Raw genomic sequence first — 121,896 nt, forward strand, 5'->3', positions numbered from 1 at the left:
CCATGTGATTTCAGTGATATTCTCCTTTTCAAGTTGTAAGTACCCAATTAATGCATGTTATAATACTATGGCTAGAATTAAATTCTAGGACTAATACTATGGCTAGGATGCATAAGAAAGTGGACATTCCAACCTTGAATGATCTTTGTTGAATAATTATGCATGAAGTAAAATACTGAAAATTGCTTTAGGCAGAGCTGTGTTATTTGAAATATTATAGCTATGATAGTTGAAATATTAATTGTTGAGAGTCTACTCCTCTTCTGAGAGCTGGAATCGACCTTATACTTGTTGAGAATTTTTACAATTGAAGAAATAAATTTTAATAAATATATTTGTATAGAACAATTAAATTGTGCAAAACTGCTTTAGCAATAGATAAGTTCTCTGACTTGGAGCCTGCCGATGATGTTCTAACCCAGCCAAAAAAGTTGAATTTTTGGAGGAGTTGAGATATCCCATCCAATTTTTTGCAAACAAACGATTTTGTGTTGAATTAAAATGCTTTTAGAACTATCTTTTCATTTTTATTCTAATATTTTTCAATGTTGCACTGACTGCATATTTTTCAGTAACTTTTTCATTAAAATAAATATTTGACTGAAATATAAATTTAAAAATGGAGAATCTGATTTGCGCATTTGAAGTAAAATGATTAAACTAGATTCAGTGAGAATGTTTCCTACGTTTCTAGAAAATGTAAATTGTATTTTATAAAACTTTAAATTTGTAAATTTTTATATGTATATTTATTTTTGTTGATTTAAAATATCGATAAAGGAATTATTGTTAAGTAAAGTATAATGACGTCACAGGAAAACTATGAACAGTATCATTCGAAAAATCGTCAGTCGAACAATTTACCTCTTAAAAGCTTAAAGAATTTGGAGCGGCTTTAAAAGCTCTGTTACCTATTATGTCACACATACACTCATATAAAAAAAATTCTTATTAGAAGATTGTTTAGTAAACATTTATGAACTAGTGACTATGCATTAGAAATGAAGTATAATAAGTATTTGTAGGTCTATTCAATCACCGACCGGAATGTGTAGTGGCCAGGGAGCTGACCTTACATCAGAATGGTTCGGGATTGCAATCCCAGACAAGGCATGGATGTTCTTTCATTCTTTGTACTATCTGTTGTTGGCCCACCTAAAATGGTGCCCCTCAAAGAGTGGCCAACTAATCTCCCTACTAATACCTAAATGACAATCGGGTGGACAGTGGAAAAAAAAGGTCTATTCAATCGAAATTTCCTCTTAGCTAAACAAATTTGATTTTGAAATTTATGAATCAAAAAATGACTTATTAATAATTTATTATAATAATTCAATCAAATTAATTATGAGCTCAGAAACATTCAAATATAAGATATAATGTAAATAACTGTCATAATATATATTTGAATAATATTTTTGTTCACATAAATATTTGTCTAAATAATTTTCATAAGATCCTTTTTTAACCTTTAGAGCAAACAATTTATAACTAACTGGAATCAAGCAAATTTTTTTTCATTCTGACTCCTGCAAAATTTTCTTCAACTCAAATGTCACAACCCTTGCCATGATTTTAAGAATATTTTCTTATTCTGCAATATCATCTCCCATCAAAAAGTGAAAGCTTTTACTTGTGACTTTCAACAGATTATGAAACATGGTTAAATCTTTCAGAAATGTGACTTCTATCTGTGCAAATTTGCAGTGTTTCTGAAAGCTGTAATGACAGTTTCAAAATGTAATTTTCAGCACCTACTTCTTATAGTGCTATAACTAGCATCCTGAAGGGGGAAAAAAACTATAACAATTTACAATTTAGGAAGAAAAAAATATTTTATGTAATTCTATTAAAATTCTCAAAGCTATTTTTTTTTCTTAGTTTATCATATTCTTATAAAATTCTTTTATAGTTTTCCCGTCCCGCAGTAGAACACCGAAGTCAGGTATTACTAGCTGCGGTCAGTAAGTGGGTGGGTGACCACTTTGATCGGCCTGCATAGGGAGCAAGGGTTCGGAGTAACGGTTCTCGTTAAACTGTTCTACCGTGAAGTGCTCGACTTCGAGTGCAGGTTGTCGGGCTACCAAAACAGGGGAGCCATCCCCTCTGCAGAGGATCAAAATTGCAGTGGCATGTCTTCGGATCATTCTCAAGGATTTTTCCCAGACTGTCACCAATAACCCATTGTGGAGCTCTAGTGCGTCGTAAATAAAATACTTACTTTATAGTTTTCCTAAAATAATAAAAACTAACATATAGTACTAGGAGTAATTTATTAAATCATCTAATTCATAAACAGGTTCAGAAACATCTAGCCATGTTTTAGCAGGCACTTTAGACAATGATTCCTCTTTAAAATAATGAATAGACATGTCATTAAATACATCTTTAAATACATAATTATTAGACATCTTCAATTCTGTGACAAATTCATTAGCTAGGTTAATATAACCACCTCTTTTTTCCAATTGAGCATTAGGTAAGCGCTTATAATTGGAAAAACTGTTCCCAATAATTATGATGTTAATCATTTGTTTTACATTCCAATTAGACCATAATAAATTGTTGTATAAGGGCAAATCACAATGTGGCATGAAAAAAATAGTTCTTTGACTAACAGATCTTTTAGCTTTCTCATTCACGCTCAAAACGTCAAGCCCTAGTTTTATCAAGCAATCTTTTTCATCAGAGCTAAATATTGGATCGTACAGGCTTACATTTTTTATTTCAAGATAACTTTTTAGAGCTAGCAAGAAAGCGAGTTGATACCGAGCTATCATGCAAGATGAGAAGGCTCCAAGTCCATAGCAAACGATATCAGTAGGTTCTTTTTCAGCTTCAGATAATGATATAGTACTGATACCTTCAGAGAGATCACTTCCTTTTGTTTTTAATGTCTGCTTCGTAAGAATACTGCTCAATGATTTTTTAAGATCATTAAAAAAATCAGATTTCTCTAGATCACATTGAAGACTTGTGATTCTTTCTTGATCTAATTTGATAAAATGCCTAGACGATTCCAAGTTAAAGGACATACCTAAAAAGAAAAAAGTTACGAAATCAGAGTACAAAATATTATGTACTAGTTTATTATTTCGTATTATCTTATATCTATGATTAATTACTTGAATTTATTGATTTGCATACAAAATATGAGTTAATTAAATGGTCTGATTAATCATCTTAATGCTAATTCAAATTTGTTAACTTGAAAGCGTTTATTTGAAGATTCTTTGATTCATAATTAAAATCAGTTATACCATTTAACTATAAAAATTAATCATCCAGTTAATTATTCCAGTTTATTTTTTCAATTGATTTATTTTATTTTAATCATTTGCCCAACTCTATTGATAATAAAAATTTATATCATTATTTTTTGCTTTTTTAATATTTTTATAATTAAAAATGTTCGAGACAAAATAGTGTTTGTTCTAGGGTATATTTATACATAAATTAATGGACATATTCATGAATTGATTTGGTAAATGCTGTTTTTACTAAAGCATGTTGAAAAAACTCTACCCAATATTATATTTACTAAAGCGTTCTTAATTAGCGTTCAATATTACATTTACTAAAGCGTTATGTTACTTTAAGCAATCAATTATGTATCTGCTATTTAGCAAAGCACATTAGCATATTTGTACATAACAATAGTTTAAATTCTATATATAAATTATTAAAAGAAGAAAAAAAAAACATTTTTAAGTGTGCTTTTATTTCATGCAATTTATTTAGAGAACATTTTAGTAATGCCATTAAAAAATTTTAAGAAAATATTTTAACTAAATGTAGCATGTTAGTATATGTTGCATATATCGAGAAACACCTTATTTTCTTTATATTTGAATGAAAACTTTAGAAAAAATTGTAAGAGCCTTCTGTGATACAGTTGGTTAAATGTGAAGCTTGCTTTTACAAGATTAATAATAATTTCATTGCTTTTCACAAAGCAGAAGTTGTAATTCAACTTTTTATGCTTTGTAATGAAAAATTACTAACACTTCGCCTTAATGAAAAGTTACTTATACTTTGCCTTGTAACGAAGAATTACTTACACTTTGAATCAATTCTTTTTCCATGAGAGGCTACTACTGAGGTCCTTCCTTTCCTCCCTTTTTTATAAGACACAAATTTAAATCCATCGCTATCAGATAGGTTCATTGAGCAAACCCTTTTTGCCTAAAGATATAAGATATAGGTAGTTATATCAAATTATTCTTGGGAGAAACAGATAATAAATTAAGTTTTTGGTACTTATTCCATAGCTGGGTACCAGATGAAAATTCCGGTGTTGAAATGGTCATCAAGTTTTAAAGTATTGAGAAGTATTATTTTAATCTAATAAAAAGTATAGAGGATCAAATAAATAACCAACTGATGCATTAAAGAGGAAGCTTGGCTATTTTTTGCAAGCTTTATCTGGTACCCAACTAAGAGATGCACCAAAGTCTTAATAATATTTCTAATACTTTTAATATTTAAATTACTATGATTTCCCTTAGAATGCTCGACCAAGGTCATTCTTGTTCTAGCATTTTTTTTTCTTCATATGGAACTTTTAATAAATATGTGCAGCTTAATTATAGAATCATGACATAAAATAAAAACATGAAATCAAACTTATTAATAACAATAAATAAACTAAAATGAAAGAAAATTTTTTGATTCTACAAATTAATAAAACTTTCTAGTTTTAAGTTATTCACTGCTAGAGAATTTTTTTGAAATGCAACTTTTATAAAACCAGTTCACAACTTTTTAACTACATCAGTCATAATTTTTGAAAAACAAGTAAAAAATAACCACATTGTTAAAATTCATTATTGTTTTTCATAATTGAACGAATAGCTAAGCATAATTTTTTCAGTTTTAAAAAATATGTTAAATTCAAGTCAATTGCATATTTATGTCTCAAAACATATTCAGAGAAATTCTAATTAATACACAAAAGTTTGAGAAACATGCCACAAACATACAAAATATAATTGTGTAGATATATTTCCATGTTGTTACCTGTAGTACCAAATGCAATGCCACAGCGTAGTTCTTGAAATACATTTTTAAAAAACTATGATGACTTGCTTAAAAGTGACTACAAATTTTACCCCAAAAAATTGCTATTTCTGTCATAGTACCTCCCATGTATTCTAATTAGTCCTCCTCTATTACAAAAATGCACATATGAATAAAGTATCAGGGGTCTGTCCAGGTGAAATTTACTACCGCTTAGCAGTACCTTCACAAATTCAACTTTAGGAAGCACAAACTACGTTTTTTTTAAATTTTATTTCTGTATCCTGTAAGAAACGAGAAATCCATTCCATATTTTTTTGTTGATTTTCTAATATAATTTTAAATTTTCACAAATTATATCTAAAATTTCACAAAATAGGTACCTCTCAGAAAAACCTAGACAGACCCCTGACTATGCATTACATATGGAAAAAGTATGCTTTGGGTAAGATTTCCTTATCATGATCAGCAACTTCTGGACAAAAGCCTGAAATGACTAAGATATCTTTACCGTAGTTGACTATCTCGAAAGGTAGATCAGGAGTGATTGTGAGCCCAAGTCAAAATTCCAGAAAATTTCTTGAGTTAAAAAAAAAAAAAAGGTTTAAATTGAAAAAAATTTAAAAAAGTTTTTTTTTCCTTTTTCTCAATATTTCTTAATTTACTTAAATTTTTTTAAAAATTTTACACATACCTATGATGACCTGGAGAAGTAATTAAAATTTACAAATATGTCTTTCTTTCTTGAGTTTAAAGACACGGTTCCCTGCAGATCACCGAAGTCAAGCATCGTTGGCTGCGGTCAGTGTGCGGGTTGGTGACCACTTGGATCAGTCTACATAGAGACCGAGGGTGTGCGGTATTGGTCCTCGTTAAACTGTTCTACCGTAAAGTGCTCGACTTCGCGTGCAGGTCGTCGGGCTACCGAAACGGGGGTGTCATCCCCTCTGCGGAGGATCAAATTTGTGATGGCATGTCTTCGGATCATCCTCAGGGATGTTTCTCAGACCGTCGCCAATAGCCCATTGTGCAGCTCTAGTGCGACGTAAATGAACAAATCAAAATCAATATGATTATAACAACCATTTACTGATAAAAAATTAATATTAATTATGAATATAAGCTTATGAAGTATATCCCTGGCTCTCCCTTACAAACAAATAAAATAAACTGTGTTTTAAAGTTCCACCTTTGATAATTTGATTTCTGGAAACTTCTGTGATGAATGATTTTTTAAACGCCTGAACCTTCGATCTCCGGATCACTGTTAGCGAAAAGTCCCGATTTTTTCCGGAGCACAATCAGCCCTGTAACTCAAACCCACCTTCAGGCAAACCTCCATAAGTTTTTTTTTTGAAATTACAAATTTAAAATCTGTTTGGAGCCTTAGCAATTGTTGTTGGTACGGCAGATAACGACACTGAAATATAATGCAATTTAATTTAAACTATATTTAAAGAAGAATGTACTTAATTATATGTCAACTATTTATTGTTCAAGGGTGTTCAGTAATATTTTTATTACAGTTTTCTGTAATATTTTAGCTATTTTTTTGTTTAGTGGTTTTCTGAAAATAATTAATGAAATTTTTAGTGTTCATTTAAACTATTTAAAATCAAAGAAGAAGCTGACAGATATTCAATATTAAAATAAAATGCTCAAAATATATTATCCACAAGTAAACATTCCTAACAAAACAACAATGAACCTCAAAATTACTCATAACCCCAAAATAAATTCATAACTATGAAATAATCTGTAAAATAAATTGTCAGAAATTTATAAGTCTCCATTTCCAAAGTAGGTTTAAGTCACAATTTCCATTTTGAATAAAGTCTTAATTTCTATTTTGCAAGTGAATCTGTGTTTGATCTTACCAGTGGAATAAATTAAGATTTAAAAAAAAATATTTAGCAGAAAATTTAATACAGAAACTAACGTGTAATAAGTAAACAAATTCTCCGAACATGTTTTAGTTTGATAACAGAACTGAGAAATTCCGTTCAACGGGGTTTTTCAATTTTTCAATTTCGTGTTAGAATACTGATGTATGAAATTCCGTAGTTTATTCCGTACTGAAAGATCATCATTTCGTACCTTTCAAATAGTTTTCCTTCACTTTAACTTTTATATATGATATATATTGCCACCAATATTATTTAATAGTTTTCCTCAATCATACATTTGATTAACGGTAACCGTTAATCAAAAATTAGTAAATAAATGAAAACGTCTACAAATTTAAGAAACTAAACTTCGAACAGACGAATTCTGAGATTAAAATGATGTGCTTTTACTTTTAGTACCTATTTAAAAAAAGTTATTTATTCCAGTAGTTTTACTGACATTTGTCAAGATTAAAACGAAATCAAATTTGAAAAGATGGTAACAAGAAATGATTTTTCATTTTCAAGCTAATTTCCTCTTTTATGATTTAAACTTCTCAGTTTTTTTATTCATTTGGTATTTTAAAATAATGAATTTGATATGTTTCATTTCGTATAGTTAAACGTGAAACCTGTTTTATCAAATTAAAGCATATTTTTATGGTTGACGTATAAAATATTGCTTCAATAGTCAACTTGTGTCATATATTGGTCCTTTTTTTCTAAATGACATTTTAAAGCAATTAAGCAAAAATTTTTATGTTTTAAAAATATGGAGCTTACTTCCCTAATATATATGAAAATAAACCTAGAACCATTTGCATAACGACTGACAAAAGTTGTAAAATTTACTTTAACAAGTTTTTTCGAAGTTCTTTCACGAAGGAAAATAAAAACGCCAAAGTTTAAATGCCTAAGATTTTAAACTTGCAATTTTTTTTTAAAAAAACATGTAGATGTTTGCCCGGGGGGGGGGGGCTACGAGTTATACATTTCGAGTTGGTCCCTTTCTGTGATGTTTTTTTTAGTTTCTCGCATGCTGCTGTCCGGAAGTTTTATTCTGAAGAATAAAACTTCCGGAAAACATAGGCGAAACAAGTTTACTAGGCGATTATTCTGAATATCAGGATACGGAAATCTCCCAAAGTTATTCAACTTGTTTTTGAAAATCGCCAATTTGGGGACATCTTTCCACCTAGATGAAAATTATCAAAATCATTGATTTATTCTCAGTTTTTGCAAATTTTTATGAGCCCAGATAATGTAACATTGGAGTAAGTTTCAAAATATTAAAAAATTTGACCACAAATGCTTTTTATTTATCAAAGTTGTGGCTTTTCTCCATAATGACTTTTTACTCCATTTTCAGATTAAACATTGAGAGAGCGTTGGCTAAAGATAGGCTGAACTTGAATTTCAGTTGTGAGTTACTGTTGCAAATTCACATTAGTTACGTAAATAGCATATTATTTTCAAAAAGGCATAATTTCATGTGACTACAGGGCCTTTGGGAAACAGCTTTAATGAAAAAAAAAAATAATTACTCTTGTGACCAGAAACGAGGTTTCAGCAAAATTTAGTCTCGTTTTTTAATCCAAAAAAATTTAATATTTTCAAAATGTCACTTGTCATTTCATAAAATTTAAATTGTAATTATGGAATTTTGTTAATTTTTGTCCTGAATAATTATTAAAAGTGTGTTCCAATTTAAAAAGATGTTTTATGAACTGGGAATTCAAATAAACTTTTAAATTGTCATTCTGTATCTTTTTTCTTATGAAATTACTTTACCTTTATGTACGATATGTAAAATTAGATATGACAACTGTTAATGGTATATTATTTATTTATTGATCATTATAATTTTTTTTTTCAGAATGAGCAGAACATCCCTATAGATATACATCTGAATAAACTTCTTGGTAAGTTATAATTTGTTCATAGTTTTATTTTGAAATAATTTTTTATTTTTGTCATAACTTTAATTTTAATATTTACTTTTTGACTTTCTCCTATCTGTTTAATTTGTCATCAAACACGTGTCTTAAACTTGTATTTCATTTGCAGATTGGCTTATCAGCAGAAGAATATGTCCTCGGGATTGGCAGAAAAATACCCTTGTTGTACGGCAGAGTATTAATAATGCTATTCAAGATATGCCTGCAGTTGAAGAAATTGCAAACCTTCTAGCTGGGACATGTATGAAATCGCAACTTATTAATAATTGATAATAATTTTTAATTTTCTCTCAGTTAATACTTATTTTGTTAACTTTATACTCCAGATATTTTTTCTCAGTTTTAAAATTAGAATATAGTAATTAAGTGCGCAGATAAAAAGTGGAAAGAAAGTGCACCTTATCCCCTTTAAGTATCACACCATATTGGATTTTAGTATGTAGTTTTTTTTATAAATTTCTAATTTAGTGATAGATTGAAAGTATTTATGCCCTAATCACAAAATAGTACATATAACAGATAAAGCAAATGTTAAAAAATTTTTTTGCTTGAAGTTAGATGGCACAGATTTGAACCTTAGGTCAAACATTCATGATTGATATAAGGTTTAATTTAACATCTAGTCAAATGATCACAACTTAATCTGTGCAGATAATTTCCAGTTTATGCTGCCAATATTAAATTATATTTCACTTTATAAGATATTTTAAATGAAATTCAGGTTTTATAATTTGTCAAACACTCACGATTAAATAACATACTGGTTTTCAACCACAGGGCCGCCTAAGAAACATTTTATTTATTTATTACATTTTATCTTATTTCCATTTTAGTTTCTGTCGCCGTGTATTTCTCTCAGGTTTGTATGACTTTCTGTGAAAGAGAGGTTATCCTGACCTTAAAGGCATCTTTTAAAGCCACACCAACACTTTGCATGCAATTATATTTTGAAGTCATGTTTAAGTACAGTTAAAGTAAAATAATTAAACAAAAACAATCTAAAATGAAAACAATCAATCCTCCTTGGCAGACCACGAAAAAATTATCAAAGGTTGACCTATCTTCGGGGATAAAAAGGTTGGGCAGCATTGATATAACATGAGGAAAAAACTCTTTTTTTTTTTTTTTGAAACAAAAGAAACAGGCTATATAACACAAACTGAGTTTAGAGTTAACAGTTGATAAAGATTTGTTATAATTCTCAGTTAAATTTTTTTATTTATAATTCAAGAAGTTTCTTTGACATTGACTTAAATTCAACATCATTTCAGAACAGACTAGAATATCGATTTTATAATTACAGTTTAAATATAGTATTTAGTTCTGTTTTTTATAACCTCCCATACAAATGCCCTACATATCTTTTTTTTTTTCTCTACCTGTAGTGCTCTATTTTTTACACAAATTCTTGCATGTAATTTAAAAATTTTTTTATTCAATTAAAATGAGTCACCCTTATATTAAAGTTCGTGAATGATAATTATTTCAAAAGAAGTATTACGATTTATCTTCATAGCCATTCTTTAGTTGTTTACATTATATTTTAATTTTTTGCTCTTTTTAAACCTGAAATTTTTACTTCTTGTAGACTTAAATTATTTTCATCTTAGTCTTAATAGAATTACGTAATTAGTTGGATTAAAAAAAAATTGAATTTTATCATTCAAGAAAATGAGCATCCATGCCTAGCATGGTTAACATGGTTTTAAATTTGAGCTTAGATCAGACTAATGCATTATTCAGTTCCTACTATTAGTTCACCCTCTCCCTATATCTTGTTCAAATTTTCAATCGTTAATAAAATACTTTTTATTCATCCACTCAACTTCAAATACATTTTAGACTTTATTCAATTCCTACTATTAGTTCACACTCTCCCTATATCTTGTTCAAATTTTCAATCGTTAATAAAATACTTTTTATTCATCCACTCAACTTCAAATACATTTTAGACTTTATTCAATTCCTACTATTAGTTCACACTCTCCCTATATCTTGTTCAAATTTTCAATCGTTAATAAAATACTTTTTATTCATCCACTCAACTTCAAATACATTTTAGACTTTATTCAATTCCTACTATTAGTTCACACTCTCCCTATATCTTGTTCAAATTTTCAATCGTTAATAAAATACTTTTTATTCATCCACTCAAGTTCAAATACATTTTAGACTTTATTCAATTCCTACTATTAGTTCACACTCTCCCTATATCTTGTTCAAATTTTCAATCGTTAATAAAATACTTTTTATTCATCCACTCAACTTCAAATACATTTTAGACTTTATTCAATTCCTACTATTAGTTCACACTCTCCCTATATCTTGTTCAAATTTTCAATCGTTAATAAAATACTTTTTATTCATCCACTCAAGTTCAAATACATTTTAGACTTTATTCAATTCCTACTATTAGTTCACACTCTCCCTATATCTTGTTCAAATTTTCAATCGTTAATAAAATACTTTTTATTCATCCACTCAAGTTCAAATACATTTTAGACTTTATTCAATTCCTACTATTAGTTCACACTCTCCCTATATCTTGTTCAAATTTTCAATCGTTAATAAAATACTTTTTATTCATCCACTCAACTTCAAATACATTTTAGACTTTATTCAATTCCTACTATTAGTTCACACTCTCCCTATATCTTGTTCAAATTTTCAATCGTTAATAAAATACTTTTTATTCATCCACTCAACTTCAAATACATTTTAGACTTTATTCAATTCCTACTATTAGTTCACACTCTCCCTATATCTTGTTCAAATTTTCAATCGTTAATAAAATACTTTTTATTCATCCACTCAACTTCAAATACATTTTAGACTTTATTCAATTCCTACTATTAGTTCACACTCTCCCTATATCTTGTTCAAATTTTCAATCGTTAATAAAATACTTTTTATTCATCCACTCAACTTCAAATACATTTTAGACTTTATTCAATTCCTACTATTAGTTCACACTCTCCCTATATCTTGTTCAAATTTTCAATCGTTAATAAAATACTTTTTATTCATCCACTCAACTTCAAATACATTTTAGACTTTATTCAATTCCTACTATTAGTTCACACTCTCCCTATATCTTGTTCAAATTTTCAATCGTTAATAAAATACTTTTTATTCATCCACTCAACTTCAAATACATTTTAGACTTTATTCAATTCCTACTATTAGTTCACACTCTCCCTATATCTTGTTCAAATTTTCAATCGTTAATAAAATACTTTTTATTCATCCACTCAACTTCAAATACATTTTAGACTTTATTCAATTCCTACTATTAGTTCACACTCTCCCTATATCTTGTTCAAATTTTCAATCGTTAATAAAATACTTTTTATTCATCCACTCAACTTCAAATACATTTTAGACTTTATTCAATTCCTACTATTAGTTCACACTCTCCCTATATCTTGTTCAAATTTTCAATCGTTAATAAAATACTTTTTATTCATCCACTCAACTTCAAATACATTTTAGACTTTATTCAATTCCTACTATTAGTTCACACTCTCCCTATATCTTGTTCAAATTTTCAATCGTTAATAAAATACTTTTTATTCATCCACTCAACTTCAAATACATTTTAGACTTTATTCAATTCCTACTATTAGTTCACACTCTCCCTATATCTTGTTCAAATTTTCAATCGTTAATAAAATACTTTTTATTCATCCACTCAAGTTCAAATACATTTTAGACTTTATTCAATTCCTACTATTAGTTCACACTCTCCCTATATCTTGTTCAAATTTTCAATCGTTAATAAAATACTTTTTATTCATCCACTCAACTTCAAATACATTTTAGACTTTATTCAATTCCTACTATTAGTTCACACTCTCCCTATATCTTGTTCAAATTTTCAATCGTTAATAAAATACTTTTTATTCATCCACTCAAGTTCAAATACATTTTAGACTTTATTCAATTCCTACTATTAGTTCACACTCTCCCTATATCTTGTTCAAATTTTCAATCGTTAATAAAATACTTTTTATTCATCCACTCAAGTTCAAATACATTTTAGACTTTATTCAATTCCTACTATTAGTTCACACTCTCCCTATATCTTGTTCAAATTTTCAATCGTTAATAAAATACTTTTTATTCATCCACTCAACTTCAAATACATTTTAGACTTTATTCAATTCCTACTATTAGTTCACACTCTCCCTATATCTTGTTCAAATTTTCAATCGTTAATAAAATACTTTTTATTCATCCACTCAACTTCAAATACATTTTAGACTTTATTCAATTCCTACTATTAGTTCACACTCTCCCTATATCTTGTTCAAATTTTCAATCGTTAATAAAATACTTTTTATTCATCCACTCAACTTCAAATACATTTTAGACTTTATTCAATTCCTACTATTAGTTCACACTCTCCCTATATCTTGTTCAAATTTTCAATCGTTAATAAAATACTTTTTATTCATCCACTCAACTTCAAATACATTTTAGACTTTATTCAATTCCTACTATTAGTTCACACTCTCCCTATATCTTGTTCAAATTTTCAATCGTTAATAAAATACTTTTTATTCATCCACTCAACTTCAAATACATTTTAGACTTTATTCAATTCCTACTATTAGTTCACACTCTCCCTATATCTTGTTCAAATTTTCAATCGTTAATAAAATACTTTTTATTCATCCACTCAACTTCAAATACATTTTAGACTTTATTCAATTCCTACTATTAGTTCACACTCTCCCTATATCTTGTTCAAATTTTCAATCGTTAATAAAATACTTTTTATTCATCCACTCAACTTCAAATACATTTTAGACTTTATTCAATTCCTACTATTAGTTCACACTCTCCCTATATCTTGTTCAAATTTTCAATCGTTAATAAAATACTTTTTATTCATCCACTCAACTTCAAATACATTTTAGACTTTATTCAATTCCTACTATTAGTTCACACTCTCCCTATATCTTGTTCAAATTTTCAATCGTTAATAAAATACTTTTTATTCATCCACTCAACTTCAAATACATTTTAGACTTTATTCAATTCCTACTATTAGTTCACACTCTCCCTATATCTTGTTCAAATTTTCAATCGTTAATAAAATACTTTTTATTCATCCACTCAACTTCAAATACATTTTAGACTTTATTCAATTCCTACTATTAGTTCACACTCTCCCTATATCTTGTTCAAATTTTCAATCGTTAATAAAATACTTTTTATTCATCCACTCAACTTCAAATACATTTTAGACTTTATTCAATTCCTACTATTAGTTCACACTCTCCCTATATCTTGTTCAAATTTTCAATCGTTAATAAAATACTTTTTATTCATCCACTCAACTTCAAATACATTTTAGACTTTATTCAATTCCTACTATTAGTTCACACTCTCCCTATATCTTGTTCAAATTTTCAATCGTTAATAAAATACTTTTTATTCATCCACTCAACTTCAAATACATTTTAGACTTTATTCAATTCCTACTATTAGTTCACACTCTCCCTATATCTTGTTCAAATTTTCAATCGTTAATAAAATACTTTTTATTCATCCACTCAAGTTCAAATACATTTTAGACTTTATTCAATTCCTACTATTAGTTCACACTCTCCCTATATCTTGTTCAAATTTTCAATCGTTAATAAAATACTTTTTATTCATCCACTCAACTTCAAATACATTTTAGACTTTATTCAATTCCTACTATTAGTTCACACTCTCCCTATATCTTGTTCAAATTTTCAATCGTTAATAAAATACTTTTTATTCATCCACTCAAGTTCAAATACATTTTAGACTTTATTCAATTCCTACTATTAGTTCACACTCTCCCTATATCTTGTTCAAATTTTCAATCGTTAATAAAATACTTTTTATTCATCCACTCAACTTCAAATACATTTTAGACTTTATTCAATTCCTACTATTAGTTCACACTCTCCCTATATCTTGTTCAAATTTTCAATCGTTAATAAAATACTTTTTATTCATCCACTCAAGTTCAAATACATTTTAGACTTTATTCAATTCCTACTATTAGTTCACACTCTCCCTATATCTTGTTCAAATTTTCAATCGTTAATAAAATACTTTTTATTCATCCACTCAACTTCAAATACATTTTAGACTTTATTCAATTCCTACTATTAGTTCACACTCTCCCTATATCTTGTTCAAATTTTCAATCGTTAATAAAATACTTTTTATTCATCCACTCAACTTCAAATACATTTTAGACTTTATTCAATTCCTACTATTAGTTCACACTCTCCCTATATCTTGTTCAAATTTTCAATCGTTAATAAAATACTTTTTATTCATCCACTCAACTTCAAATACATTTTAGACTTTATTCAATTCCTACTATTAGTTCACACTCTCCCTATATCTTGTTCAAATTTTCAATCGTTAATAAAATACTTTTTATTCATCCACTCAAGTTCAAATACATTTTAGACTTTATTCAATTCCTACTATTAGTTCACACTCTCCCTATATCTTGTTCAAATTTTCAATCGTTAATAAAATACTTTTTATTCATCCACTCAAGTTCAAATACATTTTAGACTTTATTCAATTCCTACTATTAGTTCACACTCTCCCTATATCTTGTTCAAATTTTCAATCGTTAATAAAATACTTTTTATTCATCCACTCAACTTCAAATACATTTTAGACTTTATTCAATTCCTACTATTAGTTCACACTCTCCCTATATCTTGTTCAAATTTTCAATCGTTAATAAAATACTTTTTATTCATCCACTCAAGTTCAAATACATTTTAGACTTTATTCAATTCCTACTATTAGTTCACACTCTCCCTATATCTTGTTCAAATTTTCAATCGTTTAATAAAATACTTTTTATTCATCCATTCAAGTTCAAATAGATTTTAGACTTTATTCAATTCCTACTATTAGTTCACACTCTCCCTATATCTTGTTCAAATTTTCAATCGTTAATAAAATACTTTTTATTCATCCACTCAAGTTCAAATACATTTTAGACTTTATTCAATTCCTACTATTAGTTCACACTCTCCCTATATCTTGTTCAAATTTTCAATCGTTTAATAAAATACTTTTTATTCATCCATTCAAGTTCAAATAGATTTTAGACTTTATTCAATTCCTACTATTAGTTCACACTCTCCCTATATATCTTGTTCAAATTTTCAATCGTTAATAAAATACTTTTTATTCATCCACTCAAGTTCAAATACATTTTAGACTTTATTCAATTCCTACTATTAGTTCACACTCTCCCTATATCTTGTTCAAATTTTCAATCGTTAATAAAATACTTTTTATTCATCCACTCAAGTTCAAATACATTTTAGACTTTATTCAATTCCTACTATTAGTTCACACTCTCCCTATATCTTGTTCAAATTTTCAATCGTTTAATAAAATACTTTTTATTCATCCATTCAAGTTCAAATAGATTTTAGACTTTATTCAATTCCTACTATTAGTTCACACTCTCCCTATATCTTGTTCAAATTTTCAATCGTTAATAAAATACTTTTTATTCATCCACTCAAGTTCAAATACATTTTAGACTTTATTCAATTCCTACTATTAGTTCACACTCTCCCTATATCTTGTTCAAATTTTCAATCGTTTAATAAAATACTTTTTATTCATCCATTCAAGTTCAAATAGATTTTAGACTTTATTCAATTCCTACTATTAGTTCACACTCTCCCTATATATCTTGTTCAAATTTTCAATCGTTAATAAAATACTTTTTATTCATCCACTCAAGTTCAAATACATTTTAGACTTTATTCAATTCCTACTATTAGTTCACACTCTCCCTATATCTTGTTCAAATTTTCAATCGTTAATAAAATACTTTTTATTCATCCACTCAAGTTCAAATACATTTTAGACTTTATTCAATTCCTACTATTAGTTCACACTCTCCCTATATCTTGTTCAAATTTTCAATCGTTTAATAAAATACTTTTTATTCATCCACTCAAGTTCAAATACATTTTAGACTTTATTCAATTCCTACTATTAGTTCACACTCTCCCTATATCTTGTTCAAATTTTCAATCGTTAATAAAATACTTTTTATTCATCCACTCAAGTTCAAATACATTTTAGACTTTATTCAATTCCTACTATTAGTTCACACTCTCCCTATATCTTGTTCAAATTTTCAATCGTTAATAAAATACTTTTTATTCATCCACTCAAGTTCAAATACATTTTAGACTTTATTCAATTCCTACTATTAGTTCACACTCTCCCTATATCTTGTTCAAATTTTCAATCGTTAATAAAATACTTTTTATTCATCCACTCAAGTTCAAATACATTTTAGACTTTATTCAATTCCTACTATTAGTTCACACTCTCCCTATATCTTGTTCAAATTTTCAATCGTTTAATAAAATACTTTTTATTCATCCATTCAAGTTCAAATAGATTTTAGACTTTATTCAATTCCTACTATTAGTTCACACTCTCCCTATATCTTGTTCAAATTTTCAATCGTTAATAAAATACTTTTTATTCATCCACTCAGGGCGCTTTTTCATTACACGACACGATAACGACAAAACGGATCCGATTATCGGCGAACGACATAGGGTCAAGTAAAATACATGGTCAGCAACGGAGCGCTTCACCGATACGATAACGATTATGTCGTATCCGACAAGGCGATTTCGTTTGTCGGAATCAAATGTTGGTTAGGCAAGCAAATTTCTCCTCAAATTGTGGTGATTTTATTAGTTGTTGTGTATCTTTCCTGTTTTATCTCCTCTTTTGATATCATTATTTTATTCTTTTAATCAATTTTAATATTTTATTAGATCATGTCAAATGTAAAATTCGAAAATAAAAGTTTTATATAATTTATTCTCATGTCTGGTTATAAATTTTTAATTTCATGAAGCTGCATTTTTTACATTATAATGAGGTTGAAAGACGTAAACAATCATAAAAGTTTCACTGAAAATTTTTATAAATTCATTATATGCTTTAATGAAGGGATGGTATTTTTTATAATAGTAATGGTTTGATAAGAAGGCAAATAAAGACCCTTATGTATTTCAAACAGAACTCGATCTAACTACTGGTTTCTGCTTGATTGAATAATATAAAGTCTGTTCCCTGATTCAACTGAAACATTTTTTTAAAACATGATAGAACGGCTTCATAAGATAAATTTGATAAAACTCATTTAAAAAATCATCTAAAAAGATTATTCTAAATGAAACTAATATTTTAATTCGATTTGAAAAAAAACGTTAATACTTTAAAATATTTAAAGAATTTAAGTAATGTTAAGTGATTACAGACATAATTTTAAGAATAGATTGGCGGCACTTAAAAACCGCCAAATCTGTAGCTGTGGTTGCGTTAATCTGTAAGTACCATTTCGTGCACCCAAAAACGTTTCTGCACTGCTAGCTTTTTTCTTCTAAAATAAAGTAAGAAGTTTGAGACGACGATTATCATCCGGCATATTTAAAGTTCGCAGAAAAAAACCCAGCAGAACACAAGCAACTGCTCACTTGTTGGGTCTTTGTGCCAACTAAATTAAATGAACGCCAATTTACGATACTACCAATAATTTTATCAAAAAAATAACATATTTTATTTCTTAAACATTTTAGAACACAACAACATTTATTATATATCTAACTCCGTTGCCAAAACGAATTCAAAACTAAAACTTATAATTTTTCAAAACACGTTCAAATAAATTATTTAAATTTTATGTCTCTACACACTCAAGCTCAAAACATTGAATGAACAAGAATTTCTACTTCTCGCACTAACGATATCGGACAAGTGAAAAAACAATTGCTTAAACGATCCGGCAACGACATTGTCGTTCACACATTTGTCGTCCGATTTTGTCGGTATCGTGTCGTGCAATGAAAAAGCGCCCTCAAGTTCAAATACATTTTAGACTTTATTCAATTCCTACTATTAGTTCACACTCTCCCTATATCTTGTTCAAATTTTCAATCGTTAATAAAATACTTTTTATTCATCCACTCAAGTTCAAATACATTTTAGACTTTATTCAATTCCTACTATTAGTTCACACTCTCCCTATATCTTGTTCAAATTTTCAATCGTTAATAAAATACTTTTTATTCATCCACTCAAGTTCAAATACATTTTAGACTTTATTCAATTCCTACTATTAGTTCACACTCTCCCTATATCTTGTTCAAATTTTCAATCGTTAATAAAATACTTTTTATTCATCCACTCAAGTTCAAATACATTTTAGACTTTATTCAATTCCTACTATTAGTTCACACTCTCCCTATATCTTGTTCAAATTTTCAATCGTTTAATAAAATACTTTTTATTCATCCATTCAAGTTCAAATAGATTTTAGACTTTATTCAATTCCTACTATTAGTTCACACTCTCCCTATATCTTGTTCAAATTTTCAATCGTTAATAAAATACTTTTTATTCATCCACTCAAGTTCAAATACATTTTAAACTTTATTCAATTCCTACTATTAGTTCACACTCTCCCTATATCTTGTTCAAATTTTCAATCGTTAATAAAATACTTTTTATTCATCCACTCAAGTTCAAATACATATTTTTAATCTTGTAGTGGATGACATTTGATGTTAATAAAGTTTTTTCAAATATTAATTCTTTAATTAATTTTAGTATTATATGAGAGTGAAAAATTTTAATTATTTAATAAAAAGTAACTAAAATAAAAAATTTCTGTGTTGACATAAGTAGGAATTGACTTTTTTTTAAACACATACAAATGATTTATTTTTTCTCTTTTTTCAAAAAATACTTTTATTATTAAAATGAGCCTCAAATAATGTAAACTTTGGTTAGTATGAATGAGAAATATTATCCTCTAACAGTTTACAATAATGAAAGATTACTGTATTTCATCTAAGTTTAGAACTGATCAGCAGTCAGAAAAACTAAATTATTTTTGTAGTTTACTACAACTAAAACGACTTAGTTACTAATTTAGTTAACTAGAACTATTTTTTTCAAATGTAGTTACTACTAACTATTTTGGAATTATAGTTTAATTACTTCACTACTTTAATGAGACGAACTTTTCTGAGAACTTAATTTACACCTATATGCTTAAAATTGTTTTGAATAAGAAATTGCCCTACATTAAATATAAGGGAATAATTGATAAACATTTATTCATGTTTTCATGAGCCAGTTTGTTAACCTTCAATTTTTTATACCTATTTTGACAGCGAATTTTTAATTTAAGAAATGTGAAATTATCAAATACTTGCAATTTTTTAATTGTTTAATTCTCTCTTGTTTCCTCTAAAAAATAAGTACATCAAAAATATGTTCCCTTCCTTTGAAACAACGTCAATGTTTCCTGAGTGTGCATTCGCATGTGAGAGTGTGACTGAAGTGATTATTTATTTTTCATAATGGCTAGCTTAAATATTAGTTGTACATGATTCTAACTATGTCTAATTAGTTAACATGATTCTAACTAATTTCCGTTAACCCTCATCTGCAGCCACAAAGTCATTTTACATTGCATCCATTGACAACCCCGTGCCCACAAAATTTGAAAAATTAGTTGCATTAGAACCGTATTTCTTTTCTAAACTGATGCTACAAACACTACCTGGAATCGCTACAAACTATTTTTTTGTATCACACTACTCACTACACTACCATGGGACATAGCGTTTTGAAAAAGTGCTTAAAGGTGCTTATTTTATTGGGTGTTTTTAAAAAGTGTTTAATTTTCCCTTTTCGTCAATCATTTTACATGTTTGTTGAAATACTTGCACATGTGGGTCTACTGAGCTGGGTTCAGTGAGATTCTTGCGCTCTCGTGTGCAACTCTGCTGCATTTTGCATAGTATTCTCAAATTCAGGCTTCATTTTCCTTCCTTTGCAATTGAACCAAAAAATCTTTCGATCTTTTTATGGTGGCTAATGTAATCAAGAAAAGAGTTCTTTGTCAGAAACTAGTTATTTTATCATGATCATGTAAAGTCTTTGAAAATTATTTGGCATTTGTTAATGTATATAGTGTTTAAAAAGTACTTAAAATGTGCTTATTTTTTGTTGAAAAATTTGGCTACCCACCTTGACTACTTTTTGAAAAAAAGTAACACATTTCACTACAAACTACAAAAAAATAGCAACTGCAGTAGTTTCACTGCTAGTAGTGAGCTACTTTCGACCATTGGAACTGATATTTCCTTTTTATACGAATTTTAAGTGAATAATTTCCATTTGTATATTGTGACTACAGTTAATGTTCATTCTTTATTTGTGTATATAATATTTTAGTTTTTTTAAATATTAACTTCATACTTCTTGCAGATATAAATTATTTTCATTGCCAACGTATTGTGGAATTATTGAAAGAAACCGAATCATCCACGAAAAATATTTTTGGTCAGTACTCATCTCAACGGATGAAAGATTGGCTGGAAATCGTAAAGCTATATGAGAAAGACGATATATATTTAGGTAATTTTGCATACATTTTATATATTTGATTGTAATGACATATCCTTTTTTTATTTTGATATTTAAGAAAAGAAATAAAAAATCACTGTAAACTGAAATAATTTTAATGTTAATTGATGAAATTTTAATTCCAGCTGAAGCTGCTCAATTATTAGTTCGCAATATCATATATGAGTTACCTTCTCTGAAAAAGCAGTCTCTTAAATGTAAACAAATGCAAGAAGTAAGTAATAGGGTGGATTTTTTATAAATTGATTTTGATCTATGTTATCATTAAATTTTAAGCATTAAATATTGCATCAATACTTTCTAAAAGTTTTCAGTTACATATTCAGTCTGTCAGACTGAAAGCTATAGTATTTTCTTGAGAAATGACCATCCCACATAGATTGTCATTTCACCCACACACTTGCAGGTTGTTCTAAGAAATTGATATTGCTGAATTGCATTTTTACAGGTGAAGACGTGCATAGCTAAAAATTTTCTTAAATTTCACTGGTGAATACTTTAGTTTTCTTTCCTCTGGTGGACCTAATGACGCAATTTAAACTTATTGTTTTTTTGTAATGTAAAATGACAATTCAATTCTTTTTTTGGATATAATCATTTTTTCATTTCAATTATTTTTCATTTAAATCATTTTTTTAGAATACTTTTGTAAAGCATGTGTAAATAAGAAATCAAAACAGCTACCTATTACCGAGTATTATATTAGTTATCATCTCTAATTTGTGTAATAAATCAGTTTATTCCTATTAGTTAGTTACTTTGCTGTAATTTTTTATTTGCTTCCACTGAATTAAAAAAATAGAGCTCCGAAAGTAAGTACACTTTTTGAGTTTTGTTTAAACAATTTTTTTTTTACCTTTATAACTTATATTTTATTTTTTAAAGTAACTGGTAGCATTTATTATGAGCTTTATAGAAGTTATTAATTTGATATAAAGCGCAAAATAAAAAAAAATTTGAAATGAAAAATATATTAATTTATATATACATGGATAATAGAAAATGTCTGTATTGTGCAATTTTGATCAAAAAATTTATGGACTGATAACATGAACAAATTTTCTGTTACCCTTCGAGCTGACTTTAAACAAGGTTTGACTGTATTTATTTAAAAAGTAAAAATTTATTTATCAAAAAATCAAGATTTATTCAAAATTCATGTCACATAAAAATGAGAAACCACTGCTATAAAATGAAGAAAAAATTATGACAAGGTTATTGTGACAAAAGAAGAATTTATTTTCTAGCTTCTAAATGTTTGGAAAATTTAAAAATTCATTGTAGTACTATTTCTCTGCATTGTTATGGTAATTTTATGTTAGTAGGCAGATCCCTATATAAGGTAATAAACTACTTTAAAAGAAGTTTAATGCTCTTTTTATACACTAAATACAAATTGCATATAAAAAAAAGTACAAAATATACAACATTCTTAATGGAAAGCTGTTTTTTATTATGCAATTATAAACTTTAAAATTTATAACAAATATCTGAACTGTAGAATTTCTTATTCTTAATTAAAACAATGAAAACAAAAATATCGTTCAAATGATAAAATTCACCTTTATTGACAACTCAAGAAGCATTTTATGGGATCTGTCTGGTCCCATATCTCAAAAATAAACTCACCAACTTAATGCACAATAAAATTAAAAAAAGAATTCTAAAAAAATCATCAAACAGCAGTGGTCACCATAGCAATGCATGCAATGACGAGTGCACATTGTTTATTGTTACTCTTCTTTTTATTTATGTCCTAAGCTAATTTTAAAATTCAGCTCATAGCAAAATTTTTCAGCATGTTGCACTGCATCAGACTAATAAGGAGAGTCTTCAACCTATTCGAAACTGCTTTATTGTTTAGGCTTATTACAATCAGCCTACATGCCTTTAGACTTATTAGAAAATGTGTAAATAACTCAGACTGAATTAGCTTTGGCTTATTGCAAAAAAAAAACAAGAAGGCTATTTACAATGAGCCTGCACTACTTTAATAGCAAAATGCCTGATATGAATCAGGCTAATTAAGTGGTGGTAGGTATATTTTATAATTAACCTAAATGTATCAGAGCTAACTACAATTAGCCTAAAAAGTGTTAGATTTATTAGAAAATACAGGGAACGCTTCCAATTAGATTGTAACCTTAAAAAATGAGGGCGTATGTTCACAATAAGTTATTCAATTGTCATGCATCATTTATGTCCTATAAATTTATTTATTTTTATCTATGATACAACATATTCATAGATTTAATTGTTCATTTATTCATTTTTTTAAGGAATGTATTAAGAAAGAAGGTGATTATGCCAAGAATGAACATGCAATGAGAGAAAACTATATTACTTCTTGTAAGCAACTGGGCATTGAAGTAAGATTATTTATGATGTCAATCTTCAGTGTTTTTAAATAGTCTTTTCAGTTCTCTAAAATACTTTTAAGAGAACTGAAATAGAAGTTTTTACGAAATTTGTATGGGGTCTCAAAGCTCTTAATTCTCTAAAAAAAAAATTTAAAAATTGTAGCTTTTATAAAAAAAAAAAATTTTTTTGTACCTATTGTTTTTTAGATTCTTAAAATGGCTCTTATGTTTGGCATCTTGCAGAGGAATCATCTGACATTGTAAAATAAGATTAAAATTCTTAAAAGTTTGCTTTTTTTCCCCTCTCGATTTAAATACGATCCTTATTTTTGGAACATGTAATTAAGATGCCCCCTTTTTTCGTCTTGCTTAGAAAACTTCTGAAAACTGATTTTACTATTTTTAAGGCAAATACCTCAATTGTACAATAAATTCTGCATTAAAAATCCTTTCACGAGTTATTAATATTTCAGATATCATAAATATCAACCTTACTTTTTTGTATCATTGAGTTTAATTATATTTCTCTATTTTTATTAAGTAGGATTTCTTCTCTCATCATTTTTTTTTTAAATTTTATTTTAAGAAATATATATATATTTTAATGTCTCTTTGCATTTTGTTTGAAGGGTAAAAATGTGAAAAAAGAGGTGCTATCATTGGTTGATGAGTTACCTACTACTCTCAATACTATAGCTGCTTCAGCAAAAGAACTTGCTTCCTGCCGTGATTACTACTTCTCTTTTCTTAGTTTCACTCTAAAAGAGTAGGTATAGCTTTTTAAATGATGCTAGTTTTATCCAAAGTTCATTAAAAAATAGTTAATTATTGAAATCAAAACATGGCATATTCATTTTATTTAACACTTTTTGGCAGATATTACGCCACTAACCCTTTTATATATATTTTTTCTGGTGCTCTAAATACAAGTAAAAAAATATTTTGATATTATTTAATTGTAAGAAACAGTCTAATACTTACTAAAAAAATCTGTTAGATTATTAGAATTATATTTCTATTAAAATAAAAAATTCAAAAGAAAGTATTTAAAAGAAAAAAAATTTTCATTCATGTTTAAAAATATATTAACAATTTATTTTGCTAATTAAAATAATATCAGTGATGAATAACTGATTCTTTTAGATCTAAATAAGTGCAAATTTGAAAAATTATTGTTTGGAATTAAATTATTAAAATGCTAAATATAATATTTTTCCATTATTTTACCAAAAAATCTATACAAAATAATGAAAAAAGCATGAAAAATATGTTTAATAAAAATTCTACGTCAAAGGGAGTCATGCTAATTTTGTATTTTGACTTGCAAAATTACTTACTTTAAACAGACAATATACCTGTATACCTTTATAATACCTTCTATACCTGTACAATTCAAAATTTTTTGACTAATTTAATGAAATAATAAAAAATAATAAATATTTTCTAAAATTTATTTTTTGCATGGGATAAACGAATGTTATAATGGTGTGGAAAATTTTTTCAGTTCGCGTAATAAGCTCTCCAGATATAGCAAAAAGCGAGAAAAAAAAAGTAAAATTATCATTAAGGGGTCCAAACCTTAGACCACTCTCTTGACCAAACTACTGTGATCATATTTCGCCTATCCTCTATATGTTGATTGTCAGAAATCTGAGTTTGTCGAAAAAAAGGTATGTTTATTTAGAGAAAGTACGTTTTTGTGTCCGATTTCGTGTCTTATAATATCATTTGCACTAATTAATTAGCATATTAAGGGTCACCCCCTCGAACCATTAAAATTGAGTCCTAGAACATGAAGATCCAATCATTAAATTGAAGATTATTAAGGGGCATCCATTTTTTTTATTTTACGCACTGTAAAGCTCTGCTTATCACCTTCAGATAACTCATTTTACTTGTCATGAAGTTATTGTGACTGAGATAGCAGGAGTGCAACAGGCAAATCTTGAATTCACAAAACGGGCAAGTGTCGGCAGTTTAGTAGATGAATGTTTAATTATCTAGGGATAATGTGAAATATACACTGACTAATGGTGGAACCAACAGCTCAGTTTCTGTTCAAAATATAAAACTGATGCAAATTCTTCCTGTCTAAATTTTATTTTGCATTTATATCTTTCACTTAAAGAGAAACCAACAAGTAAATTAAATTATTAAATTTAAACAGGCTTTTTCTAATTTAAGTAGTTAATGTAATTTAAAATTAATCATCTCCTTCTAAGAATTTTATTATTAATGCTATGACTTGATTGAATTTGCTTTTGACTTTTTTACTATCATATCAGCCACATTGCCACAATCATGTCGTTAGTCTCAAAATTGTTGAGCCTTAACCTCCATGACCCCTTGGCCCACAACAGGCTGTTGCAGGAATGCCTTGCTTACTAATTAATATTCAATGTATTGCTTATAAGTCAATATTAATGTCTTGAACATGTTATTGCTTGTTTGTTAAATCCCATAGTGGACTGATCATTAAGACTGGGTTTCCAGTAGATCACCAAGGTGAAACATCACGGGTTGTGATCAGTGTGTGGCTTAAAAATTAAGTTTTATTTTTTAAAAGCTTAAAAATTATTTTTTAAGCTTTTTTAAAAAGTATTGTCATTAAGATAGAATGGTCACTTAGGTCCATAATGACGTTTTAGTTGATGTCACACTAGCGATAGGATCAAATTATATTGTCCATTAAAATTTCATGACAAGGTGGGTTTTAGCTGAGCATACAAGACTTTGCGAAAAGAAACCTTATAATTACCTAGATTTGAGATTTTCACCTTGAGACTAGCTTTAGTGAATGATTTTTTCGCTCTTGAAAATCCTAAGTCAATCTTGATTTAAGGTTTATGGAAGGTTGTTTTCCAAGGTTTTGGATTAGGGTAATGTGCATGAAATGGAGCAGATTGTCACAGATTTCGTTTTGAGGTTCGAAGGTTTACACTTAAACCACATTACAAACCTTTTTAGTTTTACAGTAAAAGGTTTATGCTGAGTGAAAATAAACCTTATTTTGCTATCTGGGTGGGTGGGTGTCCACTTTGATCAGCCTGGAAAGAGACCAAGGGTGTGCGGTATTGGTCCTCGTTAAACTTTTCTACCATAAAGTGCTAGACATAACGTGCAGTTCGTTGGGCTTTCCCTCTGCAGAAGATAGAAATTGTCATGCCATGTCTTCTGATCATTCTGAGGGATGTTTCCCAGACTGACGTCAATAGCTCATTAAGCAGCTCCTGTAGTTGTAGTCTACTAAACTACTGCTGCTTATTTATTAATTGTTTTAACATTAACTAATAAGAAACATTTGTGAGAAATAAACAATTTTTTTGTATCTTGAAAGTTGTTTTTATCATGAATTGTCCATATCAGTTTTTGTTTAACATTTAGATATCTTCATTCTATAGATATTTCTTTCAATTAAATTAATGAAATAACTATTAATTTAGAATTAAAGATGAAGCTTGTTTACCTTTACTGAGGCACATAATTGAGAAAGGTAATACTACCACATTTGAATGGAGAACTGGAGAGGCACCTGATGTTGTGGAGGTAACAACTCCAGCATTTCCTTTGGACGTTGATTGTACAGGTTCCGATACACCCGATGATCAGGTACGTTGATTATTCTTTAGCTGTTTTAAAACCTGACAGGAATTGGAAAAACTGGATATTGAGTTGGCCAGAGATTGAAAGTAGCATACTACTTGTAGTAAAATCACTGTAGTTGCTATTTTTTTCAATTCTTTCTATTAGTTCACATTCTCCTTATATCTTGTCCTTATATCCTTTAATTCTATGAAGAACATTATGTGGTAGCACGTGTGATCCACGTCACCAAATTTATAATTTTATAGTTATCTGATACCACATGCCTTTTTCTCTTTTCAATTCCTACTATTAGTTCACACTCTCCCTATATATATTTATATACCTTGTTCACATTTTCAATCATCCATTCAAGATCAAATTCTTTTTTTTTTTTATCTTGTAGTGGATGACACTTGATGTTAATACAGTTTTTCAAATATTAATTCATTAGTTAAATTAAATTAATTAATTTTAGTTTTATACAGGAGAAAAAATTATTTAATAAAAAGTAACTAAAATAAAATTTTTCTTTGTTGACCTTAGTAGGAATTGACTTATGTTATTATTTCAAAGTTTTTAGTGTAGTGTGTTATTTTTTCAAAAAAGTAGTGAGATATACAAAAAAAACAGTAGTTTGTAGTGATTCATGGCTACTACTTTAAATGTTAGTTTGGAAAAGAAGCACGGTTAAAACGCAATAAATTTTTCTAATTTGATGATTATAAATCTTCGCAGGTTCGTCAATGGATGCAATAAAAATTACCCTTTGGCTGCAGCTGAGGGTTAGCAGAAATTATGTATTTAAAATAGCATGCAATTAATATTTAAACTAGCCAATAAATAGATGAAAAATAGATAATTAATCGCTCTGGTCACACTTTCAATGCAAATGCACACTCATGAAACATTGATGTTATTTGAAAGGAAGTGAAATAAAAGACCATTAAACAGTTAAAAAATGGCATGTAATTTGCATACAAAAATGAAAGTTTTGTCCTCAAAGATGCACTTCGTTCTAGCAGTCCAGTTGAGTTTGATGAAGAGTGATTATGCTAACTTTCGTGTGAAAATTAGCTTCAAACTACAGAGAAAGTGCATGAAAAAATTAACTTTAAACCTTTAAAAAATTATAGGAACTTAGCTGCCAACTCAATCTCATGATATGAATGGTAAATCTTATTTTGTATTGAATATTTTTCAGGATTATTTTTATAAAAAACCAACCATTCGTAGTACTATTGTCAATTGAGTAAGCAACTTTTTATGAAATCAGCTTTTAAGTTTAGAATAATCACAACACCTGTAGCATATCAGCTTCTCATCTCAAGGAGTTTAAATAAATACTATTTTCACAATCCTTTTTTCACCAAGTAACTTTTCTCTCTTTTTTTTTTATTTCTCTTCTAATTTTTATTTTTATGTCAGACATAATTTTTAGCATCATTTGATTAATTTGGTGCATTATCATAAGTTTTTTTTTAGCTTTGATTTTGATGTAGCAGCATCTAGTTTTTGTACTATTAAACTATCCATTTAATTCAATCTGAAAGACCTTTTAATGGTAAAAGTGAGCAGTTGCCTCCATATTTCTTCTTGCTGTCGTGTTTTTGTTTGTATTGTTTATTTTTATTCTTGTTCACCAGGCATTGGAAATAAAACAATTGACTAGTTAAAGCAAAATTACTATAAATTTTCTGCTTAATGTAGTAATATTTTATTAATTTTTTCAAAATCTTCTTTCTTTGGTTCCTCCTTATTTTAATTCCTACCGACTACTCATCTTTGTATAATATGTTGTTAAGTCATTGTATTTTTTTAAATAAATTAAATTCTTAATTTTTTAGTGCCTCTTTTGCTTCATTTTTACATGATAAAAATATAAAACTTTGTAAAAAATAATAAAATTTTAGTTTTGTTGATGAATATACTAAATGCTAATTATTTGACAATTTCCTTTTAGATTAATACATATTTTATTTCTCCAAATAAAAATCAATAAAATTAAATTGACCAATTTGAAATAAAAGTTTAAAAAAATAACTCTTAATTCTCTTTTCATTTTAACCCCCTATGAGTGGAGCCCATGGGCAAAATTAAACTGAAATTTCTCTGCTCTGTCTGCTTCCTCATTTAGTAATAAAGAGAAAATCTATTACTTGATGCAGAAAGCTGGCAGTTGGAAAAAAAGGCTGGACCTCTTAAGCATTAATTCTGAATTTTGCCAGCTTTCTGCGTTAAGCAATAGATTTTCCGTTTGTTATTAAGTGAGGAAGTAGACATAGCTGATTTCAGTTTAATTTTGCCCATGGTAATATCACTTTCTTCTCCATGATTTGTTGCTTTTGTATTCATTGAATGTAGTCAAGTGGGTATTTTTGTACCTATTTAATTCATTTTTCTTCTTTATTTACAACATACTGATGTGAATTATTTTGTTTCTTTATAGATAGATTTTGGGGATCTCGGTGGACATTCTGAATCAGGTGATGATAGAAGCTCCATTTCTCCTAATGGGGATTTTGTGCATGTTGATAGAGTAAGTCTTAGATAGAGTAAGAGTTTTTCATTAAGGGAAGGGGAAAAAAGGATACTTTTCAGTTAAAAATTTAATTGTTTGTTGGAAATAAAAATTGTTGGTTTGATTGTTGGAAAAAAATTTACACCAATCAAAATGCAAGCAAATTATAAGAGAATTTTTAGATTTACATTGTGTAGAAATTCTCCGATAATTTGTTTACGTTTTGATATTTTAAAAGTATTTTTTAACCGTTTGAACCATCATGGTTTGCTCTAAGTTCATCAGAACTTACTCTTCTCTAAATTTTAATATACAAATGGAAATAAAACAGAATTAGCATTAAAAAGTTTATCCAATGGTATAGTATCCTCCTAAATAAGTATCAAAATTTGCGGCCTATATAATGGTATGCTATGAAAATGTTTTTCAAATTTGATAAGGTAAATATAGTTATTAGGATACATTTTTTTTAATTGAATATTTAATAAAGTCTTTTATAGGAGCCAAATGTTTATTATTTAAATCATCTTTATTTATAATTCTCCTGACAAATGATGGCATGCACTTCTAAAAAACATAGAAAGGAAACAAAAATATGATAAAATTGCAAACAAAATATAATATGTATTCGAAAATTGGAATGTGAAAAATGTGACAGAAAACTTTTTTTATGTAAATTATTATTCATCTTTTTTTTCTGTTTTCATGATTATTTTTTTATATACATTAGGATGAATGCAAACCTGAAAATGGAGAACAAATAGATTTTGGAGACTCTGAAATCAACTGGGATATATCAGTGGTGGACACTACTGAAATAAGTTTTATTCAAACTCCTAGTGAAAGTGAAGGTAAATTAAGTAATTCAAATTGTATTTTTAAAATGATAATTTGAATATTATTTTAATTTATTGAATTTTGTTTTCTTTGAATTTTAGGGATAAATTCATTCTAACTCAACTGACTGAAAGCTAAAATTGTCTGCACAAAGTTTGACTTATACCACAAACTTACTCATTCAAAATTCAATTTTTAAAAAAAATTTGCAGCTTTTTAAATTTAAAGCTTATTTGTAGTGCATTCACTATGTTTAATTTTTGCCAAAGCCATGGCTGTTTGAAATTTTTATACAAAATTTACTATGTAATTGTTTAAAATACTAATAATAGCAAAATAATGCTCTGTTCTTTAAAATGAAGAAAAACAACCAAGAGCCAGAATAAATAAAAAATTCGGAAATATTTTACTTCTTGTAGAGAATGAGGTTTCCCTTGCAATATTGTTTCGCATATTTGAAATCTAATTGAGAATAATTTTATTGCAGGTAGCAAAGTTGCCAGAGGTACTGACGCATTATCAGTTCTAGAAAATGAATCCACTCGAAATTCATTTTACAATGACTTGATAGAGGTACAATTTTCATTTCATGTAATTTAAGCTGTCATTTTTCTACTGGAAAGAAGGCGTGCCAACATGAGTGGCTAGAGCATACATTTTTCTATAAATAATCATTTTTTGAGCTTAGAAAAATTTTTAGGGTTTTAGTAATATTATATATATATATATATATATATATATATATATATATATATATATATATATATATATATATAGATAGATAGATAGATAGATAGATAGATCACAACATTGACAAAAAGGATAAAAAAAGAGGAAAACAAAGAAAATTAATAAGTTTTATTTACTACGCTTAAGCTGCAATTATATAGAACTCATAGCATAAGTTAAAAATATAGCAAAAACATGGAAAGTAATAAAGGTTAATGAAAAGAGAAGAAGAAAAATTATTCAAATAAAATATTTTTTTAAAAAATATTTTTTAAAAATTGAAAAAAATATATATTAAAACAAGGGAAACAAAGAAATGAAAAGACTCCTTTTTGCGGATATAATCGCTTGAGCTGATGAAAAGATTATATCTTTTCTTTTTTTTTCTTCGGCTTTTTAGTATATAATTTTCTTAACTTTTTTTTTAATATTTTAATTTTTCTTCTTTTTTCATTAATCTTTATTTTTCTCCATGTTTTTTCGGCATTTTTTACTTATACATACATATATATATATATATATTAGATATGGCAGTTAAAATTTTATGTTTTTAAAATATGTATAAAGTTTTTTGAATGCTTGTACTGAAAAACAAATATTCACCTCTTACTACACACTCAATTAAAATACTCTAATTAAATTTACACTTGCACAGAAAAAATTAAATATTTGGCATAACACAGATAAAATTTAAATACTGTTCAATTAATAAGTCGTAGACTAAACAAAAAAAAAAAGCTTGCATTTTAGTGACATTTAGAAGAAATGATAATTTTATGACAGCAAATACATTAATGCAAGCAGACATATCTATGAAGCACAAACACATGTTTTTCTGGAAAAATATGGGAGGTGAGTTTAAAAAAATTCATGATTTGCAACTATTGTGACCAAAAAGTGCTTTTAAAAATGTTTTGTAATCTGTGCACTGTTTATGTAACAGGCAGATCTAAAATGTCTGGCACACCTACTCCTGGGTTGATTTGTTCTGCTAAATATCACCAAGAGAAACACAAAGCTAGCTTAAACCATTATTCTTCTTAAAATAAAATGATTTTTAACCCTAATGCTTGAAAGATTGTGAATAAAGAACAATCTTGTGAGAGTTAAATGATAAACCTACTTACTGCTAACTCTAGCCTGCACTAATAGGGCATGATCTTTACTGATCTTAATATGTTGCTCTTCTAAAGATATTTTAGCTATTTATTATTGAAACAATATTTGTTTCTTCGAATTTTTTTGGCACACACTGCAGTTCATTTTAAGCATTGCTGCCCTATTGATCTTTTTTCTCGCTCTTCATGTCATTGTTCAACTTTAAATGAATGGATTAAGATTTTGTAAGATGAAATTTAAAAATAAAAAAAAACTCTATTTTCAGTTGGAATCATTTTTGGAGCAAAGAGTGCGTGAAATTGAGTCCTATAGTGGTGATGTGTTAGCATCAAATTTGTTTCAAAATGCCCCTCCTTTGTTACAAATGCAGTCAGTTGATGCCATCAAAGATATGCTAAATTCTGTAAAAGCTATCTCTTCTCAGCTTATGACTACAAAATTAAAGCATCTCTATCTCATAAAAAGCTCACCTAGGTAGGTAATAAGTTTGATTATTATAATCACTTTTAAATTACATACGGTCCGTAGCGTTTTTAAGAGGCCCTTAAAGGTGCTTTTTTTCATTTGGTGTTTTTGAAAAGTGCTTAATTTTCCTTTTTAGATTTTCGCCCAGTATTATGCAAAATTTTCACCTTGTTTTATTCAACGTTTTCACAATTCATTCAACCACAATCTATTTTGGTGTCCCGTCGGTCGTTAGCATATAAAAGCACCAATCATTTTACATGTTTGATAAAATACTTACGAGTCCGCGTGTGCGTCTACTGAGCTAGGTACGGTGAGATTCTTGCACTCTCATGTGCAACTCCACTGCATTTTGCAAGATATTCTCAATTTTAGGCTTCATTTCCACCCTCTGAAATCCAGCCAAAAAATCTTTCGATCTTTTTATGTTAGCTAATATAATCAAGAAGAGAGTTCTTTGTCAGAAACTAGTTATTTTATCATGATCATGATAAAAATTTGATAACACGTCCTGTTAAAAAGTTGAAAATCTTTTCATAGCCAAGGATCTGTTTAGAAATAAACCATTTTACTGTAAATTTTTAAAAACTCAGCATTCTGTTATTCAGTGTTTAATTTATACATTTTCACTGGAGGAAGAAAAATAAAGTCAAAAAGTAGCCCGTGCAATTGTTTTTCTTTTTGTAGCTTCAAACAGTACACTAGACTTTCATTTAACCAGTACAAGATTATTTGGGCTCATCAAAAAAGGAAACAAAAATCGACATATAAGTATTAACATAAAGTCATGGTTTAGTGGTTTAACCAATTGAAAGTTACTGGAATTCCTGTGTAACATCATTGTATTAAAATTTTTGTTTATTGTCATCTTTTTGTATAATTTAAACTATAAGTGTCCTATTGGCGTAATAGTTTGATGTTTTCTATTATTTTTATTGAAAACTTTTAATCTGGAATAATTGGACCATCTTGGTTGATAGAGAACCTGCTGTATTATTATTTATTTTTTGGTATTTATTTTAAACATAGTTTACCCTCTTTTCCTAGGTATGTTGATAGATTGGTAGATACTTTAAAGAGCAAGCTTGAGACGGCTGAAAAAATGGTTGAAAATCAGAAGGTTGTGAAAGCTAAATATCACGAAGCCGTTAATGAACAGGCATCTATCGAACCAAAAATAGATCTTATTGTTGAGAAAACCAAAGTGCTTCTGTCTCAAGTGAGTTTGTTATCGCTTTTTTGTATCTTAACCCTCTGATCATCAGTTTTTTCTGAACCGTTTTTTTTATGTTATTGAATAAGAAAATAGTGCGTAGGAGGAAAATTTCGGAACAATTTTACCCAGGGCTAGCACTTGGAGGGTTAAGTATTTTGTTATTGTTAAGTATTGTTTATTTATTTTTTTAAATTTTATATGTGAGGAATTATATAGGAGGATCTCAATGTGCAATTTTAAATTAGGTTTATAGATGCAAAAAAGGGTTTGTAAGAGCTTTCAAACATTAACATAATGAAAAAATTCACAGAAAAATCTGTTTAGCATTGAAAGGGCGGAACTAAAGTCATAAGCAAATTTAAACATTTAGGGAAAATATTTTAAAAAAATAACAAAACATTAACAATAAAATTAATTTTAGCAGATAGAGCTTCTTACATGCAGTTGCATGAAAAATAAAAATAAACTATCTTATGAATAAATGTAAATATATATTTACGATTAGATGAGGTAGGTCTTAATGGGGAGAAGACATTGTTCCTGTTTGCTTTCGTAGAGAATGTCAGTAAATATAGGCTCTTTTTGAAAAATAAAATTTCTTGTGACAAATGGCTGGCTGCCACAAGAATATTCTAGTTAAGAAAAGCTCTTTAGTCAAATTCATACCTATGAAATACTGAAATAATATATGAATGATGAGATTTTATTAAATCAGGACTTTCACTACATATTTGATACACTACAATCCAATCCACTACATATTTGATCCACTGAAATCCAATCCCCTACGTATTTGAATTTTATTCATTTGATGCCGCTTTCTATCTTAATTTTAACTGAGAAATTATTCTAAAATTAAAGTATTAAAACTGAATCGTTAAAAAGCCTTGTCAGCTGTTAATTTTTACCTATATGATCAATCATGGAATTGCCTTTGTTATGTAAATGCTGGTCATTTTGAGTTTTGAAGGTGTTTTTTCCTGTTCTTATTTATTATACTGTTTCATTTTGTCACTCAATATTGCTTGTGATTGACACTTTTATGCCATTAAACTCTACATTCAAACTTACTGATTCATCTTTTAATGCTTAAGTTGAAATTTACGTACCATGTTTGATAAAATGTATTGTAATAGCTTTATTATGATTTAAAGAAGGAGTATTGGATTTACCTGTTTAATGAGTAAATTTAAAGTTTTCTGCTAAAGATAGATAGGAGTTTGCTCTCTGAGGAATATTAATTTTAGTGATGAAAAACATTTTACTAAAAACTAAGGCTTTTAATTAATTAATTTTTTAGTTTTATAATCTAACAAAATGTCTAACATGAAAAGTTTAGCGCTATATATATTTTTTAATCTTTCTCTGTGCTTCTTTTTTTTTTGTTCTTATTTAACTTACTGATTCTATAATTCTAAATGACTATTTTTGATTAAAATGATTATTTTATTTTTTCTCAAAAGCATTCATTGTGGAAACAAAACTGATTAGAACAGCAAAACACAGTTAAATAAATAAACTTAAATATTTAACACATTTGCGCAAAACCTGTAATGGAAAGAGAAAAAAACTTTATTGTAGAATAAATAAAATCTCCCTTGACAATAGCCAGAGATATATTGTAGTTTTGATGCTGTTTACGAACATTAATGAAATAAATAAAGTCCTCAACAATGTAAGCATAGAAAAATTTATTCTCTGCCATTGCTTTGATATTTCACAGCAATCTGTGTATACTTTTAATCAATTTTTATTTGAATTTCTTACTACTGTTTTTTTTCTTTACTTTTTATTTATGTTTCATTTCATGAAAATTTTGAAATTACTTTCTACCCTCTTTGCCTTCAAAGCTGTATTTTGAAACTATTTAGCAAAAAAAAAAAAAAAAAAAAATTGAAACATTGTTTGAGGGTCCTAAAATCGAAATATAACTTTCATTTTAAATACAATATTATTGAGAAGACTTGTCTGGGCTTTCAATTAGATGAATGTCAAATAGTTTCGATAAATATTTAAAAAAATATTAACTGTTCCAAACAGTTGCCAATTTTGAAAGATTTTTTTTTATCCTGATCCAAATTACTAAAATCGATTAATTATTTTCAATCTTTTAATATTTTTATGATAGACAATGTGATTGAATAATTTCTCAAGTGTTAGGAAATTTTATCACAAACAGCTTTTACTTGAAAGAAAAGAAAACTTTAAACGATTTTAAATTTTTGCCTCATTTTCAATTTCAGAATTATTAAGTAAAATGATGCAAAAATTTAAAATTAAAGATCATTTATGATCTTCTACTTTATTTTTTGATATTGTTGTTGATTCGATGGTAATGTATTGTTATCATTGTTAATGATGTTATTGTTAACTTTTTTTTTTCAAATGATCTTTAATTTTATTTTATCTAATAATTTCTCAAATATTAGAAATTTAGACCACAAAGAGCTTTTACTCTAAAAAGAACTCTAAATGATCTTTAGTTTTAACTTTCTGCATCTTTTTCATTATCAGAATTAATAATAGTAGTTAAAATTTGAGAAAACTCAATTGTTATAAATAACTGTTGCATTTTTTGTAACATGTTAAGTCAGTTGTAAAAATAGCATATTCATCATCAGAGCAAAAGAAAATATTTAATATGACGACACTACACTAAAGACAGCTTGAGCTCAAATTTTTACCCTAAAACTTTTTATTCTGTTTCATTAGGTTGAAAAGGACATATCTAAAAGATACAAAAATCGACTTGTGAATATCATGGGAGGAATGAGCGCTCTACAACAGATATCAGCACACTAACTCTACATTGACATGACATTATACAATTAAACTGTTTCTATCAATTGTAAATACAAGTAACTTTTTTTTTAATTGATATAAATAAACTCCTGTTTACGAAATTTAAGGAAATACAATGCATTTGGTTTATATTTATGTAGCTCAAGTATATCTGTTGCCGAAATAAAAATATTTTATCTACTTAATGTATATCTTATTTTTTAATTTCAAATCTAATTGAGTTTCACACACATCTAATTCTAATTATTGACTTACTAACAATGATGCTATTTTTAAATTATTATAGTTTTGTTTAAAAATATGCGATTTTTCTTACTCTATTTGAAATTTTTTTTTATCATAATGAACATAAAAAAACAACACAAAGTTTGAAGAATTAGATTTTTATTTAATGAACTCTTAACTCAATGCAATTCTTTAATAGAAATATTGTTAGGTTTTTTTTATGTGCTATAATTTAACTCATTTACCCTGCATAACTTTTGCTATTTTTATGTAAATTTTCTTCTTATTAAATATTTAATAAATAGCATAGTGGCGATATGCTAAAATTGGCATAACATATTGCCCATAATTTAAAAATTAAATTAATAATTTACTTAATCCTCTTTTCAATAAATGTAATCATATTCAAGTGTGAATAAAATTCTATAAATAGATAATCTTTCTAAAACTGTCGAAAACAAATACACGAAACTCTAGAACTGTTAAAAATGGTTGCTGCAGATTAGATTTTGTAAAATAGTCCTTATTAACTCCCTACCAATAATTTTCTAATTTTGACAAGATACAAGTTTAGAGATGGTGTAAAAAGAAAAATAGTGTATAAGAAGTATTTCAATAAGTAGTAAAATAAGTAATTCTTTTAAGTAGAATAAGGCACATTTTTGCACTATAATTTAAAATTCTGCTTTAGTGATGTAATCCATAAAGACAATTCAAGCTTACTAAGACAGATAAAGAAATTTCAAGAAAAATGTTAATAAAAATAAATAAACTTACATGTATTGAAATAAAATATTTTCCCTTTCGAAGGAAAATATGTAGATACTGTGTTAAACTGTAGTATCTGCTGCCATGCTAGAAGGTTTCTGCTACTAACATGACCTTTTTATGATTTTTCGCAGGCAAGAGGTGTACTAGTGAGGATTTGAACATTATTGACACTCTCTGCTAGACTTATTTCAAATATAAATTATCTTCAATTATAAAATCTTTCCATAAATACAAATTACTTTTTATTTCAACAATACTCAGTCTACAATTACTTTTTTCTTATTCAGATAACCCGCAGTGGACTGATCGTAAAGACACGGTTCCTAGTAGACCACCCAAGTCCAACCTCACTGACTGCGGTCAGTAAGCAGGTGGGTGACCACTTAGATCAGCCTGCGTAGAGGTTGAGGTTGCGTGGTATCAGTCCTCGTTAAACTGTTCTACCTGTAAAGTGCTCGACTTCGCGTGCGGGTCGTCAGGCTACTAAAGCAGGGGAGTCATCCCCTCTGCAGAGGATCAAAAATACTATGATGTGTCTTTGGATCATTAAGGTTGTTTCCCTGACTGTTGCCAATAGCCCATTGTGCAGCACTAGTGTGACGTAAATAGAAGTACCTACCTTCTTATCCAGATAAAAAAATTATCAACATATTCAAAATTTTGAAGTCATCTTATGAATTTTTTTATATTTATTTTATCAAATTTTCAGCAACTAATCAATATGGAAAAGAAACATAGATGCATGGTATGTTAATGGCTCTTTTTAAAATTTGATACTACTTTAAACCTCAACTTAACAAATAATTTGCCTTTTGATCTTTATAGGTAATTGTCTTCATCTATTTAATTCCCACTGCAAAACTTTGAATTACAGATAGCTTCAACAAAAATTTATTTCTTAGTCAAAATATGACTTGTTAAATTTCTATATGCAAACAATATAATTATTTTCTCCATAGTCGACAAATGGCATTTTCAGTTATGTGTTACACAATTGTTAAACCCTATGGTGTGCACTACTTCCTTGAAAAATTTATCACAACATTTTTGAGACACCCTGTATTCATTTGCTCTAAAATGTTAAGTAACATGTTTTTCCACTTAACTTTTAAATAATTCAAATCTGTTGACTTTAATCCTTTTGTGCACAAACTTTTGAATTTATCATTCAAGTCAAAATTTAGGCAAAGACATTAAAGAAACATTTATAATAGAAACATCATTTATTTGAGTGCGGTACATAAAATACAAAAATATAATACAGTAAATCACAATAAGTATAAAGTCAGTATTACTACATGGATATATAAATGAAAATATATTTGCACAATTTAATGAAGCAGTAACACATAACAATATTTTAAAATATATCTTTAGAAAACCCCTTATTCCTCTATTCCTAAAGTAAATGAAATCGCTAAGACATAATTTTTACAGGAACTAAATAATTCAATTTCCTTTATTGCAGAAAAAAAAATACAATTACATGACAAGTAATCACTCACTAACATGAAATATTGCTCAGCAATTCAATATAAAAATGTAAATATATATATATGTATAAGTGTGATTATATAAATGTATACTAAAGCAAAAAAAAAAAAAGATTTATAAAAGTAATTATACAATCAAATACTTATTGTATAAAGATGTACAAAAATATCACAAATACTTGCTTTATTTGTAGAAACATTGGAGAAAAATGCAATTTTGAAAACATTTTTATCAATTCATTTCTTTATTTTAATCACCTACTAAGTTTTCTAATTTCATCTTACTATCATCAAATAAGTTTCTCAATTGATACATTTGTCTAGTTAAGCAACTAATAATGTACAAAAACTACAAATTTGGTTGTATTTTATGTAGCTCTTAAAAATTCAAAGCCAAGAAAAATATTTTCTGATAGTTTTTTTTTATTTATTCAATAGTGGTTAAAAAACTATCTATTAATATAAATAGGTATTTTTTTATTTATTTATTTTTTGTCCAACAGACAAATCTGTATTTTAAAAGTGTCTATCAGTATGAATATAAGTTTTTTTATCCAGTAGATAGATTTTTGGTTCCGAAAATCTCCCGATGTGAGTATAAAATTTTTCATACAATGGATAGTTTTATGCAAAATTCATGCAATTCATGAAAAATCTTATTGATTTGAGTAAAATTTTTACATTGATTTTTTCTTTTCGCAAATTGAGAGATAATTTGCTAATATCAAACTCATATCAAAAGCTTCATTCAAAATAATTAGTTTAAAAGTGACGTAATGTATGGAACCTTTTAATGATTTTTTTTTAAAAAATCACTTCATATTTCAATATGTTTATAAAAAAGAATTGTTAAGTACATATAATAAGCGAAATAATAAATTTCTAAAACAGCAGCATCTACAGGAAGACCATGAAATAAGTTCTTTTTTCCACTAGAATGAAATGAAATGGATTCACAATATAAAGTTTGTTCTATAAAATTCGTTCATTAATTTATTAATATTCCCAGAACGTTGCTGTATCGAATGTAGCACCATTTACTTTGAAGGTACCGTTTTTCTCAGCCATCACATAGCTTCCGTGAGACGTTTTTATGCAGAGCTTGGATGGTTCTCGAAGCTCGATGAAGAAACCATGCCTGACGTCAGAATCCACTGTTATGGTTCCATCTTCACATACATTCCAATATTTACCATTTGAACCTAAAAATATAAATTATGCAGTTCATATAAAATAATATTACTTGTGTTTGGCATGATTATTGGCGATCAAAATGAACTCTCTACCTATGGCAAAACTTAACTATTAGCGTGTGGAGAGTCATAGAAGGAAGTATGCTAGTTTTCAAATAGATTTAAAACTTTTAACCATATGAAACTGAAGAATACATTGAACATGGTTCCAAAAGAAAGCGCCGTGGAAATTTTAAAAAAAATTTGTAATTAAATATGAAAAATATTAAGAAAAGAAATTACCCATTACATTCCTATACAACTGAAAATAAGAGGAGAGGGAAGGACCAAAGGCATGGAACCGGTCTTCTCCCCAGATGGCGTATTCGAGCTTGCTATCGCCTATTGCTAAATATAGGCGATCGAAATCGACTGCAGGTGGCGTAGAGCGGAACTCTCTACCCATGGCAACACTTTACTATTACAGTGTAGAGAGTCGTAGGAGAAGGAAAAATGTTAGTTTCTGAATTGATTTTCAAATAGATTAAAAACTTTTAAGTCAGGAAACCATATAGAACTGAAAACTACATTGAACATGGTTTCAATAGAAAGCGTCGTGGAAATTTTAAGAAAAAATTTTGTGACAATTAAATACGGAAAATATTAACTCCTTCCCTTCTCGCTCCCGTGAAAATGACGGGGTGAATTTTCACTCGCTATTTCTCGCTCCCGTGATATTGACGGGCTGGAGTGTTCAGTAGTAATGCTCCAATAAGAATAAAACTAATTCATTTCTTTTGTCCGGAAAACATTTTATTTCTCATTTTACACACCATATAGCAGTGCCAGGATATTTTTAAGGTAATTATAAATAATTAGTTTATTTTAAACTAGATACTAGCACTAATCAAATACGTGTATTTGGCAAAATAGACACTTTTATGACCGTTTTCTTGAAAATTAACCGATCGTTACGGGGTTTAGAGAGAGGAAAATATTGTAGTGCATTCCTATACAACTGAATAGAGGGGGAAGGGTCAAACCATGGAAACATGGAACCGGCCTTCTCCCCTGATGGCGTATTCGAGCTTGCTATCGTGAATAGTCGGTAAATATCGATCTATTGCGATACTTTTCAAATTTACGTTATTTTTACACTAATCAATATTTTTCTTAACCAATTGAGGGCCGTGGTAGTCCAGTGGTTAGAGAATCATACTCCGGTTTGAAGGGGCTGGGGTTCGATCTTCGACTTCGCTATGACCCTCTGAGTGCATGCAATATACGATCTCGTAAAATCTGTGGAATCGGGAGCCAATCACTGAGCAGTACCAAGGATACAGGGATCGAGAGAAAATTTCATTCCCCTTCAGATTTATGTCTAAATTGAAGAAGCGACCTCACAAATTGTGATGGCATGTCTTCGGATCATCTTTAGGGATGTTTCCCATACCGTCGCCAGTAGCCTATTATGCAGCTCTAGTGCCACGTAAACAAAGTACCTACCTTAACTAAATGAAATTAATTGTCGCTTTTGGTATCAGCTTGGTCACTCTCACAATTATCTTATACAGCATATTAACTTCAATGGTAGCCGAGCCAAATACACAGCACAAATTTATTTAAATATTTAGATCCTAAAACCTTTGGTTAATATATTATTTAGTTTTATACAATATATGAACCAAATTTGTTTCACTGTCTAGCTGTTACCTGCGCGGAGGTACTTTTATTTAAATTTTAACAATTTTCAAAAGATATCCGCGATTATGTCAAAGTTCTTTATAAATTTTATTTGTGTAATAACTTAAAAATCTGTCCCGCAGTTAATTTTATATTTCTATTAAATTTCGCAATCCACTTTAAGTATGAAATCGAGACATTTCGGCATGGTGGGCAGCATAAGTATTAAAATTGTGTCCATCTCTATCGTGAGATAAGATAGAAAACTCATCCGATTGCTTCATTACATGCTGTACTACTTTTTCACGCACCACTCCATATATATATATATATATATATATATATATATATATATATATATATATATATATATATATATATATATATATATATATATATATATATATATATATATATATATATATATATACAAGATAAAATCCGTTACCAGTAATTGGTATGGCAGTATGCGGCACAATAAATAGCACAGTTTATATTTAAAATTCTTATTCATTTTTGAAACGTTCCAAAAACAAATCTAAATAGTTATTTCGTAAGTTTTTATTTCTTTATAAATACAAATTTATTCTAAACAAATACCCAAAGTATAACTATTGTATAACTCTATTTAGATTATTAAATAGGACAACCATACAAAATGAACAGTAACTATAGTTTTGCCAACAGATAGAGAAACATCCAAGTTTAGAGTGCCACATAAGAGAAATCTTTTATATATAGAAGTTATTTTGTTCTAAATGAATACCAATGAAATCTAAAAGTACAAATCACGCAATCCATATGAAATAGTTTTGTGACATAAACAATATCAAACTTTTATTATCGCGATATAATCCAGAAAATATCGATCTATCACGATATTTTTAAACTTCATTATTTTTATTTTTTCTTTAACCAAATTAAATTTATCAACGCTACAGATAATATCATAGTCAATAATATTATATTCGTGTAACATTGTATTCGATATATGAATATTCGTATTATATCGGATTCGATATTTATCGTTGACAGTGAACGTACTTCTATCGCATTCGATAAATGTAGTTATCGATTATACTCATCTTATTATCGTGTTCTATGTTCATCGTTGTCAATAATTATCGTATGTATTTTTGAAATAATACATCCAAATCTGCGTTTTTTTCTTCTTTTTTAAAAAATAAATAAAAGGTGTGTGAGAGAATAAAAATTCAGAAATCCGGAACATTGCATAAACCCATATTTTTTATTTAAAAGAAAAAAGAATGCTACTAACCTTTGAAAAAAAAGTTGAAATACAACTATTTATTTCACTAATCTCTAATTAAACCAGCTTTTAAATTTGTGAGCAACAAACACGCACTAGCTTTGAAAAGATAGAACAATGGAAAAACAGGAAATTCTTCGGAAAAGAACAAAAAAGGTTTCGCAAGAAAAATGGGGAGGGGCCATGAAAGCTGTATGTGGGGAAGATGCGTTCTGTCTTCTCACACTAATAAATAGCAAAAGAAACAAATTCATTCTATTATTCTTTTTCTTTTCATCGTTCTATGTTGAAAACTTTGGAAATCCGGAGATTCATAAAATAACACAAACGCTATTTCGAAATTCTTGATACGTAAATTTTAACACGAAAGAGGAAAAAAGGTCGAGAGACTGTTACAAATTGCTTTGTGTCCTTCAAAAGAATAATATATAAAGTAAAATATTTAGTCTTTAAAGGCAGTTAGTCCTACAAATCCTATGCTTAGAGGCTTGAAAACACTTAATCCTATTTTTCGAAGACTATCGTCATATAAAATAACGTTTTTTTTTACGTATATATATGTTTTATTTTATAATCGTCATTGAACAGCCGACCCAATTTTGGGTTTACGACTACCAATGTTCAACTCCGTAGCCTAGTAATTTTGAACATAATCCAGAAGACAAGGGAACTTCTGGGTGAAGTATTGGGAGAAATTTGCTTTCGTAGAGGACTTTTTTGATGAAGCTAGCACGCTTTGCTAGGAAAACCTCCCACGGTTAGCATGACGGCAAGGGGATTCTAACCTATTATCCGCCTACCACTGTGGATATTTTACGGCAGCACTGTGGTCGGTGCAAATTCTTGCGGAATTCGTATTGACCAGCCATCGCTGGGATTCGAACCCGGTTCACCTCTTTGGAAGGCGAACACTCTATCCCTTAAGCCATCACGGCACAAACGTATATATATTTTATTTTATAACCGTCGTTTAACAACCGACCCAATTTTTGGGTTCACGACTCCTAATGTTCAACTCCGTAGCCTTGTAATTTTGAACCCAATCCAGAAGACAAGGGAACTCTTGGATCAAGTATTGGGAGAAATTTGCCGTCGCGGGGGACTTTTTGGTGTAACTAACCGTCATTTGCGTTACATGGTGAGGAAGACTATGAGAACCACCTACGGTTACCAAATATCCTCAGTGGAAGACGGATCATGGGTTTGAGACCCCTTGCTATCAACCGTGGGAGGTTTTCGTGGTTTTAATCTTCGTGTAAAACAAATGAGAGTTAGTACCTTCAAGAAGTTCCCCACAAAGGCTGATTTCTCCCTATACTTGATCCAAGAGTTCCCTTGTCTTCTGGATGGGGCTCAAAATTACAAGTCTAAGGAGTTGAACATTAATAGTCGTAAACCCGAAATTTGGTCGGCTGTTCAACGAAGGTAATAAAATTAATTGTTTAAAACTAATTATGGTTGAAAAACTAAAATATTTAAATACAGTTGTGCTGTCCATTCGGCTTGGTTACCATTAAAGTTTATATGATGTAATTTTGGAAGGTGGCTAAAACTGGTCGCAAAGATCGGCTTAGTTAATAATATTTACCTTTAAAGAAACACAATCCCTTTTCATCTCTCTCCACTGTTATTGTTTCGTAGGAGGCTTTATTGCATTCTAGCTTAGGATTAGATAGACTCTTGTAGCCGACAAAGCCTTGTTCGCATTTCAGAACCAGGCTTGGTCTGTTGATGAGATAGAAGTAGAACCGGGCTTCGTCTTGATCGCTGCTCTCACCATTGGCGTACAAATGGCCGCTTTTTTTTGCTATGATGCACTTGCCATTGTTTGCCACAAAACTGACGCTGCCGTCATCTTGCCACTCTAGAGAAAAGAGGCTGTTGGCTAACCTAAAAATTAACAGGAAATTTAAAACAATATTCGTAAGCATCTAAACAGCGCACAAAATAATAAAAAAAAAAACAGAACAGCGCATTTATAACTTTTGAAATAATGGTCAGATTTTTACTTACTAAGACGCTATTTTAATGGTTCGAGAGTTAGAAAATTTGAATATCGCATTTCATAAGCGCAGACGATATTTTAAGTAATTAAAGCAGACACAAAAGATATATACTTTCTCTAAAGAAATATGCTTTTTATCGACAAATTTGGAGTTTTAAAACTAATTAATTGTTGCCTCAATCTTGAAAATGTGGTCCAAGCCAGCGGATTACTGACGCTGGTCAATTCTATACATTCTACAATATACATTCTGCTTGGATACATTCTACAATAATATAATATTGTACATATTATATTATTGTAGAATGTATATTAACTATATTCTATAGAAATATGATTTGTAAGCAATATTATACTAAAAAAAAAACTAAATTTTATTAAATTTACTGCACAAAAGTATACTAAATTTTAACAAATAATTTTTACAGATAAACTCAGAGTAAACTCTAAAGTTTCGAATGCTGAATTATTTTTCCTTCAAAATACAAGCAAATTATAGCAAAATTACACAGCGGAGAATTTATATCGTGCAATAATTTGGTTGCATTTCGATATTTTGAAAACCCTTTTTTTTTCAGCTTTTGAAATTTAAATCAAAATTTAAAATTTTAAAATACCATTGGAGGTGAAACAAAATTCACCATGAAAAGTGTCTTCCGTGATGTAGCATCCTCTTAACAGTAGAAAATAACAGTTTAAAGAACTATTTCTAGAAAATTTAGCATTCTTCGTGAATGCCATTTTATTTTATCTTATTTTTTAGCATTCTTCTTGAATACCATTTTATTTTTTAACATTTTTATGCATACATACATATTTTATTTCTCAAGTCTTTTATAACAGTAATATTCTATGTAGACATGGTCGGCGACAGCAATCGATTCACTTAAACGAACAACGCTAATACTTTCATAACAGTGATTGAGAAGCTTCGTATAGGTGAACGGCCCGTCCATTGGCTGAAAGGATCTGTCAGCAAGACAGTCTGACACGTGAGAAGCTACAAGCTAAAGATAGTAATTCAAAAGATGGCATGTCGGGTAAAAAGATAGAGTAATGTAACGAGAAAAAGAAAAGTACATTCTGTCGACTGTCAGCAGCCATAGCTATCACTCTCTGAACAATGGTTAATTATGGAGGTTTTTTGTCGGATGTCTGTCAAGCACATGTTGGATAAGATATTTTAATCAGACTTTACTTATTGTTTGAGCCGTATTAGAACGATGGAAGGAGAGTAATTTAAGACTTTCTCAAGAGAATATGATTTAAATAACAATCAGTGCAATAAAGTAATTAAGTAGATAATTTTTTAATAACCGTTACCGTTATTAACGTACCATTTTTTTTTCTATTGTTTTTGTCTGTAGTTAATTAAAGGTTATTCTCACAGACCTCACAAATAAAAATTTTAAATTACCTTAGTCGCCAAAAGGAAAGGTTTAAAATAAAAATTAGAATAATAAAATAAATAAATAAATAAATATATATATATATATATATATATATATATATATATATATATATATATATATATATATATATATATATATATATATATATATATATATATATATATATATATATATATATATATATATATATAATTTTTAGAGTTAAAATATGTTCAGTGTGGAATCTAAGGTCTTTTCTTGTTAATTTGTAGTGTTACAGTATATTTTTTTTTGTGCCTAAAGTTATTTAAAATTTTCCTTTCTAAAGTATTCCATACAAAATTTAACTAACTACTACTCACAACAATAAAGAAGAATTAGGCAAAATTAAAATGCATTCTTACAATAGCATTCTAAACTTCACATAAAAAAATTAATGAAAAATGAAAATTTTTCTTTCCTGCGCTAAATATTTGAAAAATGATAAGTTTTTTTTTTATTTCGTAAATTGTATTTAACTTTTAAATAGCTCATTATGCATAATTTTTTTATCTGAAATTTTGAGGGACTTCTGAGGTTTTTGATTAATCCCTTATAGTTAGTACCACTAACTTTTGTGTATTTCTAAATATCAATGGGAAACAAAATTTCCCCTATGATTTGTTCTGCCATTTACTGATAACTTCAGAGAATAAAAAAAAAGATTATGAAGTGCTTTATTTACATAAAAATAACAGTAAAGGTTAGAGTGAGGTCAAGAAGAGATTTTAACACTGGAGAGCTATTTACTCTTAAACGTTATGCGCTCGTTCATTTCATCACATTTCATCAAGTTTAATTGCAATTATAAACACAGAATTTATAAATTCCGTTATTTATAAGTATGGAGGTTCAAGTTTATGGCCAATTCTTCACAGTAGGTAAAATTTTGAAAAATTTTCACCCATCTTCCCACCAAAAATGGTCTTAAAAATCAAATTAATTTAAGCTAATAAGCTAAATGAATTTCTTTTTATAAATTAATCTCAATCCTAAAAATATTTTTTCATAATTTTGTTGGAAAAAAAATGGCCCGATAAAAGATTAATCGTCAAAGACGCTCGTGCAATTTTTTTTAATTGATTTTTAGTCATTTTTCTTTACGTTAATTTAATTTTTTTTATATTTATTTACAAAATATTAAAACACGTATGGTATGCGCATCAATAGTTTAAATATATATAAAAAACATCGTATTTTATAATTTAAAAAACTTTTCTGGAACATTTCGAACAAATTAATTTTATTGAAACAACCACAAATTTTTATCTGAAATGTTAAATATTTGAGTTCATATCTCATCACATTAGAAAACATCAATATTTACAACTTTTTAAACTATTGACATTAAATTTGTTTATCTTATTTACGTGTGAAGACTTAATACTCGTGTACATAACAACAGAATAAATATATATGCGTAACTCACCCCTTATCAGCATTGGCCTGGATGCCAGAACTGCTCTGCAAACTCCAATATTTATCTTGCATAGTTCGTACGCACCATCGTTTACTTTCTATATCGTATTCTAATTGGAATATTTCATGATCCGAAATTTCATCTTGATTAGCAGTCACATCGACTCCTATGAAAAACAACAAAAATTATCTGTTAGAGAATGTTTTATTATATCCGGTTGAAGAAAATAAATAAATAAAACTTAAGATTTAAGAATATTAAACGATTGTGTCTTAATTTACGTTAAGGTCATGATAATGTTATAAAGACATAATAATCCTTACGAGCAGAAATAAAAAGCAAGTTTTTATTTTTGAAACATTTATTTTATAAGCTTTAGCTTGATAAAGAAGCCCCAAAAGCTCTAAACACTTTATTTTTAACATGAATCACACCTCATTTTATTTCATAACCGGTGTTGATCAGCCGAGACCCAATTTTGAATGTACCTACGAACAATTTTCAAATCCATAGCCTTGTAATTTTGAACACAACACTGAGGACAAGGGAACTCCTAGATCAAGCATTGGTACTAACTGGCTTTCGTGAGGGACTATTCCGCTTTTGCGTTACATGGAGAGAGAATACACGGAAACCTCCCACGATTAGCCCGATGACAAGGGGTGTCTGCCCTATGATCCGTCTGCCCAGTGGCAGGACATTTTATATCAATGGCAGAACATTTTATGTCGCCCTTAGTCTGAATAGCAGTTAAAGAACATTAATCGGCTCAGCTAATGTTGTCAGAAACACGATAACAAGCAAGAATCGCATAGAGATATATCATCGCACGCGCAGTCTAAATGCGCTGAATGCCTAGGTAAGCTCAAACAATTAAATGCCTAGGCTGAATAGGACAAATCTATATATGTGTCTAGGTAACAGTCTGGTCTTAATATGAGTCTAGGTAAATAAGCCTATGTAAGTTCGAACAATTTTAATAACTAGAAGCCGTGGATGGCTCAGGGGCCTCCCAATGAGGTGAACCGGATTCGAATCCCAGCGATGGCTGGTTGAAACGAATTTCGCACTCGGCTCGCATCATCCAAAGTGCTCACGTAAAATATCCTCAGTGGTAGACGGATTACGGGTTAGAGTTCCCTCGTCGTCGGACTAAGCGTGGGAGGTTTTTGTGATTTACCTCTCCATCTGAAGCAAATGCTGGTTAGTTTCACCGAAACGTCTTCCCCAAAGGTAAATTTCTCTCAATACTTGATCCAGGAGTTCCCTTGCGTTGTGGATTAGGTTCAAAAATTTAAGGCTAATAAAATACAAGTCGTTAACCCAAAATTGAGCATATAGTATATTTTATATCTCTAATGATGCAATAAATTACAAATGACAACTCAACTAAACCAAAAAATAATAATAATAAAGAATGGAAAAGATAAAATACTATTTCAGAGAGCAGTAACCACTGTCAAGTCCTTTACATTATTATCAACAGCATAATGCATGATCTTGATAATTATGCATAAAGACATTCTTAATCCTCATGGTTATTACATTTACCTCTCTGTCGCTCAAGTACAGAAAGAAAGAAAAACTTAAAGCCACGCGACAATACAACGGAAATGTTATCACGCAAGAGATGCAATGTTACTATCTTCTGGGGAACATGGCATGAAGATCTGAAGATAAAGATCTGCGTTACTCTGATTAGAGTGAGTAGAACAATCATAAAAGGTCAAAATTTTGGAAGCATGAAGGCTGCTTTTTCACCCTTCTAAGGTCAGCTCTCAGTTTTTGATTTCTTTGCAAGGATATTTCAGTTATACACATTACACTTTTTAGTAAACTACTTTATTAATAAGTGTTTGTATTGAAGTGTCCGGCGTTCCTACGTTCCTAACACTTTTGAGAGAGTTGTAAAATGTTTATATAATCCTATACAGTTTGGTTAAAATGAAACCTGACAGAGTACTCAAAAGCCGGTACATCCGGTTCTATTGAACGAATCTGGATAAAACTTGCATTCGAGATATAAGCCGAAAAAAAATATAGTTTGAACATGCCGCTCAAGAAGAAAGAATAGAGCTTTGATTCTAATATATATATTGACCAGATTAAAACAATATTAGAAAGCACTCTTATTAGCGGATATAATCGTGTGAGCTGAGAACGAGATTATATATTTTCCTTATTTTGCTTTCAGTTTTTATTTAATTTTTTAATAAAATTTTTAAAAACATTTTATTTATTAAAAATCTTTCTATATATATATATATATATATATATATATATATATATATATATATATATATATATATATATATATATATATATATATATATTCTTCCAACCATCCAAAACAAGCAGATCGTTGTGAAAAAATTCCATTAAAAATATAATTATCTTTTAAAATGTTTCTATTTTGATAAATAAACGCTGACTTAAGAGTTGGATAAAAGCACTAAAGAGGAATGCCATTTTTTAAAAAAAAAATTTAATTTATAATATATGAAAACATAGATATCACCAGAATTTAGAAGTTTAATCAACTCAAAGCCATTATAACAATAGCCATAACTTATCTTTTTTATCACCTATTCTAGTTTCCTGTGTATTAGTTTCTATGATAGAATCACCGCGTTCCAGATAATTCGATCAGCGTATTCGTGACTTAAGATCATTCCGTGCATCCTACATTAGCCTTATATCTATTTTCGTTTACCCTATAAATTCGAATAATTTTATTTTATGAATAAAATAGGATACTATATTGTTATTAGTGAACGTTTTTCAATCTATATTCTTTTTTTTAACCCATTTCGGAAATATGTTAGCAAAAAAAAAATAATAATAATTCATTTTTAAAACTTTTTTTTTATTTTAAATATTGCTCTTAAGTTATGGGGAAAAAATACCACTACTATGTTTCGTGCTAAAGCAATTTTAAACACAAATATAAAATAAATGTTGCCTGTTTTGTCTACAATCTATACAATGTTAAGAATTTTAGATTGTCTCTATAATGTCATTCAGGACCGGGATAGCCTGGTTGTTAGGGCACTGTGCCCATGTCCAAAGGGTCGTGGGTTCGATTCCCGCTGGCCGAAGATTCCCCGTGTAGTAAATGGTGACTGATGCACGTTAAATCTGTCGAGTCTCAAAATCCTCCATGTTCCCATAACAAATCATACCTTTGTGGGTACTGATACAGGTGTCCCCCTTGTCTTCTGGATTGGTTCAAAATTACAAGGCTAGGGAGTTGAATATTAGTAGTCGTAAACCCAAAATTGGGTCTGCTGTTCAACGACGGTTATAATATAATGTCGTTCAGAGGATAGAGAGTTCGTCTTCCAATGAGGTGAACCGGGTTCGAATCCCAGCAATGGCTGGTCGACACAAATCCAGTTCTCGCACCGACCTTTAATGTGCTGACGATCAGTGCTGACGTAAAAATATTTTCATTTGCAGACGGGTCATGGGTTAGAGTCCCCTTGCCGTCAGGCTAACCGTGTGAGGTTTTCGGGGTTTTACCTCTCCATGCAACGCAAATGTCGGTTGACTCCATCCGAAAGTCCTCCACGAAGGCAAAATTTCTCTCAATACTTGATTCAGGAGTTTCCTTGTCTTCTAGATTGGGTTCAAAATTACAAGGCTACGGACTTGAACATTGGTTGCCGTAAACCCGAAATCGGGTCGGCTGTTCAACGACGGTTATAAAATAAAATATAATGTCGTTCAAATTTCCAGCGACTTTAATCTGTGCCAACTTGAACCATGTTGTCACACCTCTTATACTTGATAACATGAAACTGTTTAACGGAAATATGGTTTAGTTTGCCAACTTTTTAAGGTTGCGGCGAATTTGAACCCTATTTTAGTTCAAGATATAAATACTGCGGTTCAATTTTGAAGTGGTATTTTTCTGGGCACGTAGTTATATCAGTATTGACCTGTATTAATTTATTTTTTGAAATCTATCATGGAAAATGTGCTTAGACAATTAGTTTTGTTTGTTTTTTCTCTATAGAGAACAGTTTTGCATTTGAGTTCTTTATACTAAGAGAACTAATAAAAAAATTATATTACACGGCGCGAAAATTACTAAAAAAGCAATTTTTCTATTTAGAATTCTTGTTGGTAAAATAATTTAAATTTCAAGGAAAATATCGGGTTTTCTTTGCTTGTGTACATAAAACAATCGCTATATAACTATATAACCAATTTTAAAAATAGTATTATGTGAGTATTTTTTAAGATAAAAAAATCCAAATTCTAAACATAACATTAAAACTAATTCACATGAAAGTAGTCATTATTATGTATGTTAAGTTATTGTAAGTAATTTCACTGCTTAGAAAATTTTTTGATAAAAAAAAAAACAATTTCTAGCGAAAATGACAATCTTCGATGATTAAGGATTAAAATAATTTCAAATAAAATAAAATCTTTAAATTATATTCATATTTTTTTCCTTATTGAATAACCTGATAAACATAATGACATTATTTTTAATAAATAAATGAAGTATTTAAAGTGACATGACTGAAATGGTGAAATTTATTGGAGCAACTTTCTCTTTAATCTCTCCACTCACTAACGAGAGAGCAGAGGTGTGAAAAACTCATCCATGCAAAGTTTTCCTGCTCTCCTCGAATTATTGAACTTCGAATTAAAACTTCATTAAGTGAAACCAAGGTGAACAAACTTTCACACAAACAAATAAGATAGTGAATTTAGCGATCTGCATTTACGAACGAAATTTATTTTCTTTAAAAGAATTTGAATCGATTGATAATTCAATTTAAAAAATTAGCAATGAATAAAAAATTGATTTTATGATGAGTATATAAATACAAATATAGATTTTATTATTTTTGTATCTACCTACCATTTTATATCTATATTGTATTTAACTACCATTTTAAGCTATATTTTAAACTATCTTTAGAATTTAATTGAAATAATTATACCTGTAATTCAATTATAACTACTAAATAGTACCATTTTAAGTTATATTTTTTCTATCTTTAGAATTTAATAGATTCAAATATGCTTGTTATCCAATTATAACTACTAACTACCATTTTAAGCTATATTTTTAGCATTAAATAGACTCAATAGACATCTTTAGCATTTAATAGACTCAATTATACCTGTTATTCAATTATAACTACTAGCTATACCATTTTAAGTTATATTTTTTATATCTTTAGCTTTTAAGCTATATTTTTTTCTATCTTTAGAATTTAACAGACTCAATTATACCTGTTATTATTATATACCTGTTATAATTATATACCTGTTGACTACTAACTACCATTTTAAGTTATATTTTTCCTATCTTTAGCATTTAATAGACTCAATTATACCTGTTATTATTATATACCTGTTATAATTGTATATGTTAACTACTAACTACCATTTTAAGCTATATTTTTTTTCGATCTTTAACATTTAATAGTCTCAATTATACATGTTATTCAATTATACTAGAGATTATACAATTCTAACAGATATTGTATTTTAGATTTTAAAATATGTATGAATCCACTTACAAAAGTTTTTGTTCAAAAAAGTAGACAAAGAAAGTGAACTTTGAAGCTTTGTTTCAGCTTCTGAATAAGAAATTTATCGAAAAATCACAACAATTGACTGATCTAATGAAGAAAAAAAATAGTAAAAAGAGAGAACCCGCCGTTTCTTCGAATTGCTCAAAACATTTAGGGAATGGCGCAATATTTTGTTCCATGTGTCAGGTACAAAATAGAAGAAAAACACCACTAAAATGCTTTTGATTGTTTTTTAAACTCCGCTTGGATGAGCAAAGCCTCACGTTTGATCTTCGCCCAGAATCAATGACCTTTTTTGATGGGACAAACCACATAATATAGCTGTGCTAACACAATCAACAGTTGTGGTTTTCCGTTTTTGTTACTTTTCAAGTTTTTTTTTTCTCTCTCTCTCTCTCTCAGCATTAGAAAACCGTCGCCGCTTTTTCAGGTGTTACAGAATCGAATTGATACAGTCACGGTTAATTTTCCAGACATTAATGGTTATTGTAATTAAATTTAAATATGTTTTATTTTATTTTATAACCGTCGTTATAACCGATCCAATTTTTTGGATTTACGACAACAAATGTTCAACTTCGTACCCTAGTAAATTTTAAAACCAATCCATAAGACAAAGGAACACCTGGATCAAGGATTGGGAGAAATTTGCCTTCATGGAGGACTTTTTAAGGGAACTAATCCGCATTTGAGTTACATGGAGAGGAAGACCGCGAGAAAATCCCATGGTTAGCCTGACGGCAAAGGGGCTCTGATCTGACCTATGATCTGTATACCACTGAGGATATTTCACGTCAGAACTGTGGTCGGTGCAAGCCAAATGCGGATTCGTATCAGCCAGCCATCAACGGGATTCGAACCCGGTTCACCTCATTCGAAGGCGAACGCTCTATCCCCTGAGCCATCGCGGCTCAAATTTAAATATATTGCAAGAATTTCTTATAAAACTATTCAAAAAAGTAGATGGAAAGTCCACACTTTATTTGATGTTATTAATTGTTTTCGAAACCTGCCAACTTTTCATCTGCGTTCTTACTCTATTAAAAAATCGGAATTACGGGCGCCATTTTGGATGTTCAACTTTACGTTCCATTTTCTCTTGCTGCACAAAAATAATAGGACTTAGATACTTGGAAGTAGGAGGATGTATTAAAAATGTACAAGTAGTAATAAATGTATAAATAAAAAAATAAGAATCGATAATTTGTACGTTTATTATTAATGATGTTTGAAGTAAAAAATACCGCTCTAAAAGGGACATTTTCATTTATGAACTTGACGCGATTTTTTTAAAATTTAAATCTTAAAGTTTTAAATTTAAATCTGAAAATTGAAGCGTTACTGAAAAAATTGGAGAATGCGAGTTTTCGAGATAACAAGTTACTCTAAAATATTGCTCTAAAAAGTCGAGTCATGAAACATAAGAATTATATTATAAGAAACTATTAAATTTGTGTGTAATGATAGTTGACTATAAGTCTTCTAATACAACAATGATAATTTTATTTTTAAAAGTAAGACAAAAATGATTGGACATTAAATAGGGAAGAATATTTTTACAATAAACTTACTTTGTGATTTTTCCAAAAAAATTCAATTTTTATTTCGAAAAAACTTCGACATAATAAGATTTTGAGAAGAAATCCTCGACATAGGAATCCAAATTAACAATAGGTGGATATATAATGCTGAGGGAAAAAATATTCTTTTGACCTATCAAGGTTTTCGAGATTTCAAGAGTGTACTGTATATTTTATTAGCAAAATTATATTTTTTTATCAATAATAATAATAAATGAGTAGTAACCACGGGGGACGGTAAGCAAATCCTCCTAGGGTTTTTCTTTTTTTTAATAGTCTGTAGAGATGGATGAACTTTTAATTAAACCCGTTCATTCTTTCTTTTTTAAATTTACTTTTTTTCTCTAGTATTTTTAACGTTTACCATCTAAATCAGTTTTATTTAAACATTTTATCAACAATGTCTTGTATCATTGTTTCTGGTGCTCGCTTTAATAAAAACTGATTAACACATCTTATTTTTATATACAAAAAACTTGTTAACCCTAGATAACTAAATATTCATTTAATACACTACCATCATCCCCTACCAGTTAAGTGAATTCGAGATGTTCCTTGTTGCGCACTCACCACCTTACTCAGAGTTAAATAACTGCAACTTAAGAGTTTAAGGCCGAGGGTGCGTTTCTTGTTTTTTGGTGGCGCCATCTATGGCTAAGAATAAGACTTCATCCACACACACGTCACTGCACGCTTATAGAGCGGACCCATTCATACATCCATTCATTTATCCACAAATCGTAATCTTGACCTGAACTAGAGAACGATCAATCTCCAATTCAGTACCCCCAGAGGTTTGATTCGTTATGGGAGCATCGAGGACTTAATGACCCGGCAGATTTAACGTGCACCAGTCACTATTTACTACACGGGGAGTCTTCGGCCGACGAGGATCGAACTAGTGAACTCTTGGACACGGGCCCAAAATCCTATCAACCAGGCAATCCCGGCCACAACAAACAAGCAGTATTTTAATCAGTCAATCTCTTGTTTTTACTTAAGTTTAAGATACGAATTATTAAAATTCATTTTAATAATTTAACAAAAAAAATGAAGCAAAAACCATTGCCATAAATATCTTGCATATTATCAGAGTTTAAAATTATTACTTTATCACAAAACAAACTGGTTTAGAACTATCAAATGTAAAAAACAAAAAGGAAAAAACGCATCTAATTTTTCGAATCTTGTGGTCCGAAAAAGCTATGCTTGAGTTATCATAGAGAAGGGACGGAATACTTTAGTTTTTAGTTCGTTAAGTTCCATAAATAACGTTCGTAAACTCCCCCCTAGGTTCTCAGTAGAGCGAGATATTTCGTTGGACGTCAAGGGCCAGTGATTCTCAGTTATTTCTTTTTCGCTTCCTGACAATGAATCTCCACTTAATGTACAGAATGATGTAACAGGATACTGAATTGACGGGGAGGTGTCATGGAACAAAATTCGAGAATAAGTAAAGGAAAAAATGATTTACACAACAATAGAATAAAATTAGGTATTTCAAAAAAGGTGTGGTTCTGCGTATTTTTTTGACAACTTTTCGAAGTTCATCAGGAATTTTTATTTTTAATTTAGCCCAAAATGAGTTTTTAAGAAAAAGGACCACGTTAATGAGACTGGACATAGCAATGCAAAAAAGGACATAGCTTGACCTGTACAGTCCGCAAAAAAAAAAACGAATCACCCTGAATAACTTTCGTTCTAATGATCGGATTTTCACGAACTAAGTGTCAATCTTAATGGTTCCTGGGGGTGACCTCAAATATGCTAATTAATTAGTGCTAACTATTAATTAAGTTACGAAATCAGACACAAAAACGTACTTTCTCTGAATAAACATGCATTTTTTTTTACCTATTTGGATTTCTTATCTTCAAAATATAGGGGGTAGCCGCAATCTGGGAAATGTGGTCCCCATAGTTTGGTCAGGAGAGCGATTCAAAGTTCGTACCCCTTAATGTTAATTTCGCTTTTTGCGTTTTCAGTCATATTTTCAAAACTAATGAAGCAATTCAAAAAAAAATTGCACCCACTCATAAAACTCATTTACCCAAAGATAATTTCATGCAAAAAATAATTTTTAATAATTATTTATTATTTTTTATTATTTAATTAAAGTGATGATGAAAAAATATTGAATTATAAGGTATGAATTTTTTTATACCATATTAATCTACATATTTTTCAATTGAAAAACCTAAAGTTTCAACTGTTTTTACTTATTAGAAGCTGAGAAAAATTAAAATTAATTATTTTTAAAAAAATAATTTGGCGACAATAAAGAAATAACCAATTGGGGCGATTAATATTAAAATGTGATAAACTTGGGAGGAACTTGACTTCGCGCGCGTAGCGTAAAATTTCATTCATATTTTTTTCGCTAATAATCGTTTGCTAATCTTTTTATTTTTATTTCTTTCACACTATAAAATACGATGTTTCTTTTTTAGTCATTTAATAATTTATTTGCAATTTAGTAAAGAATTTTGAATAAAAAACACTTTATTCAACAAATGTCTAGTTTTAAAAAAGCGTGCTTCTGATAGAATACACCAGATTGTGCTTATTTAATGTGATTATTTTTAATTTTTTTTATTTTGTTTTTCAATAACTGATACAATTTCAATAATATACATACGTATGCATAGATTTGGAATAATATATTTATCAATTTCTTGAATATATATTTTATAAATATTAATAAAAATACGTAGTCAACATTTTTAAACATCTCTCACAACATCGCAAATTTCTCAACATCTTATAGGGTAAACTAAACAATGAAGGAACACTTCAGCTTAGCTTGCCTTTAAAAAAAATTCATAAAAATTTCAAAATTTGTAATTTTAGCTAAATGATGGTTTCGACATATTTGTTATTAAATGCAAATTATGTAAAAAAAAGTTAGATAACTTACATAATATTGTTTTAAGCTTTTGGTGGTTTAAATAATAAGTAGTAAGATGACCAAGTGAAGGAACAGTTCTTACCAGTGAATAAACACTTAATTTTACAGAGAATGAACACTTAATTTTGATAATGTTTGATGCTCGTTAGGAATCCATAGGCCACACAAATGTCTAAAAGCAAGATTTTTCTTGGAATTACGACATATAACCATAGTTAATGTGGAAAATTTTACTTTTTTTTCAGTCATTGAATGGAAAGTAAAATATGTTTGAATACATAATTTTAAAAAAATGTTTTTCATTTTTTTCTCATAGTTTAATAGTCCGTTCTAAATTATGAATGCTTATCATTGTGTAATCTGATGATGTTTTTATTATTATTATAATTCGATTATTTTTTTGTTTAATCTTTTCCTCATATTTTTTAAGCTTTTTTTTAAATCTTTTTAAGTATTTTTTTTCTCTTCGTCATGAGTAATTTATATCTGTTTCTTTTGATTTAACCTTCCTCTTTTTTCCAAATTTTTGGCCAATGTAAATGTATCTTCGAAATTTCTTTTGATTTTCCAGTTCCATTTCCAGAATTCCTCACTGGATAATAAATGAGAAAAAGGAGTTTCGAAGTTTGAGTAAAACCCATCTCTCATTGACTTATATCTAGTAGTTACTTATGAAACCAATCGTTTTTGCAACTAACAATGCCTCAAGAGGACTTATCTCAAAATCGGTTTTCAAGATACTTTCATTATTAATGTTAGTGGTCTCAGCTTCAGAGCCAAAATTTGATTATACAATTGTTCTTTTTGAAATAAATTCTTCAATATTGAGAAAAGCGCAGGCTATTGGATATTTGGGAGATTAAACTTTTCTGTCAATGTTCCTTCAAAAATTTGCAACATAACTTGTGAGATTTCCTTCTCAAGCTTCAGAAAAAATAGCGCATCGTTATTCTCTAACCATGTGTTTTGTTGATAAGTTGTCTTGCTCATTAACTCTTGGTGTCTGTTTTGCATGCATTTGTTACAGTCAACGTTTTCTACATCGAATGAAAAAATATCGCATTTCATAAAAGCATTTTAACTTCATCAGTTGATGCCTCAAATCTTATTTAAAAATGGATGTAAAATTTTCTAGACATATTGTTTTACAATTCTTTTGTTTTCAAGATCTAGCGAGATTTCCAAGAATTACGTAGAAAACTAAACCAGAAAATTTGTTTTGAGGAACAAAACTTGCTCAGTTTCAAATTGATATGAGATTTATACCTATCCAGAAGAAGCAAAATTAGGAATTTGATTGCATTTTTAATTAGCCATGGGTAGACACATTTGAAATATATTTGTAAAATGTTGCTACGGTCATCGTTTCATTTCATGAATAGTTTTTTCCAATGAAATATGTAGCAGGGACTGATTCTGTAATATCTCTACGAATTCTTCTGTAAGGAAAAACTACCAATGGAGGTACTTTTTCTTTCCTAGGTACTTTAGAATATAAATCCTTATAATTTTTAAGGCCGCAGATTTTTCCCGTTTAAGGGCAGTATTCAACTCTTGTTTCATTCGCATTGTAAATGCAATCACTTTATAAAAGGATGCCAGGGCTACTTCCCTCTTAAATATTCTCTGAAGTTCTTAAAACCAGTATTTCGAATATTATTCTCTAAGGGAAGTTTTGCCTTTTGAAATTATCTTCGCATTGCACTGAGTTATCGGTGGATGTCACCTTAAAAAAACTTCACCCATTTTTCACCTAGATAATTGTCTTTAAATGGATTTTTCCTACCAGTTCCCGTTAGGACATTAAAGACGACAAGATAATAATTTAGCTAATTATTGGCACAAAATCCTGCAAAGATTCCATTCAAGCTTTTATTATTATATTTAGTTGTTATTTTTAGTTAATAAACATAGTTTATTAAGGAGTCTAAGGTATGATGTAATAACTAATCACTACATTTATAAAGATAAATAATAAATTAATTATTATTATAATTCTTTAAATAAATTTAGCAATTAAATTTGCATATTTAAATGAAATAGTTATAGGAACTATTCATACAACATTTAACTGAATTTTAGGAGTCCTCTATGTCGCTGAACTACTAATTATCCAAGTAAAATCATATTTCACACATACTATTCATTCACTGGGAAATCTATTCTCAGTGAAGGAACATGCCTGTTCCTTCACTGGTTAGAAGTTGTTTTTTTTTATTTTTAACATAATTTTGATTTATAATATGACAAAAGGTACAAGAAAATTAAAATTTTTCTTTTATTTTCATTAACTTGAAAAAATCCCAGTAAAGGAACACTTGTTTATACATTGGTTTTTCATTGTTCTGTAATCCAGTTAATAAACACCCCCTAATCTCAGTACTTGCTTATGTTATGATGCTTAAAATAAATAAAACGTAACTTCAATGACCATATTTTGAATTCTTTTTTTCACAATGAAAAGAAAAAGCATTATTATATGCAATTAATTGTAGTTTAAACGGATAACAACAAACACTGACCTTATAATTTTGTCAAAGAAACAAGGCGTTGAACAGATACTAACAAATTCAAAACTTTTTCCAGAGAAGACTCAAAGACCAGATAACTAAATGCATTGTTAAAGGACTTCCTATTGTTAGGTAGTAAGCTACTCTTACCAATCAATCTAAATTAAAACGTTTAAAATCTTATTTCTAAGAAATATCTATGAAATGCTCCTTCATTTGTTAGTTTACCCTATATCATCCTAATCTTAAAAGAAATTTCCGGAAGTGTATCGCAGAACTATTTTACCAACTATTTAATAAAATTTTAACATTTTAAAATTCTTATTCTTTTCCATTTTACGTTTATTATTTCTTCATTAATATACTAATAATTTTTTTAGAACTTTAATTTAGATTTTCTTTAATTTAGGTTTCCTTTTCAAATTATAGTCAAGTTTTTTTTAAAGAATTATTGTCTGCTAGCTAAGAATAAAACCTTGTTAAGAAATTAAAAACATTCAGCTGTTTAAAATTATTTAATGCAAAACAGCTGATTATTTACTTAGCATACTATTTTTTTGAAAAAAGAATATAAATTATTGATTGTCTTCTTTTTTTTGTTTCTTGTGACTTCAACTTAGATTATCTAAAATAGTGTTGATGTTTTATAAGTCACTACAAAGTGGATAAAGATACCGAACAAATAAAGCTGTGGAATACGTAACCAATTTTTTTAGTGTCTTAAAATATCTCAGTATCTTAAATGTCGTCCTACTATCTTAGTTGTGAAATTAAATTTTTAATTATCTGACAAGGTGTGATTCGCTAATTATTTCATTATATCTTTTACTCTTTATGATACCAAGTAGATTTTTTTTCTGATAATATACTAAACTATTTTGTTTAATTTTTTACTTTAGCATGATTTCCAAGATATTATTGCAGTATAATTTGTTATCAGGAAAATGCCTTATTTTGTTAATCAGGAAATACTAAAAATTGAAATTTGTAAGGATTCCGAAGCTGTGCACACAATACACAATTTCCGACCTTATTTTAATAAAAAATAATTAAAAGAAAACGTGGCAAGTAGGCTAACATACTTTTTACAGAAACTGTGAAAACTAATTTTTCCTATATTTCGTCAAAAGAGGATAAGAATGATATTGCTCCAAGGGACCTACTCAATAATTTCGCTATTTCCAGAATGAAATCTGTTTGATCGAAACATATTATTCCTTGAAAATTACACGAGGGAAAAATTAACTTTTATTATTTATCTAAGCTTATTCCATTTTAATGATAGCGGTATTAAGGTTAAGGATATGCGTCGGAAGCTCCGTTTATTATTATACTATAAATGCATTAAATCATGTAGCTTGAATAATTTATGGTACTAGGGGACATTCCATTTTCACATTCGACTTTTGAAATTTCAATTGTAAACGGAATTTTTTTATGACCTTAAACTAAAATGTTAAGGCTTGCAGCAAAAAAAAAAAATTTTTTTTTTACTGCATTAATTTTTTTACAAAGTAGTGAATTATTATTTTTTCAATCAAAGAACCTGTGCCTATAACATATGTAAAACTTATTTTAATATCGAGTGAAATAATTTAATATGTTGTGTAACTAAATGGATAATCCCAAGAAACTGAATCGAAAATATAAAAACTTCATTGATTTTAAAAAATAATAGATGATAATAAAGTAGACATGTTTTGAGCGTCCAATAATAAAAGTCACAAGTTATCCATGCCTGACAAGTCTTGAGAATGGGCGATTATATTTGAAAACTCGAAACATGTCGACTTTTACTTCCCTCTTCATATGTTTTGAAGCCAGTTGAGTTTTTATCGTCAATTATACTGTTTTACATTTGGGTCTTGTCTTGATCATTATTTTGATAAGGATTTTACACTAGTTAAAGTAAACATATGCATTTTAATATTTTATCAAGATTCATATGGTCTTTAAAAATGTAAGAACATCAATATTGTAAAAGTTATATTTAACTTAAAAATTAACATTTTGACACCAGATATTTTGAGTTAATGAAATTAAATATTTTATCTCTTAAGTTTTTGTGCCCCCATTTCAGTATCTTAAGGATCTTACGAGCTCTGTTTAAAAAGAGATCATCAGATATATATAAGAAAGCAAAAATAACCATAGTAGCAGTATTTGGTGGTAAATGTAGCTTATCGTAATTGAAGAATATGCTGTGCGACATTTTATGGTGAATTTGCGAACGTATAAGTTTCAGAATGTATCGAAACATGAGGATGCTATTTGCCAATCATCTTTATCCAAAGGAAACGATGTAACCTAAATATCTAGTAGAATGAATCGATTTTTTAAGCAATGAATCCTACAATTTGCAACATATTATTTCAATATCTTATTCTTAAACATAACATATTTCAATCTTTTTAAAATGCCACTAAACATTCAGCAATTCCTTGAGTTATAGAAAAAAGAAATATCGTAAATTATAGAAAGCCTTGTGAATGTGCATTAGAATTATTATACAATCTACATTTTATTTTTCAAGCACTTTTTTTTTCTTCAAATTTTCTTGCCTAGAAGACTCGATAAAAACTGTAAAAATGATTATCCCTAAAATTTTGTATATAGCTATAATAAGTTATGCTCATTTTATTTTAGTATAAAATCCTCGAATAAATATAGTAAAAACAGTGTAATCTAAACAATATCAGATAAAAAGTTCATGTATTTAAATTCTAAAAACTATCATAAATAATTTATAAATCGATTCAAATTTACTTTTCAAAGGAGATTAAAATAATATTTTTTTTGCTTTTTGGACAGAAATCCCCTAAAAAAATTGTTTATGGCCTGAAAACTTCGAGATATTTTCTATTAACAATAAATTAAGCCCCTCCGAGCAATCACTGAACATTATTTAAATTTTTTTACTATCAGAGTTTGGTTGCGTAGCAACCTAGTAAAATTAAGCACTCCTCTTTTTGGAATTAATCAATGGGTTATCTTAAAATATTTATTTGCGCAGGCGACTTTTTTTGGCGGTTTTCTGGACTATCGCCAAATATATAAACATTTATTGCGGCCCAATTTACCACCCAATTTTTTTAAAATTTTGTCTACCCCCACTAATTCAAGGGTCTAGATTCCAAATATGTAAAAAAAATTATATGTTTATTCAGAGAAAGTACGTTTTTGTGTCTGATTTCGTAACTTAATTAATAGTTAGCACTAATTAATTAACATATTTGAGGTCACCCCCAGGAACCATTAAGATTGACACTTAATTCATGAAAATCCGATCATTAGAACGAAAGTTATTCAGGGTGATTCGTTTTTTTTTTTGCGGACTGTACATAGCTATGTGAAAAAAGGTACAGCTTGATAATGGCCATAAATAAAATAATGGCCATAGCTCAAAATGCATATTTAATGAAATGGATGAAACAGGAAATGTGCATTATTGAAACTGAGCATAACTCATAACTTGCCTTTTTGTTGTTGAAAAATATATTTCCTAAATTTTTGACATATACGTAATTTTAAAAAATATTCTGTGTTCAGTCTCTGTTTTTAGATCTTAAATCGTGAAACTGTTTGCGCATTAAAACTGTACACCATACTTCTAAGCTCCTTATTAACTTATTTTTAGATAATATTCAATTAAACTAAACTATTAAAAACTAATTATTAACTATATGAATTAACAACTAAAAACTGGAAAACACTAGCAGGAAAAAGGTTAGCCTGGAAAAAACTTATTGAGAAGATTAAGATTCACCCTGGGCTGTTGAGCCATTGATGATGATGAATATTAAATTAAATATATCGATTACTCTTCTATTCATAGCTTATTTTGGCTCTTAAAAGATAGCGAGCTTTTGTAGATTCTTGACTATGACTATTATTTCGACAATCAGATCCGATATCTCGAATTAAATTTATTTTAAATCCTATGTATGTTTTAGATTTATATTCAACCTTCTATACTTGTTTAATAAATAAAAACATTTCCCCCCAAAAAAAAGCGAAGTAAATTCGAAATAAGGTGAGCCTGATGACCAGGAGGGGTGGTGGAAGGAGTTATCAAAAATGGTCGAAAAATGTATGACGTCATTAATAGACAACCCCTAAACTATCACTGGAAGGTTACTTTGCTTCACACTGTTGTCAGAGACAAAGAAACAAAGAAGAACCATTACGATTTTGACAACACCCTATTATTTAACAACAGGGCGTTGCGCCGGGATCAGGGAAAATAAAAATAAAAAGATTAGAAAATAGGGCATGAGGTACGATTTTTAGGAGATTTGTGAATTCAACACGAAGGAGGAGATCATTCGTGAGGAGATTTATTTTAGAAAAAAAATTTATTATGTTTGATGACTGCATTATTCAATGGTACCCTTTTCTAACCTTAGTAATAATTAAAAGCTTAATAAAAAAATTAAAGAAAGAAAGCCGTGATTGTAAAGTAGATTATCACAAAGAAATAGAATGATTTGTAATGTTAAATAACGCAAATGTCTTAATCCATTCAATTAATAACATCTTTTGTTCTAGAATATTTTCTAACAAATGGTCATAAAGAATGAATTTGGTTACACGAAGAAGTTAAGAAAGTGGAGCACAATAAAAGGGTATGTCTGAGAATGCACTATTTTTAACCGAACGCACTATTTTTTGTTAGGTAATGAGTTTTCAAAAAAACATCAAAAGTGTTTGTTTTATATTTTATATGAGTTGCTCTAAAAATAGGCTATATTTAAATAGCAAATTGTTTCTGAAAAAAGATGGATAAGCAAAGTGGCAAATAGGGCAATGTTCTTCGACACGCTTATAAGTTAAATAAAAATTTTAATTTTTAACAATTTTAAATAAATCTCTAAATTAAGCAAAGAGCAGAAGCTGTATGCGTTCCCTGAGCTTGAGCTCTAAATTTTCCCAAACTCCAGGGCTTTAGCAATTTCATTGTATGCTATAAACCAGGGGTTTCCAACTTACATGAGGCAGGGGGCCGTAATTAAAAACACCAGTCAAATGGCCAGCCGCAACTTTATCAAAATTTTATATAGGACTCTTTTATGTTTAAAGAAACATTAAATATTACTGTCAGATTTTTATCAAGTTGTACAAAACAAAAGTATTGAATTACAAATTAAAATAAGAAGTAGATTTTTACCCGAGAAATAAATTTTCTTGCACCGTTGGTATGTTAAATTTCACAGAAACGACGAAATTAGGGGTTTTTAGCAAAAGAAAAGTATTTTAAACCCATAAAGATTTTTTACGAAAATTGTCCGCAAAAAATAACAACTAATAGATTTTAGTTCGCGGACCACAAAAAAAGGCTTTGCGGGCCGGACGTGGCCCGCGGGCTGGAACTTTAAGAGGCCAGCAATATTGTAACAACATTGCTCCTTACCCAATTTACCGTAGAAAGATTATTCTCGGCATTAAAGTACATTTATAATGATTTAAGATCACATATTTCTTAGATTCAAGTCTTTTCTTAAGATTGAACAAATAACTTAATTGTGAATAAATAAGAAATTCGTATTCTCTCTGTGAGCTGATGATAACTTTTTACGTTCTTTTGCAACAGAAATTTCAAATTTAAATCTGAAACTCAAAAGCGCTCATATAGATACAGTAAAATTACAGGGCGGACCCATTCATACGTCCATTCATTAACACACATATCGTAATTTTGACCTGAACCAGAGAACAATCCATTTCCAATTCAGTACCCAAAGAGGTATTGATTTGTTATGGGAACTTGTGCCCCCGTCAGATTTAACGTGCACCAGTCACCATTTAATACACGGGGTGTCTTCGGCTGGCTTGACTCAAATTTCTGTTCTCACGAACTCGAGTCAAACGTCCTACCTACCTGGCCATCCCGGTCTTGTTAATACATTTTAAAATCATTAGTAAAATAAATGAAATAATTGTTTACAAATAATAATGCTAGATATTTTAGCAATAAACAAAAGAAAGCTAGGTGCATGTACTTAAAAATTGAATGAAATTAGAAAGGTTTGAAATTGAAGGAACAAGTTTGATGTGAAAATTTCGTTAGAAAAAAGTGTGATTTACCACAATATTGCCCCCAAACACTTTAATTATAAGAATGCTTTTTTTATTTGCAAGGGCCATTTCAGATTTTTTTGTGAAAGCTCCTGTTTTTTGTGAAAAATCTATTCGGAAATTTATTTTTTAAAAAAAGTGTTTTTTTTTTCAAACTTTTTGTAACTTTGTGTTAAGTATAATTCTATTCTGAGTAACCTTAGAATTGGGTACTTAATGCCAGTGTTCTATTTTTATGAATATCTTTAAGATCCTATTTTTGTGGATATCAGAAAAAAATGTCCTGTTTTTGTAAAAAAAGGAACTCAATTCAAGTTTTGAAGCTGTAGTATTTGTGAAGTTTTAAATTAAAGATAGGGCTGCTTCCTTTAATAAATAAATAAAATGAGTTTTGTGACGGGTTTATTTTTAAAATGAAAAAAATAGTGAAGGGTAAAATGAAAAATATTTAGCAGGGTCGATTTTAAAAAATGAAAAATAATGAATGAATGAATGAATGAAGGGTCTATTTTTAGAATGAAAAATATTGAGAAGGTTCTATTTTTAAAACGAAAAATATTGTAGAGGGTCTATTTTTAAGATAAAATAATTTGCACAAGTCCTATTAACGCACCCACATTTCTTCTAAAACGACGCCTTGATTTGGAATCTGACATTAATTTAGATTTTCATTATTTTTGACATTTTGTCTTACAACCCACACTTTCACACAATTTTCAGCTTTTTCCTAATAAATAAATAAAGTTTTTGACTAGCAATTTTTTAAATTAGTTTCCAGTTTGTCTATTGATATTTCTGACATAAATATGCTTTACTGAAAAGTTGCAACTCGGGGATTTATGGTTTAGAAGACTGTTTAAACGTAAGAAAAATTGCATCTGTACCTGATATACATAATGTTGTCGTGAATTATACGAAGGCATGATTTAATATTAATATTTACTTGTCAACTTATGTATTCTCATTTCCGTATTGATTCAGCGTGTGGGTGGGGGGAATATAACATCCAATATTCACGGTGAACTAAATTTAATATGTTGAAAGCTATAAACCTATTTTTTTTACATGAAACGTACAATTTACGTTTTCAGCAGTTAAAGTAGAGGGCATTGACATTGTTTGTTGTCGTTTATTGGAAATTTATTTATAAGCAAAACCGTGAACGGAATATCTTTCAGACAATTTTATAGCGTATAAGATTTAATAAGAAACTATGTGAAGTGTAGAATATAAGTATAACCGAAATATAGCTGAAAAAGAAAATAGAATAAATTCAAAACGCTTAAAACTTAATACATTTCAAAATGTGTATTATTTAGCATAAGGCAATATATGAATGTTAAAAAAATTTATAATAAAGTCATTAGTTCTTATTATTTTACACTCTCAGACTACAATACCTAATTCACAGGTTTACAATTTTATAAGCATTGCGACTCACTTTTTTAAGAAGAAAATCTATAGCGACCCATTTTTTAGAAACGAAATCTATAGTGATCCATTTTTTTTAAAACCAATACTACAACAATCTATTTTTTTAAACCAAACTATTCAACTTTTTAGAAACGGAATCTATAACGACCCACTTTTTAAGAAATCAAAGTTATTGCAAAGGGTCACTTTTAAAAAAACCAAAACTATAGCGATCTACTGTTTTAATAACCCAAAATATATTAAATAAATAATCCCAAGAAACTGAAGCGGTAAGATATTACTTGATTCATTCACTTCAAAAATATACAAATTGGAAATAGCAGTCGTCATGTTTCAAGCACTCAAAAACAGGCGCCCATTTTGAAGACTTGCCAGATGTGAATAAAAAGAAGCAAAAGTGACTTGAAATATGAAACGTAAAGTTACCGATGAAAAATGGAAAAATAAAGGCGAGAAACAAAAATGAAAAAAAAACCCACATCAGCCGAGAAAGAAAAAATTTGAAAAACAAAACAAGAAAAACCACATTGGCAGAGAGGGTCAAATTAGGGTAAAATGCATTTCCATACGCTATGGACAGGGGATGAGGAAGTAATGTCGTTAACAGAGGAATCAGCATTCATATGAATAAAACAAGATTTCAGGACATCAAGAGGAAATGATGTGACTAGTGTAGACTTAATTTTAACATTTTCGAAACTGAATTTATGCCCAAGATTCCAACAATGCGCAGCAATTGATGATTTCTCGTATTCTTGATAACGGGCGTATCTATTGTATACGTTAAGCTAAATTTTAAAACGTGTCTATTTTGTCCCATGAAACCAAGTACGCGCTGAAAGTAGTAAATGCCCCAGCGATTGTCAGAACTAATAGGGTCTTTAAGAGACTTAAATTTAATTTTATTAACAGGCCTTAAAAAGACTTTAAAACCAAAACGGAAGAGGATACTAGCAATTTTATTACTAACGGAAGAGAAAAACGGTAAAGTTACAAGTAAGCACACTGTAGCTATCTATTTTTTCAAAAGAGAAACCATGCCGATTTACTTTTTTAGTTACCCATTTTTCCATAAATAAGCGGCAATTTTTTTTCCTAAAGAAAGAGACTTATATGAATTCCATGACTACAAGACTAAACTATTATTTCTAAATAATTTACCATGCTAAATAATGAACGTTTGATTTTATTGGATACACGGAGAAGAAAAAGAAAACATTTCGCAGATCCCATTATCAAAATAAATTGAAATGATTTCTAAAAACCTAACTTAGTCAATCTAATCTCAAAACCAAATTTAATTTATTTTTTCAACTAAAATTCAAAGCTCTTCCAAGCGAAAAACAAACAGTCTGTCTATCTTTTTCGATGCATCGTCAGAATAACTAGTCTAATAATATATTTTCTTCAAAAGTAATTAAAATTAGAAAAAAACAGGCAGATTAAAAATAAAAATCAATTACAAAACTCGAACATTCTTATAAAAAACCAGCTCAATTATTTAGCTAATTCAGTATTCAAAGCTCCTCCAAGTTAAAAATCTATCATCTGTATCGATTCTTTGTCTACTAAAATCTAAAAACATATTTCCTTGAATTTTAATTAACAAACTACCAGCTGATCCTATAATCAATTTAAAAGTTCTTAACTCACTCAATATTATTCAAAACCAAATTCTACTAATTAGCTCATCCAAAAATCACAGCTCTTCTGAGCAAAAAATCAGTCGTTTAACTATTATTTTATTACAACTTATACAAAGTGGCAATAAAATAATAGTTAAAGTAAGAAAAGTTTTCAAAAAAATTATATATTACTTCATAAGCATAGTTGCCAAACTAATAAATGTTATTCACATGTTTTAATTTTTGATTCGTAATGAAACGTTAAACTATTTTTTCTCTTTGAAACTTTAAAAAAAAAAATAGAATTTTTTGCATTTAAACGGGAGGAAAAATTTCCACGACGACCATACAAGGCAGTCACGAAATTCTAATCTAAAAATATATTTCATTAAAAAAATCAGTAAAAAATAAAATTAGTGAAACAATAATCCCTATAACCAATTAAAAAGCTCATCGGAAAATCCAACTTAATGTTATTCAAAGTAAACTCAATTAATTAGCTCTTCCAAAATATCTTTCCTTTAAAAAATTTCAAATTAAAATAAAATTAGTAATAAAATTAGAAAAAAAATAAAATTAGTAATAAAATTAGTAAAAAAAAATTAATAAAAAAATAAAATTAGTAAAATAATAAAATTAATAAATTAATAATAATAATCCCTGTAACCAATTAAAAATCTCATTCGAAAATCCAACTTAATGTTATTCAAAGTTAACTCAATTAATTAGCTCTTCCAAAAATATCGTTCCTTTAAAAAAATTTAAAAATAAATTAAAATTGGTAATAAAATTAGCAAAATAATAATAATCCTTATAACCAATTAAAAAGCTCACCTGAAAACCCAATTTAATGTTGTTCAAAGTAAACTCAATTAATTAGCTCTTCCAAAATAACTTTCCTTTAATAAAATTTAAAAATAAAACAAAATTAGTAATAAAATTAGTAAAAAATAAAATTAGTAAAAAATAAAATTAGTAAAAAAATAATAATCCCTGTAACCAATTAAAAAGCTCATCCGAAAATCCAACTTAATGTTATTCAAAGTAGACTCAATTAATTAGCTTTTCCTAAATCCAAAGTTTCTCCAAGCAAAAAAAATAATCTTTTGCTCGCCTAAAAAATAAGCTGAATTCTCTTTATTGACCTAATTTTAGGCCAAACGCATCTTTTTTTAGAAAAAAAAATCATAAATATTCACGAATCAGTTCAATAACATTCTCTAGTCTAAAGATGCGAACAATTTCGAAACACAATGGAAACATTAAAAAGATTCGATCATTTCTAAGAATTTTATAGAATAAGGAAAACAAGGGAAATAAAACTGGCTCTATTTAAGAACAAAATTACTGCTTTAAGTGTTATTGAAACTAAAATTTAAACTCAAACTTTCCCTTTAGACGTGCTGGTTTTGTAAAAGAAAGTAATACACAATTCATCGACCTTTTATAGTAGATTTTCCCGTTGGTAACAAATTTTAATAAAATAATTTGAGGCAAAGTGACTGACATAACAAATTCACGCTTGGCTTAATCTTAAAATGAAAATATACCTAACGAAATTGATGGAAGACAGAGCTAATTGGCTCTAAAAAACACAGAAATAAATAAAACTATTATTGGAATTGATATACTTCGTTCTTGTTTTATTTTTTTATTCTGCTCACTAAAATATATCGGTGTATGCATGACTTAATAATAAATTACTGAGAATTGCTTGAATTAAATTATTTTTAGAAATGCGGTATAATGCTGGTTAAAGATTTTACAATAAGAGCAATTAAATCTGTTTTTTTTTTATTTAAAAGATGTATGATAGAAGAAAAATTTTATGTTTCATGTAAAAATTATTTACAAAGGATAATAATTTTTTTTAAATATAAAAAAAAAATTTATGGTAAAAAACTGAAATGCATATGTAAAAAGGCTCTTTTTATACACTTAAATATACGATATATTTGTAAAAAAAATTGTCTTTTAAAAATTTTTCAAATCTGAAAATTTATTTAAATATTTTTTAAAATTAGAAATAAAGATATTGCATGAAGAAAAGAAAAAACAAAAAAGGCAATTAGAAAAAGAAAAAAAAAAAACATTCGAACTACGAAAGTTGCGTTCTCAAACAGTTATAGTGGAAATTCCGAAATTATTACATTACCTGATAAACAAACGATTGCTGCAAAAGCTGGTATTACATTTTACATTTAGTAACAGTTAAAAGTACGAAATCCTCCGAACTTTAAAATTTTTACATGAATTGAAAGCGAATAACATATAAGAGAACAATTCCAGCAGAATCATTATAAAAACAATATTCAATGCGCTTAAAAAATAAATAAATAAAAAAATGGAAAAAAAACGGACTGCTCTATAATTTTTGATCTAATAATCTGATATTCACGTAGATTCATTCTTGATGGTTCGAGAGGGTGACCCTTATTAAGCTAATTAATCAGTGCGGACGATATCTTAAGTTACGAAATCAGACACAAAAATGTACTTAATAAACATACCTTTTTTTCCAACAGACTCGGATTTCTGACTCCCAAAGTATATGGGGTAACGCAATCTGGGAAATATGGTACCCATAGTTTGGTCAGGAAAGTGTTCCAAAGTTTGCCATATCTCGATAACTTTTTGGGCGGATTGAAAAGTTTTTGCACTCAAGTATAAGATGTGTTTATCAAAAGATAGTTTCATGCAAAAAATAAATTTTAGTAAATATTTAATTTTTTTATTATTTTATTTAAGAATAGTCGAATTTTTTTTAACTGTATGCATTTTTTTATATGATTTTAAAGTATGTAGTTTTACATGGCAACCAACTTTGTCCAATCCGGTCTAGAGAAATTGAACTTTAGAAAAGATAGTCGAGTTATCGTATTTTGCCATGTAAAATTACATACTTTAAAATGATGTCAAACAATATATATACCTTGCAATTCAAAATCTTTTAGACGATATTTAAATAAAACAATAAAAAATTAATAAATATTTACAAAACTGTACTTTTCACATAGATATTTTTTTTCTTTGGAAGAGCGAATTATATAATCGTGTGCAAAAACTTTTCAATTCGCTTAAAAAGTTCTCGAGATATGGCGAAATACGCAAAAAGTAAAATAATCATTAAGGGGTCCAAACTTTGGGGACCATATCTGAGTCTACACCCTATATTTAGGGGATCCAAAATCCGAATCCGTTGGGAAAAAAATGTATGTTTATTCAGATAAATTACGTTTTTGTATCTGCTTTCATAACTTAAAATATCGATAGGCATATTTGAGGTTACCCCCTCGGACCATTTAGATTGTAAACGTAAAGATTAGAACGTAAAGATTTTATCATTAGATGAAAAATTATTCAGAGTAGTCAGTTTATTTATTTATTTATTTATTATTTTTTTTGTTTATTTTTCTTTAGACGCACTGTACCATTATTCACATAATGAATGGCAGATTATTTGCAAGGTTATTGATGTTAATTCTAAAAGATGTTAGAAGGCGAATTTCTAAATGGATTGTTACGAAAACTAGTATTTTCAAAAAGTATTTCATCAATTTAAAACTAGACTGAATAACACGATTTGAATCTCTTAAAAAAAAGGGGGGATTTAAAACGATAACCTACGGAGAGCGTGAAATAATTTGAATATAAATCCATCAAACGAAACACAAAAGCGGGCTGTTTAACCCACGCATTAACCAATTCCCGGAAATTGTACCCCAAAACCTCCATCCTGTTACATCAAAGATAATACATATAAAAACCTTATTCACAGCATGAAGTATCCACCCTTATCATGAACAATACACTCCATAGAGGCAGAGGAGAATAAAAAATTCCAAAGATTCCTACTAATGATTCTCATCACAAACGTACGAAACAGATGGAAAACTCAATTAGCCATATTTCTTCTCTTTACCTGCATTTTTGAAACAAGACGCATGCTCAAACTCAACAGGCGGCCATGTTTGCCCACTTACAGTCAGTTGACTTTTATAAACCCATCTTTTGCTACTTTTTGCATCTTAATCGAGAAATGGGGTATTTCCAATTGAAATCAAATTATTTGCAGGGTGATAGAAAACGTTCAGATGTTGTTTATAGTCCAGAGATGCCAACTTGCTCCGTACAGCAAATATATATTTTAAAGTGGTAGTTTATCAATTGTGATTCTTGTTTTAATAAATTCAATTTAATAGATTTTTATCCACCACTATTTCTAAATAATTCGAAGGCTTATATAATTCCCCACTTTATAGTACTTATGTCATGTTATACCTTTTAAGAAGCAAGCAAAAATAGTCAAATATTTGCAAAATTTACTTTGTAGTAATTTACCGTTTTTTTAATTATTTTGGCGTATACGGAGCTGTTGCCATCTCTGATAGTCTACCAATTTTCGTTACGTATGCATCTTAATCGAGAAATGGGGTATTTCCTATTAAAATCAAATTATTGCAGGGTGTTAGAAAACGTTCAGATGTTGCTTGGAATCTACACTCTCAGGAAGTTTGATTCAATGTTAACCATAATATCAGTGCCTTGAACCATAATATCTTTCAAGTTTGCTGCCACCTTAATAAATCGTTTAATTGAACCATATTTGTTTCAAATAGAATAGTATCGTGTAAAACCTTAAAATTTAAAAAAAAATTTGGTCGATGTAAAAAATATTAGAGTCAGTGCAATAAATATTAGATTTATTAATTTTTTAAATCTTAATTCACAATTCACCAATGCACCTATTAACTGTTACGGATTCATAGAATAACTATCAATGTTTTCTTCCTTTATTCACTCGCTATATAAGGATCATTCATTGTATTATCATAATATCATTCAGTTTTATTGGTGGGCTATGCATGATTAATACGCTTTTATCAATAAAATTAGTTATAAATACTCTTATAAAATAGTTATTAATCAAAAACAAACACCTGAACGAAAAATAAGAAAATGGGCTCGTATAAAATATATTAACAAAAGAAATTGATGGTCGCCATGGCAACGGAATATATTATATGACAGGAGCTAATGAGCAATTACCACTTTTTTCGCCGAAAATACGCTACAAAACACGTGATTTCTACAACTCGTATTACTCCTTCGAACGATCGAGTTATTTTAAGCTAATTCAAAATTTCTGGAGAATTTGATTTGATTACTATTTGATTTAAAGTTAATTTTATGATGCTTAAAAAAAATATGGCCGATAATAATAAAAATGATATAATTTCATCACTATGATTACAATTATTTCAAATTTATTTGGTAACGAATAAAATTTATGATCGTTAATAAATATAAATGTTACGTTGCATTATTGGTCTAAAGCTAAATTTTAATTGTTGAAAACATTGTATATAAAACTTAGAAATGAGTATTATGTTATAAGTTGTAAATTGTAAATTTAAAAAAAAAAAAAATTTAAATTTACGACTAAAAATAGAATAAAAAGATTTTTACAAAAAAAAAAAAAAAAAAAACTACTATATTTCTATATAAAAATTTTTAACATTTTTTTTATGTTATATTTCTTATTTTTTTTGTAATGTAAATAATTGTTTAAAAAAATTACATAAAGTATTATCACGAGTTTAAAATATTTTTTCAGTGCTTTTCATATCAATTTCAAATATGAATGTGATCTAAAATGGTGGATGCAAGAACTTGGGATTTTACTTTAAAAGGAGGAGTGGGTTTAATTCCAAACAATACTCAATAGAATATGAATATATGAACTGGGGAAAGCGTGGTTAGGTTAATTGAGGCGTTTCTTTTGTTAAGAGAAATCATCTCAGTATTTATTGCAACCCACTTTTCCGTAAAATGGAGGTTTACCAGTTAGTGCGGTCAACGAACCTAACTAGACAATACTTTTTATTTACCAAATGTCCATTTAAATATTAATTTCATTATTTTAGGTTAATTATAAGTGGCACAAATTTACTCCAATTAAAAAGGTCAACTTCACACAATGTATGAGCTCTAAGAAACATAATAAATATAGCAGTGGTCGGAAGCAGCGTGCTACAAGTAGCGAAACTACTGTAGTCGCTACTTTTTTCCGTTGTTAGTAGTGTAGCGCTCTACTTTCTAAAAGAAGTAGTGTAATGAGTAGTGCGATACAAAAAACAGTTGTTTGTATTGATTCCTGGCAACTAGTTTTAATATTAGTGAAATAAAGAAATAAAATTCAAACGCAAAAAAATTTTCGAATCTGATTGGTGCAATTTCTTTGCGAGCCCGTCAATTTACGCAATGAGAATGCCTCTGTGACCGAGCGTTAATAAGACCTACGTCTGATGCTTCGAAAAATCGGTGTGAAATCGGTCGTGTTGTTCCTGAGAAATAAAATTTTAGATATTTGACTTTTTTTTAAATTTGATTTCACAGGAACTATAAAGTACGTTTTTTTTGTCTGATATCGTAACTTAAAATACCGTCTACATTAATTAATTAGCATAATTGCGGTTACCCCTTCAAGCCATTAAGATTGAGTCCTAGAAAGTGAAGATCAAAAGTTATTCAGGATGGTCCGTTTTTTGTTTTCCGCACTGTACTTTACTTCTTGGAGGATATAAAAAAGCATTGATCACTTAAATCACAAATATTTGATAATTTCCTACCATTTCTTAAATCACTATTGAGAAAGGCATAGAGTTTGAAAGCTTAAAGCAGTGTTCCCCAACCTTTTTATCACCACGGACCTGTCAACGCTTGATAATTTTACCACGGCCCGCTGGGGGTGGGGGGGGGTGATTGCTTATATTTTTAAATTATTTTGATTTATTAATTTTACTTTAATTGTATTTAAACATGCCTTCAAAATAAAATACAGTTACACAAAAAAATTAAATATAAAGTGATTTAACATTTTAACTTACTAGAACGTTAAATCAATGAGAACCTAGAGCTTGTTTCTTTGCAATGAGACGGTTCCATCTGGGTCTAATCGGAGACGATACATTACAAATATTAAAAAATTTATGTCACTACCTTCGGGGGCCCTTTTTTTTTTTAACAAATAAAATTTTAATGGAACACAGATATTTTTAATTTAGGGTATAAACCAAGGAATTTAAATTCAGTTTCAATGAAATGGGCGGACCAGTACCATTTGATGGAACACTGGTTTAAAGAACAAATTCGTAAAAAGTGCTTTTGAATAAAAAAAACTTTTTCATGTAAACATGAAGATTAAAACTTCTTAGTATCTCCTCATAATTAATTTATTTAGAAAAATCTTGTTGCAACATTGTGTGAACAGTGTATATTTGTACAAATTTTTTTTCACACAAGAACATCATTTTTTTAACACGGTTCCTTGCGCTTTATGATTAAAACTCTCACCTTAAAAGAAAAAAGAAAAAACGATTTCATAAAGGATTGTTTTATTTTCAGCAAATTCTTCCTCGTATATTTCCATATGAATCCACCCACTCAATTTCCAAGTACCAGTGACATATGTGAACAGTCTCACCAAATTACCAGAGCGTTTAATCTCTCGTTACTTATCCCACATTTTTACTCTACTCACTCATGACCCTGGTTTTATCAACTCCAACTTCTATCAAGATCCCGAAGCTGTGTCAGATTTAATCGATCATCTAATAAAACAAAAAATACAGTTACAGGGAAAAATCACGATCGGCTTCTCATGTTGTTTTTAGATTTTGACCTCCTATTCAAACTATATCACTACCTATCACGGTTACGGTTGGTTAATCGCGGGGATGCCTGTATTTTTTTTTCTTCTTTTTGTTGATCGAATGTCACATTTCACCTTTTTTTTTCACCGCTCTTCCGTAATATTCACTTTATGTTCGATTTCTTCTAACTTAATCCTTCACTTTTGTCGACAATGTCGTTAACCCGGTAATTAAATGGGAGTCATTTACTTATTTTCATTAATTTTATTGTTGTAACGTATTTAACAGTCGAATCGAATGTTCCAGACGTTTAAGCTTCTTCTTTAACTCTTGCTGTAATGATCCAGCTCACCGAACTATATTAATGTGTGAGCAAGTGATGTATGCGATAATTTAAGATAGTTGCTTATACTTAAAAACAAACATTCTACGCTTGAAAAACAAATACTCTGCGTTTGTTTCCTACTTCTTCTTTTTTTTAAAAAAAAAAGTAGAAGAAAGAAAATAAAAAAGAAAACAACTCCACGCTTGAAAAAAAAATACTGTAAATAGACGAAAAATGCATGAAATGTAACGTGAAAGAACTAATTTTATAGTTTTCCTAGCTGCCTTTGGCGACCAGCTTGGTCATCTTTCTAAATTATCCTGTACAGCTAATAAATTTTAATGGAATGCATTGGACATCCGTATTTAAATATACTACTTTTTTTTTACCACTCTTTCACTTTAGTTAGTTTTAAACAATAACAGGGTTGCCACTCCACAGGGAGAACAGGGAAAATACAGAGAATTTAAGAATCACCTAAAATAACAGGGAAAATGCAGAGAATTTCGATTTTTTTTTCTCTACAAACTGGGAAAATACAGTGAATTTTGTTTCTTATTTTTGTCTTTTAAAAAATGTTGACCACTCAAAGCGTAATCCATGGAATATTTAACCATGATATTTCAGCTATACTAAACTATTTCATTTACTATGGCATCATTTAAGTATGAATAACTGTTTTTTTCCAGCAATTAAAACTAATAAATATAGTTAGCCCTATATAGCTCACAGAGGAGCACAGTAATTGCGTGTTTCTTCTTAATAAATTGTGTATGATATGTACAGAGAAAACACAGGGAATTTTTTTTCCAGATTTGAGTGGCAACCTTGAAAATATTAAGCAAACTTTTTCGTCGCCTAGCTGTTGCCCGCGTCTTTTGTATTTTGATTACAATGTTAACTATTTTCAAGAGTTCTTTATGTATCGAATTTTAGCAATACTAGGAAACTTCTCTGTAGCAACCACTCTCTGTTCCGTAGTAAAGTGGTCGTTAATGGAGGTTGGTCGTTCTTAGGAGTTACCTTCATTGATTTCAAAATAATATCGAAGGTATATGAATTTTTCGTAGGAGATTTTAATTTTACTCAGTGTCATTTTCTTGGTGCAGAAATGTCACTAGTATTGGCGTCATGAAAACCGGATCTATGAATAAAATTCAGCGTCAATAAAAATGAACTGTTTTAGAATTATGTGTAAAAATAAATGGACCAATTATGAACGATAGAACTATTTTAAATCAATAAGCAATTATGTTTTTTGTTTAAGTTTGCATTTAATTTTATATCATAAGGTTTTTTAAAAAGGTTTGTTTGAGATGCTTAATTTTCTTTAAAATAACTTTTTAACTTTCAGTTCTGAAATTAAATCACTGATAACATCGTTTTTAATGCACTCTGACTGCAACATGACGTTTTCCATCTCTTTCAGAAATTGAAATAAAATTCTCTCTAAATAAGAGCCACTCACAATTATTTTGATTACATTTAAATCTACTTATTTGTTTCGTTAGTATTTTTTGTTTTGATTTTTTTTTTTTTTTTTTTTTTTGTTTCCTTACTTGACTTTTTTCCCGCAGTATGTTTGGAGGTTTGCACGGTCGCTGGGAGACGTTTTAATGGTATCTAATAAAGGTTTTCTTCAACGCCAAGTCTATGGAAGAAATTCTGTGCCCCCCAAAAGTGGTCGTAAATAGAGGTGGTCGCTTCCTGGAGGTTTCACTGTAATTTTATTAATTAATCCTGGAGGTTTCACTGTAATTTAATAACTTGAATAAAATTAAAACAAAGGTAAATTAATAATAATCTAATTTTGCCCAAAATCGTGTTTTTGCACTACCACTACTCATTTACTAATCAGATACCTTAAATCACTTAATCATAGAAGCTTACACGGGCCTACGAATAAGGTAAAGCCTATATTCAACCTCCCACTATGGACTAGAAGAATCTATTTAGTTATAGCACCACAATTTCGTGACCAATAGCAAGATTCTAAAAATGCAATCAGCATCGCGCACAAGCTACCTTTACTTCGAAGACAAGTTGTTACCCATCGTTTTGAAGCTGGCTGAACTCCAAGCCACTACTGAGGATCGAATTCTAATCCTTTACTCTGAGCTCATTGCTTTCAACCACTGTCCCAGGCGTGTTCTTTTTTATTTATTTTTTTTTTAAGGATTACAGCAAACAAAATTTTATATAGTTGCATTTTCACATAAATAAATTGAACAAACAAAACAAAGATTTAATAACGCATTACAAGTAACTAGCGCTTAAACCAATAAGAAACGCTTGTATAGTTCTGAAAGTTCAGACCTCATTAAACCCGATTACTCTCAATTTTTATACCTATTTTATGCAATTTAAATCTTTTTAATACAATTTTATTTATTTTAAACGTGTAATTTGTCTATGTGAATTAATTCAAAAAGAAAATATCAATCGATGTTACAGATGTTTTTGTTTAAAATCTGCGAAAAATAACTCTTGACATTACACCCTTGATTTATCACGCTAGCGTTAACTTTGTGAAGTTAATCCGTCAAAGGTAAAAAACAGATAGCGCATTATTTTAAAAAAAGATTTTTTTTAAAAAGAGTGTTTAATGTTGCATCCCTTATCCTTTTGTCGCTACCTTGCTAACCTACTTTTTATGATAGGCGTTCATTTCCATATTTTCAAAATAAAAAAAGAAGTAAAGAAGAATGGAAGATTTGTTTAAAGACATTTTGGAGAATTTCTGGGAATCAGCTTTAAATTGCATGGAAACACTGGGAAGTTCTTTTAAAACATCTTTCTCAAATGAAAACTGTTTTTTTTTAACAAGTGTTGCAACCGCAAAGACTATGCAACTCTAATGTCAAAGCATATAAAAAAATGTTTTTAAAGCAAAGAACTGCCAAACACTTTTGTCCCAATGTAAACAGCGCCTCTCTGCAGTAATTGGGTACTTGCACTTCAAGACGAAGAAGACCCCCCATACCCACAAATGTGATCTATGACATCAGCGCCAAATAATCTTTATCAGCAAAATGGCTTATTAAAGTTAGCTAATTTTCTCTACCTGAGTCAGAATGTTAATTATAACGATACGTTTATTAAATACAGAGCCGTATCGCACATCGAATTATTTGAAATATAATTCTTTCTCTACCACTTCTTTTACTTAACTTAGATTTATTATTTGTTTGTGTACTTTATTGTAACCGTGATATATTTTTGTCTTGTGTACCTGGCGACTTCGATGCATAATTAGTTTGTTTATGTTCCACCGTGCCTTTGTGTTAAGTGTCTGTGTAAATATATAGTGTATTAAAATCTTTGAGAAAGAATCTTTGTTGAAAGAATGTAGAATGTGTCACTTAAGAGAACCGATACTCGACGGGCTTGGCTTACTCGAAATATAATCCAAAGAACAGTTGCTAACGTAAAAAATGCCACGTTTTAACAACCAATCAGGATCGAGGTACCCACACTACGTCACTTGCAGGTATCCCATTACTAGTTGGACATTGAGTTATTCGTTTTCTTTTATTATTTCTAATTGGAACTTAACCATCACAATTGAACTCGTGGCAACCATGAGAACTGATAGGTTGCAGGTAAATTAGTATTTTTCCCTTATTTTTTAAAAGCTTTCAGTAATTTCACGATTCATACTAAAGTCCTTAGAAATCCCGATTAAAATCTTAGTAGTTTGCATCCCTGTACTTTTGAGGACTGGATTCGAGAAAAGAAAATTATCTTACCTTGCTTCACGGACACATATTTCCCGTTGAAAGCTACAAAAGCAGCTTGGGGGACGGAATCTTCCAGAAAGAATAGTTCATCTTTGGTAACAGTCTGAGATCTAGTTTTCAAAACAGCTCGACTTCCAAGTGGAGCGACGTATTTTCCAGCACTATCTCTGAGGGCCAGGTATCCAGAATGGAACTCGAGGGTAAACAGTGCTTCATTGACCAACTTTTCTGAAAGTCTGCCGTCGTGGCGTAAATATTTATCGTTGCAAGTGTGGATGGCATATTTTCCTTCGTGGAATTCTAGAGTGAACAGTGTGTCCTCTCCCCAAGGGGTATTGGCGTCAACGTGAATTTCTTCATGATCTGTTGACAGACGAGCATATCGTCTGCGGCCCACGCTTCTGATGTTGACTTGAGGACGAGCAGCTAGGTGAACTGTCCAAAGCTCAGCTGGTCCCGGAACCTAAAGAAAGTAAAAGAAACATGCTAGAAGACTTTTCTTAAAAGCGATCAATAAGACCCAGATCCAGAGAGAATTACAAGATCTGATGTAGAATTCCAATAGAGCAGAGCGGGTTCACAGATACATGTTCATTTAGAACAAGGCATAAATATTTTTCAATACTTCCTGTCTGGGGACGGGATAGCTTGGTTTGTAGGGCACTGGGTCCTTGTCCAAGAGATTGTGGGTCCGATCCTCGCCGGCCGAAGACTCCAAATGTAGAAAACGATGACTGATGCACGTTAAATCTGTCGAGTCTCAAAGTCCTACATGTTCCCATAAAAGATCATACCTCTGGGGGTACGGATTCATGAGTTTTCTTGTCTTCTTGATCGATTCAAAATGACAAGGCTACGGAGTTGTGCATTAGTAGTCATAAACCCAAAGTTGTGTCGGCTGTTCAACGACGGTCATAATATAAAATAAAATACTTCCTGTCTCTCATTTAAAGAGACCATTTTAAACTACACAGACCTAAATCTACAGCTCGGGTAAAACAATTAGTGCATATATGAACACGAAATGTGACTAACCTATGATTCGCCTACTACTACAGATAAAGATATTCTAAGTAGTGATTTAGCAACTCTGGCGATAAATATATTTGTTTGACTCTAGCCTCTTTAACTCATGTCCGCTATGCTCTATAGCATCAATTTTAAATTAGCACTAATAGGACTAAAATTTTAATCATTAAAGGTCTTACACGGATATTTACTAATTGACCAAGATTGTGATGTTCAGAATTTGCCCCAATGGATGTATAGTGTAAGCTCAGACTGTATAAGTTGAATAGTGATATGGCTGAATAATATAGACTGAATAAAACAAAGCTAAATGGGTTCAATATGGGCTTAGTAATGGCTATAAAAATATCAATAATGGTTGTTAAATTTTCGGATCCTGTCTAATAAAATAATATTTAGCGAATCATGAGATTCATAATCGATGTAAGCTACCAGACATAATAAAAATTATCAAATTGAAACTAATATGGTATCGTGGGCACTTGCTTAGAGGATGACATCCCCAACGAAGCTGTTAGCCTTCAATAAGCCAGGTAGTTTTAGAAAATGGGGAAGACTTCCTCTCAGATAGCTTAATGACGTTAAGAAAAACTTAAAAACATTAAAGGTGACTAATTGGGAACAACATGAATTTAATAGACTCGGATGGTAAAAAAAACTCGTTGAAATGACCCTGATCAGCTCTGTGCTGTAATGCCAAGAAGAAGAAGAATGTCTGGTGTCTTTACTAGAAATGGTTGTGATCTTTCCGATCGTCTACTCTGTTGAGATAATTCATTCGGAAATCCACCCGCTCCACGAAAGTAAATTACTTTCTACTTGGCGCCTTGCACCAGTTCATAACAGTTACGGTTCATAACTGGTAAGCTGCAAAGGATCCGGGCCTGTCTCTGTTATGCAGCGATCCCAGGACTCTACAATCAGCCTTGGCAAGATTCAGAAGTGGTCTCTTGAAATTTCAGAATGTGAGAAAGATTTTTCTCCGTGCTCCTGTTCCATCCCGCTAACCCTGCTCACGTTCTTAATTGTTTAGAAGCTCCATGGAGGCAGCTGTTGGTTGAGCAGGAGAAGATTTTTGATGCTCTCAGGCGACGGGGTCTTTTGGAGCTGGTGGTAGGCTGTCCTACACCAGGGGATGAGTCACAACAACAGAAGAATATCTGTATAAAGTATCGGGTGAATTGGACAACTCTGTTTAGAGCTTATTTAGACTATATCTAAGTTGATAGCGGTCATTTTAGTCCTTTGGACAAGAGTTTTGAATATTAATCTTATAACTGCCAGAATTGTAATAGTAAGTGTGGGCTAGAAGCTAGAGACAATCAAAGAACACAGCAGCTTTCATAGCTCAGATCTGAGTCACACACCCTCATGAAAGCTTTTTATCCCCTTTAACTGTCACTGTATTATGAGTTTTATAAACATAGTTTTCTAGAACATCTTGAGAATCCAATGGAAAGAAATTATAACTTACCTTGGCTGAGCACAGAAGCTTATCATTAGCTGCTCCCAAGAAATAACCACGCACAGCATTCCTCAATGCCCAACGTCCAGTACCATCATTAGCCACAGCTACAAAAAACTTAGCTCCTTCCAGTTTTTCTTCACTTTCGCAGGTGACGTTTCCAAAATGATCCACACTAAGATATCGATCCAAGTGACTGCGCAAACATACCGAATCATCATCTCCATAAGGCTCCAATGTCCATAATTGCTTTTTCTTGAGTCCGACGCCATTTGCATTTACTTTGAAACCAAAACTCTCTGCTGTCAGATATCGGCATTGGGCATTTAATAGACCCACTCGCCAGTGTTGGCCGACAGGCTCTGTGGAATGGCCGTTTTGGTGACCATTGCTGATGCCATTCGAATATCCATTTGTATCAGACATTATACCTGAAATTAAAATTAAAAAAAATAAATCATAGAAACTATCAATGAGAAATATTAATATTATTTAAAAATAAATATTAAATTACTATCGGTTAGTGAAATAGTTTCTTCCGCGATCTTCCGGTCCGTAACTTGTGGCAGATAATTGTCAAAAATGAATAATATTTTTTTTTTAAATAATTTAAATTAAAAAAAAATTGGAATACATTTTACTTAACTTTTTTAATAAAATACTTATCATATATTTAAGTACTACACTTCATTTATTTGGAAAAGCAGCTGTAATAAACATGTTTGTATTTTGGCTCCTTTTTAATGAAATTTACATTTGATTGCCGGGACAAATCAAACATGCTTTTCCAATAGTGAGCGCCCACCTTAAATTTTTAGAAAGAAATTAGATTTTCAATTCAATGCAATTTCATATGTCAATGTCTTTCTTTTGTAATTTTTTTAATCCGAAAGAAATCTTTTTCGTTTTTAAGAAATAGATTTTTTACGAATTAAATTTTACGAGTTAAATTACGTACGAATACGAATTAAATTTTTTTCACCAATTAGCTTTGCCTGCGTTGAAGTACTTTGATTTCAGTTCTAACAATCATTCAGGACAATATTTTTTTAAAAAATCATCGAGAAAATAAAATAGCTTTTTGGAAAAATTGAAAAAGAGTATTATTTGCTGTAATATAATGACGGTAAATTTTATCGCAAAGGAATAACAAAAATAACTATTTTTATTTCAGAATTCAGAATTACTTTGCACAGAGCAGAAAATTTTAACAGCTTCCAATAATTTTTTTATAGTATTGTTGCACTAAAAAAAATAGTGTGTCAATTAGCTAATATTCACCACCAATATTTAGCAAAAGTTAGAAAACCAAGTTCAATACTTTCTTAAGCAAATGAATTAAAAGAAGGGTTTTAATAATGTCAAAACGAAATCACAGGGATCGAGAATCCGAACATTTCGATTCTTCAAACCGATTTTTTTTTTTCAAAATTCGCATTTGTATTCGTAGAAATGGGGATGTTCTGAACACATACTCAAATTGGGAATATCGGAACAAAATCTTAAAAATCTGGACAATTAAAGACAATATATTTTTTATTAGAAATACCAGGACAACTGAGAACAATGAATCATTTCAATTTTTCATATACAATATATATATATATATATATATATATATATATATATATATATGAAAAATTAACTGTTTTTTTTTTCCAATGCCCACCTGTGTTAACATCCGTCAATTCAGGCATTTACAGGGCTATTTTGTTGACCTCTTTTTCAGGGGCACCATATTAGGTGCTCCAACATCGCCCCCACAGTGAGGACAGAGAAGGATAGAACATCCATGCCTTGCCCGGGATTTGAACCCAGAACCTTTCTGATGCAAGGGCAGTTCCCTGCCCCCTACACAGGCCGGTCGGCTATATTCTTTATTTGCTGATTTAAAATTTGGGGAGACATTCCACAAACCAGTACAGAACTTAGGAAAACGGAAGATGCCTAAACGCAGATATTTAGAAATTTTAAAAAATTACATGATTGGTTAGGCCTTATTCCACCGCCGTTTTTTATTCCATTTACAAATTTTTATAAAAATAATTAAATTATGAAAATATTATATTATTGACATATTCAGTTTTTCAAAAAGTGTTTGATCATATGTAGAATTCAATATTTTAGAAATGCGTTCAACTATTTACAAATATTAAAATATCAAAATTGTTTTAAAGATACAATAATAAGGAAACAAAACAAAGAAAGTATTTTATTTTTTAGTAAAGGATATTTTTATGTACATTCAGTAATATTTATTATCTTTTTTATTGCATTTTATGCTTAAATGTGTTACTCTGATTTACTCGTAAATAAAAATTTTATGTTCTTTTAAAAGTATCTCAATTATTTGATCAGACAGCAGGTTGCGAAGACGATGCAATAATTATTACTTAACTAGGTCGGGTTTTTTTTCAGTTTAAATTGCTTAGAATTTCACGTTGTTGTACAGCCTTGACCTTCATAAATGGCTTGACTTTTTTTGAACGACTTGGGTTAATTTAGTATAGTTCGACCTCATGAAACTATTTGACCAAGAACAAATAAAATGGAAGTAATTGTAAGAGACGAAGTTGACTCGAATTTCTAAATTCGTTTTCTGTTTTGCTCATAACATTGTTTTGTGTTCCTCTTTTTCTTTCTTTTTTTTTCAAAAGTAGCTCACGTAACCAAACAAGCAGAGCATAAATTTAAATTAAATTCTATATTTACAACAAAAAGGAGTTAAACATAACTGCTTCGGAATAACATGGGTTAATTGAGAATTGTTAACCTTTTATACAATTTTTTTCCTTATTTAGCTTATACTCGCGATTAAATTATTACGTAAACAAAAATAGCGAAATGAACTGAATGATGAATTTTTTCGTTTTTTTAGTCCCAATTCGTGTATTATTAACAAATTTTATGGACTATGTTACTCACAATTTACTTCAAAATACTTTTTAAAAAAAAAAATTTGAAATTTTTTTTTTCTTTTTGAATGAATGAATGAATAAACGAATGGGTTAGAATAACACATAATAAGCACAAAAAAAGTAGATTTAAAAAGCATTCAGTCGTTTCGATACCATAAATAAGTACTTTTTTTTATTTTATAACCAGCTTCGAACAGCTGACCCAATTCTGATTTTACAACAATCTAAATTCAACTCCGTAGCCTCGCAATTTTGAACTTAATCTAGAAGACAAAAGAACTTCTGGATCAAAGATTGGGACAAACTAGCCTTTATGGAGGACTCTTTGATGAAAATGACCCTCATTTGCGTTACATGGAGAGAAAAACAACGAAAATCTCCTTAGGTTAGCCCGCCAGCAAGAGGATTCTTACCCATTATTCTTCTTGGGGATATTTTTATGTCAGCACTGTCGTCGTTACGAGCCGGTAGCAGAATTCGAATCAACCAACCAACGCTGACTCCCCCATTTTGGTAGCTCGTTGACCTGCCCGCGAAGTCAAGCACTTTACGATAGAACAGGACCGATACTGCGCGCCTTCGGTCCTTTTGCAGGCTGATTAAAGTGGTCACCCACCCGCTCACTGATCGCTTTGCTCGCGTTTGAGTTAATGTCAATCAAAAGTAACAAAAAGGGAGTAAAGTAACATGTTGCCTAATTGAAATTTCTGAAGAAAAAAAAGGGTTCTCGTCAACGAGTAAAACTACTTCCCATTCATTTCTTCTCATTGAGTTAAACACTCTGATTTCCTTAGGCTAATTTTTTTTTTCAATAATAAATAGATGATTATTTTTCAGATTCAGGTAATCGTCCACATTTCGTTCTGATTAATATGTTAACAAAGTCTTCCATGTTTTTGCTGAAAATATCAACTTTTGAGATGAAAAAACAAAGATAAATGAGAAAATTAAGGGGGCTGGTTAGCAAAGCAAGCAGTTGGCAAAGAACAGGGCGGGGGCGTAAGAAACGTTGCTCTCAGTAATTTATAGAGTTTATGGTTTTGATTACTATAACAAAATTTTTTTTAAATAATAAATATTACATGTATCTCTTTAAAATTAGAGATATAGAAATATTATATGGGTGAACAATACGTTTATATCTATATTAGTAACTTAATGCTGATGACGACCAAAATAGACTTGACTTCATTTGATAAAACTGGATCATATACCATGTGATTTATCTCTCCGTTGAGAACGCTTGAATAGGTCATCACTTTTATCTAACTCATGTGTGTTTAGAAACGATTATTCTTGCATATTATTATTAAGTCGGTTTAAACAACTGATTTAAGTCATTTTATGTTAGCAATGAAGAATTAAAAGACAAAAAAAATTTTTTACCAATTTAATTTCTATAACCAGTTTCATTCGTTGAGATGTAAAGACAAGAATATTTAAACAACAGAATTTGTTTTATAAATATAAAAATCAAACAATGCACAGGCGGATGAAATAGAAGCATAATTTATATTCACTTAAGCTACTTTTTTCCTTAAAAACGGGTTTCTATTTCATTGTTTCAAAACATACATAAGTTGGCAACACAAATATAGCAGAATACATTTACATTTTTTCTTTTAGGGTCGAGGTTTTCAAAATGACGTTGTTTACAATGATGACTTTAATTTGTAAATAGTGCAAGGGCGAAAAAGGTAGCATGAATTAAAAAAAAAGCAAATAAATAAATTTTTTATTAAATAATTGTTTTAATCAACATTGAAAGACATTCTTTAATAAAAGATTAATGTTATCATTTTACTTTGAGATTGTTATAGAAGACACAGATAAATAATTTTGAAAAATGAAATTATTTATCCGACTTTTACAGCAATCTCGAAGAAAAATGGACTAGTGAACTATGCAATGATATTTTTTTTAAAAGCAAGTTTTGTATTTATTGATATTTCTTATCATTTTTAAACCTGAAAATTAGTTTATGTAAAATAAAATAAAAAGTTTTCTTTTTAAATAAACATAATTTTTACTTTTTAGAAATAAAATGCTGTCCTAATTTTTAGTATTTGAAACTACGTATTTTTTCTGTGTTCTAAATTTTATGATAGGATTTATAAAATATTTAGAAATTACATCAGAAAAACTATAAATATTATTATATTATAACGTACAAAATATGAATAAAAAAACACACTTTTAGTAGTTTTCTAAATGTATAAAATTGATTTAAAATACTTCGGTTTAAAAAGTAAAAATTTGTAGGAATAAATTTGAAAATATAATTCCAATTTTTTTTTTTTAAATATTCAATTTTAAAAATAACAGATTCTTTAAAAAATATATAAAAGCTAAAAAGATTCCTTTTTCAACAATAGAATAGAACGTTTTCAGATCTTAAATAAGTTTAGAATTCTTTTTTGAGCGATACTGTATCAAAATGTGGCATAGAAATTCGATATTTAAAATAAGTTTTTTGATTTATTTTGCGAAAAAATTTTTAAAAAAAAATAATAAATAAAAATTTTAAGTAAAGATTGGTTATTAATAAACTGTTACAGTATGACAATGAAAGTTTAGAAAATTTTATATCATCCCTTTTGAAGATTTTTAAAATTAGAGTATTAAAATAATTGCGGGGAAGAAAAGGTAATAACCTTTTCGAAACGTTTATTTTCTCGAACCTGAGCACTCGTAAAATTATAGATTTTAAATAAGTTAAAAGGCAACGAATATGACATTTTAATTTTCAAAACATCCTGGAACCTAATCTTTAAGAACTAGGCTTGAAATAATTATAAAAAAATAAGAATGATAATCAAAGCGAAATATCATTTCATAAAGATAAAACTATTTAAAGAAACTTTTTATAGCCTTCATGGCAATTACCATTTAAACTGTATGCACCATAAAAAAGCGAAAATGCTCCAAATAGAAAAGAAACTCACCGAGACGAATTTGGCCACTTAAGAATAGAACATGGGGCGGGCAAATCTTATCAAATGAGGCACTTACAGCTTCCATAAGTGCCATGACCAAAAGAAAGAGTGGTCAGTGGCACTACAGTAGCGAGAGAAAAATGAAATAAAATAAAAACCTAAGTTTGATCATCAATTTTTTTCCCCTTATTTAAGCAGGATGTAACTCATACAAGAAATAGAGAGAATCCGAAAAGATAGTATTATTGCTATTGTTGGGGAAAATATTTTTTTTTTTTTTTTTTTGTCACAGTCGTATCTTGTAATAAAAAAAAAGGCAATGTGTCACTTGCGTGTCGTCCATGCTTCGGACTCGCGGACAAAAGGGTCTACTTTGGGAGGGTGGATTCGTCCTTTTTTTTTTCTAATGGTCACGGGCTGTAGGCGGCCAAACTTCAGAGGTCAATCATAGAAGAAAAGAACAAAAGAAACGTGCTATTGCAGGAGATAGTGATGAAAGTTTGGATTCAAAAGAACCAACACATAGCTTACAATATTTTTGTAAACCCATTTGCATGGCTTTAGCCTTCCTGTCAAATAGTTTCATACAGGCTTCACTTCACTGGATAAATATATAAAATGAAAAAAAGAAGAAATGTTGGATACATTTTTAAAATTCAGAACAGAGTAAAATTATATCACACGGATTAAATGAAATTCGCAATACTATTATATATTTGCCGCCTTATAAGAGTCACAGTCTATAATATCTTGCAAAAAATTACACAAAAACAAACGAAAATTTATACAAAAGGGGGGAAATCACTAAAGGAAAGGACATTATTTGACGTAAGGGAAGGTCAAAAGCCAGTATTTGCTCAACAAAAACATAGCTATGTTCTCATTTTATCAACCGTGATGGTTGATATATTCCATATTATTGTGGTATTGTAAAAGTTATAACCATATAAAAATAAAGTTAAGATTGAGATGCTTTTAAAACTTTCAGGATTATTTTTGATTGCACACGGAGTGGAACGGACAAATCTATATTAATATTTAACATTAGTAAAAATTTACCGAAAAACTGAATCTTTGGAAGACATTTAAACACGGATATTTGGAATTGAATGGACAAATCTGTATTAATATTTAACAGTAGTAAAAATTTACCAAAAAACTGAATGCTTGGAAGACATTTAAACACGGATATTTGGAATTGAATGGACAAATCTGTATTAATATTTAACAGTAGTAAAAATTTACCAAAAAACTGAATGCTTGGAAGACATTTAAACACGGATATTTGGAATTGAATGGACAAATCTGTATTAATATTTAACAGTAGTAAAAATTTACCAAAAAACTGAATGCTTGGAAGACATTTAAACACGGATATTTGGAATTGAATGGACAAATCTGTATTAATATTTAACAGTAGTAAAAATTTACCAAAAAACTGAATGCTTGGAAGACATTTAAACACGGATATTTGGAATTGAATGGACAAATCTGTATTAATATTTAACAGTAGTAAAAATTTACCAAAAAACTGAATGCTTGGAAGACATTTAAACACGGATATTTGGAATTGAATGGACAAATCTGTATTAATATTTAACAGTAGTAAAAATTTACCAAAAAACTGAATCTTTGGAAGACATTTAAACACGGATATTTGGAATTGAATGGACAAATCTGTATTAATATTTAACAGTAGTAAAAATTTACCAAAAAACTGAATGCTTGGAAGACATTTAAACACGGATATTTGGAATTGAATGGACAAATCTGTATTAATATTTAACAGTAGTAAAAATTTACCGAAAAACTGAATCTTTGGAAGACATTTAAACACGGATATTTGGAATTGAATGGACAAATCTGTATTAATATTTAACAGTAGTAAAAATTTACCAAAAAACTGAATGCTTGGAAGACATTTAAACACGGATATTTGGAATTGAATGGACAAATCTGTATTAATATTTAACAGTAGTAAAAATTTACCAAAAAACTGAATCTTTGGAAGACATTTAAACACGGATATTTGGAATTGAATGGACAAATCTGTATTAATATTTAACATTAGTAAAAATTTACCAAAAAACTGAATGCTTGGAAGACATTTAAACACGGATATTTGGAATTGAATGGACAAATCTGTATTAATATTTAACAGTAGTAAAAATTTACCGAAAAACTGAATCTTTGGAAGACATTTAAACACGGATATTTGGAATTGAATGGACAAATCTGTATTAATATTTAACAGTAGTAAAAATTTACCAAAAAACTGAATGCTTGGAAGACATTTAAACACGGATATTTGGAATTGAATGGACAAATCTGTATTAATATTTAACAGTAGTAAAAATTTACCAAAAAACTGAATGCTTGGAAGACATTTAAACACGGATATTTGGAATTGAATGGACAAATCTGTATTAATATTTAACAGTAGTAAAAATTTACCAAAAAACTGAATCTTTGGAAGACATTTAAACACGGATATTTGGAATTGAATGGACAAATCTGTATTAATATTTAACATTAGTAAAAATTTACCAAAAAACTGAATGCTTGGAAGACATTTAAACACGGATATTTGGAATTGAATGGACAAATCTGTATTAATATTTAACAGTAGTAAAAATTTACCGAAAAACTGAATCTTTGGAAGACATTTAAACACGGATATTTGGAATTGAATGGACAAATCTGTATTAATATTTAACAGTAGTAAAAATTTACCAAAAAACTGAATGCTTGGAAGACATTTAAACACGGATATTTGGAATTGAATGGACAAATCTGTATTAATATTTAACAGTAGTAAAAATTTACCAAAAAACTGAATCTTTGGAAGACATTTAAACACGGATATTTGGAATTGAATGGACAAATCTGTATTAATATTTAACAGTAGTAAAAATTTACCAAAAAACTGAATGCTTGGAAGACATTTAAACACGGATATTTGGAATTGAATGGACAAATCTGTATTAATATTTAACAGTAGTAAAAATTTACCAAAAAACTGAATCTTTGGAAGACATTTAAACACGGATATTTGGAATTGAATGGACAAATCTGTATTAATATTTAACATTAGTAAAAATTTACCAAAAAACTGAATGCTTGGAAGACATTTAAACACGGATATTTGGAATTGAATGGACAAATCTGTATTAATATTTAACAGTAGTAAAAATTTACCGAAAAACTGAATCTTTGGAAGACATTTAAACACGGATATTTGGAATTGAATGGACAAATCTGTATTAATATTTAACAGTAGTAAAAATTTACCAAAAAACTGAATGCTTGGAAGACATTTAAACACGGATATTTGGAATTGAATGGACAAATCTGTATTAATATTTAACAGTAGTAAAAATTTACCAAAAAACTGAATGCTTGGAAGACATTTAAACACGGATATTTGGAATTGAATGGACAAATCTGTATTAATATTTAACAGTAGTAAAAATTTACCAAAAAACTGAATCTTTGGAAGACATTTAAACACGGATATTTGGAATTGAATGGACAAATCTGTATTAATATTTAACAGTAGTAAAAATTTACCAAAAAACTGAATGCTTGGAAGACATTTAAACACGGATATTTGGAATTGAATGGACAAATCTGTATTAATATTTAACAGTAGTAAAAATTTACCAAAAAACTGAATCTTTGGAAGACATTTAAACACGGATATTTGGAATTGAATGGACAAATCTGTATTAATATTTAACATTAGTAAAAATTTACCAAAAAACTGAATGCTTGGAAGACATTTAAACACGGATATTTGGAATTGAATGGACAAATCTGTATTAATATTTAACAGTAGTAAAAATTTACCGAAAAACTGAATCTTTGGAAGACATTTAAACACGGATATTTGGAATTGAATGGACAAATCTGTATTAATATTTAACAGTAGTAAAAATTTACCAAAAAACTGAATGCTTGGAAGACATTTAAACACGGATATTTGGAATTGAATGGACAAATCTGTATTAATATTTAACAGTAGTAAAAATTTACCAAAAAACTGAATGCTTGGAAGACATTTAAACACGGATATTTGGAATTGAATGGACAAATCTGTATTAATATTTAACAGTAGTAAAAATTTACCAAAAAACTGAATCTTTGGAAGACATTTAAACACGGATATTTGGAATTGAATGGACAAATCTGTATTAATATTTAACATTAGTAAAAATTTACCAAAAAACTGAATGCTTGGAAGACATTTAAACACGGATATTTGGAATTGAATGGACAAATCTGTATTAATATTTAACAGTAGTAAAAATTTACCGAAAAACTGAATCTTTGGAAGACATTTAAACACGGATATTTGGAATTGAATGGACAAATCTGTATTAATATTTAACAGTAGTAAAAATTTACCAAAAAACTGAATGCTTGGAAGACATTTAAACACGGATATTTGGAATTGAATGGACAAATCTGTATTAATATTTAACAGTAGTAAAAATTTACCAAAAAACTGAATCTTTGGAAGACATTTAAACACGGATATTTGGAATTGAATGGACAAATCTGTATTAATATTTAACAGTAGTAAAAATTTACCAAAAAACTGAATGCTTGGAAGACATTTAAACACGGATATTTGGAATTGAATGGACAAATCTGTATTAATATTTAACAGTAGTAAAAATTTACCGAAAAACTGAATCTTTGGAAGACATTTAAACACGGATATTTGGAATTGAATGGACAAATCTGTATTAATATTTAACAGTAGTAAAAATTTACCAAAAAACTGAATGCTTGGAAGACATTTAAACACGGATATTTGGAATTGAATGGACAAATCTGTATTAATATTTAACAGTAGTAAAAATTTACCAAAAAACTGAATCTTTGGAAGACATTTAAACACGGATATTTGGAATTGAATGGACAAATCTGTATTAATATTTAACATTAGTAAAAATTTACCGAAAAACTGAATCTTTGGAAGACATTTAAACACGGATATTTGGAATTGAATGGACAAATCTGTATTAATATTTAACAGTAGTAAAAATTTACCAAAAAACTGAATGCTTGGAAGACATTTAAACACGGATATTTGGAATTGAATGGACAAATCTGTATTAATATTTAACAGTAGTAAAAATTTACCAAAAAACTGAATGCTTGGAAGACATTTAAACACGGATATTTGGAATTGAATGGACAAATCTGTATTAATATTTAACAGTAGTAAAAATTTACCAAAAAACTGAATGCTTGGAAGACATTTAAACACGGATATTTGGAATTGAATGGACAAATCTGTATTAATATTTAACAGTAGTAAAAATTTACCAAAAAACTGAATGCTTGGAAGACATTTAAACACGGATATTTGGAATTGAATGGACAAATCTGTATTAATATTTAACAGTAGTAAAAATTTACCAAAAAACTGAATGCTTGGAAGACATTTAAACACGGATATTTGGAATTGAATGGACAAATCTGTATTAATATTTAACAGTAGTAAAAATTTACCAAAAAACTGAATCTTTGGAAGACATTTAAACACGGATATTTGGAATTGAATGGACAAATCTGTATTAATATTTAACAGTAGTAAAAATTTACCAAAAAACTGAATGCTTGGAAGACATTTAAACACGGATATTTGGAATTGAATGGACAAATCTGTATTAATATTTAACAGTAGTAAAAATTTACCGAAAAACTGAATCTTTGGAAGACATTTAAACACGGATATTTGGAATTGAATGGACAAATCTGTATTAATATTTAACAGTAGTAAAAATTTACCAAAAAACTGAATGCTTGGAAGACATTTAAACACGGATATTTGGAATTGAATGGACAAATCTGTATTAATATTTAACAGTAGTAAAAATTTACCAAAAAACTGAATCTTTGGAAGACATTTAAACACGGATATTTGGAATTGAATGGACAAATCTGTATTAATATTTAACAGTAGTAAAAATTTACCAAAAAACTGAATGCTTGGAAGACATTTAAACACGGATATTTGGAATTGAATGGACAAATCTGTATTAATATTTAACAGCAGTAAAAATTTACCAAAAAACTGAATGCTTGGAAGACATTTGAACACGGATAATTGGAATTGAATGGACAAATCTGTATTAATATTTAACAGCAGTAAAAATTTACCAAAAAACTGAATGCTTGGAAGACATTTGAACACGGATAATTGGAATTGAATGGACAAATCTGTATTAATATTTAACAGTAGTAAAAATTTACCAAAAAACTGAATGCTTGGAAGACATTTAAACACGGATATTTGGAATTGAATGGACAAATCTGTATTAATATTTAACAGTAGTAAAAATTTACCAAAAAACTGAATGCTTGGAAGACATTTAAACACGGATATTTGGAATTGAATGGACAAATCTGTATTAATATTTAACAGTAGTAAAAATTTACCAAAAAACTGAATGCTTGGAAGACATTTAAACACGGATATTTGGAATTGAATGGACAAATCTGTATTAATATTTAACAGTAGTAAAAATTTACCGAAAAACTGAATCTTTGGAAGACATTTAAACACGGATATTTGGAATTGAATGGACAAATCTGTATTAATATTTAACAGTAGTAAAAATTTACCGAAAAACTGAATCTTTGGAAGACATTTAAACACGGATATTTGGAATTGAATGGACAAATCTGTATTAATATTTAACAGTAGTAAAAATTTACCAAAAAACTGAATGCTTGGAAGACATTTAAACACGGATATTTGGAATTGAATGGACAAATCTGTATTAATATTTAACAGTAGTAAAAATTTACCAAAAAACTGAATCTTTGGAAGACATTTAAACACGGATATTTGGAATTGAATGGACAAATCTGTATTAATATTTAACAGTAGTAAAAATTTACCAAAAAACTGAATGCTTGGAAGACATTTAAACACGGATATTTGGAATTGAATGGACAAATCTGTATTAATATTTAACAGCAGTAAAAATTTACCAAAAAACTGAATGCTTGGAAGACATTTGAACACGGATAATTGGAATTGAATGGACAAATCTGTATTAATATTTAACAGCAGTAAAAATTTACCAAAAAACTGAATGCTTGGAAGACATTTGAACACGGATAATTGGAATTGAATGGACAAATCTGTATTAATATTTAACAGTAGTAAAAATTTACCAAAAAACTGAATGCTTGGAAGACATTTAAACACGGATATTTGGAATTGAACGGACAAATCTGTATTAATATTTAACAGCAGTAAAAATTTACCAAAAAACTGAATGCTTGGAAGACATTTGAACACGGATAATTGGAATTGAACGGACAAATCTGTATTAATAATTAGCATCAGTAAAAATTTACCAAAAAACTGAATGCTTGGAAGACATTTAAACACGGATATTTGGAATTGAATGGACAAATCTGTATTAATATTTAACAGCAGTAAAAATTTACCAAAAAACTGAATGCTTGGAAGACTTTTGAACACGGATAATTGGAATTGAACGGACAAATCTGTATTAATAATTAGCATCAGTAAAAATTTACTGAAAAACTTAATCTTTTTAAGACATTTAAACACGGATATTTGGAATTGAATGGACAAATCTGTATTAATATTTAACATCGGTAAAAATTTACCGAAAAACTGAATGTTTGGATAACATTTGACCACAGATATTTGGAATTGAGTAGACAGACCAGTATTAATAGTTGGCACAAAATTAAAATTTGCTGAAAACACAATTTCGGAAGAATTTAATATTTGTGATGGAACAAAGATAATTGAAATTGAATAGACAAACTAGTATTATTAGTGTGCACAAAATAAAGGTTATCAAAATATTGAATGTTTGGAATAAAATTTTAAGATAGTTTTATGCGCAAATAATCGGAAACAGGTCATAGGTCATTAATTGTTGACATAGAACTAAAATCAAATTATAGGACAATTTTGTTTGTACACACCATCATAGTTGGCCAGGTAGCCCAATGTAGGCTATTGCCTTCTTTTTGTTTGCTCACGGTCATTTGCAATTAAACAAACAAACCCAAATTAATAGTTGATATAAAATAATACTGAAAAATTAAATGTTTTACGATATTTCCGAATCTTTCTGTTTGTACATGGAAATCTGAATTGGACAGAAATTGGTATTTATAGTAGACAGAAGGAAAAAAAAAGGAAAGAAAGTCTAAAAAATTTTCATCAACTTTATTTTCAAAATTGGTTCGATAAATTACTTTATAATATACAAAAAAAAAAAAAAAATCAACACTCCTCTGAAGCAAATTCTTTATTCTCCGTAGACATAGATGAAAATTAATTACACTTTTTAAAATTTCTAACTGAGCATATTTTGTACGATATTTGAAGATATTTACTTTAGTTTCGTTTGAATAAGAACTTTAAATCAAAACATGGCGCTTAAGCAAACCCTTAATTATCCTTAGACGAAAATGTAAGTTAACTACATTTTTTTAATTTTCTTAATTAGAATTATATGGCATATTTTGAACGTTATTTGAAGATATTTACTTAGGTTTCTTCTGAATAAGAATATTAAATCGAAACTACTTTTTTTAATTTTCGCAATGAGAATTATATGGCGTATTTTGAATGTTATTTGAAGATGTTTGCTTTGTTTCTTTTGAATAAGAACTTTAAATCGAAACTATTTTTTTTAAATTTTCTCCATGAGAATTATATGGCATATTTTGAGCGTCATTTGAAGATGTTCGCTTTTGTTTCTTTTGAATAAGAACATTAAATCTAAATCTACCCGAAAAATTTTAAAGAATGTTTTCCCTAGGCCCGTCATTAATCAAATAGATATTTCCAAGAAAGAATGCTGCAATCCAGAAGCGCTAAATCAACGCGATGTTATACTAATTTATGTACTGTATCAATTGACATTGTTGGCACAGACACACATGTGCATTAAGACAGGTATGTCTAGTTGCCCACGTGCCTGGGCGAGGTCAACGGTCAAATAAGAGTAAAGTATGTAATAGACAACTAGGAAGTTGTCTGTTCTTATTTTAGTTTTTGCTCTTCATCTTTATCGCTAATGAGAAGTTTTGAAATGTTAAAGCGAGAAGTGAAAGTATAAATTAAACATGAGTCATGCAGGTAATGAAAGGCGGGGAATGATTAAAATGCTACTCTCTAAATCTAAGTTTTGTAAATTTTCTCAAGTAATAAAATCAACTGTCTCGTTTTAAAATCATTTTTGCAGTCTGTTACTATTTTGACATTTCATTAATTGGAATTTTTATATTGAAAAACAAATTTCATTTAATAAAAAAAAATTATCATTGTTTAAAATTAAGAACCTTAGATTATTTCATTTTTTATGCATTAATATATTAGTAACATAATGTATTGATATTATGAATTTTGTGTATGATAATATTATGTACGATTGTATTATGGGCGATAACATTACATATGGAACTTCATTAAACTGATAAGTAATAAGTTTATTTAAAGAATGTCACGCCTTGGGGAAAGAGGGAATTCTTCAAATTCTGACAAGTGGTATGTAGAAATAATAAAAAGCATAACATCACACATTTTTTTTAAAATTAAAACATTAAAACCAGCAGTTAAAGTATTTTCATTATTTCTAATATTTTTATCAAGCACTTATGTAAAAAAATTTTTGTTATAATTAATGTCATTAAAACACATAGTATAAGTAGTATAGAGTGACATGTGACAAGGGAAACAGGAGATATGGTTATAAGTGACACTTTGTGACAATAAAGGGGCATTTATGTATGACCAGTAAAGAGACACCTGTAAAATTTTAAAAGTGACCTTTTTTATTTTTAATGTTTATGCATAGATACTTAAAACTTTCTTTTTTTTTGCTAACAATACATATACAAGATACCTTTTATACCGAGTATCATAAAAAACTTGAAGCATTAAAATATTAATTAATAAGCTTGCTTTAATCACGCGTGATTAAACACATCCCAGACAAATAAAATTTAATTTTTAAAATTTCCATTTTTTTTAATCACAAATATTAGTTAGAATAAGTTAAACATGAAATAAATTCAAAATTTACAGCTAAAAATGATTTTTATAGACATAAAAAAGAACACTTTGTGGCACATTTTTTCTGTGAAAGTTTAAATTATTATTATTTTCCTTATTTGAATAAACACGCATTTTTGAAAGCATTTAGAAAAACATTTGTTCGAAACTTTATTCGTGACGAAATGTTAAATTAACATTTTTGTTTTAATTTTATATATCAGATGTTAATAGTCAGCATACAAAAAAATTAAATTTCTAGCAACAGAAAGAAAATAATTTTAAATGTCCACTGCCCACTCAAAATATATTAAAGCCAGTTTAAAACACTCTTATACGTTTTCATGGTATTCCTAACAACTATAATTTAAAAAAAGAAAAAAACTAACGTATTTTATTATTTCTAAAAATACATACTTCAAAAATAGTCAAGGCACATTAAGTACATTTACCATGAAATATTCGAATATCTAGAAAAAATAGAATCACATAAAATAGAAAGAACGATCTCCGTAATAATAGACTAGTTTTTAATGAGCTTATATATAGGGAAAAAATACTACTACTTCAGAACTTATTATACTAAAACCAAATTATTCATTTTTACTAATGAGAGTGTTTAATAGTAAAAAAAATATTCAATATTATTAATGAATTTCAAGTACTCATAAAAAATTCTTATTACAACTAATAAGTTTCTTAACTCGGAAAAAATTACTATTCGTTACTTCTATAGAGTTTTTACTACTTAAATTGCATTAATGATTAATGAATAGAAGAATTATTTGGAAAATATTTAAAAAAAAACTGTAATATTCACTATTCTAAATTATTCACTATTATTAATGAGTTTCAAGTACTCATAAAAAATTTTCATTACAACTAATGAGTTTTCTTAACTCGGAAAAAATTACTACTCGTTACTTCTATAAAGTTTTTACTACTTAAATTGCATTAATGATTAATGAATAGAAGAGTTATTTGAAAAATATTTTTAAAAAAACTATAATATTCAATATTCTAAATTATTCGCTAGTATTTATGAGTTTCAAGTACTCATAAAAAATTCTCATTACAACTAATGAGTTTTCTTAACTCGAAAAAAATTACTACTCGTTACTTCTATGGAGTTTTTACTACTAAAATTGCATTGATGATTAATGAAGGAGTTTTTGGAAAAATTAAAAAAAAAAAACTCTAATAAAAGAAGTATCGTATAATTACTAGAATTACTCATTGGTACTAACGACCTATTTTACACTAAAAAAATGCTACTCACAACTACTGCTGATACTTTTTAAACTCAGGTGGCACTTTTTGAAAGAATTGTACGAAAATTTACATCAGAATTTTTAAAAAAATCTTTTCTAATTACTAAAATTCTTCATACTAATACTCGTAACAAAAAAGTTTCTAAACAGATAGGTAAAATAAAATAAAAAAGATCTCCCGGACTTCAGTTAATTATTATCGAGCATGAGAAACTTAGCGGAGCTATAATAAGCCAGATTGTTCGAAAACACACACTTAATTAGAATCTCTCTCATAATAATTACCAACACAAAGGAATAGCTGACCTGCTAATAGAGATGCCCAAAAGAGAATGTCTCAGTTCAGTAGCAGTTGCACGCTTTCCAACCGGATTCCTGCCTAAGACAGAAAAAGGCAACTAAACGGCACTTGAATATTCCAGCCTATGTGCAATGGCCCATGTCCAAAGACCTTCACATTCCGGTCTTAGAAAAGATGCTCCTCACCCACTCAATTGTCATGAAAAAAACCCCTTCGATAACACACAATATAATGTTTTATAAATGCAAAGGTTCCATTTAAAGAACGAAAACAGAATCGACTGTTTAAATAGTCGATGAAAGAGAAGACTCGTCTGGACAGATCAATTGGCGATTTGATAAACCAACAATTGTTCCGTAACGGGACGTTCGAGATGATCAAGAGTGAACAATGATTGGGAATAGAAATCATTTATAATCAAATTTTTTTAAAAAAAGGAGTTCATCCAATTAGCGAGATTTTATTGTCTGGCGTTCGTAAAGTTATCACTCCGTCGCACCTTATCACGGTGATGGACAATGAAAATAATTTTCTAATTAAAGAGGTTAATGAGCATGGTTGGAGAATTTTGTGTTTGTAGGTCAGGGGATTTAAAGTTATGTATAAAAAAAATGAAGCCTTGGTAACAGTAAAAATCATCTTTAAAATAAATGTCATAAGACTAGCACAGAAAGTGGAAATCTTTTTGTACAAATATTTTAGTTCACCCTTCATTCTTAAAAAATGTTAAAATATTAAAGTATAGAATATTAAAGTATAAAATATTAAAGTAAAGAATATTAAAGTATAGAATATTAAAGTATAGAATATTAAAGTATAGAATATTAAAGTATAGAATATTAAAGTATAGAATATTAAAGTATAGAATATTAAAGTATAGAGAAATATCTGCATTTATATTTTCCATAAAATAAATATGCATTCATATTTATATAAGAAAAACCCGATTCATAATTTTTATAAAATAAAGCAGCATTCATATTTTCTATAAGAAAATCTACATGCATGTTTTCTATGGAATAAAGATGTATTTATATTTTACATAAAATAAATATGCATTAATATTTATATAAGAAAAACCCGATTCATAATTTTTATAAAATAAAGCAGCATTCATATTTTCTATAAGAAAATCTACATGCATGTTTTCTATGGAATAAAGATGTATTTATATTTTACATAAAATAAATATGCATTAATATTTATATAAGAAAAACCCGATTCATAATTTTTATAAAATAAAGCTGCATTCATATTTTCTATAAGAAAATCTACATGCATGTTTTCTATGGAATAAAGATGTATTTATATTTTATAGGAGAAAAATGCACATTCTTAAAGAAAAAAAAATCTATATTTCTGTTTCTATAGAATAAAGCGGTACTTATATTTTCGATGCAAAAAAAATTCTGCATTCATATTTTAATGGAATAAATCCGCAATTACTTTTCTCTATGAAAATGATCAGCATTCATATTTTATGTAGAAATAATTTACTTTCACATTTTATAAAGAAAAATTCTGCATTCGTAATTTGTATAAGAAAAATGCGCAATCATATTTTCTATTTTATAGAATAAGGTTAAATTTAATATTTTCTGTAGGTAAAATCCGCATTTTTATTTCCTTTAGGAAATTTTTGCATTCGTATTTTCTAGAGGATAAATTTGAATTCTTATTTTCTGTAGGCTATGTTATGAAATAAATATTTCTCACTTAACCTGCAATCTATTTCAGTAGAATTATTTGTATCTTAAAAAGCTCATTTAAAATTATGCGTCTTATTTTTCTTTTCTTTTTTTCGTCAAAAATAATTCAAATAAGTCAACAACGAAACTAATCCAATTTTTTTAATTTTTGTTGTCTGGACTAATATGTTTTTTTTTCTCTAAATAACTGAATATCAGATCGGAAAGAATGAAAATGCGAAATAAACTAAATAAACAAGTTCTTTTAACTAATCTTTAATACTTAAATGTCAGTGTAACATTACATATAGTTTATATTTCATACCTAATAAAAAGTTTGAATGAAAAAATAGAAAAATATATTTACTAATATTATATTTACTATATTTATTAATAACCTAAAGAATAATAATTATTAAATAGTGTTTTTAATAACCTAAAGAATAATAATAATTAAAGAGTGTTTTTTAATAGCCTAAAGAATAATAATGTTTAAAGAGTGCTTTTTAGTAACCTAAAAAATCCACAAAGAGAGAGTCCACACAAAAACATTTATCGTCGAAATCCCAACATTAATGCTAAACATTTAGAGTTGATTTTTTTTGTCTATAAGAACTTTTTTCCTGGGGATTATTATGCCAGTATTCCTAATATAAATATAGAAATTAAAAAATAACCGACAGGTAGAAGGAATAGTATCATAAAAAAATAAACTAACACCAGAAAAATAATTCTAAAATGTAAAATAAATACCCTAAGATGTAAATAACGAAATGTCCTGAAATAAAAAAATATTTAAAAAAAATTCCTAAGATAATAAAAGAAAACTCCTAAAATAAAAAAAGTATCCCAAAAATCTCAACAAAAAAAATTCCTTCATTCCAAAAAAGGAAATGACATAAAAATCCGGACATTAATAATCAAATTATTAAATCCATTTCTTATAAATATTTACTAAACGGGATTATTATGCTAGTGCCCAGTACATAAATATAAAAAATTGAAAATTGACCCATAGTAAAAAGAAAAGTATTATAAAAAAATTCATAAAAATTGCTTAACACTAAAAGCAATTCTAAAATATAAACTAAATACCCTAAGACGTAAGTAACGAAATGCCCTAAAAAATTTTTAAAAAAAACGTTAAACTTATAAAAAAAATTCTAAAAATCCTTAAAAGAATCCAAAAATGCAAAAGCCATCTAAGTCCGGATATTAATAGTAAAATCAATTTTGTTTCTCTGTAAAATCTTTCTATCATTATTCATCTCTTATTGCCAGTGTCCCGTATATGAATATAGAAACTGAAAATGAACCCATAGGTTAAAAGAAAAATATCATAAAAATGACTAAACACTTAAAAAAAAAGAGATTATATTGCCAGTGTCCCGTATAGGAATATAGAAACTGAACTCATCGGTTAAAAGAAAAATATCATAAAAATGACTAAACACTAAAAAAAAAAAGAAAAGAAGAAGAAGATTATGCCAGTGTCCCTTATATGAATATAGAAACTGAAAATTAATCCATAGATAAAAAGAAAAATATCATAAAAATGAGTAAGACTAATTAAAAAAAGATTATATTGCCAGTGTCCCGTATATGAATATAGAAACTGAAAATGAATCCATAGGTAAAAAGAAAAATATTGTAAAAATGAGTAAACACTAAAAAATACTTTAAATGTTAACTAAATACAATAGGACATACATAACGAAGTGTCCTAAAATTAAAAAATCCCTCTGTTGAAAAAGTACATAAAAAAATCTCTGAAACTGCCTAAAAGAGTATAAAAATGCAAATGCCATCAAAATCCGGACATTAATAATAAAACTTTAAAATAAATTTTGTTTGTCTGTAAGAATTTTCTTTTCAGGAGATTATGCCACTGTCCCGTATATGAACATAGAAACTGAATATTAACCTAAAGGTAAAAAGAAAAATATCATAAAAATGACTTAACACTAAAAAAAATCCTAAAATTTAAACTAAATACCCTAGGACATAAATAACGAAATGTTCTAAAATTAAAAAATCCCCTCAGCTGAAAAAGTAAATTAAAAATCTTTATAACTCCCTAAAAGAGCATAAAAATGCAAATGCCGCCAAAATTCGGACATTAACAATAAAACTTTAAAATCAATTTTTTTTTTTCTTTTTCGTCTGTAGGAATTTTCTTTTCAGGGGATTATAATGCCAGTGTCCCGTATATGAATATAGAAACTGAAAATTAACCCACAGGTAGAAAGAAAAACGTGCTCTAACTTTAAAGATACCTACTTAAAAACTCCCAAAAAATTCAAAAAAGAAAAAAAACAGAGAGGGGTCCATTTGTTGTTGAGCAGTGAACCTCATCCTAAAGGTTTATCTGCTTTTCCTGCCGACAACGTATTGACCTGTCGGAATCTGACACACATCGTGTGGATGATTTATTTATTTAGTTTTTTTTTCTTTCGTTCTTTTATTGGGAATCACATTTATGAAAGTCCAGCTACATAAATACACGTCGAGTCTAGTGAGTTTTTTTTTTTTTTTTTTCTAACGATGGGGTCAATCAGATTCACCATGTTATTCGGAAAGAGGTCTATTGTAAAATATGATGCCGATTTCAGGTTTAAAAGAAATATGTGGCAGTTAAAAATATGTTTTTCTCATAATTTGTGCTCTTACTATTCGTCAAAATATATGAGTTAAACTCCAGCCTATTTTTTTTTTTTTTTTTAATAAATCTTATAATATGTAATTAGAAAAATACCAGTGAAGAAATAGATTATTGAGAAGTTATTTTTTGTATTCAAAGAACGTATTTTTAAATTCATTAAAAAAAAACATACCATGATTCATTAAAAAGATTTGACTTTAAATATGTTCACTATAATATATGTCACTATTCGTTAAAATATACGAGTCTCAATGTTTTGATCCTCAAATCAGGCTGATTGTTTCTTAAATTTAATTGAAAAATGCATAGTTAGGAAATTGCAGTTAAACATATAGAAGATTTCTTATGTATTAAAATAATAATTCATAGTTGTTAAATAGGTGAAATATCAAAAAATATCCTTTTAATGAAAAAAGGATTTTATTCATTAAAAAATATGCTGTGATTCATTAAAAAAAACTAACCATAAATATGTTTTTTTTTTTCATAAAATGTATTGATATTCCTCAAAGTATATAAGAAAGTTTTCTAAATTTGAATTGTACTAATTAATTAAACAAAACTAGAGTTAATGAATTTGTTATAAATTCAAATTAATTGATTAAACAAAATAACTAATAAATTGGATATAAGTTTTAATTTTATGAATTGATGTAATAAAATAAGAATAAATTAACTGGTTACAAATTTTAAATCTAATTAAACTAAATGAATTTAGTTAGTAATTCTATTAATTTATTAAGCAAAACAAGACTAAATGGGTTAGTTAGTTCTTATTCTACATTAATTAACAAAATAAAAATAATTGAACTTTTTTTAAATTTGATTAAACTAAATGAAACTAAATGAATTCAGTTATACTTCGTAATTCTATTGATTAATAAATAAAATATGACTAAATGGGTTAGTTAATTCTATATTAATTGATTAACAAAATAAGAATAATTGAATTTTTTAAAATCAGATTAAATTAAGTGAAACTAAATGAATTTAGTTATACTTCGTAATTCTATTGATTATTAACTAAAACAAGACTAAATGGGTTAGTTAATTTTTATTCGATATTAATTGATTAACAAAATAAAACTAATTGAACTAATTTTAAATCTGATTAAACTAAATTAATTTAGTTATACTTCGTAACTCTATTAATTTGTAAAACAAAACTAGACTCAATGGGTTAGTTTGTTCTTATTCCATGTGAATTGTTAACAAAATAAGAATAATTGAACTTGACACAAAAAATAAATAAATAAAATCTTCCTGCAATTTTTTTTCTTCAAATATTTACAATTCAGAAATACCGCAAAATCATGAAACATTATTTTACCTTGTCTCGCTCATTGTTCGCAAAGTCATGTAATGGGAAGTGAAGATTGTATAACTTTCGGGGAATTTTTGTCAACAATCGTGGCGAATGAACAGTTTTAACTGCCAATCAAAAAGAGAAAAAAAATATCAAGTGTTATGTAAAGGTCATTGTTCTTCTACAGCTGGAAGTAATAATACAAATGCCATAAAACTACATGCGGAAAAAAATGATTTTACGAACAATATCTGAATGATTTATATTAACTAATATAATCATTTTAGCTATAAATCCAAAATCGATAATAATTGACCACGCAATACTTTGTGAGCATCTGGTATGAACAGTTTATATCGAAAGTCATATCTGAAAATAATTGTAAGAATTATCTTTATTTAAATTTGGGATCTTCAACGCGCTCCACACTGTTAAAATTTTCATTCTAAAATTATGGTAAAATAACTGACAGCTGTTTGTCCATCTGATTAATCGTAAAGTTTACGGTAAAGACATTTTTTTTCCTTTATGGTTTCGAAACCATTTATAAAAAGTATGGTTATAAAACCATGAATACAAAACTATACGGTTTTTTAACCATTTACAATTAACATTTTTCAAAAACGTAAAAATTTTTATTTTATTTAACTAGACAAAGGAGCTCGGCTTTTCGTAAAGTAATGGGCATTGGAGAGAGCCGGGCACTAGAAGTTCTTCATTTGTTGAAGGGAATGGAGGAAATATTGTGGTGTCAACACTAGGATTCGAACTCCAATTCTGCCGGTCATGAGATTGACAGATAAGCCTGCTCGGTTATGAGATGTACGCAGTTGCAAAGAACTAAGTAGCTTCATTAGGTGGTTCCAGTTGGTGCAATAAAATTCTAGTTGTTTAACCGTATTAGGTGAAAGCAGTTAATAAACAGTTTTTCTCAAACCTAACAATTTGATTACCATTTTATTTATGGTTATTTGACTGTTTTGATTAAATATAATAAAAATGGTGGCTAGTGCTTATAAAAAAATCGACAGCTTAGCTAGATAGTATCTTGAAAACCAAATATATTAAAATTATTACAGTAATTGAATTTTATTTTAAATATGTGGCACAAAAATGTTTCAATTCGGTTTGAAAGTTCTCGAGATATAGCGAAATACGCAAGAGAAGTAAAATTAACATTAAGGGGTCCAAACTTTAGAGTGCTCTTCTGACCAAACTTTTCGCGCCATATTTCCCAGATTGCGGCTATCCTCTATATTTTTAGGGTCAGAAATCGGAATCCTTCAAAAAAATTTTATGTTTATTCAGAGAAAGTACGTTTTTGTGTCTGATTTCGTAACTTAAAATATCGTCTGCACTTATTAATTGGAAAATTTGAACTCGCTCCCTCGAGCCATTAAGATTAGAATCTTAGAACGTGAAGATCCGTTGATTAGCTAAAAAATTACTCAGGGTGACCAGTTTTTTTTTAAATTTATTTTATTTAATTTTATTTTATTTATTTATTTTTTGCACACTAAATATAATGTGTGCTTTTGTTTTTAAAATCTCGATCTGATATTCGAACTGTCACTATGTACTTTATTTTAATTTGTTGATGATTTTTCATAAATTGTATTAGTGACTCTAAACAATGTAATATGTTTACCTCACAGTTCGCAAGGTTTATGACAGAATGGATTAATCCACGGTTTATAACAGGGTTTAAACGGTCCTGTCCGAAACCCCTTTGTCCAGAACTGTCTTAAACTGTCCAAAACCCTTTTATTCAAATTAGGTCACAATTTAAAAAAAAATATTGTGAAAAATAAAAGGTTAATTTTTGACAAGAAACAAAACGAAGAAAATTTTTTGTTTTAAAAAAAGTTTATTATCATTTTTAATATTGCATTATTTATCCTTATGCAAAAAACATAATTTATCAGTATTAAAAGCCCATTTATTCATATTTAAGGGATAAGGTATTCACTTTTGTTGCTCAATGAATTGTGGAGCTTTAAAAGTTATAAATCTTTTCCTTCTATATTATTTTCCTTTAGGAAGTTAAAACAAATTGTATAAAAAGTATCAAATATTTTTTAATCTATGTAATTATTATGTGACAATGGTTACACACATAGAATTTTTACCTTTTACCAATGTTCAAGGTTTTGGACACTTTGAGACAGTTTAGGACAGTAATACCCACGTGTCCTGTCCAAAACCAGTTTAGGATGTCCAAATCCCCAACCCTGGTTTACCTCATTTACAACTGTAATATGCTTTTATAAATTCAATTCAGTAATAGTTGATTTTCCTGAAGAAAAAAAAAATATAGATACCGAATATCGGGAAAAGCATGTTTAACGTTTAGAATAAGTTAATCGAATGATTTTGATTTAAATAACTTCGAAAATACCTCGGCCAAAATTAAGAGAAATGCTAGGGCTTCTGTCCTAAGCCCCCAAATATCTTTGAGCTTTGCAAAAAGGATTTTTTAAACAATTAAAGAAAGAAAAACTAATGTGTGAAACTTTTTTTTTTAAATTTATAAAAATGCATTCCTCACTTTCAGTATAATATTCGCAAAATGGGGGGGATGAAGTTTTGCATCCCTCAATGATCACGGGATGAGGAAATTTTCTCAGTCCCACCTTCTCAATACTTTAATTTTATGGAAAATCATATATCTTCTGCTTCAGGTTTTTCTAGATAGATTTTCGTATGGGAAAAAAGCTCAAATTTTCTATGTTTTCTGAGACTGCAAAACTATTAACCATAACCACATAAATATAACTGTAACCACGAAAAAATAACACTTCTGCTTTTGATGTGTATTTTTTTTTTTATTACTATTATTCTAGAAGCAACAGCAATAAAACTAAAGAATAATTATTTTGAAGACTTGGTTCTTATTTTAAAAATAGAATATTTAAAGGTTAGTGGCAGTTATCGTACTTTAATGCCCAACGTAATATTTCATTGTTTTAGGATTCAATATTTTTGTTAATCAAGCTTAGATAGATTTTTTTTTATTTTTAAATTTTCATTAAGACTGAATGCAAATTTCAGTCGTAATAATATTTTCATAGTACTTCATCAGGTTACAAATTATCCCCAGGTTTAAAAACATTCACACTCTGGAAATTACCTTGCATTTTTTTATGTAGTTTGAAAGTGTCTTTTCGTTAGAAATAATATATATATATATATATATATATATATATATATATATATATATATATATAATATTGAAATAAAAAAAGTTATAAACATTGGTTTTTTTTAACCGACGAAATAATTGGGGAATCGAAAAATATTTTCTTTTTCTTCACAAAACGCTACGACTCATTACATTTTTGTAACAAAACGCTACAGTGAACAGTGCTTTTGAATCAAAATTCTATAGTGTAGAACACTTAGTATTACATTTGAACATATTTGTATCAGAAATATGTTGCAGTGTTAAACACTTTTGTAGTCTAACTCTATTTATAGTTGGATGCTACAGTTAAAACAATTTAATAGCAAAATGTTACAAAATGCACAAAAGTTGTGCATGATAGAGAAAGAAAATTGGTGCCAGAAATTTTTCAAAATGAAAAACAGTCCTTAAACTTTACATGCATTCCTGAAAATATTAAAAACATCTGTAGTTTTGCATTTTTCTTTAGGTCAAAAATTTGATAACTGTGTTTTTAGACAAATTTCTGAAATATGAAACATGTTCTGTTAATTTCGGTATTTTTAATTTACAAGTTAATTTTCGGCAAAAGTAGCTAGTTGATTAATTAAATTTTCTCCTACATTTTGCAACTCTACTATAACGTTTCAAAAGCAAAACATTTTATTAATAATAATATGCAGGGAAAAATAACTAAAAATTACTTTTTCTCCCTTAAAATAAAAGAGAGCTTACGAAAAGATTTTCAAACATTTTAGTTAAAAAAAAAACTTTTGTCCACCCTTTTCCAACTATCCGCACTTTAGAAATAAAAGTAAAACATTAAGAAAATCTTAAAGACGACAAGAACTTTAGAAAACATACAAATAGTTTTAAACATTTACAATTAGCTTAAAAGAAGAGGGGAAAAAAGTATTTCACAAAATTTTTTCATATTTTCATACTTAGATTTTAAAAAAAATTAAATTAATTTTCTGTACTCAACTTCAAAACAGATCAAAAAAATTTCTGAATTACATCTTTCGTCGTAATAAAAACATCAGCCACAAAAACATAGTCGAGTCATTTTTAAGAAATAACATTAACCTTCCTCGACCTTTTTTAAAATTATTTCGTTCATTTTTGAATCATAATATTTAATTAACAAAAGTTTATTACGTGACTCATTATCAGTTTCAGACAATCTAAAAGATATGATATACAATTTTGTTTTAATGACATTCAAATAATGTTCTTTTTTTTCCACGGTTAAATTGGATGCAATAAGATAAGGAAAAAAAAGTGTTTTTATATTCATAAAACTTTGTCATTGTTAAAAACAAACGTTATCTTTAAGAACGCTTAGAAAAATTCCAAGGAAAAGTACGATGATGCTTTAAGAATCAGAATCTGATATTTTTGAAATGACGCCAAGAAAGTTTAAAATTTATTGATCCACATAAATAACACGAGTTTTTATTTATTTTTTTAAACTAATTTTTTGAAGTATTCTACGCTTTTATTTCTAACTAACCAAATTTTACAAGTAGGAAAGTTTTCGAAATTTAGCATCTGAATAAAATCATCTTAAAATTTTTAAATAATAGAATTAAAATAAACGGTTTTAATATGTAAGCCACCTTATGATAATTGTTAACGAAATATTTTCTTTTCCGTAGAGAAAAATAAAATAAAAGTTTTTTTTCTTTCTTTTTTTTTCTTTTTTTTGTCATCAGCCTTAATTTTTTCAAAATTGCTGCTGCTTCTAAGTTTGATAATTAAAAATAAGCGAAAAAGTATTGGGTAAATTAAAAAAATTTGCTTACAATAAATACTTTAATATATCCATTCCATGTTGGTAAACAACGAAATTGTTATGTTACTTTAAGTATCTTAAAAATTTATGAATAGTGATAAACAAGACGTTAAAGCGCATATAAATGCATCTGTAACGAAGATTCCTTTGGATTCCTAAATAGAATGATTGGAAAAAAATAATAAAATAAAAATACGTTTCTGCTTTTAATTCTGAATCAAATATAAACAAATCCCTCTTTCATTTAGCTTATGAGTTAGCATTATGCACTTTGGAATTAATTCAAATATTTATGTAAGTAAATATATCTTTTGAAAGCAATAATAGATGCGTAGACGAAATTTTGTATTCAATATTTAAATAAAACTAATATGTATCTTAAATAATTTAATACAAAAAAATCCAATAAAACTATAATAGGGATGATGAATAGATTATGAAAGGCATTATTAATAATAATGATAAAAAAAACTCACCACTTACAGATAAAAAAAATTTTCTCCACAAAATATAACGGATCAAAAACAATAATGTTCAATGGAATGAAACAGCAAAAAGTAAACTGAACGTTCCCGCCACTCTCTCAAGAGATCGTCTGCTCTGTCAGATTTCTGCCTTGCTTTTTGCTAGTTATGATGAGTCCTCGTCACGTGGTTTTAAGCATCCAATAAGAATGTACCTGTGTCCCATCGCTTTCTCTCTTTGCTTTTCTTTGTTTTGGATAATTTTTTCCTCTTCCGGTAATATGCAGAACTCCATTATCATCCTTCTCTATCCCCCCCCCCCGATTTCACTAAATCTCTTCCCTCTTTTCTTTCTTTTTTTTATTACTCTTTTTACCTGTTTTTCTATTTTTTTTATGGGATGTTTCACCTTTCGGAGTGTGGGAGAAATTGAGGTTCGTGTTCGCGTTTAGGTCCACCGCCTTGTTTTAGCAAGAAATTCAGATGTTTTACTTGAAATATTACGCGCTGGTCAACATTGGCAGACTCTGGCCCAGTTGCCAGTTTCCCCTAAATACCAAGTCATCCTTTCTTTTGTGACTTTCTTATGGGAAAAAGTCATATAGTATAACTCCTATTGATTTATAAAATATAATTATTTGACTTGATTTTGACCTATGTTTCACTCAGCATTAACTGTTCTGAAAACTACAGGCAACCTCCTGATTAGTTCCGTAAACCTCATCACTTACTCCACATTTCTTTGCAGTTAAATATACATACAATATCAGTTAATATACAGTTAATTTCTGAGGGAAATAGTAAATTTTTGCCTGTTTATGAGAGGAATACGCTGCGAAAAAGAACAAAATGGAAGACATTTTGGCTTATATTAATGCAACAAATTGAGCGACTGCTGAGTTATCTTCCTCTTTATAAAATAAATTAACCTGCCTCATATCTATCATGACCCCTCATTTCCCTCCTTGAAAAAGCTTCCAGTTTACTATGGAAAAAAATTTTTAATGTTATCAATGACGTTATAAGTTAATGTACAGCATTCCATTTTACAGTTTTTTTTAATTGCTATTTAAACGTTAAATGCATGTTAAATTAATAATCACAAGAAACAAGAAGCTGTAAGATATGTGAAAGAAAACTTCTTAAGCTTCAAAAAAAAAAAAAAAAAAAAAAATCGAAATTGAAATGGCAGACGACATGTTTCTAGCGTATGAAAAATAGGCTCCCGTTTTCAAGACTTGACAGACATGAATGTAACAAAACAAAAATGATTTTTTGAACAAAAAAAAAAACGTAAAGTTTCGAACTAAAAATGGAAAAATAAAGGTAAGAAATAAAAACAAGAAAAACCATAAAAATCGAGTAAGAAAAAAGAAACAAAAAAAATAACTTTTAATGCCATTGAAACAAATGTTATCAATGACATTATAAGTTACTGTACAGCATTTTATTTTACAGTTTTTTTTATTGCTATTTAAACATAAAATGCATATTGAATGAATAATCCCAAGAAGCATAAAGCGGTAAGATATTACATGATAGAAAACTTCATAAGCTTCTTCTTCAAAAAAAAAAAAAAAAAAAAAAAAAAAATTGAAATGACAGTCGACGTGTTTCAAGCGTATCAAAAATAGGCTTCCATTTTCAAGACTGATAAACGTAACTGCAACGAAACAAAAATGATTTGGAAAGAAAAAAAAAAGACCTAAACTAAAACTAAAAATAAAGATATAAGGTTAAGAAACAAAAACTAGGAAAACCACAGAAGCCAAGAATAAAAAAAAGATGAATGGAAAAAAACCACACGCAGTAACCTTGAGACAAATCAGGGTAAAACGTATTTCCACGCGTTATGGAGAGGTAGGAGGAACTAATGTCGTTAACAAGAGAATCAGCATTCAAATTAATAAAATAAGATTCCAGAATGATTCCAGGATAATTACAGGGTATCAAGATGAGTCAACGTGACTGGGGTGAAAATAATTCTAGCATTGTCGAAATTGAATTTATTCCCAAGATTCCAACAATGTGAATCAATTTAAGATTTCTCGAGATTTTGATAATTTGTTGGCGTGTATTTGCCTATAACGACAAACTCGATGTAACGAAAATTCCATTTGCTATTGTGAATTGTTGTTATAACCAATTTTTACTGTATATAAGAATATGAATCATTAATTATCAGTATTTATATTAGATATTTATGATATCGTTGTCAATAGCCATTAAATGTTCTATATTTTTCCAATTTGACCATATTCATTTTCGAGTGTTAATGCATGAATCTGAACACTTTTTAATATTCAGCGAAAAATTAGAGGTTAAATATATTTTAGTTCCATCAACAACAAAAAAATTATTAAATGAAGAAAGGAAAGGAAAAATCATGTCATTTCTCATTTGTGTTCTTGTCTGGAGGGGTGGAAATGTTAATGAATTTTTCTTTGTATAAGAAAATGAATTATTAATTTTTGGTATTTAAATTAGGTATCATTCATATACCATTAAATAACCATTGAATGTACCTACTATATTTTTCTAATCTTTCCACTATAAGCTTATTTATTTTCGAGCGTCATTGCACGAATCAGAAATTTTTTTTAATATTCAGTGAAAAATTAGAGCTTAAAAATATTTTTATTCTATCTGAAAGACGACTGAAAAAGGGAATAATCATGTCATTTCTCATTTATACGAATCCACTTCTTAGTCACACTGACACACACAGCACAATTAAACTAAAAGTTTGAACAAAATACGAATCTACTACTCACGAGTCATATTCAAACTACTCACGAGTCATATTCAAACTACTCACGAGTCATATTCAAACTACTCACGAGTCATATTCAGATCATTCATTAGGTCATACTTATGTGTAAATTGGAGTCAATAGAACTCCAATTATCTCTAATCTAAATTAGTGAAAAAAAAACAGTATTTATCTAACTGGGAGTCGTAGAAACAAACTAGGGGAAAACAAAATTAAAAACATCTTATATATAAGTAGGGGGGGGAAAGCCTCTCTCAGACTCAAAATAAAAAAACATATATTTTAAAGAAATTACAATGCAAGTCATTATTATATTACATTTTACATTGTTATCTACAAAATTTATGGGACCGTTGAGTTTAATAATTTTAAACCGAACCCAGAAGACAAGGGAATTATTGGTTCATGAAAACCTACCCTTCATAGAGGATTTATGGATAGAACTGGCCCATATTTGGCCATATTGCTTGGAGAGAAAAACCTTCGACACTTATCTTAATGGCAAGGGGATTCTACCGTATGATCAATCTACCACTGAGGATATTGAACGCCAGCACTGTGGTCGATGAGAACAGGGAGCAGAATTCGTTTCCAACAGCCATTGTTGGGATTCGAACCTGGGTTGCCTCACAGTGAAACAAACACTCTATCCCCTGAGATACCGTGGCTCTTATAAAGAATTTGTCCGTACGTGGCTCCAAATTAGAAACAGATAAAATTAAATTATTTTCAAGCGATAACAGAGGATTTCTTTATTTAGTTTTTAACGCCACCATTAAGTGAAAAACATTTTTCACAAAGGTAAGAAAAATGGAATTTTTAAGGTTTTGTGACCAAACCTCTGCCTTACCTGCGACGAACAAGCCAAAATTTGTCTAAAGCATATACGATGTAAATTTCTAATGAGTTACAGTTCTTACTGTCTCTTCAGAAATGTTCTTTATTTAAATAACAATTCCGATTGGAGGTGCCTAAAAATGTTAGTTTTTTTCTTTTTCGTAATTTTTTATTTACCTTATAATTTTTTTTACTTATAAGGAACCGCAGCATCAGGTCCGTAAAGACTGAAAAACTCTGGTGAAATCTATAATTGATGTTTTTTTCCTTACGATAACTAATAAAAATTTAATTAATGATATGATGATGTAATGTTCATAAAAGAATCGTGAAACTTTCTTTTTCTCAGACGATACCAAATTGTAAAGCACTCGTGTGACGAGCTTGACAAGTGCGACTCTCTTTTACTTTCTAACAAAAAATCGTTTAATATTTTTAACAATTATTTTGCGATATTCTTCAGTTCAAAATACAATCATTTACCTAAAAGAAATGCCCTTAATATTTTCTTCAAGTGTATTATTTAACAAAGGAGAACAACACATGTTACTTAACTCTGTTTTCTTAAAAACTTCCACAACGATCTTAATTTATTAAGCTTCTTGTAATTAAATAGAATTTGAATACATAATGCCTTTTAAAAGTGCTTAAAACAAATCTTTTTATGTAAGTGTCGTGATTAAATAATAAAACTTTATTAAATTGAAATCTTTAAAATAAATATTTACTCTTTCGCATATTTTTATAGGCTAAAACGTATGGGATATTTGCTTTCCGAATTTAGTCATTCCAATCCACTACTAAACCTAGTTTTAAGTTTATAATCGTCTGGTTATTGTTCTATTTTTTTCATACCCACCTATTGTTGCCAGATTAAAAAAATGCATCAGTATTTGTCATTTAAATTTCGTTATTAAGGAAATGAAAGTAAAAATAATAATGAAATATGACTTCTGTATTACAACTTCCTTTCCAAGGAATTAACTGTTTCATTATCTTTTTCTATGAACCTTCTCTAACGAATCTTCAGATGCTCGCAGCATGTGGTTGGCTTCAGGTGGAATGATTTACATTATTTTGTCGCCAAGATCTTCATGCCTCACTTATGTCGCGCCTGATGTGCTGTTACGGACAGGAACGGACTTCAGAAAATAATTCAAGCATAGGACAATGTTTGATGGGCGTGTCCTATTTTCCAAGACCTAATTTCGTCCACTTATCTCATTCTATTATTTGCAATCGAATTTTGTTCTCAATGCCAAGGTTATCGGCTTCTATTTCAGCACTTTTTGTCTGTTTTCATTCAAATTAAGAACCATTATGCAAATTGAAGGAGAATAATCGATTTGTAAGCACAAACAAGACAGTTTGGAATGATTTATTTCGTTCTAAAAATAAGATGAAATTCGAAATGTTCCGAGAATTCGACATCTTCAAGAACGCTTATTATTAACTGTCAGAACAATGAATATTTTGTCAACTTTTTTCTGTTATCAAAAAGAGCGGTTTTTGTTTTTAAAGATAAATAATTGACTTAACCCAAATTTAAATGCTAACTTTTTGCTTGTAGATGGCAACAACAGCTTTTATTTCACATTGAAAGGTATGCAAATAGAAGATTAACAGAGCTGTTAAATGTCACACGTTATTTGTAGATTTTACCCAGGTCATGGAATGAAAATTTCAATGCTGGGAAGTATTAACATTAAAAATAAAAACTGTCAGGTAAAAAGACGCTTATTTTTCGATTTTTTTTAAAAACTATCTATAAGACATTTCCAGAAAACATAGATTGAATTGTCATTGCAAAGCCTAAATCACTGATGCTAGAGACAATGAGTTCTTTTTAAGACGTAGGCTCCCACTAAGGATTTTATGATATTCCACCCCTAAGAAAGTTAAATTTGGGTTGAAAGGTTAGAAAAACTGCTGATTTTTTTTTTCCATTTAGTTACGTTGTCTTAAGTAGCAATTTTAGCAATGTTAAATAATTAGTTAAGCATTAAGAGTTGGTTATACCACAAGGGGAACTTTTCATCGCAAATTCTCTTTCACCTTCATAAGTAATTTAAAAATTATAGAACAGAAAAGTTGAGTTAAGGTATTAGTAAAGTATTTATTAAAACAACAGTTTAAGAAGAATCCTTCGTATAAGTGGTTCCATAAAAAATGTGTAATGCAAAAAATTCTTATAAAAGCAAAACAGAAACCAATTGAACTGGAAATTAAACAATTTAAATGGAAATGGACTGGTCATGCTCTACGTAAACTTGAAATTTTTTTAAATAAAACAAGTTTTTAATTGGAACATAGAAAAATTGTAAGACATAAAAAATACTTGGCCACAGGACGATTGTTAGCGAATTGAAAACAATAGAAAAGGTAAAGCAAAATATTGGCCACAAATAGAGTGAGATGGAAAGCTATGCTAGAAGCACTATGCTCCAATTCAGAGTAAAAAGGAATTTGCAAAAAAAAAAAAAAAAGTAGAGTAGGCGATGAAATTTTTAATACTGAAAAGAAAATATCAAAATAAAAACAAAATGTGAGAGCATAACTAAATATTACCCTATGGGGAAGTTCTCTTCAATTAATTTGATTGGAATTTGATATTTTGAATATTTTTTTCAGCCATTGAGGTTTGCTTTTTATTTACATTAAATTTTGAATTAGTTATTTTATTTTTTTTACTTCTAGCAACAGCACTTGATGTGTGCATCATTCGCTGGAGTGTAAAAACTAGTTCACTCCGCACAGACCCATAGGAAATAACAACAAATTAAACAAAAATTTAAAAACATTAAAACATTCGAAATACAAAAAACAATTAGAACAAAGAAACATTAAATAGAGTATCAACAATAGAAATATAAACAAAAAATCAGTCAGTTTTCACTGCCTGCAACTGTTCCCTAGCATTCCAGTATCTGTCATAGATGTTGTCAGAACTGCGAGGCAGACCCCCCAGATGCTCAGCATTCATTGGGGAGTCCTCCCCGCACAAGACACAGTTTGGACCGGGAAAGATCCTAAGTCTATAGAATTGAGCAGCAAGCCAGTCGTATCCGGTTAGAATTTGTTATAGTGATGAAACAGAATTTGCGAATGAAAGCTCTTCCCGCCGTATAGCGTCCTCTGAAATATTTATTTAGATTGATTTTGTTAGATAGTCTTAATTGGTAGTTTAATTAGTGTTGTATATGCGTTAAATATTTGTTTAGAATAAGTTCGTATTTTTATAGAAATTTAGTTACGAAGTAATTATTTAGATTTATTTTTGATCATTTCTAAAATGGCTGTAGAAATTTTAAACAATTAACAGTGCTATGGTGCCGCATACTGTATTATTAGTGACGGAGCTTGCCTTTCTTGAGTATATATATATATATATATATATATATATGTGTGTGTGTGTGTGTGTGTGTGTGTGTGTGTGTGTGTGTGTGCGTGTGTGTACGTTACTGTGAATGACTGAAATTGGTGGTTGTTGTCTTCCACCGGTGAACGTTGACAATCACATAGTCGCTTTGGTATATGTCCGAAATATATACTAGATCTAGTTAAGTGCCATTTCCCAGGTATGTCCTGCATCAATATTTTTTTCCGTTTTAATGCCACTGCCCGGTATGCCCTACACTGATGTTTTTTTAAGGTTCAGTGCCACTGCCCAGTATGCATTTGCCGGGTACTCCGAACACTGATGTTTCTCCTAATCCAGTGCTTCCCAAACTTGTGACTTTTGTGTACCCTTTCTAAATTTTTCGTAACGCTGTGTACCACTAATGAAAATACGAATGTATTTTTTTAAAAATATGTTTACTTTTCTTTTTTGGTACAAAGTTTTCTGTAAAAAAAATCTTAAATTTTGGTAAAAAAATCTATGTTAAGGATAAAAATAATATTTTATTAAAATAATCAAAATAAGTATAATTTATTACAAACCTTTGCTATAAAAAAAATTGCACAAGAGTTAAAAATCACAACTGACGGTTGACACCAGTAATTATTAACTGTTAACTCTGCAAAAAATAGTAAAAGAAAAATACTTAATCGTAAATTTCCATGGCTGGCTTTGTTTTTTTAAATAAAATGTTTTGAAATTTTCGTTTGTTGCAAGATATTTCGCATAAGAACGCGTACCCCCGCTAAACTGTTCCCGTACCCCTGGGGGTACGCGTACCACACTTTGGGAAACACTGTCCTAATCTATCCTCAGTAGATATTAAGATACCGAATAAGTATAATAATATCAACGAATAAATTAGTATCAAATCGTATATAACAAATATTTCGGACAACGACTAGGTGATTGTCGACATTCTCTTGATTTTGGTCATTCACGGTAACATATATATGTTACGCTTTTGTGCCGAGTTTATCTTTTACGACCGTAATAGAACCTGTAGAATGATGATACCGTTATAATTTTTACAGAACATTTATTAAAAAAAAGACTACAAAAATTTAACTATTTACAAATGTGCATGGGACAGAAGCTCCTGGGGACAAGTTCACAACTACATTTTCAAAAGACAAGTGCGCACTTTTTTCACATACACCCTATAGTTATTCTCTTTCCTGGCATGTGATCCATAATATCCAGACTTCTTTGTTGGGGTTGACGCCGTAATTCATAAGACCGTAATACTCATAAGACGGGATGAAGACGCTTTAAAATCTCGAAATATTTATTAAATTGGATGGGATTTCGGCTTCATGGCAGTACTGTGCATTCGGCTGCTCAGTATGGATTCATTTTATAAATAAGGATTATTACATTTCTAACTAATTAACAATAATTTATACGCAAAGTGATTATTTTATTATGGGAAAGAGATTATTGAATGTTCTCATCTGTTAGGAAACGCTAATCTAAAATTGAAATATAATTCTTTTAAGGTTTCGTTTTTTAGATCTCTTGATTTTATTTATCCATTGTCTTGATTTTATTTACCTAGCGGATTGATCGTATAGACACGGTTCCCAGTAGAACATCGAAGTCAAGAATCACCGGCTGCGGTTTGTAAGTAGGTGGGTGACCACTTTGATCAGCATACAAAGGGACCGAGGGTGTGAGGTATCGGATCTCGTTAAACTGTTCTACCGTAAAGTGCTCGACTTCGCGCGCAGGTCTTTGGGCTACCAAAGCGGGATCAAAATTGCGATGACATGTCTTCGGATCATCCTAATGGATGCTTCCCCGACCGTCACCAATTGTCCATTGTGCAGCTCTAGTGTGACGTGAACCTATTAGCTACGTACCTATTTAGTACCTACCTATTTAGCTATTAGTTTTGATGTTACATATATTTTATAACTGCCTACTTTGCTTAAATCTCCTA

General features: G+C 28.8%; 3 protein-coding genes across 9 annotated transcripts; 1 reads left to right on the forward strand and 2 right to left on the reverse strand.

The window, feature by feature from the left end:
- Positions 1-2,254: 2,254 nt before the first annotated feature.
- Positions 2,255-7,121, reverse strand: LOC107447284 (SRR1-like protein). 4 transcript variants are annotated; one of them, XM_087168424.1, is made up of 3 exons: positions 6,897-7,121; positions 4,062-4,185; positions 2,255-3,037 (listed from the first exon to the last, which is right to left on the reverse strand). In XM_087168424.1, exons 2-3 carry the CDS (start codon positions 4,165-4,167, stop codon positions 2,262-2,264), a joined length of 882 nt encoding a protein of 293 aa, XP_087024550.1. In that variant the 5' UTR covers positions 4,168-4,185; positions 6,897-7,121; the 3' UTR covers positions 2,255-2,261. The 4 variants fall into 4 exon arrangements, with proteins under 4 accessions (XP_087024550.1, XP_087024548.1, XP_087024547.1 ...); XM_087168422.1 differs by having other exon boundaries at positions 6,959-7,101; XM_087168421.1 differs by lacking the exon at positions 6,897-7,121 and adding an exon at positions 5,020-6,784.
- An 84-nt stretch (positions 7,122-7,205) lies between these two features.
- LOC107447287 (CDK5 regulatory subunit-associated protein 3) lies at positions 7,206-37,180 on the forward strand. Its single transcript, XM_087168420.1, has 14 exons — positions 7,206-7,404; positions 8,782-8,827; positions 8,973-9,104; positions 21,206-21,355; positions 21,490-21,578; positions 23,644-23,733; positions 24,354-24,490; positions 27,168-27,333; positions 29,756-29,845; positions 30,558-30,678; positions 31,152-31,237; positions 32,778-32,986; positions 34,025-34,196; positions 36,906-37,180. Exons 1-14 carry the CDS (start codon positions 7,402-7,404, stop codon positions 36,993-36,995), a joined length of 1,581 nt encoding a protein of 526 aa, XP_087024546.1. The 5' UTR covers positions 7,206-7,401; the 3' UTR covers positions 36,996-37,180.
- Positions 37,181-39,195: 2,015 nt separating this feature from the next.
- Positions 39,196-113,125, reverse strand: LOC107445826 (protein singed). 4 transcript variants are annotated; one of them, XM_043048949.3, is made up of 6 exons: positions 112,957-113,125; positions 84,381-84,802; positions 81,887-82,340; positions 48,474-48,630; positions 45,198-45,499; positions 39,196-40,686 (listed from the first exon to the last, which is right to left on the reverse strand). In XM_043048949.3, exons 2-6 carry the CDS (start codon positions 84,795-84,797, stop codon positions 40,481-40,483), a joined length of 1,536 nt encoding a protein of 511 aa, XP_042904883.1. In that variant the 5' UTR covers positions 84,798-84,802; positions 112,957-113,125; the 3' UTR covers positions 39,196-40,480. The 4 variants fall into 4 exon arrangements, with proteins under 4 accessions (XP_042904883.1, XP_042904884.1, XP_042904885.1 ...); XM_043048950.3 differs by having other exon boundaries at positions 40,051-40,686; positions 112,964-113,096; XM_043048951.3 differs by lacking the exon at positions 112,957-113,125 and adding an exon at positions 101,872-102,005 and having other exon boundaries at positions 40,051-40,686.
- Positions 113,126-121,896: the final 8,771 nt, after the last annotated feature.

The sequence above is a fragment of the Parasteatoda tepidariorum genome, chromosome 7 (assembly GCF_982258835.1).
Source record: "Parasteatoda tepidariorum strain Cologne lab strain chromosome 7, Ptep-v5.0, whole genome shotgun sequence".
Taxonomy (NCBI): domain Eukaryota; kingdom Metazoa; phylum Arthropoda; class Arachnida; order Araneae; family Theridiidae; genus Parasteatoda; species Parasteatoda tepidariorum.

What these genes read in the sequence shown, in the direction of transcription:
- LOC107445826 (XM_087168425.1), bottom strand. Translation starts at nt 90,319, where the DNA reads ATGGCACTTATGGAAGCTGTAAGTGCCTCATTTGATAAGATTTGCCCG. An exon ending in AAGTGGCCAAATTCGTCTCG is followed by an intron (nt 84,803 to 90,234) that starts GTGAGTTTCTTT and finishes TTTTAATTTCAG; the next exon opens with GTATAATGTCTGATACAAAT. An exon ending in ATATGTGTCCGTGAAGCAAG is followed by an intron (nt 48,631 to 81,886) that starts GTAAGATAATTT and finishes TGTTTTTCATAG; the next exon opens with GAGTCGATGTGACTGCTAAT.
- LOC107447287 (XM_087168420.1), top strand. An exon ending in GTAAGCAACTGGGCATTGAA is followed by an intron (nt 23,734 to 24,353) that starts GTAAGATTATTT and finishes TTTTGTTTGAAG; the next exon opens with GGTAAAAATGTGAAAAAAGA. An exon ending in CTTAGTTTCACTCTAAAAGA is followed by an intron (nt 24,491 to 27,167) that starts GTAGGTATAGCT and finishes CTATTAATTTAG; the next exon opens with AATTAAAGATGAAGCTTGTT.
- LOC107447284 (XM_087168421.1), bottom strand. Translation starts at nt 5,064, where the DNA reads ATGTATTTCAAGAACTACGCTGTGGCATTGCATTTGGTACTACAG. An exon ending in CATTGCATTTGGTACTACAG is followed by an intron (nt 4,186 to 5,019) that starts GTAACAACATGG and finishes TTATATCTTTAG; the next exon opens with GCAAAAAGGGTTTGCTCAAT. An exon ending in AAAAAGAATTGATTCAAAGT is followed by an intron (nt 3,038 to 4,061) that starts GTAAGTAATTCT and finishes TTTTCTTTTTAG; the next exon opens with GTATGTCCTTTAACTTGGAA.